This window comes from Acanthochromis polyacanthus, chromosome 10 (genome assembly GCF_021347895.1).
Source record: "Acanthochromis polyacanthus isolate Apoly-LR-REF ecotype Palm Island chromosome 10, KAUST_Apoly_ChrSc, whole genome shotgun sequence".
Classification (NCBI taxonomy): Eukaryota; Metazoa; Chordata; class Actinopteri; family Pomacentridae; genus Acanthochromis; species Acanthochromis polyacanthus.
The window spans coordinates 17,131,788-17,260,314 of NC_067122.1; the positions used below are offsets into that span (position 1 = coordinate 17,131,788).

The 128,527-nt window shown below is 39.6% G+C and overlaps 4 protein-coding genes and 2 long non-coding RNA genes across 7 annotated transcripts; 3 read left to right on the forward strand and 3 right to left on the reverse strand.

Annotated features, from left to right (window-relative positions):
- Positions 1-9,059: 9,059 nt before the first annotated feature.
- On the forward strand, positions 9,060-41,801 carry slc16a2 (solute carrier family 16 member 2). The gene is made up of 7 exons (XM_022213704.2): positions 9,060-10,337; positions 25,361-25,505; positions 26,462-26,954; positions 30,482-30,625; positions 32,692-32,920; positions 35,643-35,909; positions 36,560-41,801. The coding sequence occupies exons 1-6, from the start codon at positions 9,908-9,910 to the stop codon at positions 35,891-35,893; spliced, it is 1,692 nt and encodes a 563-aa protein (XP_022069396.1). The 5' UTR covers positions 9,060-9,907; the 3' UTR covers positions 35,894-35,909; positions 36,560-41,801.
- Positions 41,802-57,585: 15,784 nt separating this feature from the next.
- On the reverse strand, positions 57,586-77,580 carry f8 (coagulation factor VIII, procoagulant component). The gene is made up of 27 exons (XM_022213695.2): positions 77,094-77,580; positions 76,368-76,468; positions 76,055-76,177; positions 74,782-74,994; positions 73,789-73,968; positions 73,528-73,631; positions 72,349-72,469; positions 72,007-72,253; positions 71,744-71,909; positions 71,482-71,569; positions 70,726-70,943; positions 70,479-70,623; positions 70,135-70,344; positions 69,013-69,863; positions 68,771-68,916; positions 67,726-67,891; positions 67,293-67,532; positions 66,858-67,086; positions 66,580-66,762; positions 64,292-64,408; positions 63,106-63,177; positions 62,807-62,892; positions 62,500-62,655; positions 61,625-61,769; positions 61,381-61,526; positions 58,786-58,968; positions 57,586-58,246 (listed from the first exon to the last, which is right to left on the reverse strand). The coding sequence occupies exons 1-27, from the start codon at positions 77,261-77,263 to the stop codon at positions 58,091-58,093; spliced, it is 4,962 nt and encodes a 1,653-aa protein (XP_022069387.2). The 5' UTR covers positions 77,264-77,580; the 3' UTR covers positions 57,586-58,090.
- LOC110964859 (uncharacterized) lies at positions 58,114-92,316 on the forward strand. The gene is made up of 7 exons (XR_002596621.2): positions 58,114-58,238; positions 76,072-76,236; positions 79,723-79,878; positions 80,782-80,891; positions 81,518-81,686; positions 91,860-92,013; positions 92,171-92,316. It is a non-coding gene; the product is annotated as an uncharacterized LOC110964859 (long non-coding RNA).
- On the reverse strand, positions 77,851-94,838 carry zgc:152774 (uncharacterized protein LOC553526 homolog). Its single transcript, XM_022213696.2, has 17 exons — positions 94,747-94,838; positions 94,537-94,609; positions 93,114-93,246; positions 92,199-92,419; positions 91,783-91,930; positions 90,544-90,697; positions 89,533-89,661; positions 88,678-88,797; positions 88,473-88,576; positions 88,133-88,249; positions 87,346-87,462; positions 86,106-86,183; positions 83,258-83,297; positions 82,771-83,162; positions 81,383-81,902; positions 80,679-80,854; positions 77,851-79,840 (listed from the first exon to the last, which is right to left on the reverse strand). Exons 1-17 carry the CDS (start codon positions 94,783-94,785, stop codon positions 79,684-79,686), a joined length of 2,718 nt encoding a protein of 905 aa, XP_022069388.2. The 5' UTR covers positions 94,786-94,838; the 3' UTR covers positions 77,851-79,683.
- LOC110964858 (uncharacterized) lies at positions 92,621-97,152 on the forward strand. 2 transcript variants are annotated; one of them, XR_002596620.2, is made up of 4 exons: positions 92,621-92,733; positions 93,431-93,565; positions 94,555-94,912; positions 95,577-97,152. It is a non-coding gene; the product is annotated as an uncharacterized LOC110964858 (long non-coding RNA). The 2 variants fall into 2 exon arrangements; XR_007944568.1 differs by lacking the exon at positions 95,577-97,152 and having other exon boundaries at positions 94,555-95,554.
- Positions 97,153-97,288: 136 nt separating this feature from the next.
- On the reverse strand, positions 97,289-107,928 carry pmt (phosphoethanolamine methyltransferase). The gene is given in 17 exon segments (XM_051954266.1): positions 97,289-97,451; positions 97,559-97,675; positions 98,996-99,021; positions 99,024-99,129; positions 99,365-99,384; positions 99,387-99,488; positions 99,570-99,648; positions 99,650-99,679; positions 99,811-99,843; positions 99,845-99,874; positions 99,876-99,902; positions 101,382-101,570; positions 101,683-101,834; positions 102,025-102,161; positions 103,093-103,248; positions 104,598-104,769; positions 107,812-107,928. Coding segments are annotated over 17 exon segments (1,497 nt in total). The 5' UTR covers positions 107,822-107,928; the 3' UTR covers positions 97,289-97,340.
- Positions 107,929-128,527: the final 20,599 nt, after the last annotated feature.

A 128,527-nucleotide genomic window follows, 5' to 3' on the forward strand; every position in this document is an offset into this window, starting at 1 on the left:
CTGCTCTATGAGTTCAGATGTATGAGGATACTTCAAAAAGTTCTCTGCCTCATAATGAGCATAACTCCTATTCTGGGACATAACTGTGTGCTATAAAGCCTTATACTGCTGTCCACAGAAACTCTAGTGTTTGAAGCAATCCAAGAAAAAAGGGAGGAAAGTTTGAGCTGGTGTGCTGTTGCTCCAGGACAATGTGCTTGTCCACACAGCAAAAGTGGCAGAAGCAGCCAGATGTGGCTTTAAACTGTTGCCCCACGCACCTTATTCTCCCGGCATAGCACCCTCTGACTTCTACGTGTTTATCAAACTAAAATCCCTCTTGTGTGGTCGCCATTTTCAGAGCTATGATTCACACTGCTGAAGAGTATTTTGAGGTTCAAGATGTGACCTTCTTCTCAAGGGATTAAAGCTTAACTTCTGGACCAAGTGCATTTCACTTTCAGTTAAAAAAGACTGTGCTGAAAAATAATGCAAGAACAATCTTTCTGCTGTGACATTTGAACTAGATACAGTTGTGTACATGTGTGAATTAGGAAGCCAGAATGATTAAAGGTATGTTGCACAAAAATATTCAGCTTTTGTAGAAACTAAGGCATAGTTTTGGATAACATCTGCAGTCTATCCTAATTCATGAATTTGATGAAGCACTTCATCTTCTTGTTGCTTGTTTGGTTTTAGTCTGCAACGCATGTGTTTGTTTACAAGGAGGATGGATGACTCAACGATGGGGAAATTACAGACTCTCAATAACAAGTTCTTTTGTAAATTTGTTGTTCCTGTTATTGCTGTTCTGGATAAGGAGCGGTTTTCTTTAACGTAGATTAATGCTCATAAAAAGGGTGCCTGAGGTGAGAAACATTACCAATGATGTTGCACATTTTGGTATTAGATCCAAACCATCTTGCGACAGCCTCTTGACAGCCTTGTTCTCACATGCTTGGTGGCTGAGTGCCACACAGCTGTGTAGCTACAAGGAAAAGGTGAACTGCATGGAAACGGAAAACTACACCTGCCTGTAGCAGAAACCAGACTTTTAAACAGATCACAGAGAAAGCTGATATTATTTCTCAGTTTTAGATTTTAGGTAGTCATTCAGTCATCTCCTGACTTTTGAATGGGTGCTAACATGCTAACATCACTTAAAGTTGAAAGTGATGTTAAAGTTAAAGTTAACTTTCTTAACGTGTTTGTATGGCGTTAAGAGAAATGAGCAGTTACAGCTACGTAATTCCAACTGTAGTGCACCAATGATCGTCTCAAAAACATGTATTTGAACAGTCATGGACTGAAGTTACAAAGCTGAGAAAACAGTTCTTGAATGGCAGAACTTTTTGTATCATTACTCCTCTGCAGAATCAATCTAGCTTAATCTAGTATGATTATATTACTAATATTACAACTTTTCATTGTGTAGTGTAGGTTAGCTGGTGTGCTCGAGTTGCAGAGAGCGCTGCTACTTAGTGGCTATGGGTGGGTGTAAAAAGAGACTACTTAGATATGCACATTTAAGTCATTTTAAGGTAGGAATGGATTCATGGATTGTTTTCATGTGAAATACAGTGCCTTGTGAAAGTATTCGGCCCCCTTGAACTTTTCAACCTTTCGCCACATTTCAGGCTTCAAACATAAATATATAAAATTTTAATTTTTTGTCAAGAATCAACAACAAGTGGGACACAATCGTGGCATGCAATATTATTTGGCCCCCTTGCATTAATACTTTGTAGCGCCACCTTTTGCTGCAATTACAGCTGCAAGTCGCTTGGGGTATGTCTCTATCAGTTTTGTTTGCACATCGAGAGACTGAAATTCTTGCCCATTCTTCCTTGCAAAACAGTTCGAGCTCAGTGAGGTTGGATGGAGAGCGTTTGTGAACAGCAGTCTTCAGCTCTGCCCACAGATTCTGGATTGGATTCAGGTCTGGACTTTGACTTGGCCATTCTAACACCTGGATACGTTTATTTGTCAACCATTCCATTGTAGGAATTCCATTGTGCTTTATGTTTTGGATCATTGTCCTGTTGGAAGATAAATCTCCATCCCAGTCTCAGGTCTTTTGCAGACTCCAACAGGTTTTCTTCCAGAATGGCCCTGTATTTGGCTCCATTCATCTTCCCATCAATTTTAACCATCTTCCCTGTCCCTGCTGAAGAAAAGCAGGCCCAAACCATGAGGCTGCCACCACCATGTTTGACAGTGGGGATGGTGTGTTCAGGGTGATGAGCTGTGTTGCTTTTACGCCAAACATATCATTTTGCATTGTGGCCAAAAAGTTCCATTTTGGTTTCATCTGACCAGAGCACCTTCTTCCACATGTTTGGTGCATCTCCCAGGTGGCTTGTGGCAAACTTTAAATGAGACTTTTTATGGATATCTTTGAGAAATGGCTTTCTTCTTGCCACTCTTCCATAAAGGCCAGATTTGTGCAGTGTACGACTGATTGTTGTCCTATGGACAGACTCTCCCACCTCAGCTGTAGATCTCTGCAGTTCATCCAGAGTGATCATGGGCCTCTTGGCTGCATCTCTGATCAGTCTTCTCCTTGTTCGAGGTGAAAGTTTAGAGGGACAGCCGGGTCTTGGTAGATTTGCAGTGGTCTGATACTCCTTCCATTTCAATATGATTGCTTGCACAATGCTCCTTGAGATGTTTAAAGCTTGGGAAATCTTTTTGTATCCAAATCCGGCTTTAAACTTCTCCACAACAGTATCTCGGACCTGCCTGGTGTGTTCCTTGGTCTTCATGATGCTCTTTGCACTTTAAACAGAACCCTGAGACTATCGCAGAGCAGGTGCATTTATACGGAGACTTGATTACACACAGGTGGATTCTATTTATCATCATCAGTCATTTAGGACAACATTGGATCATTTAGAGATCCTCACTGAACTTCTGGAATGAGTTTGCTGCACTGAAAGTAAAGGGGCCGAATAATATTGCACACCCCACTTTTCAGTTTTTTATTTGTTAAAAAAGTTTAAAATATCCAATAAATTTCGTTCCACTTCATGATTGTGTCCCACTTGTTGTTGATTCTTGACAAAAAATTAAAATTTTATATCTTTATGTTTGAAGCCTGAAATGTGGCGAAAGGTTGAAAAGTTCAAGGGGGCCGAATACTTTCGCAAGGCACTGTATTAAGCAATAATGTAATTTCATGCAAAGAGATGAGTTTTTTAGGTGTTAAATCAACACAGATAATCCAGTACTTCAGTTTATGATTAAACAACTGGGAATCAATCAAAATTCCCGCTAGTCTTAGCTACATTTTGTGTGTACCAGTAATTACAAAATGTTAACCTGTGAACATTTTAAACTGAGGTTCTAAACATATTTGCTTGCTGACATTAGAGTTTAGCTCAGCTGTGGTTGCTGAGCCACCCTTTATAAAATGCGAAATTCACGTGTACAAAAGCCATTTATTGATTTAAAATTAGAATGCAACTCACTTCAATCGAAAATTCAAATTTTTTTTCATTTTTTAAAAAACTGCATTCTATAGAGAAGGATGCATTTTATTTGAAAGCCAGATGGAAGATTTCTCTACAAGTCTCCCCTTAAGCTTTAGATTGTTTTGGCTACATGAGACAACTATCTCTTCCATCTCCCATCTGTCCTGTCTGCAGCGTCATGGGCTGCTGAGTTTCAACAACTCGCCTGTGACTGGCTGGTACAGGTTGCTGTGACATACCACAAGTTTCAGTGATTCATTTAAACATTCATTCTTCAATGGCACAATCCATCTTCGGGAACTCTGACAATGTTTCTGTCTTACTTATGTTTTAACATTTTCAGCACGTTAGTAGCTATTCGGTCATTTATCCGGCTTTATATGTTTATTTCCCATCATAAAGCATTTTAAAATAACTTGGGGCAGTTTTTATGACAATAATGATGTGTAATGGTGATGGTGAGTGAGAGAGTCTGAAGTAAATAGAACCATTTTAACAGACATTTTGGGACTCTTAAAGTCTGTCTATCATTGTTTAAAGAGCGACACTAAGTGCTCAGATGATATAGAGAGAATTTGACAAGCGTATGTGCTATTTGTATGTGTGAGCTCATACTCATGAGGGAAACATTACATCAGAGAACGAAAGAGCTCATCTCATGTTCAAATAAGGACAGATGAATTGACAGAGAGGAATACAAACCAGTATTTGCTTATTAGTCTGTTTAAAGGATCCCATTAACTGAATTCCAGAGCAATCAGTTAACCTTTTTCAGTGAAATATTTACAGGAACCAGAAACAATGTGTGTATTTCACTTTAATTAGATTATCTCTTGTGCTCTATCTCTGACTGTCGAAGAGAGAAGGACCAAGACTCTAGACCTTTTGTTAAACGTCATTTCTTTATGATTTGCTATATCCCATATAACCCAAATAAATTCAGTTTATATGACTTGTAGTAAGCAACTTTAAACGAATCACACACAGTGTACATATATACATATTAAATATTTTACAGTGTGGTGTCAGTGGCTGATTCTGATCAGTAATACTCATGATTCTCTGGTGGTGGTTCCTTTCCGGATGTACGTCTAAACACACCTCTCAGGTGAAATAAAGCACATCACAGGTGTCCGATACGTAACTGCGTCAAGATTGTACCACAGATACGGTTCACTGTTTTGTCTCCATTGGTTTTGATGGGTGAATTATTGAATAGATTTATCAAAAGTGGACAGCATCACTGAGGAGAACGTAATTTGTGGTTTCTGATTTCAGTGGCGGGTTAGTGTGCTGAAGTTTTGTACAAACTGTGATTCCAAGGTCCCTGAGGTATAAAAGAAGCCATACAGCGTGAGTCATACAACTCGAGATAATGACTTGCCTGCCAGTGCAAATTCCCTCTCCCACCATCACAGCATGTTTGAGCACGCAGCTGGACATGTATCAGAGAACCTGCACGTATCACCACCACCATGAAGGCACCATCGAAATTTCACCATCACATCTTTACATAAACAGAATGTACTTATTTTAACCCAATATAACCATTTACAACAGGAATTCCCCTCAGCTATTTGTTTAGCTAGTTAAAACAACAGCGCTTACTTTTACATTCAGTCGGCGTCAGTCATGTGTGAGCTAATCAAACTCAGAAATGTGTGGGCCTCATGTCCTACCCACACCTCTCTAAGGATTTAAGCTATTTCAGCTTAAACAGGAAGCACTACTATTGGATAGACCCCCGTGACATTTGACCCCTGCCTCACTGAGCAGGAATCCCAGGGTACCGTTATAACCCGACCCTGTGAAGTTGTGCGAGTTGCTATTTTCAGTTTTCGGAAAGAGACTGGGCCGTTCAGTCTTACTGATCCTCAAGCTAATTGGAAGCAGGAGTGTGATGATGTAGCGGCTTCGTCTGATGTCAAGACCCCACATTCCTAACCCCACTAAATTAGGCTTTTATTTATTGTTTTTCTATGTATCTGCTTTTAAATCTACATCAAGTTTCCTGATGTACTTGCAATCCTCATGTATAATGTATTATTGATTTCTCAGTGTGGTCTTGTTGCTCAATGTGCAACCAGCTTCTGGAATTATTAGTCATTGGTATTGTAATAATGTCAGAAATCCTCCTACAGCATGGAGGAGTTTAATTTCCCACTCACTAAAGTGAAATTCCATTTATGGTGATATTAACATGGAACCAATCCTAAAAAGTCTACTGTTCTCTGGGAAAGGTAAATCCTAAAGCCATTATATGGAACAAAACATGCTACAATCACTACACTGTGAGTGGAAATTGGGTTAGATTAGATGAGAATAAATATTTAGAGTATATGCTAATGGCCAAAGCAAATCACAAAACTGTAAAATGATCCTAATCTACTTCATATGAAAATATACACTGTAGTACTTTCCCCTTTGACTGTTCCTGAATCTTGCCTCTCAAATTGGCAACATCAGTGTTTTCTTCTAGACATTCATGAAAACTTTATTTTGCCATAAAATCTTGTCGATTGGTTTTATTGTGGTCATTGTATTTTACTATGTCTGTCTGCTTTAAAAAAATACCCTTTATGTTGTGTTTTTTTATGTTGTTCTTTTTTTTTATTTCTGGTGTTTGACTGCTGTCCAACTCGTATCTTAATGTCTGCTTTGTGCAGCACTTTTAAACTATGTTTGAGAAAGGACCTATACAAATATAGCTTGTTCTTTTCGAAAAAGATTTGTAGGTGGTGAGTATAAATGTTTTTTGTGTGAAGGTATAACACTAAGACTATGAAATTAAAGCAGCTAAATGGATCATTAACTTTTTATAATGAATAACTGCATTTTTACTACTGACATGTCAAAATGTTTTCAGTGAATAAGAACTGTGTCTTAATTTAAAAAATGACACAGCTTTAGTGTTCAGATTGAAGCAAACATAAATAAACGGGCTAGGTGAAGTCTATTAAACTGTAACATATTAAAAACAATCTGTCTTTCAACTAACTAAACTCAATGACAGCTGCCGAGTAACTTTCAACCTTTTTCTTGTCTTCCCAATCTTGAACAACCTGTTACACAGAGTTGTAGCTCCCCTTAGTGGTGAATGTTTTGCACTTGCAGTGGTCTTAAACGTATTTTAGCCGAAGAAGAGAGTGATGTCAAAACTCAGTAAGATCAGACTTTTAAAGGGCAACAACTTGAGGTACTTGTTATTCATATGAGTATTACCATTTGATACTTTTTCTCAATACAATACTTTATAGATGAAAACATTGTACTTCTCACATCAACATAATTTCACAACAGCCAACAATTGACAATTTGAAGCTAAATATTTTATATACAAAACACTCAATAGATTCTTAGAATAAAATAAATTATATGATAATGTCATAAGATGCAACATTATCATATAACCTCATCATGTATTTATATTACAATACACTGAAATCAGGCATTGTGCATAACGACTGCTTTAAAGTCTGATATTTTAAATGTATTTTTAAGAAGATTGAGGCAAAACAATACAGGTTAAAACTATTGTTTTTTATGCACTGTCTAATTTTTTATATTGTTGTGCTTTAGTAACATCTCATCTTTCCCACTAATGGAAACATCCAAAATACACATCTAGATGTTTATTTTACTATATTTGGTGTATTTGGTCTGTAAGTTTCAGTTGTATTATATATCTTTAAAGGCTGTTCTCTGTACCCAGCCAGAAATCTCCACAAAGTTAACACCAAAACTTCCAGTTTTATTCCTATCTAAGTATATTCTGAAGCTTTCTAAAGAGGATTATGCATATCAATCATAATCTTATTTAAATGACATTTAGTTAATTTGCATTCATTTTTTAAGTCATTTTGAAATGATTTTTCTGGCTGTTGACAGCATTTTGTGATTATTAATATTGTTTATTAATAACAACAATAATAAAACAACAATAATAATTATTGTTGTTATTAAATGACTATAACAATAATAATCTTTATTTCTATGGCACCTTAAGGAATTTTGCATAATAAGGGAGACAATGAAATAATAATAATAATTGCCCTTTTCACTGATTTATTGACTATGATTTATTGGTAAAGCCAATGAAAAAGGAAAAAGGGCAACTTACACCTCAACATTGAAAACACTTGAAATACTAAAAAATATCCTTGTCTTATTGTAAGAAATGAACTCTGAGTTTCACAGTCATGTGTGAGTTAAAATGTGACTCCATTCACCTGTACTGTCTCTTTTTCGGCTAAGAATGTCGAATTAAAAGTAATAATCAGTGATTTTACATCATAGTAGGCTACCAGAGATGTGGGTGAGATGTGAATGTGGTCCCTACTGAAATATCATTGCCCTCTGCAGATTAAATGGGTCAAGTTCACTCACTGAAACTCTGATGTCCAAGTTTCATTGAATGCACTAGACCACCTAAGTGCAAGTGAAGGCAACACTGATGACTGTAACAGCTGTATGCACCAGCTGGGGATGTGCTGTCATCCATAAATCTTACAGTTTGCACTTTTAGTTGACCAAGCAACACAGGAATCTCAAATCATTAACAAGATGTGAAGTTTACTCGTTGCTTCCAGCTGTTTGTAGGAATCTTTCTTTTTATTAAATACCTGCAGCATCAGACAGCAGCAGGATCCATATGAGTGTCTGCAAAGTGAGAGAGATAAACATTTACGCACAACACAGGAATAACTTAATCAGTTAGTTAAAAAAAAACATTTCTGGCATGGAGATAGGTCAGGGTCTAGCGGCAAATAACACTGTTTACTTTTCTTCATTTTGGACAGCTGTCACACATTTTGAATTACTAGTGACACAGCTGGATATTAGGTAACAGTAGAAGTCTGAGCCACCAAAATATTTTTTCTGTCATTTCAAGCTTTTTGTTTGTTTGTTTTGTTTTAAATAGAGACTTTTGTCCTTTTACAGCAGGATGTAAAGATGTAAATATGACAACAGTTATGTGGTTAGATCATCATCACAAATGAATAGAATTTTCAGGATTAAACTCATAAATAAAGTATGGATGTTTTGCCTATGGATGAACTTTCTCCCTCTGATTCACTGCAGCATCTATTCTAATAATAATAATCATAAACCTTTACTGAATAAGAAGCTAAAGCCTAACAGTAGGCCTATGTGATGTCTTAACTCGAAAGACCTTGTGACATTCCAGAAATTGGTATTAAATGTAGCACAATAAAGCTTCTGTGGACCAATAATTCTGAAATACATGACTACAGTAATACAAGTATTTTTCCTGTGTGCTTGAACTAGAAGCATCCTCTTTAGGGTCCTATCATAAACTTTGTAAATCATCAGATTGTTCTCCCCATTTACTTATTGCTTTAAGCTTATTTTTCTATGTATAGAAAGAGGAGCAGCAGGGTGGAAGGCAGAAACCTTCAGTATGTAATGTCATAACTCCCCTATTGTTTTCAACTAGCCTCCATATTACAGCATAATACAATTCCTTTTGGACCCAAGAGTTGTCATCCAGAGGAGGCGCCCTTGTAAACTTTAGTAAATTTAACTTAAATGGATGTTTGAATATTTCTTCCACCGCAACTCAGTTACAAGCAAAAGTTGTCCGCTGAGGTACATAATTGTCAGTAAAAATGTTCTTCGTATGTAACTATTAGAAAACACAGCTGCAACGGATGTGCAGGTTAGCTAGCAACAGGATGTTGCTCCGAGTCCAGTCCGAGGTCACACTCGGGTCTTTCCGTGAGAAGACACGAAGTACAAACTCGTCAAACGACATACTGTACTGGAGCTCCACCATTGGCTCCAACCATCCATCCGCCGGGGAAAGGGGGCGGGGGCGGGCTGCTGAATGACGGCTGGAGCTTTGTTGACAGTTAGGAGCCGAGACTGCCCACGGGACTAACTCAGGCCTACCGACATTACATCTCCACCGTGTAAATATGTCACACAGAGGAGGAGGAGCGCTTCTTCATCGCTTCTTGTAACACCGGGAGATGTTCCGCGCCGTGTTCGGGCTGCGTGTCAGAACGACACAGTGTAGAGGCGGAGCGGACGCGTTCACAGGTTGATGATCCGCATTTGGCAGCGAGCAGAGGAGACGGCAGAAGTAGCTGTATGGGGTTAGTGTCTATAGGCAGTCCCTCGAAACGCAGCGTCTATAGGCAGTCCCTTGAAACGCAGCTTCATGTTGTAAGGAACAGAAGGCGGTGCTTGCTAATTCCCGAGAACTCCGACCAGAGTCACACATGCTGCCCAACGTCCGCCTGTCGGGCTGAAGTTGAGGCTCACACTTCGGCTACGAGCAGGAGGCTTGTCTGCCCCTAAAGGACCGTCTTGCACGTTTGACAGATAGCCAATCAAATCTGGTATTCAAATCGGTGCTCTTATGTCAGTGACCTATATCCCATGCATGCACGCCGAGAGCCCACAGTAACCTCTCCTCCAGACCAGACAGCATGGGGATCAACGGGCTAGACAATCCAACACAGCCGTCCAGCGGAGTTTCCCGGACTGAGCAACCGGCTGCAGATCCTCAGATGGAGCACACAAACGCTCCCCCAGAGCCAGACGCCAGCAGAGAGGAGCAGGCGGCGGGCGGCGAGGTTAAGATCGCGAAGGAGGACAGCGACGTGCAGCTGATCGAGGCCGGGTGCAAGCCGTCCCCCTCGCCGGCTTGTGAACCCGAGCCGGGGGTCCAGGTGGAGAGGCACGGCCACGAAGGCGGATTCGTCCCGCCCGAAGGAGGCTTCGGCTGGCTTGTTGTGTTCGCTGCTACCTGGTGCAATGGCTCGATCTTCGGTATCCAAAACTCTTTCGGCATCCTGCATTTGATGCTGGTGAAGGAGCACACAGACCCGGAGGACCAGACGTCTCAGTTCAAAGTGGGTGAGTACCGTCTGCTCAGGTGAGCTGAAACACTCATCAGCTGGTGCACAAGTGAAGTTTGTGCAAGATGCATGGAAAATGAACAAGTAAATAGTCATGCTGTCATTTGAGAGAACATCAACAAAGCAATGCAGATTACATTTTCATTTGACACCAACTTATTTGTAGTTTGTGATGTGTTGGCTGTTATTTATGAGTCACTCATGCATTAGTAGCTTTGAATTAAGTGTGATATTTTGCACTCCAAATTGCCCTGTAAACATAGTATTACATAACACCCCTGACTCACCAATACATTTAAAGTAGAAACGTTATTTTTATTTACGTTAGGGTTCTGAAATTGCTCCTTACCCCTAGTAAGAGTCACATATTCTGGATGGCACCTTCATTTTTTTAATGAGTAACAGCCACTCACCATCACTGTATTTAAAAAAAAAAATCTATTCATGAACATGCAATACATTCTAACTCTGCTAGCCGGCAAACAGCAAACCTACTTCAATTTGTTTTGAAAGGACTTTTGATAAAGTCTGCCCCTCCAGGGTTTTAAGTTATAATGAGCATCCATCCATCCATTCTCTATACACCGCTTTATCCTCACAAGGGTCACGGGGGGTGCTGGAGCCTATCTCAGCTGACTCGGGTGAAGGACAGGTTGCCAGTCTGTCGCAAAACAATCACACTCACATCTACAGGCAATTTAAAGTCATCAATTAACCTCAGCATATTTTTGGACTATGGGAGGAAGCCGGAGTGTCCGGAGAAAACCCACGCATGCACAGGGAGAACATGCAAACTCCATGCAGAAAGATCCCATGCCCAGGCCGAGATTTGAACCGGGGATCTTCTTGCTGCAAGGCGAAAGTGGTAACCACTATGTCACTATGCAGCCTATAATGAGCATATTGTACCTAAAAAGGGTAACGCTATAAACAGCTTTATTTGATGTTTTTTGCACACCCTCAGTGTTCCGCATGAAGTAAACTATTGCTCTTTCCCTTTAAAATACAGGAAAGACTGACAGAGGGATGCAGCATGTGACAAAAATCTTATGCTGGATTCCAACCCGAGCTATTTCTGCCTCATATATTGTAGTATATAGTCAATGCTAAAAGACCTTGTGACATTCCAGAAATTGGTATTAAATGTATAACAAAAAAGCTTCTGTGGCGCAATAATTCTGATGTACATGACTAGAGTAACACAAGTATTTTCCCATGTGCTTGAACTAAAAGCATCCAGTTTAGGGTTATATATCATAAACCTTCAACAGAAAGTCATTGCATTATTTCTCTTCAATCACCTCACTGAATGCTTTAATCTTAACTTTGATGTATAAAAAGAGGAACAGCAGGATGGGAAAAAAAAGGACTGTCTAAATGTAGAAATCATTTATGTTACTTTGGAGGAATGCAACAGTTCAGTTTTGTTTTTGCATACAAATTAGCCTCTAAATGAGGAAAGCAAAGACGTTATGAACCTTTCACTCATCTTGTTATAAACTGCTTCAACAGTTCACAATCTGTAGTTTTATTATTCCGCAAAGTCCGCATTCAATTTATTATCAATGGAGAAGCTCTGAGTTTGTTCTTAGATGGTGTTACATATTACAATAGGCATCATGTTAACAGCTACTGACAGATTAATTATAGAATTTTTTTTGGCGGTCACTGGATTCCTCCTTCCCTTCTTTCTCTTACTCCTCTATTCTAACATCATGGAAGCTGGCTCTGTCGTTTACAGATCAGTCCAGATTGCTGTGGAAATGAGTGTTTTGAGCAGGCGGCATCATGTAGCAACAGGAGTGGATATTTTCCTTAAATTCCTGTCCAGTTTCTCAATCACCAGTAAAGGTTAAGGTCAGTATGTGGGAAGGGATTATAGTTCTAAGACTGTTCCCTGAAAAACATTTAACCCTTTATTGTGGTCAGTGTGAAGACTATTACGGTAGGAGGGAAATAAACAAAAGGCTGAGACATGAAGTGTCTTATTTGTATCTTTGTTTATGTAAATGCAAGTTAATCTGCTTAATTGCATCTTGCACCTTGTCATTTCGAGGAAATGACTGTGTCTGGAGGCATCACATTGCATTCAGGTTGCCTGAGAATCATGAACTTGTTGGGCCTGGAAACAGATACAGTATAACTAGTAGGTGCTTTTCCAGAGTCATCTGAGACCGGAGGTATTCTTTATATGTTGCATGCAACAGAAGGCGGTTGTTGTCGAGCTGTCTCTGTTCTGTTTCTCCCCCCTTTTTTGCCTTGTTTACATTTCATCACCAATGGTTTATTGAATTTAATTCTACATTTTACTCAGATATGAAAGGATTAAGTGAGCTGGCTGAGTCCTGACCTTTTTCTCTCCACAACAGAAGAAAACAAAGTGAAACGGCTTTACTATAATAGCTGGAGCTGTAAAGACTCCTTTTGAACTGTCCAGTCTGAAATAGTTAAGTCAGTACCAGTTAAATTCACACATGTAGGGAATTTTAAAACATGTCAAACTGCTTCACTAGCAGTAATTTAGAGGATCATAAAGGGAGCTTTGAAAGATCATCACCTGGTCCTGCTGAGCTCATTAATGATGGATATTTATAATGCCTTGTGGGGTAAACATGAGATTTTCAAAACACCCTAGGAGTATCAAGGTGGGGGATCCGGACAGTCTGTTTTTTTTAAATCAAAAAAGGGTAATGAAGGAAAGGTGAGTAGGTTATGAGTCACAGATGTTCGTTGATGTTGTTTTGCTCAATGATTAAAGCATGGGACCATCAGTGCTTTCATTCCTGTTGTGGCCTCACACGCACAGATGTTGAGATGTCAAGGTGTGGAGCGGGTGCACATATCCAGCACAACATTCTTTTAAAATGAAAAACAAAAAACTGCTGCTTTTATAATCAGTGGGGAGCGAGCCCCTCGTGAGGTGATGCGTGGTTGAACAAGGGAGGACCAAATGCGAGAGTGAAATTCAAAACGCAGCGCTGCGTCGGCTGCAGCAGAGTTAGCAAGACAAGAAATGTGTGTGAAGGGGAGGAAGAAAGGGACTGAGTGAGTGAGGAATTTAATTTTTCATCGATTCCTGAAATGATTTCCATCTATACATCGCTAGTATGAAATGGAGCAACAAGAATATGGAAATAAGCCAAAAATCAGACGCCCATTGAATCACATAGTGTTCTATTTGTGCCTAAATGTAGAACTAAAGAAGTTCTTGAACAATATCAACTTCCATCTTGATTCAATTCTTTTTATTTTATTTTTTTCATCCATCCATCCCTTTTCTTCCGCTTATCTGGGGCCGGGTCGCGGAGGCAGCAGGCGAAGCAGGTTGTTCCAGACGTCCCTCCCCCCGGCAACGCTTTGCAGCTCTTCCTGGGGGATCCTGAAGTGTTTCCATGCCAGATGAGATATATATAATCCCTCCAGCGAGTTCTGGGTCTACCCCGGCGTCTCCTCCCAGACTGACGTGCTCAGAAAACCTCCGAAAGAAGTCTCCCTGGAGCATCCGAATCAGATGGCCAAACCGCCTCAACTGACTCCTTTCGATGCGAAGGAGCAGCGGCTCTACTCCGAGCTCCCTCCGGATGTCTGAGCTCCTCACCCTATCTCTAAGGCTGAGCCCAGCCACCCTACGGAGGAAGCACGTTTCAGCAGCTTGTATCCGCGATCTCGTTCTTTTGGTCACTACCCAAAGCTCATGACCATAGGTGAGGGTTGGAATGTAGATGGACTGGTAAATCGAGAGCTTCACCTTACGGCTCAGCTCCCTCTTCACCACGACAGTTTGGTACAATGCCCGCATTACTGCTGACGCCGCACCAATCCGCCTGTCCATCTCTCGCTCCATTTTCCCATCACTCGTGAACAAGGTCCGGAGATACTTAAATTCCTTCGCTTGGGGAAGCAACTGCCCCCCAACCCGGAGGGAGCAATCCACCGGTTTCCGGCAGACAACCATGGCCTCGGATTTGGAGGTGCTGATCCGCATCCCTGCCGCTTCACAGTCTGCTGCAAACCGCTCCAGTGCATGCTGGATGTCACGGTCTGAGGACGCCAACAAAACCACATCATCCGCAAAAAGCAGAGATGTGATCCTGAGGCTCCCAAACCGAAAACCCTCCCCACCATGACTGCGCCTTGAAATCCTGTCCATGAAAACCACAAACGGGATTGGAGACAAGGGGTAGCCCTGACGAAATCCAACACCCACCGGAAACGTGTCTGACTTAGTGCCGAGTATGCGGACACAGCTCTCACTTTGGTCGTACAGGGACTGAACAGCTCGTAGCAACAAGCCCGGGACCCCATACTCCCGCAGTTTTCCCCACAAAGCCCCTCAGGGGACATGGTCATAGGCCTTCTCCAGATCCACAAAACACATGTAGACTGGTAGGTCATACTCCCATGACCCCCTCAGCAGCTCCACAAGGGTAAATGGCTGGTCCGCTGTTCCACTACCGGGACGGAATCCGCATTGCTCCTCCTGAATCCGAGGTTTGACTATCGGTCAGATCCTCCCTTCCAGCACCCTAGAGTAAACTTTCCCAGGGAGGCTGAAAAGTGTGATACCGCGGTAGTTGGCACACGCTTTCCGGTCCCCCTTTTTGAAAATAGGGACCACCACCCCGGTTTGCCACTCCACAGGTACTGTACCTGATGCCCACGTGACATTGTATAGACGTGTCAACCAAGACAGTCCAACAATGTCCAGAGCCTTCAGCATCTCAGGGCGAATCTCGTCCACACCTGGCACCTTGCCACCGAGAAGCTTCTTAACTACCTCGGGGACCTCTGCCACGGATATGGATGACGATCCCCCCGAGTCTTCAGGCTCTGCCTCCTCCATAGAGGATGTGTTTACCGGGTTCAGGAGTTCGGGTCAACAGTTCTCCACCCCGACTGAGCGAAGCCCTGCCTCCCCTTCCTGAGGCGTCGAATGGTTTGCCAGAACTTCCCCGAGGCCAACTGGAAGCCCTTCTCTATGGCCTCCCCAAATTCCTCCCACACCCGAGTTTTAGCTTCCACAACCGCCACAGCCGCCGCCCTTTTGGCCAGCCGGTACCTGTCAGCTGCTTCGGAAGACCCCCGAGTCAACCAGGCTCGAAAAGTCTCCTTTTTCAGCCTGACAGCCTCCCTCACCGCTGGTGTCCACCAGCGGGTCTTTGGATTGCCACCGCAACAGGCACCAGTGACCTTCAGACCACAGCTCCTAGCAGCTGCTTCTGCAAAGGAGGCTTTGAACATGGACCACTCAGAATCCATGTCCCCAAACTCCCCCGGGATGCAGGAGAAACTCTTCCAGAGGTGGGAGTTGAAAACCCTACGTACAGGGTCCTCCGCCAGACGTTCCCAGTTAACCCGCACTACACGTTTGGGTTTACCAGGTCTGTCCAGCAGTCTTCCCTGCCATCGGATCTAACTCACCACCAGGTGGTGATCAGTTGACAGCTCTGCAGTCAGAGTTTTCCCCTCTGCAACATGAAATCGCAGAGAGGCGACCCTCTCATTCTCCGGGGAGAACTCCACCAAAGCGGCGCTCAGCCGGTTGCTTGTGAGTATCCCCACACCCGCCCGGTGCCTCTCACTTTGGGCAACTCCGGAGTAGGAGAGAGTCCAACCCTTCTACAGGATTCTGGTTCCAGAACCCTTGCTGTGTGTGGAGGTGAGCCCAACTATATTTAGGCGGTATCTCTCCACCTCCCGCACCAGCTCAGGTTCCTTCCCCGCCAGTGAGGTGATGCTCCACGTCCCCAGAGCTAGTCTACACCACCAGGGTGCGGCACGCCCAGGCGCTGGCTTCTGCCTACTGCCCGGTGAACATAGCACCTGACCCCGACTTCCTGCCCTGTAGGTGGTGGGCCTACTGGGCGGTGGCCCCGTGTTACTTCTTTGGGCTGTGCCCGACCGAGCCCCACGGGACCCCAAGGCTCGGCCACCAGACGCTCTTTTCATCGAGGTCTTCTGAATCGCTCTTAGTCTGGTCTCTCACCTAGGACCAATTTGCCTTAGGAGACCCTACCAGGGGCTTATGCCCCTGACAATATAGCTCCCAGGATCACCGAGACACTCAAACCCCTCCACTGCGATAAGGTGGTGATTCGACGGGGGTTATTTTTTTTTTGCCATATTCTAAGACACTGAGGCAGTAGTTTGCAGGACTGATCCATTAGAAACACTGCTCCATCAGCAGAGAAACCTTTTTTCTCTCTAACGCCTCTATACATTAAAACATTTTACCATTAAATGTTGAAAACACACTGCAGAAGAGACCTACACATACCACAAACAAGCTCATCGACTTGGTCTTGCACTTAGTACACAAGCTTTCAACAACATAAATGGAAAAATGGAAAGATAACAAGCACCTATGCTCTATGCTTTTACACTGACACCCTAAATTGTGTTTAGTTCAGAGTAGTGAATAGTGACTGCAGGACAGTGGTAAGATGTAAGAAAATACTAGAGACTGGATGTATTCTAGAATCCAAAATTGCTAAATCTGTTCCAAATATTGAATTGTGTGTTTGCTCACACAACTCGATGTTTTCTTGATGTGACCTTGTTCTCTTTTATTTGGCTTGGCCATCATTAGTAGGGTGAAATGTAACTTTTGAACTTATTTTTGCATTGAAAGCTGCTGATATTTAGCAAGTGTTTATTACCTGAGAGTTTATTGACAGTACTTGAATTCTTGTCAGAGTGGAAAAGCCTTTTCACAACATCCAGAAAATAATGGGATACTAACAGTTGACTGAAACTCTGCTATTAATATTTGTACAGAACTAGCAGCTAACAAAAACACAGTGTACCATGGTACACATTCATTGATGGAAGAAACTGGGCATAACTCCAAGGCATTCAAAAAAACAGTGAAACAAAGTAAATTCATCACATTGTGTGGTCAACTCTCATTACTGGACATTTTTCAACAGCACTTTTTAAAAAATTGTAAACTGTAAAATCAACACTATATGCTGGATTCAAACAGGTGTTTGTCCTGCTACAAACTTTGTGTACTGAGGCTCTGCTGCCCCAGATTTCTCCAGGATCTCCAGGGCAGCTGTAATTCCCAGTTTGGCAGATCAGGGTGTACTGTGGCATTTTTGGCATTCCAAAGGGTAGGGGAATGGGTTCAGATTGGATCAGAGTCTCTTGAAACTTAACAACCTCATCAGCAGGTACATACAGTCTGCAGCTGAAGTAACTACACCCTTTTGCAATGTAATGTATACGCCATAAGATCCAAAATTGTGTCACCTCCCCATAACTCATACATTACTTCTAATTACAACATAATGTTATTTGTGCTTCTTTAAAATGCAAAAGTAACACTTTCAATTTATTATATCAACAACAGAGACTTCACAGTGGGAAGTCATCGCAACAAAAGTCAGTGCCCCTTTATTACTGGGATTCACATATTTTATTCCTTTCAGTATTCTGGATGTCAAACTTTATTTTTAGTGACAGATTCAATCTGCATTGGTTTGAAATATAGCAAATTTTTAAAGAGATTCTCTGCTATTATTCAGACTATTTGTCGTCAATTGCTCCTTACTACAGGGGTTGTACTGCTCTATTTTTTTTGTAATACTTTGAAGGTGCTCTGCTGGATTCAAATCAGGTAGTATACTTGTTCAGTTTTAACTTTTTTATCTTTAAAAACTCTTGTGTGATTTTGGCTGTGTGTTCTGGATCTTTACCATGCTGAAGTATTCCTCTTCTACAAAGTTTCTGCACATTGTAAAGAATCTTGTCCGTCAAGGTTTCAGCATGCCTACAGGCAGTCGTGGTGTACTCTATAATGCCATCTCCTCAGCACCTTTTGCACTTTTACTGCCGTGCTCTACTTTTAGGACTACATGCACAATAAACAAATTCATCTTTGTGCCATCTGATCAAAGACTGCACACCCAATATTTATTGGACTTCTTTTTCAATGTATTTTAGCGAAATCTAAGCATGTAGTTTAGTGCTAAAGAGTATGGAAAGTTTTTTTTCTTGAATGCTGTCCATAGAGAGACACATTGAGCAATGTCCCTCACACTGTCTGAGCTGTCACAGAAGCTCAAATTTCAATTGATAACCCCTGTCCCCAGTCTGTTTTTCAGAGGTAGATTGTGAAAGCAGAGCACTGTCTGTGTCATTTTAGGACAGTCCCTGCGGCTGTGACTAGTGGTACTATGACTCATTCTATACCCCTTCGATTACTGCTGCTGCTGTGTTTTCACAGATTTTCAGCGGGTCATTATTCTTCCTATATGTTTTCGGTTTTTGTGAAATCTCACAATCAGATTTTTTAGCTCCTCTGGCAGTTCTTTCTTCTCCATGTGGAGCCATGATGCAGGCACAGTCTGTGCCTGAGAAATCTCTGGTGGTCACAGGTCCTTTTATAGCCATGTTCATGCAGTTAGTCTAATTGGAAAAGCGTATTTCATTTTGTGTGAGTGATAGCAGGTTTTCTCATTTCTGTGCCAGTGAATCACAGAACCAGCTTGATAACACAGAAACGGTGATGTCTGCCCACATGCTTTGATGGCCAGATATTACAATGACACCACATGAAGCGTCATAGACTGTTCAGATAATAGTTAGTGGTGAGTTCATAATGCTGTGAGAAGGAAGTCACAGTATCTGGGAAGTTAGACTAGTCTTCATAATATCATTTCTGTGGCTTGCATATTGTGTAGTGTTTTAAAAGCTTAATCCTACTCCTTATCATTCCCAGTATGACAGTGACTGTATTCAATATGAACTTAAACAGAATGTGTCAAACAGAAAGATTTATTTAAAAAAATAGATTTCTCCAAACGCCTTCAACAGAGATGCGCGCTTTAATGAGTTTTTCATGGAGTCACAAGTTTAGAGTTCAAAGACGGACTGGTTTGCTTGAGGAAAAAAATCGACCACAATGCTCTCCAGTCACTTGGGTGTATTCAACCCAGCCAGCTTGAGATGAAATAGTTGGCGCTTATTCAAGTACTTGTCCTCAACAGTGTCCTCGTTGGTCTATTGCACCTTGAAGGTACTGCTCAAGTGCAACTGTAGTTGATTGGATTTGCTCCATTCCTCTTCCTTTCTTTGTGAACAACAAGTTGGCTGCTGGTGCAGTCCTAGAGGAGAATTGTGAAGGGCTCCACAATAAAAATGTCCTCCTCTGAAATACTTTTTGGAACCTTGAACTCTGTTGCCATGGCATCAGCATTCCAAATATGCTTTCTTTCTGCCCTGATTCTGAATGCAGATACAGTGTCAAAGCCGGATGAAAGCAAGGAACAAAGTAAGGGTCTTAGATTTGTCAGGACCCAGTGGTAATCTTATTGAGAGGTATGTATCTGAGGTCTTGCCAGTCCCAAAGACCACCCTCAGCCCCTCAATACACAATCTTTTTCTTGCAGTATCTACTCCATGGAGTTATTTTTAATTTTCTATAGCGTATGTTTGTGTCATGTGACCTTGGGACATGTGCAATACTGTTTTATGTGCAATACTGTTTTTTTTTTATAATGTGTTTTATGTGCAATATTGCTTTTATGTGTTTTTATGCACAACATTGTTTTTACGTGTTTTTTGTGCAATACTGGTAGCACAGCTTTAAGTCCAACACAAATTTCCCCAAGTGGGACAATAAAGTATATTGAAATGAAAATGAGTATCATCCTTGCAACTACCTCTTCATACATGCAAGAGACATTTTAATCTGTTGTGGATGATGGAACATAGAGTTTTTTAGGGGAAACTAACGATATTTTTGGTGGTCGACCAACAATTTAGACAGTAACGATGTTGGTTGGATGTGGTGGACAAATTCCGTGTGGCTGTCACATAATGTACAAGCCAGCATTATGGGCAATTCTGTTGCTTTCATTTAATAACCCCAATCATGTAATCATGCATTTTTCAGCACCTTGTTGTTCTGGATTACTCATCTAAGGTGTTCTTGTCATAGTGGGTGTACTGGTGTTAAATATGTCTCAGCTGTCATAGTTTAATCCTGGCTGTTGTTGCATGGTATGTCCGTAAATGTTTCACTTCAAAAGCCCTGCTGAGAAATGAAGACTTCTGGTACACAAAAGCACTAGAGGGCTTTTGAGATCCAGCGGTTAGTGGAAACTTTGAATTTGCAATGACTTTTACACGGAAAATGCATTTTGTAACAAAATACGACCAGTTGTTTTTGTCAGACATTGAGAATTAGGAATGAAAACCTGCTTCGAATAAAGGTCGTTTAACATCTGCAGTCGATGTAACGTAAGGTCACCGTTTGAGGAAATAGGTTATCCTTTTTTTCATTTAAAAATACAATGTGCGTCACATGGCTGCATGTTGTGCGACCAGAGCACCTGCTAATGGCATTTCATGTGGCCTTGAGGGAATGGACTTCCATATCAAGTCCAAGTTCTTGTTAGTCCTCCTCGTTTCCGCTAATAGTACAAAAACATGTATGGCCATTGTTTCTTTTACACCGAGTACCCAGGACAATTTTAAACACAGTACAATGCATTGTTTAGCTGAAGGAATATTTCCCCTCTTGTCTGCATTACCCACAAACAGTGCTGTCAGACAAACATTTGCACCGTGATGTTTTTTTGATTGTTTGGCACACTGGCGTTGAAATGGAACAGAAAATATGAGGCCAAGTGAGTTTCTTATGCCCTACAGTGGCATCTAACTAATCAAATGGTTTCTACTACCACCTGATACATTGGAGATGAATACGATATTGTCGGTGCTACGTATAGCACTAACAACTATGCCAGCAGCAACATGTCTTTCCAGGAACAATGTTTTTGTTGTTCTGGACAATTCACAGAGTGTACTGTGAACAGTTTGCTTTGAGAAGACTTCCTACTGAACTTTCTGTCCACTAAAACTAAGTGGTATAAAGTGCTATAATTAAACATAATTGGTCATCTGATCTGAAAGTTGACACACAGATGAAAGCATAAAGCTGGCACTGCATTTCAAATTCAGTGTGGTGGAGAGCCAGGGTGAGATAACAAAATATTCCTTTCTTATTGCTCTGCAGCTTCTCACAAGCAAGTGTAGCGTGCTTTGCACTTCATTTTTCAACTGCACTATTGAACTCATTTAAACACTGGTCTAAATTTCAGCTTAGTTTGAAAGGGGTCAGAGGACCTGAATAATTCAGTGTTAGAGTACGTAGGATGCTTATGAAGACACTAAAGTCAAGTAGGACAGCTGTGTAGCCATACCTGACTTGGATCAGTTAAAGTAAATTTCTTTGAGGTACCGTTTGTGACTGGTACTGTGTCATCAGACAACTTGACATATGTTCCAAAAGTACACACAGTTCATAAACCAAACAACACATATTCACAAAGCACACAGCTATCCTGTATGCCTGTTTACATGCTGGCACTGCCTACCGCAAGCTGAACTTGAGGCTTGAGTGAAATTCTTTCTGCATTAAATAGGACCACTTCTTTAAAAATATAACAGCCTTTCCTTACCACAGCATGTGTGTTCCTCCAGTATACAAATGGGTCCTATACAATCTCTCTCTTGCTGTCAGACTGCATCTATCATGTGAAGAAAGGGAAGCTTGTTAAGGCCCCTTACTAATACCACACACAAGCACATGCACACACATCTTCTCATTTTGCTTCACTCTCCTTCACAGTGTTCTTTCCTTCTGTTTGAAAGTGTTTAGACTAATTCTCTCTAATGAGTACACTGCTCACAGTCTATTCACAGACCTTTGCTTGTGTCAAGCCAAGGGGAGCTGGGGGTTTGGTTGTCCAGAGTAGAAAGTGCATCATAAAGCACTGGAACATGGATTTTCATTGTCCGATTGAACACTGGACCTTTGTGTGTAGTTTACTGCACTTAAGTTTAGTCAAGTTAATGGTACTAAAATTAGTGCAACAAGTATTAGTGTATTGCCCAATACCTTTGAAAAAACCTTCTGGCTTTCTTTGTTTCTGTTTAGCCATGATGCGTCCCACTGCTTTTTCTGAGCTGTTTACTCAGTAATGGGAATGAATAATGTTCCCCATTCTGCAAAGAAGCACACAACATGTACTCCACATAACACAGCACAGCAATATTACTGTAAGTGCAGGTTTAGTTCAAGACTTCTGGGGTTTGGTACAAAACAATTCTAAGGAACCAGTCATGTTTACTTGTGGGTTGGGTCTGTCTGAATTATATTCTTCCTGAGAATCTGTTTTCAGTTCTATGGCTGAATTACAGCATTATATCTTGTCACTGTGTAGCACAAAGTAATTTTACAGTGTAAAAATCAGAGTCATTGGTGAGCATGTGGGCTTGAGTTGCAGTGAGCGGGGAGGAGGGTGTGATAGAGATTTCATAGGGACTTTACATCTTCACATTGAAGATGAAGCAATGTGCAGAGTTACGTCTATGCCATCATCCAGGCATGATGTGATTATTTACATGGAAACATTCTAAATATGAAACTTTGATACACAGAGAGGATTTTTTTCGAGGTTTAGTTATTAACCAAAGGGGGACTTTAAAGTCAAAATTCAGCATTATTGGCGGAACACACCATAAATATTCAAGCATCATAATACCAGACAGGTCAGCCACACTGACTACAAAGCATTTTACAGCTTTCCACAGATAAACACTAAACATTAAACCATGTGCAAGGCACCGAAGGACACAGCATGCATACTGTGTGTAGCAGTGCATTTCCAGATGGGATACTTCCGAGTGACAGACTGAGAATGAGTTAAGCCTGTGAGCCTGTGATTGTTCCAGACAAATGGACTCGTCTCATGGTAGTGGACAAGTTACTGGTGGTAGATTAAGTTTACAGCAAGAACAATATCAGTAACAAGAATATGAGAAGCTGGAGAAATAGCAGGGTGAGCAAAAGCAAATCGCAAGGTAGAAACTCTCAAGGCTGTTGCAGTTAATTTCTTAAATTTCAAACACCAGAAGAATGCAACTAATACTGACCTGATTCTGTCAGCTGTTTTGAGCTGTGTACATTTTTTAGTGATGAACTTTTTAGATTATGCACATATACCATTACATTTAAGGTTATATGTTATATATTTCTGACTGTCTTTACACCCTCAATTGAGGCTGAAAGCTAGGTTCATGGACTATATCTTTTGAAGGTTCCTACAACTGATCCGAATTCCAATGTAGCCACGGGGTGACTGAGTGATTAGCAGTTTGAAGCAGTGCTTAAGGAATGTAGCTCTCAAGATCAGTGATGCAATATTGTACAATTGTAATGCTAAGGTGCTTATTGGAAACCCAAACTCTCTCTGTTGAAGAGAAGAATCTTATCTCATACAACTTTGCCATTGATTTCCCCCTTATTGGCATGTATTTCCATCTGTAGTGTTTCTATCAAGTTATGTTGGAAGAAGTATGTAGAACAATCCTTTCTAATGCAACAAAGCAGGATTTAGATATTATACCATGACATCCAGTGAAATTGATCCTGAGGTAAGTATCAAGGCGGATATGAGATGGGAAATGCTTTTACTAAGACCAGTTCAGTGTTTTTTGTGAGTGTTGTACCTCAAAGTTAACCTTTTGGTAGGAAAAGTTATACAGTGGTGGGTGTTCATGAAGTACAGAGATATCAAACTACAGAAATTCCCCTCTCTTGTTCCGTTTAGGTAAATAAACTATAGGGAGACTAGGATGCAGTCCCATCCTTAAACAACTCAAAATTTGACTTTGCAGTGCACTTTATGTAAAAGCACATGTATACATGTTCAGTACAGAATATTTAGCTCAATCTCCACAACAAAGACTGTTTGTATTGTTCTGTAGAGCTCGTGTTTCACCCTTAACTCAGTGTGTGCACATGTAGGTAGACAAATCAGTCCACTGACCTGTTTATCAGTCTCTCTACTCTCATTTCCATTGAGCTGTTAGATGTGTGTGACCCACAACCCAGACAGCATGGTAGACATTAAAGCTACCTTTGCTCCCTTGGAGACTGGACCCAGACGTGTGTTTGTTTGCTCTACAGGGTACGCACTGTCTCCGCTAGAGCATTCTGGTTTGCTATGTTTAACACTGCATGGATATTCCACCACAGGCCAGAACTACCCACTTTGATTCAGTTTTTGATCTGTCTAATCACCATGAGAAATCTCATGGAGTGTGTCTGATCTACGCGGTGTAAGAGAAGACACAATAAAAAGCAGAATTACATCAAATCATATTAATAGCAGTTCACATCAGGTGGTGGAGAGTCACAAAGAGAGAGAGAGACTAGTACAATGCATACAAAGGTTTCGTCTGAGTTAAGCAGTGTCAACAAACCAATCGTAGTGCCTGATTCAACATGAAGCACATGTTCACCTTTGATTGTGGCCCCCATTAAAATCACAGGTAACACATGTGCCAACAGCTTGCAGAGTGTCGAAGAAATCCAAAAACATGCTGAGGTTAATTGGTGATTCTGAATTGTCCATAGGTGTGAATGTGAGTGCGCTTGTTTGTCTCTAAATGTAGCCTTGTGATAGACCAGATAGACTGGTGACCTTTCCAGGGTGTCCCCTACTTTTGGCCTAAGTCAGCTGGGATAGGCTCCAGCCCCCTGCAGCCCTAATGAGGATTAAGATGATGGATGTATAGATGGTGGATGGATATGTTTGATTGTAGTAAGTAATAATAAAGATGCTTTAACCTCTTAAGCCCGGTCAGCCCACGGGTGGGCCGAAGAAATCCCGGCGTTTTTTTCTGAAAATATGGCCAGGGCTTAAGAGGTTAAGCAAATTCTCCAGTTGCATGGTGTGTGACGAGGGCTTAATGGCATAAAGAAGAAAGAGAAACCATGTCATCTCTTCTGTAATGCACAATAATGTATCCTGTGTGTCTGTTTTCAGTTGATTTGCAGCACACAGTGCATTTCATGCTACACTAGCTCATGTTACATTATGTTTTCTCAGAGTACAAACAGCTGTAAGCTTGTGTTTTATTTTATTCAGTGACAGTTACAACATTCAAGATTTCCACATGTTTCTGATGATGGATTCTCTCTCCTCTGAACTCCTTCTCCAGCCTGGGTCGGGGCCTTGGCTATGGGCATGATCTTCTTCTGCTCACCTATCGTCAGCATGTTCACAGACCACTTTGGCTGTAGGAAGACAGCTGTCAGCGGCGCAACACTGGCTTTTATAGGGCTGCTCAGTACATCATTTGCAAAGTAAGACATGTTCCTTAGAGATACCACTTGCAAAAGTCACACTGCAGCTAATTTAAAAAAAAAAGATCCTGAAAAATCCAACCGGCATACTAGATGTATTTGAATACTGTATTAATAATTTTTCATAATTTGTATATCAAAATGTAAATCTGAAGATGACTCAAAAAAGATCAGCAAAAACTCCACTGACTTCACATTGCACTCATTCGGCATTAGTGAACTTACAGTGGACAGCCAATAAAAGGATCAAAGTCAGAATCGGAGATGTTCTTTATTCCACACATTCATCTTGTGCTGGTAAAAATGAGGCGCCAATGTTAGTGATAATAAAACTAGACTGCTGGCAATGAAGCCTCACATTCCGGTATTTAGTAGTGGCTAATGTTGCTTTGAACCACTTGCCAAACACACAGATGAGGAGCGTTCCACAGAAGTCCGATAAGCTCACTTCTCTGTAAGTCCACAGCCCTGTAACTCATCTCCCTGTGGAGTCACCGCTGACTTAATACAACTTTTTGGGAATATAAGGTAATATTGCAAAAGATCTATAAATAGACTTTGCAGATGTGTAAAATCAATGGAGTTCCTCTGTAAGCATTAGACAATACTTAATTCATCTCAGTGACACAGATTCCATCAGTCAGTCCACCAGAATAGTGCAATGCACTATTTTACCCTGTATAGTTCATCCTAATTCATTTTTTGTGTGGTAGTTAAACTAGATAACTGAACAACTAACTTAGCAGACAATTAAGGAGTTGCTTATACTCAATCTAAGCTTTGAAAGTAAAAGAATCCACAAAATCACAAGCAATTTGTTGGTTTTAGCCACAAGCCAGTCTCACCTTTTTCTGATGTTTGTATAAATGTTGTATGCAATTCTCAGTGTTACTTCCTATTTATTTTAGGCTTTTTCTTACTTGCCATGTTGTGTCTTTTTTTCTTGTTAATTGCAGCTCCTTGATCCTTCGCTACTTCACGTATGGCATATTGTTCGGCTGTGGCTGCTCCTTTGCCTTCCAGCCCTCGTTGGTCATCCTCGGACACTACTTCCGCCAGCGCCTGGGTCTGGCCAACGGTGTGGTGACGGCCGGTGCCAGCCTCTTCTCCATGGGCCTGCCAGTTTTACTTAAGAAGGTGGCAGAACCTCTGGGCCTCAGCAGAACCTTCCAGATCCTCAGCCTCTTCATGCTGGTCCAGGCCCTGCTGGCATTAACGTTCAAACCTCTGCTCCCTGCTGGGGGAGGCATGGGCCCACCAGGAATGAGCCCCGGCCCTGCTGAATCCCAAACCCAGGCCACCGCTCAGGGTGGGAGCAAGTGGAGCAAGGCGATGGCCCGGGTCAGGAAATACTTCAACCTGCGTGTGTTTCACATCGTTACATACCGGGTGTGGGCGTTTGGAGTGGCCACTGCTGTATTAGGATACTTTGTGCCATATGTCCATCTGGTAAGAGCATGTCACGGGTATGCTTCTAGTCAGATTATGTGTTGGTCTTAAATTAAGTGAGACAGATACAGCCATTAAAGAAAGTTTACAACACATAGTCAGAATCAATGTTTTAATATATTAGACCATGCTTATCATTATATTTCTTGACAAAAGGAATAGCAAAGGCATTTACAAAGAAAATGTTTTAATAAAAATAATGAAATATTTAGTTTTAAAGTTTATTTTACCAATTTATGTAAATGTGCCTTCAAGAAAGTTTACAACACGTGTGAAAACTGACAGAGACGCTTTTTTTTTATCACAGTTTGATGCATATAAACATTTGGATAACATGCAGTCAGCAAACTAACAGTTTGTCCACCAAACAATGTTGGCTGAAATGTATAAATTGGGCTGATAACATGGGCAACAGTCATTGCAGAAGTAATATCACCATGGGCAAAGCAAAAGAACTGTCTCAAGAGATCAAAAAGAGGATCATTAGCCTTCACAATTCAGGATTAGGCGACCGAAAGATGTCTAAGATATTGGGAATTCCTGTTTCAATTATCGGGACAATAATAAGAAAGTGGAAGGTACACAACACCACGTCGACATTGCCAAGGGCTGGAAGACCGTCAAAGATCTCTTCACATGCCAGGGCTAGCATAGTTAGAACAGTGAAAACCAGCCCACGAACAACACTCAAGTCGCTGCAGAATAGTCTGAAGAATGCAGGAACAACTGTGTCTTTGACAACAACTTCTTCAGTCTAGCACAGTGCAGACCTTTTCTCCAGAAGGGCAAGGAAGACTCCACTTCTGAAAAAAACGATATCTTCAAGACCGTCTAAACTTTGCCAAGACTCATTTTGAGGACACAGAAGATGACTGGGCTCGAGTTTTATGGTCAGACGAGACCAAGATTGAACTTTTTGGAAATAAAGGTCATGACCGTGTATGGCGTCAGAAGAACGAGGCTTACAACCCTAATAATACCATTCCAACTGTGAAGTACGGTGGTGGCAACTTGATGTTCTGGGGCTGCTTTTCAGCATGGGGAACTGGATGTCTTGTCCGGATTGATGGAAAGATGAATGCAGTCAAATACAAGGAGATATTGGGGAAAAAAAAAACCTCTTCCAGTCTGCAAAGCAGCTCAGGATGGGTCGTGGATTTATATTTCAACAGGACAATGACCCGAAGCATAAGTCACATTTAATGGCTGAGTGGTTCAAGAAAAAACATCTGACAGTCCTGGAATGGCCAAGCCAGTCACTGGATTTGAATCCGATTGAAAACTTATGGAGAGAACTGAAGGTAGCGGTTGCCAGTCATAATCCTGGCAGTTTCCAGCAACTGGAAGAACTGTGTAAGCAGGAGTGGTCCAAAATTCCAGTAGAGAAGTGTAGGAAGTTTATCTCTACATAAAAGAAACGATTACAAGCAGTTATAGACAACAAGGGACATATTACAAAGTACTGAGAATATGTGTTGTAAACTTTCTTGAAGGCACGTTTACATAAATTAGTAAAATATACTTTAAAACTAAATATTTTATTTTTTTTAATAAAAGTTTTCTTTGTAAATGCCTTTGCTGATGTTTTTGTTAAGAAATATAATGATAAGCATGGTCTAATTTATTAACACATTGATTCTGACTATGTGTTGTAAACTTTCTTTAATGGCTGTATTTTCAAGAAATATTCATAGTTTTTCAAAGTTGCAGTTTTTTTTACCACGTCTACTCTGTGAAGACATCTAGCTGTGCTTTATGTTGTTAATTGCTGACAGATGTCCGTGAAGAATTATGTAGAGCTTTGTGTACTTAACAGTCTGCCATTTTTGTGCTGAAACATTACCTAATATGGAGCACTTACTGTACCGCATTGTTTGTTTATTTTTGGTATATGACAGTGAAAATGTAGGAATTCTGATCTCTTGAACGAGAACACAGGTTTATATGTCGATTAGACTTCTAGAGGTTTGCTGTTCAAATAATATCCCTCAGCTGGTTTGGAAAATGAAGAATGGTGGAGAGGGAGGGAGACTGTTTATCGGAGCTCCACTGTGGGCGGTCTGATGCCATTTGTTTTCTGTGGGCCTTTCAGACAGAAGCCAGTGGAATGCATGTCATCAGAGTAAATGAGCAGTGAAGGCTGAAGATCTGGATTGTCCCTTTCAATGTGATAATAGAATTTGTGGGAATAATTGCTGTGTGCGCACATGAGCTGCCAGGTTTCTGATGATAGAATTAAGTGTGCTTTTCTCAACTTATTTTCTGCCACAGCACACATATCTGCTCCGGAAATCAAATGTTCTGTGTCCTTCTTTGAGAATGAAATCAGAAACCAAAGGGGAGACATTTCTATTTAATCTTTCTTGTTCCACGACTAGGCCCATTTTTTTGGTGTGGACCTTCTGGAACACTGTTGGTTGTCTATCTACAGTACATGCATCAATCAGATTTAGATTAAACCATATATACATAAAGCAGTAGCTTCACTATTCTGTGTGTTGGACAGTGTAAGTTTATTTACTTTGTCTCTCATTCCTATGCCGGAGCTCTGCTTAATAGCTGCTGTCAATCAACCCAGACATGCTCTTTTAGGGGCTGGGAGTAAAAGAAGTATTTCTGCTATTTCCCAAAGAACTTGTTTTCTTTGTTTTAATTCCTAAAAACACATTTCAGTACATTGAAAATTACACAAGCACATTTTTGATTGCAAAAAGGGACTACATGACATTTCAGTTGGGACTATAATAACATAATAATGGAGGAAGAAATGAAATCACTGAGCTTTCTATGATGTTTACAATCCAAATTTCAACAATATTTGCAAGATCTGTGCTTGGCTTATGACCGACTTTGGTGTAAGATAGTGAGGATGAGTAAGTGTAAAGCTGCCGCATTGAGTTGTGAAGTTGATCTCCCTCTATCCAGATGTCGGATGTTCCAGCTCCGGCCTCCCTCTGTCAGGTCTGTTGTTTCAGGCCCGGGCCCAGATGTAAACACAGCCCCGGCCTTTGTATTGGCTCGACCACCTCAGGAAACCTCTCCTGTATGGCCTCTCTGTATTCCTAAGTATGCCTATCCTATGGCCATTGATGAATGTAGAGCCCTTCAAAGCAGAGCAAATATTTCACAAGGGCCAGCATGTTCAGGAAAGACTTCAGAGGGTGGTTTCATGTTTTGGATCTGATTTGAGGGGTCATTGGCTGAGGGGAGTGGGAGGGTCTGACCTATATGCGTTGGGTCTTCCTGTCCTGCTGTTCCAAAGGTCTGTGGATGAAGATATTTTGTAATTGTAAGATCTTGATTTTAGATTATGGATGACCAACTCTTCCACTCCACCAAATGTTGAATTAATTGAATTCTAAGCTTAGAGCACAAAGCATAAACGTAAAAAAGAAGTTCAACAGCAGGTTGCATGCCATTCATCATCCATTATTTGTAGCTGCTGAGTTTCTCGTGCAGCACAGTCACATCATCCATCTTTACAAATTATCAAAACTTACACATTAGTGTCTTTTTGTGTCTCTCAGATGAACTTTGTGGAGGAACAGTTCAAAGAGACTGAAAAGGAATGGGTGCTACTGGTTTGCATAGGAGCTTCATCAGGGGTGGGACGCCTCACGTTTGGCAAGATCGGGGACCTCATTCCTGGTCTAAAGAAGATCTACATGCAGGTGAGGGAATACCTGAAGATGCCAAATGAATGTGGTTCATTTTCAGTTTAATGTTTATGTGAAAGCTCATACAGTGAAAAGCAGTTTGTGGGTGTGGATTATTTGCTAGATCTTTATTACAGCATGCAGTCTCAATTTTAGCCTCTGACTAAGATGAATGTAATGATTTGTTCGTGCCATTTTGTCTTTACATGTTAACAGCCAGCTGTAAGTGTTGTCTTTGTTTCCTCATTACTAATTTCAGACTGTTTCTAGGAGCTCTATAAACACTACAACATGCATTCCTGAATAATTATGTTATTACATTAGCTAATACCACAGTGTGTTGACAGAGCTAATATTTCAAATTAAAAGTCTGCACATCAACTTGAGCTGAAAATTAAAAAAAAAACCAAAACTTGAGCTAGCTATTACCTCTTATGTGGGAAGGCTCTTTTCAGATACTGTGTACTTAATGTACTTCCTTTGTTTTACCAGCCGCCTGGTGTACATATTTATCCACTGACTCTATGTTCGTTCTGTATAATTTAATTAAAAATGTTACTTACTGTACTATTACTATGGAGATTCATTTGCAGTAATGGCATTAATAACTGCAAAAAAACATGACTCGGACGCTAATTTGCACACACACATACTGTAACCAGAACGAAAAGAAGCTTTCTTGTTACCAAAAGCATTACATGGCAGGGATGATTCACTTCTGAGAAAGTGTTTAATGTGAGGTAATGCACAGCAGGTGAGAGCAATTCAAGAGATGAGTAGAAACAGGGTTTGTCATTTCTTGCTGTGTATCTGCAGCTCCAGCTGAATGAAAACACAAGGATGACCCACTGGCTGTGTGTTCAGAACCAGCACACTGTTGTTAGTCAAGCATGTAGCTTCAGCAAAAGGACACTGAGTCGCAGATTCATTAAAATATAAAACTGTGTGACACGCATGCTTACAATGAGTTGGTCTATACAGAACTCTAAAATCTACATTTCTAAATCTTTACTTAGAAATGCATTATTTTCCACTGAAAAAGAGAATGTATTTACAGTGTGCTGGTCAATAGCCTCCTGCTGTCAGAATTAAGAAGCTCTCTGATTACGAAAAAGTCTTTAATAGATGGAAAGCCTTGTTCTTTCTTTAGTCCAGTGTTAAGCACTCCCTGTATTTGTAAGAGTCGCTTTCTTGTACAGTGTGGTAACTGTGAAAAGTGTTGTAAAGTAACACCTTCTACCTCATTGTGAGGACAAAGAAACGCCTTCACAGGTCACAGTATTAATGTCACACAATAAAATATAGTGTAATATGACAGCACTGGGTGACTGTTACAGGGGAACTTCGTTTTTTTTCAACCTGGGGTCTGTTTTCATATGTCATTTCATACATGTGAGTGATGGAGAAATGAATTTTCAACATAGCTCCAGTATTTAGCCAGGCAGGCAGCTTAGCAGCTCAGCTAGCAGCTCAGCTAGCGAAAAGTATGGGGCAGTAGCTGTCAAGTGCACAAAGCACTTAGATGAATACCATGCTTAGCTTATAGGACAAATGGTGTTATTGTGATTTCTACAAATTACTTAGCCTTATGTTAATTAACTTAGTTTTAATGCCCACATAACTTCAGATTAGTGGTGGCACCAGTTTCCTGCAACTCAGGCTAATTTAACACTTGAGCTAACCCTGCCCTGCTGAACCAACATATTCAATCAAAATTTTACAGTCAAAGGAACATACTAACTGATGCAATGTAAAAAAAATACCAACACTCTTAATAATTTAGAATCAGTATTTTCCACACTTTCCCCTCAGTGCTTTTTTCATATATAGTCAGAAGACGTACTCACTTGCACAAAAGACCAAAATGTTCACAGTAAAGGCCTGGAGGCCAGTTTTAAATGAATTAACAAGGAAAACAAGGACAGAAAATGAGTCAACAAAAAAACTGTATGTTCTTGCCTTGATGTCGTCATTTGTACTAAAGATATCAAACATGGGATTGTTTGTCAGTAAGGTTATCAGCTAATAAAGACAATCAAGACATTAAAAGCTTGATAAGTGATTCTTGCTGTCTGTTTCAGGTGGCGTCCTTCATGGCGCTGGGCCTGATGTCCATAATGATTCCTCAGTGTTCGGTGTTCGAGGGGCTGGTGGTAGTGTGTGTGTTCCTGGGGCTGTGTGACGGGTGCTTCCTCACCATGATGGCTCCTATAGCTTTTGAGCTGGTCGGGCCCATGCAGGCTTCGCAGGCTATAGGGTACCTTCTTGGCCTCATGTCTCTCCCTATGACAGCAGGTCCACCTATCGCTGGTGAGAAATGTGTATTCTTTGTTGTTTTCCTTTTTCTTTTTAAACATTGTGTTGATTTAACTGTTTAAATACAGAGTGAATGTGCAGTGGTCTTACACTGAATTCAGGATGTTGCAAGTCACGACACACAACAAGTTGTTTGATAAAGGCACAGAAAAACGGCTGGACAAAAGTAGAAAAAATGTGGGGGGGAAAGGGAGAGTAGCATAAATGCACAGCAGCCTGGACTATATTTAAGACATTTGGGCTCATAGCCAGCTGCAGGCTTTCCCGAGGGATTTGTGTTCAGGAAGAAAGCACATACAGGGTGAGCACTCAGCATACTTCAGGTCTACTCTTCTTTAATAACAAATGTGTATGCTGTATAAAAACACTTCTTGCAGAAGACTAATTTGATAACTCAGACATCCTTTTGCTCTATTGCCAAGCTCTTTAAGCTCTCACGGATACCTGGAGGGCTTTTACCAACCAAACCTATAACGCTTTTGCCTCAGCCAGCATACTGGAGCTCTGACATCAAGTATAAGAATATCCATGGAAATATACCATGTTAGAGGGAACTAACTATTAAACAGATAGATTTACTGAAATGAACTCTGGAGCTCCACTAAAAATGAAGATTTTAGTTAGACAGTGGAAACATTTAGGCTATACAGGCTATCATAAAGAGGAGCATTGCAATTACCTTGTGCCCTCTCATGTTGCTTCAGCTTTTCTTGGTGTCTGTCTTTGTACTCAGAAAGACTACCTAAGTAAATGATTGCACTCTTCAAGGCAGCACAGAGTGACCTGCTTTCAGACTACAAGAACAGTAAAATGGCATATTATTTCAGTGTAAATACAAACCTTATTTCCTGTAGTTTGACAAAATATAACTTAATAGACATGACGCAAACTGCTCCAATGTGCACTATACAGATAACATACTGTATTTGCATTACATATTGTATTGAATTGTGTGACTTTATTCTTACTGTACAATATACATTTACTCTACAATCCAAACAAAGAGAGCCAAACCCTTCAAAGTCTGAATGAGGTTATCACTGTATCAACATATGTTGTTCTGTACAGTCTGTTCAGTTCATGACCAAGAACGCATATGTAACAGGCAGCGTTGTAAATGCAGCCCCCCTCCTCCTCCCGCTCTAATGTCACAGGCTCAGCTTGTTAAACTTGTTGACCTTGAGTCGTCACTGTACTGAAAGGTATAGGTTTAACTCTTGTAGGTAAATATAGTACATGGACATACCCACTGTAAACAGGGTGACGTTTCAGTGCTATACTGTATCACAACAGTACAATCTCCTTGTTTATTTCCAGTTTATAGTGCATGGTGTCAGGTGCTACTGGAGATGACCTAAACAATTTCAGTTACTTGATTAAAAAAATTTATTAGTATCAAAGTGGTAGGTTACAAGAGAACACAGCTTTTTTTAAAGACCCCTTTAAACAGGCTGTAGCGCAGTGATTATCCAAAGTAATTGCTTGCTGTGTTCAGTGCTAATGATGCTTCAGTGCACTGAGACACAGTAAAGTACACTTCTACGTCATTGCAGAAAAGAGAGACATTAAACCAGATGAGGTCAGCATTAACAAGGATTTCTGCTTCTGTTATGCTGCTACTATAGCACAGTGTTTTCAAAATTTATATGCTTATTTTGTTTTGCTGTGGGAGTTTAACTGACATCACTCTCAGACTTTTGTGTGTGTTCAGATACAGATGCTATGACCGACTCACATTGACCCTGTATGATGTTAGAAGATTGTATGTTTTATGATGCTGTAATGCTTTATGTAACTTTATGTAAACCTTATTTAGACAGTTGGGCCTGTAATCTGTTAAATTGTGCTGCTGCCTATTTTGGCCAGGATGCACTTTTAATTCAGTCCTAATGAGACTTTTCCAGGTTACATAAAGGTGAAATAGAAAAAGGAAATAAATCTACAAAGCTGGAGCCAAGATGTGATTGGCTTTGCAACAGCTTTTCTTTGTCTTTCCAAAGTTCAAAAACAGGCCTCCTAGCAACATTTCTGATTAATCTATTATACAGATGGGTGACAGATTAAAGGAAAAAAACCCTGAACCCTTGACCTCTTCAGTAAAGGTGCCCAGCAGTTCCGTTATGCTGTGTGTGATGGTGGTGGTGGTGGTGGGGGATTTTCCTGGGATAATTTGGGTCTACTTGTCTTCTTAGAGAAAAGAGTCACTGCAAATCACAACACAGCTGTTCTGAGTGATCAGTATTTGTGCTTGTGACAAAACATTTCTGTCTTGAGGGAACTGGTCTTTCCAGGATCACACTGCCCTCTTTCATAGATCATGAGTGATGGCTACATGGTTTGATTAGTATGAAAATATACTTATTGAGACACTTGCTGGTTTCCTTTTTTTTCATTTGTCACCTGTCTGTATGTGTATGTGAACCGTGGCTGCGTGCTTTCTTTTTGGTGCCACAGGTTGCCAAGAACATCATGCTTTTAACACAGATATGTATTGTTCTTTTTCGTTCAACTCTCCAGGGAAAAAGGAAAGCTGTATTTCTCTTTAAATTTGAGGTATTTCAGCCCTTTTTCTCTTTTCTCCTGCAAGGATGCTTCATGTTTGACTTTTCCTCTTGATCCCATCAGTGACAGACGGCATGATGCTTGATATAAGTAGTGGGAGTCCTGATGAAGAACAGGATAACATTCATAATGCCTTCCTATCTCCACAACTCAGGTCTCCTACATGGTTACTTTGGGAACTACACGGTGGCTTTCTCCCTGGCTGGGGTGCCTCCGATGGTGGGGGGTGTGGTGCTGTTCTTTGTGCCCCTGATCCACCGCAAGCTTCAGCGAGGCCAGGCATCACCAGAGGAGACGTCCACCACTGCCCACATGTTGCCCACTGCCCCACCAGCCGACGAGCTCAAGAGCTGCTCCAATGGAGACATCCTGCCTGGCTATACTGACGTAGAGACACACATCTGAGTCTCAGCTTACAAAGGTTAGACACACTCACACATAGCAAGCATAACTCATGTATTTAAGGCAGGAGGTACACCCTCTGTCAAAAGTTTTAGGACACTGTCTCATTTAAATAAAGTAGAACCTGTCCTAAAACTTTTGACAGGGCGTGTACTTCATCATATGGATGTGATCAGGGCAGGACTCTGATCATACATGTAAAGTTTCAGGCAGATTGGAGCATGTTCAGGGCATTTACACAGCATTTGAAATTTCATGGCGAAGGATCAAAATTCCAGAGGCCGCCACGGACATGCCCTTTGACTTTGGAAAAAGATTTTAATAACTTTGGATCATTAAGGCCTCCTGTATGTACTGGCTGAATTTGAGGTGAATTGGAGTTTCCCCCAAGGAGGAGTTCGCTCTAGAAAAAATATGAAAAATGAGCAAAATCTGACATTCAAAGCCAAATAGCTCACTTCCTGTTGGGTTTGGAATGTGGCCGTCACTGACTTTTTTGTTCAGCCTGATGTGCTGCATATGTGTACCAAATTTGGTAGATACACCCCCTGTCAAAAGTTGTAGGACAGGTTCAACTTTATTTGAATAAGAAAGTGTCCTAAAACTTTTGACAGGGGGTGTATGTAATCACACGTGTTCTTCCTCATTTTGTTTCCCCGTGTTTTTCAGGGATTCAGCCCACCAGCACCTTTTCTCATGCTTAGATTTCCCTCCTCCTAACCGAAAGTCTCAACTCTGGGCTTTCTGTTGGCTAACTTTTAACCTCTTACCTTCCCGGATCCCTGTTGGCTGTTTGCTTTTTTCATGTGAAGTCCAAAAGGGCACTCTGGCTACAAGCAACAGAGAGGAGGACAAGAAGGCACATCAGCACTGAGCGATGGAGGAGGATAAGCACAACATAGTCTCAACTAAAATGGTTGGGACTCTGTAGTAACACGCACCTCCAAGAGGAAAGAAATGAAGATGGTGTCAACTGAAAAAAATGGTAGTTTCTGATTTCACAGCTGTCAAAGCTAATTAGATTCTATATAAACACATTGTTAAGATGAATAAAAAATAAGAACTAGTGAAGGGAGAATATCACAATTTCTTTTTGTAGTACTTCGCACATCTATGGTTTTTAACACAATGCATTATATTTAGCTTGTGTAGTTGAAACACAGTGTCATCTTGATTGATTTGCAGGTTCGCTGTATTCACGTCTTTTCTACTGCCTGTGTTTTCTGCTGTGACAGCTACAAGAGAAATACACGTATCAGTTGTAAATGTCACAGGAGGCGACTGACACTTTTTCTGACAGATGAGCCACCAGACACAATCACCTCAACTCAACTGCACACAAGTTTTACACCATGGCTGCTCTCTGTACTCACAACCAGGGTCTAAAACTTGATCAAAAGGACTTTTCTCTGCCAGCCTGCCTGCATAAAAGACAGATGTGTGATTCTGGCAGCTGTTGATTCCACTAATTCATATGCAACAAACTCTAGCGTGTTAGATCTTACAACAATTTTCAATTTAGGTCAATGACTTGAAAGCATGTGGCAGGTTTATTTATGCAGTCAAAATTCAGAAGAAAGGTGAGCTTCTGCTGCCTGAATTAATGAAACTAAACACTACAGCTGATACAAGGTCTTCTCATGACTCTGTAGAGCCTTAATGTTTTATTTTTTCAATCACAGATCTCTACAGATTGTGTTGGCCTTTAAATGTTTGAGCAGGGTGCTAGACAAATCCGCATAAACTGTGTTTGTTACAGCTTTGACAATAGTTTTGTATTGTGTGGACATTGTGTAGTTGTCTAAGTGGGAATCATGCAGTTGTTGCAGGAGCTTGATGGCTGTTGACAGCGTAGATTTTGGTCAACTTCACAAAAGGCATATTTCTATTGTTTAATGTTTCCTCTGTTTGAATGTGCGTGCATCTGAGAGTGTGTACGTGTAGCACCTGAGCATCTGCATTTTGATACTAACGTCAGTTATGTCATATGAAACTACTACGTTTGAATCTGTGGATGAAAGGGAACTACTGGGATTAAACCTGCCAAATTGCCCCATCCCTCTTCAGACTCATCACACAGATAATCCACTCAATTTGCTGCTTTAGTTTAGTCTCATCATGAGGGCGTCATTTACTGTTCTGGCAGTAGTGAAAACATCACAGCCTCGTTGAGATGTCCCCTCATGGGGGCAATTTGCAATTACTGTTATGTTTCATAAACATTTGGTCCACTTACCTCTGCACTCTTCGATTACAAGTAATCCTGAACAATGAACTTTAATGAACATGCGTGAAGTAGCTGCAATAATCAACAGTTTGAGATATACTATGTGGTTATATGCATAACTGAAAAAGCAAGGAGGGAAACTGGGAAAAGGAAATGCTCTGGTATTCCTGCCTGTCAGTTCCCCTCTTTGCTTTCACTGCTATTATTCAGTCTGTGTCTGTGCTACAACACTTCAGAGCCTAAAAGCTACACAAACCTCACAGCTTAGTGTAGCTCTTTGTGGGTATTGCGATAGGACGAATAGTTCTGAAATGGAAACATACGTCTATACCTCAGCAATCAAACAATCCTCAGCAGTCCAGTTGAACACGTTGACATTCTTCATCACATTATAATTTTTGCTGTTCTGTGTAGTGTCTGTTTTTGTTGCAATCTCAGAGCCACAAAGCTGCCAAATGTCAATCAGCCTTGCTTCCTCCAACCTAGTTAGTGTCTGTTTAGGTACCACAAAACTGTGGAAATGTCAAACTTCCATTTACCCAAACAGTCGGTGCACAGTCAGTTTTATTCTTCCTCCTTGTTTTGCCTTTGTATCCATTTGCTCAGTTGTTTTCCATCCTCATCATTCCAGCCCTCTTCTTCCTCCACAGCTACTAAGTGTAAATTCTATAGAGTCTCTTTGTAGCAGCCTATTGTCCCTGTCTGTGTTCGAAGAAATGCAGTGATTTAAATATCTAATATTCTTTACAAAGGTTAGAGGAGACGTAAGACTACAAGCAGTGGAGCGGATCCATACAATGATATATGAATGTTGGAAAGCAAACACATAGGTCTCTAGTTTGACGAAGGTAGGGTTACATTTAATTAGCAGTGCAAACAGTTGTTGATGCTATTTGTAGCTGCTGCTACCAAGATATCAAAAGGTAGAGGTAATTAAAACGTATGGGCTGCATGACTAGTCCTGATACCAGCTATATAAGCTAACAAAAGTCCTTTATTTAATGCAATCTGTGTCTTTTTGTCCAACTGTAAAATTAGTTACAGGTTTTACAATTTTGCGTTATGAAAGGTTGCAGGAGACTCTTTCTAATAAAACAAGTAACTTCAGAACCGCATGCTAAATCAGTAACCCATAGCCTTAATAAGTAATTTTTAACTATGTGAACTGCATCCTCTTATGCATAAAGACAGCATTTCTACAGAAATAAATAGGCAGCATTTCATATGCTCCTGTACAGCGCTAACTTACATTTCTGCTGCTGCTGCACTGAAAACACAGATGTTACTGAGTTGCACTAGTTTATTGCAATCAAACTAGGGGCCTATGTTGCTGAAGTCCCCGATTAATGAATGAATGAGTAAGTGAAAACTATTCCAGAGGGTGTTTCCTTTGGCAGTCGTGTTGGTGGACCTCAGCCTTTTGGTTCAAAACCAGCTGTGAAAGGCTGCTTGTGTATGCACAAAAATGTATCCGTCTCAACAGAGTTAATAGGATTGTTTTGTTTTTTTGTGTCTTATTGACTGTGAACTTATATACTGTGTGTGTGTATATATATATATATATATATATATATATATATACAGTATATATATATGATTTTTTTTTCATGTTGACTAAGTTGGCACCTTGTTAATGCCATTGCTGTTTTCTTTGAAAGACGAGGACTAAAAGAAAGACATTTGAATCACAGCAGTAACCTCAATTTGAAAACAAATCTGCCTTACATTTACTAATGGCCGGTAGCTTAGCTGTGTACCAGAACGGAATTTGTTTATAGATTTGAGAATAAATAAAGCAAAGCTTGTATAGAAAATTTTTCAGATCTCAATGTACCTTTGTACTCATTGTTTTTCTTTTTGCTGGTTTCAGTATAAATTCTACTTTAACTGCCTCTTTAGCTGATTCCATCTGAGTCAACGTCTCAGTTTCTGGTCAGAACCAGCTGAGTGTTGCTTTTTTTTATTAACCTAAATGTAGATTCAAATAGAGAAAACTGACATGTATCGATCTAATTTGTAACGGTTTTTAATTAACCATAAACTGTTTTTGTTTTTATTTGTTGGTGTTTTTAGTGATACTACTGGAAAGAGAACTGCTGAGTTGGTCTTTTTGTTTAGAGTTGAGATAATGTAAAAGTGAAGGAGCTGAATGAATGAATGAAGAATGATACAGTACATCTGGATGGTTGCATGGTGTCTGCTCTACCAGTGTTTGGCTTGCCAAAGTCTTTTCATCTATGCAGCATCACTACGCTCATGGTCTCCTTCCTGTGAGCGCTTCACTTTCTGAGGTCTGAACATGTCAGTCTCTTAATGACAAATGTTTACTTGGACACCAAGTTTGCATTTTCTCTGGTAGCAGTCAAAGCTGTAGCCTTCAGTAGTTCACAATCAGCTAAGCGTATAGTAGAGCCCCTTGTATTTTGCCTAAAGGATGTATGTACTACTAACCCTACTACTTGTTCCCCTTGTTTAAAAAGACATTTTTATATTAGAAAGTTTTGGAGCTGTTGTTGGACTTCTAGCTGTTTCCCAAAAAATGTCGCATTTCTCCCCCTGCAGTTGCTGTTCTTTATCTTCTGCTGCTTGCCTGTGGCTGAAAGTTTGCAGGTCATAGCTTCAAAGAGACGCATTTGGTGGCATATTTTAAACTCTGTGTTACACAAGACGAAGGTAGCGCAAGGCAGTGTTTGTTTTCTTGGTTTTTACATTCATGAAAAACGGATCAGATCAACTGAACGTGTTACTCTACATTTAGTGTTCAGTCAGTTTACCATGTTTTATTCACCTTTGGTTTCATTTCATTCAGCATTTGCTTGAATTTACAGTGGATATCTCTTTGTTTTTTTCTCTTTTGGCTTTCCTTTGGCTGATAAAACCACCTGATTTCAAGTCAATAGAACCTATTGCAGCACCAAGACTTGTTCTTCTACTGTGCAATGTGCCGTTTCTCTGCTCCTCTGACCTCACCACCAGCTCAACTCTGTGACTCGTGTGCTTTTCCTGAAACCATGCTACCGATATGTGAAACAGGATAGCTGAAGGTCTGTATGTTACAAAGCTGAGCCACAAAAAGTCAGCACCTCATAGACTAGCCATAGATCATTTCCAGCAGGAATACTTTTTCAGTGTTCATGCCAGCGTAAGTCATTTCTAAATTTTATGGCTTTTGCTCACGCCTGAATAATATTCTGACTTTTCTATGCTCCGTATTTTCTACAAACCCTGTCTTCATGCATATTTCTCATTGTCTTGACTGTACACGTCAATCTTCTATTGTTTATTGTTTTGATGGTCATTTATTCTCATTCGTGTTTCTGTATGCGGCAACGCTCGGCGCAGGCCTTCCCCCAGCCTTACATGTTGAAATGTTCTGCTAAATGTTCTCTCTCTAACCTCCAGTAAGGCTGCTGCAGTTAAACCTCTACTGCGTCACTTTACTTCTTAAAGCTGCCAGCTTCTGTCCTTCTGTCCCACACAAGCTCTACCTTTTTATATGAAAACCCATTTCTGTCTTTTTCAGTGATCTAACAAGGCCAGTTACATCGCAAAATCTGAGATTCATTCATGCTGCTAGAAAGATTAATGTAATTTTTGTGTTTTGGTCATAATTTTGAATCTGTATCAAAAGAGGCACATGTTTTTTTCTATTAAACCAACAATAAAATGTAATATGAGAACTCATGCTGCTGTCGCCAGTCACTCTTTTGTGAGCTGTGTGATTTCACTCTTCAACTGTTCCACGTCAAACACTGCAGGTGCTTTAGACAAGCAGTCATGTCGGAGATTAATTTCAGACCCATTTGAATGCATAAAGGCACGGAGAATCAAAGAGAAACGTAATGCTGCAGTTTTTCAGGGACACGCTGAATCTGTCTTCAAATGTGCAAAGTGCTCATTATCACCACAGCAACATGGCTGAGAGCAGTGAGGCATCACGTCCTCCCTCGACTCCCCATCCCCCGGTTTAACCTCAGCGTTTCACATCCAGGCCCCCAATTATGCTGAATCTTAAAGATCAGGCTTCTCTGGATCGCTTTCAGAAAACAGAGCTCTTTATGTACATACAAGGAAATTCTTGTGTGTTCACATTCCAAGGCACAGAATACATCACTTGTTGAGCTTGGCTCTGAGCCTGAGGCCATCGGTTTTCTTTTTGATAGATAAGCATAAACACAGCAAAAAGCTCTGTATCTAGGATATGCTATTAAGCAGTGGCTTAATAGCAATGAGATCTTGCAATGGTCTGGTACAATTATGTATAGTGCATTCATTTCATGTACCCTTTAGCACACTATAAAAAGAGGCAAATGCACCTTTTTCTTCAATACATTTTTCTGACAGTTATTCAGAGTAAAATTTAACATGAAAAACAGACAGTTGAAAAACTACAATGCATTGTTAGAGATTAACCAGTGGTTTCAAATCTTTTAGCTTGTCGCCTATTAAAAAACAGCATGTTGTTTTGCTATCTTGTCACATTTCAGATGTCTGTGTTTTTGTTATTTTTTTACAGTATCATCCAAGACTCTCCAAGAGGTAAAACTCAATATTACAGTTGAGAAGAACAGGGAAAAAAAATGTTGTGTTTTTAAAGGTTCAGGTTTAATATATCATCCATCCATTCTCTATACACCGCTTTATCCTCACTAGGGTCGCGGGGGGTGCTGGAGCCTATCTCAGCTGACTCGGGCGACCCTGGACAGGTCGCCAGTCTGTCGCAGGGCTGCATATACAGACAAACAATAGCTCTCACATTCACACCTGGGCAATTTAGAGTAATCAATTAACCTCAGCATATTTTTGGACTGTGGGAGGAAGCCGGAGTACCCGGAGAAAACCCACACATGCACAGGGAGAACATGCAAACTCCATGCAGAAAGATTCCAGGCCCACCCCGGGATTTGAACCGGGGATCTTCTTGCTGCAAGGCGAAAGTGCTAACCACCACGTCGCTGTGCAGCCCCGTTTAATATATCATTCATAAGCAAATACTGTTATCAGTTGAATGACATTTGCTGATGAGACTTCACGACGGTTAATGAAGTATTTATTTGTTAAATGAAGCACTTTTATTGTAGTGGAGTATTTTTACGCCGCAGATGCCTGACGGTGACAGTAAAGATCTGTTCTGATGAGCGATTCTTCCTATAATAATCATGTTTACTTTGCTGTACCAATGAAAGTATAATTTTTTTGCATAAATTTGATCTGGCTTCGCCACGTTTGGCCTAGATTGTATGTGTATATATATATATTTATATACAATCCAACTCAGGGAAAAACTCAGGGAACCAACCTCGGAGCCTCTACAGGCAGGGAAGACTAATAACAAAACAAACCCAAAAGCTAAGGTTAACCCACTGTTGGTAACAGCAAGGCAGGAGAACAAAATAACAAGGGAAATCTAACTAACAAAAGCTAAGCAACCAGAACTCTGCACTAAAACCCAAAAGCTCAACCCAAACTGCTCTTGACTATAGGGAGCTAACACAGCCGCTATGCTAACCCAGGAAGATCAGACCTGCGTCTGATAACACCAGGGCTGGGGGGACCTTGCTGCCTCTGGGGGAGGGCTGACAACGGATAATTTTCCCTTGACTCAGGGGAATCCACGGAGGACCAGGAGCAGACAAGGAGCCAAGTAACCAAAAGCAATGTCCGGCATCAAACCACGACTGACGACAGTTCTTCTAGGACGCCAGGACCTGGTTAGCTGGCCTCCACCGGCACATGTTCTACTGATGACGGATGACACACACCTGTACTCCTCCAGCACAGCATACACCCGCAAAGAGAGAGAGAGAGAGAGCCCTGCCACAGCTCACAGCCTAAGCTGTGGAGGTAACAAAATGTGAGTTTGCATGTTTTAACGCCTTATTTTGCGAAGAAATTAACACATTCTTGCCATCTGCAGATTGCACTTTTAAAAAAAGAGCCTTTATTTGTCACGTTGAGATAAAACAGAATAAAATGTTCCCTCTCCAGACTTTACAGTAGAGCCTGGAAGTTGCCTGATCTCAGTGATCTCAGACCAGCTCTGTGTCCCAGCAGGGCCATACATTCATCATGCCTGTTTGCCTGTAGTGGGAAAACAAATATATGTAGGGTGACCATATTCTGTTTCTCTGAAAAGAGGACACACTTCCAGCTCGTCCGCGAAAAATTTTCAGCCCCCCCCCCATATTTAGGGGTTTTCCGTGGGTCAGGGAGCTTTCTGTGCTTCAAACTCAGTTAAACAGATATTCTCAATTCCCCAGAAAAGAACACTTTACCTGGATATACAGAAAAATAGCCCAAAACACTCACAGTTGCTTTATAAATAATATATTTATTAATTTAAAGCAATTCTCCTAAACAATATAATCAGTCACATACAAATATGGCATGCTCTAGTCTTTAGTAGTTATTGACTCAGGTTGTGTAGGAACACATGTATTCAGATGTTTAACAAAATAAGAAATAATCATCTCTCTTAAGTCTGACACTTACACCTTAGTTAGGAAAAGTGAGGTAGAGTACCATTCTTCAAAATAACCTCCCAATTATCAATTCTGTAAAAATAGAAATAATGCCTCAAAATATTAAACAAAAAGAAAAAAGAGAGGTAGCCTATTCTTCAATGTTCAGTTAGCCCATTCTTCAAAATAATGTGTCTAATGGCAAATGAAAAAAAATAGAAATAATGCCTCAAGTCAACAGTCCTTTTCTTCCTTCTTTTTCCTTTTCTTATTAGCTACAGAGACATAAGTCCCAGCTTTGCCGACTGTACATTCTGCCTCCCATTTGACACGACCCGGACGAAAACAGGGGTACTTTTTTCGCATTTCATCAGTGAAATGACATTTGCGTTTCGGTATTTTCTTTCGGTTCGAGTGTTCTCTCGCAGTGTGCCTACCTGCCTGTCAACCTGCGAGGAGTGAGTGAGTGTGGAGCGCCTCTGTACTGCTTTGTGAATGATTAATACACGTTCCGGGGTTCGTCTCAAACTCCGCCTCTCAGAGCGTGTTTCCAAAGGAACCATTCAATGTGAATGATAAATACACTGGTCTGTGACGCGCTCAAGCTAGGCAAGATCAAAAACTCTGGCTGTGTCCGAAATCGCATACTAACGTACTACATACTACATTCTCAATGAGTATATACTGTATACTACGTACTATAAGTATGATTAGAATGCCGACCGTTCACACTGTAGTATACTACTCCGTTTCCCATAATGCATTTCAAACCTCCAACGACAAAAACCGGAAGTACGGCTATCAAATATCTCAGCTGAATGCCAGCTTCAGGTCGATTTTACGCTAACAAACAGTCGCATAATTAATGTGGCAATTTCAAGCCGGCACTCCTATGCAGTTATTAGCCAGATTATGCGAATCGTTTCAATTGTAGCTGCAGGCTACTGGAGGTAGCTGCTACTTGTTCTGTATGCAAAGCGAGCTGCTAGCATTCAGTAGCACGTTGTGAGGCGTCTGACAAATTTAAAACGTTGGTCAGAAAACGCCTATTTCTCAAATCTGTGGGGTGATTAGGATGACTACTTAACCACATAAAATAAAATAAAAATCGCCGCGGTCCGGCCACATATCCCACGGAGGCTTGCATTTTGGTGGATAGCTCGCAAAGCATTATGGGGCGGTTGAGTATGACTAGTGTGGTCACCGCGCATACTTAAAAATTTTCCGGATATAGTATACATCCGGGTATTTCTCGCGTACTCAATCTATTCATACTATCCAGTGTGAACGCACTACATACTTATTTTGACGTCACATTTAGTGTGAGTAGTACGTTAGTATGCGATTTCGGACACAGCCCCGGACATTTGAAGGACTTTATAAACGCCGGCCGAACCCGCCGGACAGCCTCTCAAAAGAGGACATGTCCGGGCAAAAGAGGACCTATGGTCACCCTAAATATATATCAATATAAGTAAACAGAGTGCGAGATCTCCCTGGTCGATAGAGTGCTTTGAATTTCATTATGCAACAAGCTGTCCGGCCGTTATAAACTAGGCCCGTGAAAAAGAAGTGATCGCTGGATGTGATAAAGATGAAATGTAATAGTTTACGCCACCATGAGTCTGATTGTAACGTCCACACTATTTGAAAGGCCAATCAGAGCTTTTATGACTATTTGCTTTGTGTCATAAAGGGAAGTGGCCTGTTTGATTAATACGAGCAGCTTGCCGGCTCCAGGTTCAGCACATTCTGATGTTGAATATAACTTACAGAGGTGGTAATGAGCCGGTTTATATACTAAAATGTGATCTGTCACACATGTGCGATAAGCATAATCATGACTAACACATTCTGCTTTTCCCTCAAGTGCTGCGTTTGATATGCACGCTGTGTAAACGTGGGTGAGTAATGCTTCTGTTTTCACCAAAGAAATATTCACTCGGGTGACAAGATCTGCTAATGCGTTATCTGCTAATGTGTTTTTTTTAAGTGTAAAACTGGTTGGTTTCCTCATTCAAAAAACATATAAATCTTGCTCAGATTTACACTGCAGGGATGGATTATACTGAGACTTCACCCATTCAATCAGTGTATCAGCTCAGCAGTTTTTCTTTTACATGCATTTTTTTTCAGCAGTCTTGCCAGTGAAACAAACCAGTTAAGGTTTAAGCTTTGTTGAATTTACCTCTGGATTAATAAAGTATCTATCTATCTATCTATCTATCTATCTATCTATCTATCTATCTATCTATCTATCTATCTATCTATCTATCTATCTATCTATCGCTATCAGCATGTGAATGTGATCAGGGCAGGACATTGATCATACATGTAAAGTTTGAGACAGATTGGAGCATGTTCAGGGCAGTTACACAGCATTTCCTGGTCCATGGCAAATTGTAAATTTCCAGGGGTAGCCATTTCTACGCCCTCAGACTTTTGCGGAGCATTTCGATAACTTTTGATCAGCCATGCCTGCTGTACATCCTGGCCAAATTTCAGCTCTGTTGGAGTTACCTTGTTTGAGTATATAGCTTTTGAAAATGTGTAAAAATAACTGAAAATCGTCAAAAATATGACACATAATTCAAAATGGCCGACTTCCTGTTGGTTTTTGGGCATGGGTGTCAATTACATTTTTGTGCCTCTTGACCAGTTACATATGTCTACCAAATTTCATAACTCTGGATGACACGCACTGGCCGTAGTAAATGTTTGAAATGTTCCAGGTGGCGCTGTGGAGCCATTTTGCCACAATCAGATGAAATTCCCTTAAAATATGAAATGGTTTACCAATCCAGATATGTGTGTTAATTTTGGCGAGCTTTTGATGATTTTTAACCTGTCAAAAAGTACTTTGTTTGTCACGGCAACGATGCGTTGCCAACGCAACAGCATTTTATCCATCCATCCATCCATCCATCCATCCATCTGTCTATCTATCCATCCTCTATACACCGCTTTATCCTCACTAGGGTCGCAGGGGGTGCTGGAGCCTATCCCAGCTGACTCAGGCGAAGGCAGGGGACACCCTGGACAGGTCGCCAGTCTGTCGCAGGGTTACATATACAGACAAACAAAACAGCGTTTTATGAATCATCAAAATTTTCACACTGTGGCATCATCTAGGTGAACACTGAGCTGTCAAATTTCTAGAATGATATGACAAAGTATCGGGCAATGGGATGTGCAAATTTAATGACAAGAACTCCCTGTTGCCAATAGGTGGTGCTATGAGTATCTCTAAATTCATGAGTGGATGTGTTCTGACCTGGACTGACGTCCATCATGTGAAGTTTGGTCCAGATTGGACCACATGCAGCTGAGATATAAATAATTCGATTTTCATGGTGAAACATCGAAATTCGCCGTGCCGCCACAGACACGCATTTTGATGACGAGTCACCATTTTCTCTGGGAATCATCATCAACGTGTTTAGGCTTATGTCAGAGTCTTTCAAATGTGCAAAATATTCATAACTCACGCTTTTACATGCATTGATGTTGCACCAGAGTGAAATATAACAAATTTCCTATATGTGGTCTACTGGGAGCAGTGCTGGTTGTAAAGTGCAACAGCAACAGGGAGGAAAGACCTGGAGTGTCTCAAAAAATTCTGAAAAATACATCAATGCCTCCTACTTCATTGAAAAATCCTACATACGTTCATATATATTAAATTTAAAGAATTTAATTCCCTTATGTTTTCTTCCTTGTGTCCTTCCTTATATTTATGACTGCAGGCCTGCACTGCTGTGTCCTTGAGCTCAGTAACACAGTAGATTGTCCAGTAGGGGTCCCCACCCTCATTTGTAACAGAAAACTATTGCAAAGAATGTGGTATCTGATGAACAAGTTGTCCTGCATGAGTTATACTTCAGTTAAGATGCTAAGAAACCTTTCTGATTTCAGCAATACAGCTGCACAGTCAAGATACAGCAATTTCTTCTTTCTAGTCCATGCTATTACTAATAATTAGGCATATAAACATCTACAAAACAACTGCAGCATATGCAGGATATAGTCTGGTAACAGCTGAAGATACTACAATAAATAAAAAGAGTTGGTTGATAGGTTTAACCCGCAGTATTGTGCTGTAAAGACACATTATGCAACAGTTTCCCGAGGCCCAGGGATCAAAGAAAGTCCAGCACATCTGGAGGCTGGTGATGAAAATCTTGAACCCACCCACCATCTTACATTCCATACAAGCGACTCCAAAATGATATGACACTAAAGGACAGTATATTTCCTATAGCATTTAAGATTCATACTAAAATACCAAAAAGAGATTATTTTTTATTAATAATTCCTTTTTCATTATGAGGTTATATGACTTTTCAACATCCAATAGAGCTTGTTAAAGCTGAAGTATGGAGGATCATGGAAGCAGCAAGAGTAAGGTAGACTTTGAAAGCATAAATCTTCCATCCAAAGCCCATCCTCCAGAACATAAGACCATGCACTGTGTGAGAACAGCTGGTGATGTAAATCCATGAGACACAGTGTTGGTTGGTGGGAAGTGTTGCATTAAAACTACATCACCACATTTGGAAAACATCATGTCCAAATCCGATTTGCTCTACCCAAAGATAAATTCCATCAAACAACGCTTGCTCACAACTTGGCCACAGTGCAGACAGATGGTGAACATACACACAGACATGCACAAATACAAATGGACTCAATAATCTGGCGTGCTTTTCAGTGCAAGACGTTGTAGGTTTGGGTCGATCTGTAAAATCTAGCTACACCTTAGTGGCTATTATTGTTCCAACACATTGCTAACTCTGGTCATGTGTTGACTAAAAGCCTTGTATGTCTGTTGTGTATCCAGGTGTGTAGCAAGAAAGGGCAGGTAAACAAGTCAGTCCTCTCCTGCAGACCAAATGCAGTGATTGAACTCCTGCCACAGAAAACTTTTTTTTTTTCAGAGTATTTAACTAATTAGTCCCTGTCAGGATGTAATCAGACTTTCAACAGTATATCTTGAGTCTATTAATTCTGTACACTCTGGCTTTTACTTTCAAATTTCCTGTAAAGTTTGATGATGTTCATGAGGGTTTTCAGTGATTGTGTCAGAAAAGTTTAACTGTTGTCGTCACAATGGAAACTGATGAAGCTGCACGTAAACTGCTGAACAACAGATTGCTCACTGCAGTTCTTAAATATTAACAAAAAAAGTATAAACTGTTCTCTTCCAAGGAGGCGCTGATTCATGTTCTTGGCAAATCGCAGTTTTACTTGGACAAATTAACTTTTTTCTTCCCGTCACTGACAGAAACTATTGCTGGTGTTTAACATTTCATTTCACACAACATGCTAGTGTGGAGGCTAAAGGTCAAGCTGTATTTATTAGTAAGTAAAAGCTGCTAAATACATAATTTTGCTACTATGCAGAAGATTTTTCTTGTAAGATGCATGGAAAATTATAGCAAGAGTGAAAATGTTTCCTCAGATGTTCAAGGGATTATAGTTCTACTGTATTCTATTGTTACACTTCTGTTTAACATGGAACAAAACATGCAGTCACACATGTTGCCACTTTAAGATGTGTCGTAAATGCCACCAAGAAGAAGAAAAAGAGGAAGAAAAAAGACCAATTCTGTTTTCTTTTTCTTCTTATCTACAGTGCCTTGTGAAAGTATTCGGCCCCCTTGAAGTTTTCAACTTTTCGCCACATTTCAGGCTTCAAACATAAAGATATAACATTTTAATTTTTTGTCAAGAATCAACAACAATTGGGACACAATTGTGAAGTGGAATGAAATTTATTGGATATTTTATACTTTTTTAACAAATAAAAAACTGAAAAGTGGGGTGTGCAATATTATTCGGCCCCTTTACTTTCAGTGCAGCAAACTCACTCCAGAAGTTCAGTGAGGATCTCTGAATGATCCAATGTTGTCCTAAATGACTGATGATGATAAATAGAATCCACCTGTGTGTAATCAAGTCTCCATATAAATGCACCTGCTCTGTGATAGTCTCAGGGTTCTGTTTAAAGTGCAGAGAGCATCATGAAGACCAAGGAACACACCAGGCAGGTCCGAGATACTGTTGTGGAGAAGTTTAAAGCCGGATTTGGATACAAAAAGATTTCCCAAGCTTTAAACATCTCAAGGAGCATTGTGCAAGCAATCATATTGAAATGGAAGGAGTATCAGACCACTGCAAATCTACCAAGACCCGGCCGTCCCTCTAAACTTTCACCTCGAACAAGGAGAAGACTGATCAGAGATGCAGCCAAGAGGCCCATGATCACTCTGGATGAACTGCAGAGATCTACAGCTGAGGTGGGAGAGTCTGTCCATAGGACAACAATCAGTCGTACACTGCACAAATCTGGCCTTTATGGAAGAGTGGCAAGAAGAAAGCCATTTCTCAAAGATATCCATAAAAAGTCTCGTTTGAAGTTTGCCACAAGCCACCTGGGAGACACAGCAAACATGTGGAAGAAGGTGCTCTGGTCAGATGAAACCAAAATGGAACTTTTTGGCCACAATGCAAAATGATATGTTTGGCGTAAAAGCAACACAGCTCATCACCCTGAACACACCATCCCCACTGTCAAACATGGTGGTGGCAGCCTCATGGTTTGGGCCTGCTTTTCTTCAGCAGGGACAGGGAAGATGGTTAAAATTGATGGGAAGATGAATGGAGCCAAATACAGGAGCATTCTGGAAGAAAACCTGTTGGAGTCTGCAAAAGACCTGAGACTGGGACGGAGATTTATCTTCCAACAGGACAATGATCCAAAACATAAAGCCAAATCTACAATGGAATGGTTGACAAATAAACGTATCCAGGTGTTAGAATGGCCAAGTCAAAGTCCAGACCTGAATCCAATCCAGAATCTGTGGGCAGAGCTGAAGACTGCTGTTCACAAACGCTCTCCATCCAACCTCACTGAGCTCGAGCTGTTTTGCAAGGAAGAATGGGCAAGAATTTCAGTCTCTCGATGTGCAAAAGTGATAGAGACATACCCCAAGCGACTTGCAGCTGTAATTGCAGCAAAAGGTGGCGCTACAAAGCATTAATGTAAGGGGGCCGAATAATATTGCACGCCCCACTTTTAAGGTTTTTATTTGTTAAAAAAGTTTCAAATATCCAATACATTTCGTTCCACTTCACGATTGTGTCCCACTTGTTGTTGATTCTTGACAAAAAAGTAAAATTTTATATCTTTATGTTTGAAGCCTGAAATGTGGCGAAAGGTTGAAAAGTTCAAGGGGGCCGAATACTTTCACAAGGCACTTTATCTGTGGGGCCTCAACATGAAGGCAGGACGTGATGTAAAACTGTGGTGGTCATTTAGTGTCTCTCTCATTTTTTTGGCGTTTATGTATAGTTACTGAGTTTCTAGTGTGTATTTTAGGCGTTCATGAGTGCGTCCGGGGTTGATGGGTATTTTATGCAAATTAGGGAGGTCAACAGCCAATCGCTTTTAAATTCAGCATTTATGGGGGCTGTTTTGTTCCAGACTTTTCTGAAATGTTTCTGTGTGGGGTGATTGAGGGACTGTGACTTTCTGACTTGCTTTTGCTTGCATTTATGTATAGTTTTTGAGTTCCCAGTGTGTACGTTAGGCCTTCAGGAGTACTTCCTGGGTTGATGGGTAAATTATGCAAATTAGGGATGTCAAAAACCAATCGGTTTTGAGTTAAATGTGACACCTACTATTGTATTGTAAATTTTATGCATGTTTTCATTTGAGATGCCACATTTTAATATAAAATGCAAGCTATTGCAGTGACCCAGTCATTGTGTGTCTCTGTGGTAATTTTGTGTCTGTTTGTGGTCATTTACTGTCTCTTTGTGGTCATTTTGTGTTTCATTTTGACCATTTTCTGTCTCTTTGTTGACATTTAGTGTCTATTTGTGGTTGGTTGTTGTGCTGTTGTTGTCATTCTGTGCCTTTGTGGTCATTTTGTGTTTCTCTGTGGTCATTTTGCTTCTCTTTCTTGTCACTTTGTGTCACTTTGTGTTTGTTTAGTGTCTCCTTGTTTTCAATTTGTGTCTCTGTGGTAATGTGTCTGTGGCCATTTAGTGTCTCTTTGTGGTCATTTAGTGTCTATTTGTGGTCATTTAGTGTCTCTTTGTGGCCATTTTGTGTTTCATTTTTGACCATTTTCTGTCTCTTTGTTGACATTTAGTGTCTATTTGTGGTTGGCTGTTGTGTTTTTGTTGTCCTGCAGACCAAATGCAGTGATTGAACTCCTGCCACAGAAAATAGTTTTTTTTTTTTTTTTAGAGTATTTAACTAATTACTCCCTGTTAGGATCTAATCAGACTTTCAACAGTATATCTTGAGTCTATTAATTCTGTACACTCTGGCTTTTACTTTCAAATTTCCTGTAAAATTTCATGATGTTCATGAGGGTTTTCAGTGATTGTGTCAGAAAAGTTTAACTGTTGTCGTCACAACGGAAACTGCTGAAGCTGCACGTGAACTGCTGAACAATAGATTGCTCACTGCAGTTCTTAAATATTAACAAGAGAGTATAAACTGTTCTCTTCCAAGAAGGCGCTGATTCGTGTTCTTGGCAAATCGCAGTTTTACTTGGACAAATTAACTTTTTGCGTCCCGTCACTGACAGAAACTATTGCTGGTGTTTAACATTTCATTTCACACAACATGCTAGTGTGGAGGCTAAAGGTCAAGCTGTCTTTATTAGTAAGTAAATGCTGCTAAATACATAATTTTGCTACTATGCAGAAGATTTTTCTTGTAAGATGCATGGAAAATTATAGCAAGAGTGAAAATTTTTCTTCAGATGTACAAGGGATTATAGTTCTACTGTATTCTATTGTTACACTTCTGTTTAACATGGAACAAAACATGCAGTCACACATGTTGCCACTTTAAGATGTCGTAAATGCCACCAAGAAGAAGAAAAGAGGAAGAAGAAAAGACCACTTCTGTTTTCTTTTTCTTCTTATCTATCTGTGGGGCCTCAACATGAAGGCAGGACATTGATGTAAGGGTGGGTGATAAAACTGTGGTCATTTTGGTGTCAGTTGGGTCACACAATTTTCCTTCCTGCCGCTTTATGAAAAGCAGCTCACACAGACACAGATTTCAATAAACTGCCATTGTGAAGGAAAGTGAGGCAATCACTCTATGAGTTCCACCTTCTCAGACAATCTAAAAGTCCCCATCTTGAATTGGTTAAATCTGGAAATTTCAGATCTGAGTCATCATGAGGCTTTAGCAGTTTTAATTTTTAAATATCAATAATTTCCTCCTAACGTGACTAACAAAATTTTGATGATTTCTAACAGGATGACTTGTGAAAATACCAACATTCCTTGAGTAAAGAAAAGATAAAGAAACATTTGTCCAAGGACCTTTCTGTTACTTTGTCTTTATTGGTTGTGGCAAATTTTTGCATCAGAGTAGAAGCTCAAATTTGCCACAGAAATGTTTTAGATTTACTTCCTTCTTTCGAGGCAACCACTGCTTTTCTATATTTCAAGTAAGGTCTCAAATGAATGTGTGGGTGTGGGTGGGGTGTGGGGTTCTGGTGGGGGCTGGGGCGGGTGTGGTTGGGGCTTGGCGGGTGGGTCCTTGTGCCGTGGGCAGCCTGGGTCGGTCTTGGTGCGCTGGGGTTGTCGGTAGCTGCTCCCTCTTGTTCTCGGGGTCCGTGTGGTTCACGGTGGCCCCTGTGGCCCCTGTTGGCTTGGCCCTGCCTTGCCGTGATAGCTGTTCTGGGCTTCGGGGTCCTTCATACTTGCAATGTTTGATCAGGTCTTGCCAGCTCCTGTCAAGTCCCATGGTAGACAAATGATGGGACCCACCAGTATGTGCTGAGACTCTCTCCGAAGTCTCTACACTAAACTCAGTCTCTCTTTCACTAGTATCCTCTTCTGGCCTATTCTATTCTATACTGTCAAGACATCCACAACTATGGTGTTCAATACTGTTTGTTTATTTATTTATTGATTGTTTTTTGTTTTATTGATGGGTAATTAGTAGTCGGGAATAACACAACACCTGACACTCCAGTTGTAATACCACCGCTTGTTAGATCCTATCCCTGTTCATTCTGTTTCGTCCTGTCCTGCCTTTGTTTCCCCTGCACATCACTGAGGTGTAGCACTGCCCTCCTTGGCTCATAATGGGGAATTCAAATTAAGAATATCAGCTTAGCTTTCAGGGAGGGCTGATCATGGTCACACACATGCAATAAATATTAAACTATTTGGCTGCAAGACTACAATATGCATTAATCTCATAAAATCTTGACACCCCTTCTGTGGAGTTAAACAATGAGAATGAATGCAGACAAAGGAGAAAAAAAATATCAAATTAATTTACAAGATCTGAAACTTATTTGAGACAGGCAAATACTTCATTATAGATTCTGAGAAAAGAATTACATGAATATTCTACTTTCAAGCAGGTTTCTGATGGACAGTAATCCTATCTATGAAGTTGGTCTACCTCCATCTGTCTTAGAGTTGAAAATATTATCTGTTTAAAGGAATAATATGTAACATTTCTACATCAAAATGTCTGAGCCAGTGCTGCATATTCCGTTGACTTGAGTCCTTATATTATCCTAAATGATAACAATATACATATATTTATAGATAGATAAATATAAATTTATATTGATATATGTATATATCTTTTACAGTTGCTGATTGACAACATCTTTAGCAATAAACTCATCCCCTAAATTCTTCATCCCACAAAAATACCAATTACTGCTTGTCACTCCTGTCAGTGATTCACATAGCACATTAGCATGGAGGTTAAAGGTCAAGTTTTTATTAACAAGTAAATAGCACTAAATATATAATTTCACTACCATGCAGTGCATTTTGTCAGTAAATTAAATGAAAAGTCACAGTAAGAGTGAAAATGTTTCCTCAGATGTACAGTACATTATACTTCCAGTGTGTCATACAAATTCCATGCTGTGCTTTAACAAATTTATTTAAAGTTACTTATTGGCAAAATGTTAATCAACAACAATTTATCACTTAAATTCTTCATCTGACAAAAATGCCAATTTCTGGTTATAAGTTTTTAAACATGACACCATTCTGCTTTTCTGCTTTGCTTTTATATGATTGTTACGTGCAACATGCAGTGTGAAGATCCAAAATCTCCACTGTTTTCTGAGATTATATAGACTGGAAATGATCAACAGTAATAAGGAAAAAAAAATTATCACATAATCTGTAATGAAATGTGTTTCTCTGTTTTGAATTAACTGTGTAAAGTAGCACTCTGCAAGACTGCATTAAGGTGAAATATAAAACTAAAACCAATTATGTAGGGAAAGATGCATAGTTTTTACAAAATTTGGAGCTGTTATGTAAAATCCTCTGCATTGTTATTTGAGCTCTAAAGCAGCCCTCTATAGTGATATGTCGGTCGCAAATGAAACAGCTTATGGAGCCGGCTCTTTGAGGTGAACGATTGGAGCCGGCTCTTGCCTGGAAGCCAGAGCTCTTTCTTCCCCCTCTCTCTCTATATTAATATTTTTGTCTGTTCTCTTAGAGAGAGAGAATGCTACAGAGACAACACGCTGGAAAGGCGAGAACATGAGTGACTGCAGTAAAATTTGTATGTATTTCAATTAGATCGACAATGCAAAGGCAGAGTGTAGAGTATTTAAGGTGAAAGTCTCGTATCAAGCAGGCCCTACAAGTAACCAGGAACATTACAACTGTTAAAAATACAAGCAAGTGGACCTGCTACTAATGAAAGTGTCAGTTTGTCTACTGCAACTGTTGCTGCTGCTGCAGTGTCTACAACAGGGCTCCAGCCTCCAAGCAAAACAGTGCATCTGTGACCTTTTTTTGAGACTGTGAGAGTTAAATTTTCAAGTAGTCACAATGTGCCAGATCACGATGATCACCAAGCTGTATTTGTGTTACTCTATCTGGTACAGACAGCAACTGTGTTAACCACAGTGGTGGAAAATAGTACTTTTATAACTTTGGTGTACTGTGGTATTTACACTTCTAAATGTGGTCTTCTCCTGAAATGTGGAGCACAACTACATGAGCTGTTTTTTCCACTCAGACAAAAAATCGCTTGGTTATGTACTGGACAAATATGTCATTAGAACGCTCTAGTTAAACTTTTTTCAAGGTCCCTTTTGGTCACACACCTATCTGAACACTGCAGCTACCCAGCAGCAGCTGCCACAGCCTGCAACGTGCCGAGCCGTAAGAACCGGCTCTCTTAAAAGAGCTGGAATTCCCATCACTACAGCCCTTATGTTCAGGCTACCCTGTACCGGTCTGTATTTGTTATAGTTGCTTCTTTCACATGCTGCGAACACAGTCTGAGCAGCCGATAGCTGATGGTACCTGGGCTGCAGGCCACAGCGTCTGCTTCATTTGGTTTAGATTGTGTGTATCGGCTGTTATCCTCCTGGAGATGTGTACAGGTGCTCTGTCTGTTTTTCAGATTACAGGCGGCCTCTTATTGTTTTCAGAGAGATAAAGTTTGAAGTGTTCGTGCCACATCTCTGCCAACGCATGTCCTGTCCAGTATTACTCTGTCCTCCAAATAAAACACAACCCCCCCTCCAGCCTGGAAACTTCCTGGCTGATACCGAAGTGATAAAGGGTTGGTTGGACCTACAAACACTCACGCTCCAAACCAAGAGATACAACTTTGACAAAGGCACGCACACACCTTGTTGATCTTAACATTTCCCCACCAGTTGTCCAGCTTAATCGTTTTATCCTCAAACTTGTTTTTCTCCTGTTTAACACAACTGCATATTTTAACAGAACAACAATGGAGCAGCGCTGTTCATTGTTTCTGCCAGGAGGTTCTGGAGGAGGTGGATAAGATAAAATAACATGCCGGGAACATTTAGAAAAAACAGGGATAATGGACTGGAAAGAAGGGAGAAAAGGGAAAGGAAAGTGTTACATCTTTGGAAATGAAGAGCGGCACAAAGTGCTGAACTTTCAGCTATGTGTCTTTGTATCAGTATGTTAGTAGAGTTATGCAATAAATGCCAGTGAAATTCCATTACATTGTTTATTAGAACTCAAATAAAGCACAAAAATACATTGTCTTCCAATGATATATAACAACCAGCCAAACTATATTCATCCATCTGAGACTCAAATATTTACACAGGCTTACATTCATAAAGTTAGCTTTGTAGTTGGCATAGCTGTGTGCAAATACATAAATACTGTGTAGCTCAACTAAAACTGGCTTTTTAAACTAAATATTCTTATACATCAACATATTACATCCATTTTCCTGACCTCAAATATAATCGTCCTATACAACAAAAATAATCTTTGAACAACAGTAGGGGAATGGTTAAATAGCACACTGCATTGGCAAACGAAAAAAAGGTGAAAATGTAAACAAAGTTGTGGTTGCAGAAGAAATAGCTTCAGAAAGTTCAACAAGTGCTCTGCATAACAAATTTTAATTTATCAAGACTTGAAATCAAAAACTTTAAAAATCCTTCACTGCTACTGAAACGCTGCTTTATGCTGCTGCTGGTTTCTGTTTCAGATTCCCTGCTGAGTGTCGCATCCGAGCACCTCCAGCCGCAGGGCGATGTCGTTGATCCAGCCCCGCGGGTGGATTCGGAGGAAGCGTCCGAACAGAGGAGGATTGAAAACATTGAGGGCTTCCTCATCTGGATCGTTGTTTCCGGTAAAGATCTGAAGAGAAGTGAAGAAACAGTAAAGCAGGAGGAGAGGTTAGCAGATGAATACAAGCAGGATGCATTCGATAAATCTCCACATACAGGCCTTCTGCTGCTTCCACTGATCTGGCTTTTTCAGTTCATACCAGCATTCAACCTACATACTCCCTTTCCCAGACAGATAAGCCTTGTCCTAAACTAGAAACTGTTATGTAGTGGAGATCTTCATTGAATTTCACTTTTAGTCCAGAATCAGGCTTAAACCAAATCTTGGAAACTGTCTGAAGACACTTTAATTGGATTCTTTAGTTCAGCTTCATAATACAGAATGACTCATCTACCTGTGTAATAGTATGGGAAACTCTGAGGTAGGTTACACCCTGTGCATTCCTGATTAATTGTGGGAAGAAATGAAACAAGCACAGAACTGTAGTCAATGCCGTTTTATAGCCTGTTTTATACAGCTGTAGTCAGGTAGGAATCTGGATTCCCTGGAAGTCCTGACGCAAGCTTTCTTTTACTGCAAAACACTCATTATTTGTGCACTACATATACCTTCTCTCTTTGGGAGTTCTCCTCTAACACACTGCTCCATGACTGCCCATCAGGACTGAAGGTGACTGAGAACTCGGTCACCATCATTTGGGTCAGCAGTGATCGAGCTCCTTGGGTGATGACCCCTGTGATGCGCCGGACTTTCCCCAAGTCAACCTGCAGCCACTCATGGGGGTTGTTGTTCTGAGATGGGGAGGGCAGAGGAAACACCGTCAGTTAGCAGCACGGAAAATATTCAGATGGAGGGGGGGGGGGAAACAAACTGCTAGACTAGGGTTTCCTGATAGTAGGAAGAAATTAAGGAGGTTTTCTCACAAAACAATGACTGAGAACTGCATCACATTGTGTGCAGAAGTACATGTGATTAGCAAATAACAGGACCAGAAATTTAAAAGTTTGTAGTATAATTCGTAAAATAAAACTTAAAAATGCTAATTGCAGATAGAGACTTCTGAGCTGTCTCGAAGTAGACAAAGCAGATGTCGACACTGCCAAAAAGAACACTACCCACTTTCTCTCCCACTCTAAGGCAACTAGGAAACTTGTAAACTTGGAACTGCTTCTGGCAGTGGATCTTCCTCCTCCTCTGACTAAAACCAGATGAAATCTACTTCCTTTACTCCTCATTCGTGGAAAACGTCAGGTTTGAACTGATAAGGAAAGAGGAAAGGTTGGCAACGGGAAAAGTCCAACCAAAACAAAAAGAAAGATAGAACCTAGTGACACGAGCAGCAAAGCACGAATTTTCTGCTCCAAATTTGAAAATCCCAAAATGAAGTCTTTCACAATTATATAAGCAAAGGAAAAAAAAGTATATTCTGTATCCTGTGGCACATTTGCAGGAAATGTTCCTGTTTTGACTAATTTTGAGAACAACGACAAAACTGAACGATGCATAAATGATCAATGCTCAGACTCAAAGGATGTTAAAAACATGTTTAAACTGAATATTAAAGATCTCACATTGTGCCCATTTTCTGCAAAAATAATCAAAATCTCATATGCATAACTCATGGTTTGGGCCTCTTCAAAATAGACTGTTTTGTTTTGAGAACTGTTGAGTTGCTGCTGTTTCTTTTGCCTTTAGAGAGAACATGATGTCTGCTTCAGAGCCGGTGATTATTGGTTAGTCAGGCGTAATAGCATCTGAACTAAATTTGCATTTCCTTGTAAAGCTGTGAGTCTAACTACTTGTAGAGGATCTTGAGGAATGGCAGAAGTATCTTCATACCTTAACAGCTTTTATTTTACGCCTCAGTGTATAACAACCACAAAATGCAATAGAAATGGATTTTCACCGTATGGGAGCTTTAAGTCATTCGTTCAGGCCTTTGCAGTCTTTTAGGACACTGTTCTAGATAATAATTAGATCACAGTTGTTGACTTTGGCCCACAGCTCACAAGTGCTGCGTGACCTTAAATAACAGCTCAACAGTTTGCCAGAAGAACAAATCACACCTCTACTGCTGCGAAGTGTGAAAATGATAGGTTGAGGAGGAGGAAATGAGAAACTACATTCCAATATAATAAGAGGAGACAGGAAGCAGAGTGAAAGGTTAATAAGCCTTATTATGCACATCACAGGGTCCTATCACAGTGTGAGTGTTGTTGAGACATTTAAAAGAAGTTTGTTAACGTGTTTTTAAGAGTATAAGATTCAGACATGGTAAAAATGATGTGTTTGTCAAACATTACTACATCTTTTTTCACTGGTTAAACCTCAGAGCTCAAAGATCAACTGAACACCAGATAAGTAAGGTGTAGAACAGAGTACTCTTTAATTTGTGGGATAAATTAAGCATGACTTTGTAAGATAGGACAGTAAAACTGATGAGGGTCAGCAAAACGCGACACAGAAGTAAAATCCAACTTTCTTGCAATCCAACTTTGTTTTACAGGCAGTATGGAAATGCTGATGTGTATTTTGTCACTTTTCTTTGTATTTGAGTGGTTGTTTTAAGTCTGTATTTGATGGCAGATTTCCCCATTAATCCAACTGAACTAGCAGAGACAAACAGGATTTGTTTGTCTGAACTGCATCTTGGATAGAGTCAGGGTCACCTTCCACACACACCTTTACGACATTCCATGGGACTATAATGTTCCAAAACCAACAAATCAGCATTCAAATGTTCTTCCCCCTTTGATTATCCAAATATACTTGAGGTCAGAGAGAAGCTGTCGAACCACTGTAGTTCTCTTTCTGGCCCTCTGTTTTCCTTTGTTACTCAATATTTTCCCTGAGTACAACCCAGTGCACGCCTGTTACAGAAATGTTATTACTCATTTTGCGAAAAATGTTACTCCTCCTTTCTACATATTCTCTTCCCACACTCGACAAGTGTGACCAAAATAACTTCACCCACTATATTACACGTCATTTGCTGTCAGTGTTGACATCTTTAGTCAGACTATTGACTAGTTTTAAACCTATTAGATCAAGTCATGTTATACAAAACACCACAAAACAAGCTAATGGCAGGACAGACTGTTTGACTGTTCTTCCATACACATGTAGCTTTGTCTGTGTAGTAAATCTGAATTGCGTGCAGAATATTCTGTATGTGACACGTAAATGAATGTGTGCATGTCCACCTTTGGCCTCCAAGCGTTGGCACTGCCTTCCAGATGGAGACGGGCGAGGTTCGGCTTCCAGCTACGCAGCAGAGACGAATAATGTGAGGAGGCCTTAAAACTGGTGTCATTGAGCTGTCTCTGGAGTCCAAGGGGGAAAGAGCAGCCTGGTCACACACACAAACAAATACGCAGAGTTATTCTCAGCACTTTCATGCAGTAGAACAACGCTGAGATCAATTGCGCTACTGTTGGCATAACTCACTGTTGAGGTCGCAACCCAGCAGCTCCAGTCGTAGAGCAGGCCTCTGCACAAATTGGTATGGATGAATCCTGATGTAGCGAGCCACCAGTGGCGGAAAGAAGCGGTTTTCTTTCACCCTGGAGCTGTCCCTGTTGCCACGAAAGCGCTATACAGAGCCAAACAAATCGACTAGGGTCAGGTTTGTAAAATGGCACATTTTTCTACGACTGCTGTACAAATGAATAACTTCTAAGCATTCTCCAAATCACAGCCCAAGGTTTTTGTGTTGATTTACACATTTCTGAGCCTTAGCATCTGCTTGAGATAGACAGCACATTACAATAAACAATTTGGTGCCTTTACTGTATTTATTTTATAGGGTAATGCAGTATCATGCCGTGGTTATGCAGCCACTATCATTTTATAAATGTGATTTGTGCAGTTTTCTGCACAAGAAACTTTCGCCACAAGACACTCAACACAAATGGGAGGTTGGTCGGAGGTTAGAAAATCTGTTTTATAAAGAAGCTGCAAAAACTATGTAGTCAACTGAATTTGTTTGTAAGGAGATCGGAATTGGAATTTAAAGTACGTTTAGTCATCAGCTCTGGTGAATAGCTCAATATTCTTCCTTGAGAATACAAGAAAAAATGCGACTTGATGGAGCTTTTTCCCCACGGAATATTTCATGATGAATAATTTCACATTAATATTTATTCCATGCCGTATGTCTTGAACTCTATTCTCTTTATCATCTGGGAGTTGCATGTCCTACAACTGCCTGTGTCCTAGGTTCAGCTTCTGCAATGCTGGGAATTAATTTCCAGAAGATTTAACATCTAATTAGTGTCATATGGCAACTCTAGCTGTATCAGATATGCACCATGTGGACATACACTGGTTTGCCTGGTGTTATTTCCAATGTAAGTGGTCCAAGACTCCTGGTCTAGGCTGTAGGACACTGTGAAGAATGTGATGTAGTGGTCCCTCAGCTTAGACCGTACTCCCTGTGTTAACAGACCATGCAGCAGAGTGGGCCTCTGAAGGTCAACCTGATAACACACACAGGCACATTCACATTAAAAACAGAATACTGATGTGATTTATTTCAAGACTGACTCAGATCTTGCTTTAACAAGAGCATTAGGACACCACTCACTGTAGCAGATTCAGTGTAAAAGCTAAGAAAGCTGTACATCTAACCTGTATCCATGACTTGCTGTTTCTGCCCATCCAGGCATTGATATAACCGGACTGATCCAGCCTCGCCAGCGAAGGCTCCCAGCTGTCTGGACACAGCAGTGGAAACATGGTTATAATCCATCTCATTGTGGGCAATTTCCCGACTTTCAGATTTCATAAAGCTGCTGGTGGCCACAAAACTGAAGTATTGGACTCGATACTTGTAGTAAGCCCTTCTGCTCTTTTAATATTGACAGGTATTACAAGGCCTCTTGCTGTGTTTATTCAAGTAAAGGTAAGAAAAACTACTGCTGCCTTACCTATGTGATCTGATGCTGTGATCTGGGAATCTTCGATCCACCCTGATTTCATTCCCAGTCGCATGACACACCCTGAAATGTCAATGACATGAGATTTCATCTCATACATTTCAAATTTCATCTGAGCAGGATATTTTGATAGAATATAGTGCAGGGAATATTATATTGTTTGTTTTGACATTTCTGTAACTGATGCAACCTCAGATATCTAAGTAACATGGGAAGTCTGCATTAGAAATAAAGCCCCACCATAAATTACCAACTAAATTCTTTACAGTGTGGAAATTGTGGGAAAATCCTATGACATTATTCATACATTGGGATGACATACAAAAAAGTGATGTGATTGTAGGTTTTACAGAGTGTCTATACACTTATTACACAATTAAAAAGAACATAAAAAGTACCAAAAACCGAAACAACTTTGCTATTCTTCACTTCTTAATATTTTTATAGGGAGAGAAGTGAAACTAATACTGGTGTCGACATAATAGGTATGTTGCAACAGGTCAAAAGGTTTGAAGTTCTGTGCAGTTAGAACTTGTCCGACTCTATATGGCATGCACATTAACAAACCCAAAGAGATGAATTTAATAATTAAAATGCTAATGTCAGCTTCAAAACACACCTGCAGTTTGCACGCATGCTAACAACTGACATTTAACATCAGTGTGTTATTCAAAGATGGTAGCATACCGTGGTTACAGTTTGTGGAGCTATTAAATTAAGATACAAATGTTTAGATAGATTAAACCTTTATTGATGTCACAGCGGGGGAAATTTATTGTTGTGTTTAGCATGTTCCATTTTCTGAGAGTCTTAATGAAGCTGCTAAGCCCAGAATGCAGCAACAGTACCCCTGCACTATTTTGCAGTCGTACTGTTGCTGCATCCTGGGCTTAGCTGAATTATGTCCTTAATTTATTTGTAATTCAAAATATATCTATTTATCTGCATGATCCAAATCTTTGGAAAAACCTGCCATTTTTAGCATGTAAGTTGCTTTTTCCTGTAACAAAGCAGATTTTTGAAAAGTTAACATGCAGATCATGGAAGGGGACGAGAACACTCCCTAAAATACACCTTGGATACTTGCAGGCTACACTAGGTGAGTCAGACTATTTATATATCACCCTGTATAAATTATAAAGAACATCGTTCATAGATATGGGAAACATGCACCTACCTGGATTATAGACCATCAGTTTAGCCCTCATACCAGCCAGCTGGTTGTCTCCTATTGAGCACTCCACCAGCCATGTGCCAACCGTGGGGGGTTCCATCTCAACTGTGCCAAATACGCCTTGAGAAGGGAGGAATAGATGGATGATTGGAGAAACACAATGTACGAAACAGCACTTAAAACAAGAATACAGTTACATAACCAAGGAAACAAATAAAAAGCCTTTGTTTTGTTCCACCTCAGATACATTCCTTCAATTAAATGATTCACTTTCCCATTCCATTTTTATTACAAGGAAAATTGTCCACCAGGGAGTCACAAAACTCTCTTGATATGAAATAAAAGTTTGTGGTTCAGATCAATTTGTTTAAACACACAGTCATTTTTGTGGAACACAATCTTGCCACTGAAGATGTCATTACGGTCTAAATGAGATCACATTCACTAATAGCAACCATATGGTTGTTTGGAGTCATCTGCTGGGGATGATACCATCACTGACACTAACACATCTGCAGCATCTGGTTATGTTTTCTGTGTGCACGCATGTCTTTACAGACCATGTATTATTATGTGACAGAAAGTGACAGAATCTGAGAGAAGTGAAAGAGAAAGGTTAAAAGGTACACACGTGGACAAAATTGTTGGTACCCCTCAGTTAAAGAAGGAAAAACCCACAATTCTCACTGAAATCACTTGAAACTCACAAAAGTAACAATAAATAAAAATTTATTGAAAATTAAATAATCAAAATCAGCCATCACTTTTGAATTGTTGATTAACATAATTATTTAAAAAAACAAACTAATGAAATAGGGCTGGACAAAAATGATGGTACCCATAACTTAATATTTTGTTGCACAACCTTTTGAGGCAATCACTGCAATTAAACGATTTCTGTATTTGTCAATGAGCGTTCTGCAGCTGTCAACAGGTATTTTGGCCCACTCCTCATGAGCAAACAGCTCCAGTTGTCTCAGGTTTGATGGGTGTCTTCTCCACATGGCATGTTTCAGCTCCTTCCACATATGTTCAATGGGATTCAGATCTGGGCTCATAGAAGGCCACTTTAGAATAGTCCAACGCTTTTCTCTCAGCCATTCTTGGGTGTTTTTGGCTGTGTGTTTTGGATTGTTGTCCTGTTGGAAGACCCATGACCTGCGACTGAGACCAAGCTTTCTGACACTAGGCAGCACATTTCTCTCCAGAATGCCTTGATAGTCTTCAGATTTCATCGTACCTTGCACACTTTCAAGACACCCTGTGCCAGATGCAGCAAAGCAGCCCCAAAACATTACTGAGCCTCCTCCATGTTTCACCGTAGGGACAGTGTTCTTTTCTTCGTATGCTTGGTTTTTGAGTCTATGAACATAGAGTTGATGTGCCTTACCAAAAAGCTCCAGTTTGGTCTCATCTGTCCAAAGGACATTCTCCCAGAAGCTTTGTGGCTTGTCAACATGCATTTTTGCAAATTCCACTCTCGCTTTTTTATGAGTTTTTTTCAGCAGTGGTGTCCTCCTTGGTCGTCTCCCATGAAGTCCACTTTGGCTCAAACAACGACGAATGGTGCGATCTGACACTGATGTACCTTGGCCTTGGAGTTCACCTTTAATTTCTTTGGAGGTTGCTCTGGGCTCTTTGGATACAATTCGAACGATCCGTCTCTTCAATTTGTCATCAATTTTCCTCTTGCAGCCACGTCCAGGGAGGTTGGCTACTGTCCCGTGGGTCTTGAACTTCTGAATAATATGAGCCACTGTTGTCACAGGAACTTCAAGCTGTTTAGAGATGGTCTTATAGCCTTTACCTTTAAGATGTTTGTCTATAATATTTTTTGGATGTCCTGGGACAATTCTCTCCTTCGCTTTCTGTTGTCCATGTTCAGTGTGGTACACACCTTTTCACCAAACAGCAGGGTGACTACTTGTCTCCCTTTAAATAGGCAGACTGACTGATTATGAGTTTGGAAACACCTGTGATGTCAATTAAATGACACACCTGAGTTAATCATGTCACTCTGGTCAAATAGTTTTCAATCTTTTATAGAGGTACCATCATTTTTGTCCAGGCCTGTTTCATTAGTTTGCTTTTTTAAATAATTATGTTAATCAACAATTCAAAAGTAATGGCTGTTTTTGATTATTTAATTTTCAATAAATTTTTATTTATTGTTACTTTTGTGAGTTTCAAGTGATTTCAGTGAGAATTGTGGGTTTTTCCTTCTTTAACTGAGGGGTACCAACAATTTTGTCCACGTGTGTATATAAAGACAAATGTGTGCAGACATTTACCAGGAAAGAGGCTGTAGACGCCCATACGATGTTCCTGTTGAGCGTGAACCGTAAACGGCAAACCATGGAAGTGCACAGCGTGGTACTCTCTGTCGCTTCCTACATTCAGGAGGTGCCACCTGACAAGTTGGCGCTGAGCTACCCTTAAACCAGGGAGAGTCTCCGCCACATAACCGTTTATAGCTAAGGAAAAATATTGGCATTATTTCTGTGAAAAAGTATGGCATGAAATCAGCAGCAACAAATCTGACAAAAGCAATCAGCCCTTTAATCTGTACCTGCAAACTTATTGCTGGTGTGATACCAGGGGTCTTCTGTGTTGACCTGGCATGGCGGGGCACAGTATCGCTGCAGGTTTTCTTCCAGGTACCAGCTTTTAGTTTCATCAAAGGTGTGGAACAGAAGGGAAAACTCCCGAAGGTCTTGCTGTGCCTTCCCATTAGTTTTGAGTGTATCAGACTTACAGATCACCAGTGGACCGATCAGACCGGAGTGAAGGTCTCTCTCCTAGAAAATAGTAATAAAATATACATATTAACTTTAAAATTAAAATGGAAAATGTTTCTTTGATTGCCATTTTAATTTCTTGGAGAAAAAAAAAACAAACAGCTGTGAGGTAAAAGCAACTACAACACTATGCTGCTATAGATAAACATGCAAAATATGCAAGGAATATAAACTGGAATGGGCTACAAGTGAAGACCTGTGCAGACCTTGTCCACAGTGGAGTAGTAAGCTCCGGTCTTGCAATCAAATTTGGGGTCAGTGGGTCCTTGCTTTCGGGTTACTTTCCAATTATATGTCCGGGCTTCCCCAGGAGGTACAGGTTCTCCTGGTACTCCTGGTGGGGCAGAGGAAGAACTGGTTTGGGCAACGCCGGCCCCCTGACTGCGGTCATAGACTCCGTGAAGGTGAAAGGAGTAAGGTCTCTGTGCTTTGTTCTTAAATATCACCTAGAATAAGACAAAGAGGGACAAGACAGCAATAAAGAGAGAGTTTTCACAAAAGCAGACACAGCTGGGGTCATAACTTCACCAGTGCAACACCAAAGCATTTGGGTTCAACTACAGCTTGTGAAAGGGGTAGTAGTTACTGGGGCTGCAGAAAAACTATTATTTTGATTTGCTTAGGTATAGTAACGCTTACAGTGAGCACATCATCAATCTTGGTTCTGATGAACGGTCCCATAATTCCCAGGTGTTCCTCAAGCTCTCCTCTGTTGACGGGTTTTAGGAAGCGTTCATCTTCGTAGGCTCGAAACACCACCTTCTTGTACTCCGGCAGGAACTTCCTCATGCCTCGACGCATCTCTCTTATAGAAGAAAATTATTCATCAGTCAGAGTACATTTATTCTGAGACAGTACAGTCTACTATCAGTGTCACTTAACATTTCTTGGACAATCAATTGAGCTTTCCCAGCAAGCGGGCAAAGTTCCCACAACATTGGCTATCATTAACCACAAGTTCTAACAATATTTTAAAGAAAACATTTTTGTTCTAATGTTCTAAGGTTATTCCTCATTCCAGATAATGTTGGTTTGATGTTAAATATAATAACTGGAACATTCGGAGGATGTTGTCAGGTTGTCAGGTTGTACGATGACAAATGAATGTGACATGCTAACAAAGATGGAAGATTTTACCTGTAATTGTCTGAAGATGTTGTTGAGAGAATACATACAGAACAATCTTCCATAAAAAGTTAAAAGAATGTCATACCATAACAAAGGAAGAATGTTCTCAATGCAATATTCTGCAAATGTATTTTTTTCAAGCATCTTTACAGAACTTTTTCCAGCCATAATGAAGAACATTCTAGGAAGTAAAAGAAAATCACCCACTAAAAACATTACTAGAACTTTGTCAAACTGTCTCAGAACAGTTTTGGAACAAATAATTCTAGCTGGGTTGTTATAGACACGTTTTTTGTGAGGTGCTTGTTTTCACCATTTTTGCTTAAAACCATTCCAACATTGTTTGCAACATTTTCTTGTTTTGTAAGTTTGGGTGAAGTAAGGACAGCGGTTCTTCCTACTTTCAGTCTTTGTTTTGAGCTTATACAAATATAAGAAACATTAGTGTTCAGTTGTCATAGTAAGAATGCAAGGAAGCAAACAAGACTATTTCCCAAAATGTTGAACAGTTCCTTTGAATTTCTGCTTGGTAACTTGGATGAAACACTGTTTCTACCTGGGTTGAATGAGCTGATGTGGTTTTCTGATGCCATAGTCCCAGGTGATCTCCTCTGCTGCAATGTAGTAAAAATGGCCATGGGGGCCACCACCAGAGCGAGGGTTAATGGAATTGGTGCCGAATATTTCTGATGTGCCGTTCATCTGTAAATGAAATTTTGCATTTAGTGTGGTGAGAGGAGAGTGTTTTTGTTTGTGCCATTTGGAAGTATATGTACTTAAAACATCAGATGATAGTACCTCCTGATTGTAGTCATCATACTCGAGAGACAGATCCATCCTTGTTGTATTGGTGTTGGCAGCAGTGAAGTTGGGTTTCAGACCCATCACAGCATCTGTAAGTTTCTCAGGTTCCATCTTAACGTTGTTTTGTGGTAATAAGTTTTGGTCCATGTCTTCTAAATTGCTTAATTCTACAGTTGAGAACTCCTCACTCAGCAGTGGTTCGCTGCCCAATAAGATCTCGTTGCTCTCTTCAAGTCCTACTGTAGTTGCATTCGCTTTACTTGGCATTTCACTCTTTACCTCCCGCTTCACTTCAGCCTCACTGTCAGTAATATTTTCCGTGACTTCTACTACAGACGTTATTGTAGTTCCTGCATCTTCAAAAGCTCCAGAACTTACATCTCCATCTGTCCAGTTTCCATCAGTCTGTCTTCTCAGTCTGCTGCCTCTGTTTTCCAACGGCTCTGTCTGATTCTGAGGAGCTGTCAACTCATCATCTTTCTCGATGTCATCCAAGATATCCTGAGGGATTCCTCCCTCTAACGGAGATTTCCCTTCTTCCGCTGACGTTACTGTAACTTTCCTCAGCTGACATGCTTCCCCAGTCCCCTCAGTTTGAGTGTCATTTTGACCAGAAATGTTTACTGACTGAGTATTGTTGCACACTCGAACCAACATTGTACGATTTTGAGGTCTGAATCCTCTTGGCCCAAAATCCAACTTATCAAAATAGTCGGAGATATCATCATCGTCGTCATCATGATCAGCTAAAGGGAGACCTGCATTGTTGCAGGGACGAACGGTGTAACGGATGCTCATCCCTCGGCTCTTGAGGCTGCCATCAAAAGCACTGATCTCCCACTCACCTTCAAGGAGGGAAAAGTGAGACTGAATTTGACTCATGTGAGGGTGGTGGTAACAGATGCATGTCAGAAATGTCCTACTGCTATCCATGTAAGCCAAATACCAAATGACCAGGTAGTACACTAGAAAACACTCAATGCTCCAAAAAAGCAACAAGTTTATCACATTTATGCATCACATTACACTGTCATTAGCAATGTTTTGTGCCATTAAAGCACCTAATGTCTTCTTCTCTGAGAAAATAATTGTAAAAGTTTCTCTGTGACATCCTACCAATCAGCTCGGTCTCCATGGGAACAGTCACAGCAGTCATTGGGAAGAGGGTGAGGACAGACCGGTAACTGCCTTGGTACTGAAATAGGTTTCCGGTGAAGTAGACAGAGAGGAAATCACTTTGGGCCCCCACGTTAGCTACATGCCAAAAGGGGACATCAGTCTGACACATCACAAACTGACGCTGACTAAACATGATGCCATTTACACCTGCAGGAAGGGGAGGGAAATTCAAAGACAGCATGTTTTTGGTTAACTTCAAATGATTCTCTTGCAGTGTTCAAAAATGGTTATAATTCCACTAACAAGCATTAGGAAGAAGTAAAAGTAAAAATGCAACTTACTGTAAATGACATTTGAGTTATAGAATTCAGGGTCAGTGATGTTGAAGGACTTTTGGTTGGACTGCTGCATGTTTTCGTCAAAGTACCAACTTCTGTTCTCATCAAACACAGCAAATACAAGGCTGAACTTCTTGTCTGGTCCCAACTGCAGGCAGCAACAGAATGAAATAAAAACAAAATTTCATATTAATTTAGCACATGTTAAGCTGTACGTCTGAAGCTTGGCACACGCTAGCCTTCTTCTCACCAGGTTTCCTCTGACATCGATGGTGTCAGACTTGCAGATGAGCAGTGTGCCCACCAGACCAGAGGCCAAGTCCTTCTCCAGGGACACAGTGCTTTGATACAGTTGGGTCAGACATGGAGGATCTTCCTCCAACGGCCCGTCATCTGTTGTTAGCGACCAAATGTAGCCAAACGTCCCATTCGGTGGAACTCCCATTGAGCGCAAGTCCTGCTGTGCAGCTGTTCATTTAAATTTGAATAAAATTTGAGGATGAGATTAGTGGGAATCAGTTCAAACTAACAAATTCAGTCTTTTACTACAGTCTACACACAATGCCTTTAATGATGGAGAGAAAGATACATCCAGTTCCGGTTTTCATGATTTATCTTGCACTCTGGGGTGTATAAATAGCTCAGCTGATTCTTGTCATGAAAAACAACACGTGACTAGCTAAGACAGGACTAGCATAGTTAAAATGAGGTTTAATTAATAATCTCCTCATCCTCTGTTTGCTGAATTGAAGCCATTTATCATCTATTGCTTGTCTTTGCCAGGAACTCACCAACAAACTAGAAACACCATCATCTTAGTAATCTGTTCAAGTTTATTGCAGTAACTTATGGACAATTTGAAAATTGTTCTTGAAATGATGAAACTCCATTCCATTTGTTTCACTTGGAAAAATGCCACATTAAAGAACATACGGACATTTCACCTGCATCTAAATTGAAAGCCATTAGTTTAGACTGCTTTGTTAATATCCATGCTGAAGCTTACCATTCGTGGTCTTCTGCAGTGGAATGATCTTGGTGAGTCCATTGGGGAAGATATTGAAAGGATGACTGGCCAGGTTTCTAAAAATGATCTGGAAACAATTCAGATCAATGGGTAATCAATAAGAAAGTCATTCAAAGAGCCACTGCATAAACACAGCACTGTATAAATTTCGCTCTGCACTTGACTGTGACTATTTTATTTGTTTTTCGGTCAGATTTGTTATATAACATATACTCTGTTTTCTGAAATTTGCTTCACTCACATGCAACTGATCATTGACTTTTCCTTTCAGAATTGGACCCAGCAGTGTGTTGTCAGGATTTTTCCTCTGAGTAAAAGATCCGTCTGTGTACTCCGCATACACAACCTTTTTATACTTGTAGTCGAGGTGATGGGGAGCAGCAGGCAGATATTTGGACTGCAAATTGCTGATGTAGCAAAGAGAAAAGAATCAATTTAACTCTCATCAGTTCAGCATCGACCTCTCTGTTCTTCTTCTTCTTCCTCATTCCTTGTTTTTCCTACCTGTCTGTGGGTTCCAGATGAGGAGCGTAGTCCCAGGTGACCTCTTCAGCAGCGATGTAATGCACCCAGGTTTTGGACTGCTGTCCTCTGCTCGCTCTGGCTTGAACTTGTGGCTTCTTGGGTTGAAAATTGAACAAATCATCATAGTAGTCTTCATCATAATTTTGTTTGACTTGACGCACGTCAGGCACCGGCGGAGTGACGGGCTCAGGGCATTTCTCCACATTGAACAATGCGTTCATGCCATCTGTGGGAAGAAACAGTGCAAATAGACAGTTACAATTTAATTTTAGGGACACAGATAACTTTAGATTTGTGCATTTCTGATCGGGTCTTTCTTACCATGATGATGAGAATTTATCTGACAGTTGATGAGGAAGCGTCCTGCTGAAGTGGCTCTCATTTCCGCAGTGATGAAGGTCATAGGGGTCACCTCCACTGTAACTTTACGATGGCTCAGTACCTGACAAAAACAAATCCAATACACTGGATTTGAACATAATCATGTAAAACAATAATCCGCTTTATTTATATGATGTTTTCCAAAACACATAAAGTCTAACATCTAACGTTATTAAAACATTTTATTTTTTTTAACCACTGAATGACTGCAGTAGCCTAGCCGCGCTAGACCCAGGTCTGAAGACACAAGGGTCTAGGAACTCTCGACAGGGAGGGAGGCAGGCTAAAAGGTTGTCTTTCAAATCACTCTGCAGCAGTTGGGTAGGTATACAACCAATCAGCGCAACGAATAGGCTGACGTAGTTCCTAGAGCGCCAGAAATCAGAGGATGCGGGAGTTCGGTGAAGCTTTATTTATACAGTCAATGGGTGAAGCTCAAGTATATTACAGACATTTTAACAGAAAGATTATTCAGAGTCGGTGCTATTGGAGCTCAATGACTGTTGTCGTTTTTGTTGTCGACCCTGGCAGAGAATTAAATTCGTTGCGGTGGGTTGTCTAGCGCGGCTCGGCTAGTTGTTTCCGGTTGTTTCTGTCAGAATCGTCGCGCCTCTGTCGTCACTTAGTTACGGCCGCCTTCTGACTCTACACTTCATGGTGATTCGTCAGCCAGTTTTAGGAGCATCCAACCTCGAGGCTTACCGAGGGTAACTAGACCCACCCTGGCAGAGAATTAAATTTGTTGCCGTGGGTTGTCTAGCGTGGCTAGGCTATGACTGCAGCTCTTTCACAAAGCTTTTCAAAGCAAAGCCCAGGTGGATAACAAGCACAGTTTCATGGTATTAGTGTTATTCTACTTCTGCTGTTGAATTCAGTGTAGTTTAAGCACAGCAAAGAAGAAGTCAGGAAGTAGCACGAATTTTTCTTTATTGTTATACTGAACTTATCATTAATATTTTAGGTCTGATTTTGACAGACTAGTGAGACAAGAGTTGCATTCAATTTATTTCTTAATCAATTTTATGTTAATGAGTAAAATATCTAGTTGAGTGAACTAAAATATCTCTTCCAAACTTTAAATTAGTTTGCTGTGACATTTTTTCATGTGCCCTAAATTACCTGCAAAGAGTGATCTTGAAACTGAATGGAGTGGATTTCTGGAGCTGTGCCCACTCCAATCATGTGCCAAAACACAGGACGGCGGCCCTGACACACTGTCAAACCTACACACACACAAACAGAGAGAGAGAGAGAAGGAAAATGAGGCCAAATTCCTGTGACAACACACAACACAGCCACTGATGCCACAGCGTGACTAACACTTAACATTACAGCACGGCTTCATGGAACAACCCTGCCGAAGCCAGACTGCTTCATTACCAGGTAGCGTAGAGTTGACATATCCATTGATGGTGTGGTATTCCTTCCTGCCGTCACTCCTCTTGAACTTCTCCCTGCTCAACCGCTCTCCTACCTCTCCATACCAGCTCTTGGTCTCATCGAACACTGCAAACAGCAGGACGAACGCCGGATATTTCCTCTGCCCATCCATGAAGGCACCTGAGGGAACACATAGAACATAAATGTGATGCAGGGGGAGGTATTACGCTTGCAATAGAATTATGTGGTGGAAAATGCTACATGTTGTCATGTAAAAATGATTTCACATTCTCTCTAAGTCTGTGTCAGATGGAGTTTTGGCCTTATAGATGGCACTGACACTTAGAGATGTCTGCTGGTCAGGTCACCACTCAGCTCCACACCAGTGTCTCCACAACAGTTGTTTGGATTACAGTGGAATTTGGTCTGGTATACGTGTTGGTCAGGAGGTAACTCCCACTGACTGTGATGCAACTTCTCCCCCACACATTGCACAGATTTAAGTTTGTGATTGTGAGGGAAATTAAATATGATACCAACATTCATGTCCTCTGCAGAATGATAAACATTATATTCTCTAGTGGCATCACTGAATCAATTTGACCAGTACTTCATTTTATGATCAAATACCTGCAAAACTAATGACATCAGCCTCAGCAGTACTTTATGCAGTGTGAGCTCAATAATGTGAAATTATGTCAATAAAATGTGTGAAACTGACATGGCAAGCACTGGAAATATTATATCTGATTAATATCAACATGTTGCCATTGTTAGAATATTATCATACTGATGGTAACATTGAGATTAAAGCATCTAAGTACAACCTCACAGAGAAGTTTACATGACTGTACCTCTTTTTCTAATCCCCAAATAATAGTTAAAATCAGTTCACACCTACATTTGGCTCATGGAATGTTGGAAAATATGGAAAATCAGACAAAGACAGTAGAACAGTTGCATTCAATCATTATTAACTCGCAGCACACTGACTTGGTTTACAGATGAGCAGGGCACCGATGAGTCCTGAGTTGACGTCTCGGACTGTATCCACCTGGGACGAGTATGAGTACGTGAGACAGTCGGGGTCACTGGGGGTGGGACTGTCTTTATAGTTGATGTCCCAAACATACTCATAATATCCTCCAGGAGAGATGGCATCATCCTCCTTCTCCTGGCCTGCTGTGGAGTCATCATAACCGGCTCCTGGAAAGAAAGGAAAATTACTTCTGTCTCGTCTTAGAGCAGCAAGCGGTTCAAGGAGGTAGAATGACGTCACTGTGTAGTAAAATGGAAAGTATGAAGTTTTCTCCGGTCCTTCGAGGGAAAAACAGGGTCTTTGATGACGTTAGGGGGATAATGCACGAAAAATTTTTAACAAATCCTCATGTGACATTGCAGGAAATGTTTGTTTAAGTTTGCCTTTTTCACTGTGGAAATCAGAATGAATGAACAACAGCAGTGAAGTGATTGTAGTGGATGCTGTGGTCAAAACCACATGCATGGGAAGCACTGACTCACAACAATGTGCAATAAAGACTTCTCTCAGACACGTGCACACACACATACATGCCCGCTGGCAGCAACCTTTTCTTCACCCTTAATATTGCACATCGATGTACTTAGATCTACTTGGTCTCATTCCTGGAGCAGCTTTTCAGATTATGGTAATCTCAGTTATAGGAATCGGCTCCATGTGAAGCCAAGGAAGCTTATGGGAAGCGACTTTGTTGGATCAATGGCAACATCACAACATATGCCAGTGCTTCCCAAAGATCGTATTAATGCTCAAAAGCTTCTCAGTCAGGGATATTCACTTATATCCTCGTGAGAAGCTGCTGAGGATGTAAGAATGACTCACTGGCACTGACAGGCTGCACAATATCTGCACACACAAGATAATGATAACCGTTCTCTGAAAATTCTAAAGAATGAGGAGGCAACTATTGGGCAGATCAGTCTCATTTCTCTGTAATTTTGGAATCATTTGCCACACTGTTGTAGAATAACTGACCCAAACTACTTTTGTTCACTTTTGACTAAAACAAGTCTAAGTCACAATAGCGGCGGACAGTGAACTTCAAAGCTGTCTTCTTTTTGCCACTGTCTCATCTACAACCTGGACTTTACATCAAAAGTGAGTGATTCAACAAGCTGAGTCAGGCTGTTGCTCACCACTTGACCAAGAAGAACAGAATGTGTTGACTAACATAGAGTTTGTGACTGAGCGCAACAGAAAGTTCCTGACAGCATGCGGCTCTCTGACCTTCTGACTGTTTCCAGTAGGTGATTCCTACGGGGCTGATGCTGTAGGGCTGAGAGGCCAGGTTCTTGAAGTGGACCACCACTCTATCACCCGCCTGGGCAACGATCACCGGACCTTGAATACCTGTGACCAGAAGACATGAAGTTTGTAAAGGATTCCAACATATGAGCCCCATACCGCAGGTGAAAGTATTCATACTCATTATTAGTTGGGAAGTTGCTTGCAAACATGCTGACTAGAATGTCTTTGGATGTTGATAAATGATTACAAAATGTGATATACAGAGAATATCAGAAGAGGAAACCTACAGTACCTGTCCAAGCTGGTCTTGGCACAGGAACACTGTATGTGGAGTCTGTATATTCCCTGTAAACTGCCTTGATGTATTTTTGACGAATGCCTTTGGATCTCCATCTAAAAAAAATAAATAATGGAGAGCAAATTATAACAAAACTGCCTGAAAACACTTTAATTACCTTGTTAAGAAACTTACACCCAGCAGAATTTAATAGAACTGTAAAGAAAAAAGAATAAAATCCAACATCATCAATCTTGTTAACTTATGACAACTTAATGAAATTACGTTCATCTAACAAACTCTTCAGAGGTGCAATTCCTGGTAACTCAAATGACCAATTACAAAACAATTGGTAGCATAAATGACAGATTTTTTAGTTTGTAAGAGCTCGAAATCTTAAACTGAAGGTGAAGAAAAAAGTTGCCAAGCTAATTTTGTTAGTTTTCTTCAACTTCAACTTACTTTTCAAACAGCAAATGCAGAAATGTCAGTTTAAATGAACACACAATATTAAGTTGGTGCAATTAACATTATTATTATGCCAACACACCTCATCTAATTAACTTAGAACAACTTTAAAGGTTTATCCAAGTTTTTAACCTGCAATCTCATATCTAATTTAGTTTAACGCTTATGCAATATAATTATACTAATTCTGATTTAGTTAAAATCTTTACTTTCGATTTAGGTCTGAATCTGACATCAGAGCATGTTGGCTCAATAAAACATGGAGATGTTCACCTTTGGTCGAGCGCTGGGTCAGTTTCATCCAGGTAGATGTAGTCCCAGCCGATCTCTACAGCCGCTATGTAATATTCTCTGACAGCAGATTTCTGAGTTTCTCCTCCTGAGCAGCAGATCAGCGGCAGCAGAAGCACCAGAGTCGCAGTGATCGCACCTGTCCGCTCCATGGTGTCCGGGTCAGGCTTCCCCGGCTCTGGTGCTCCTCCTGCGGGCTGAAGTATTTAAGGGGAGAGGGGTGGAGAGCGGTCCGTTTGGGGGGAGTGTGTCAGGGACGTTACGCTCCGTTATGACGCCATCACACAACACTTCATTGTCTTGGGAAAGAAATCTGATTTTTACGCACCACTTCGGCTTAACGTCGCCAGAAAGTACAGTTAATAGTAAAAAAAAAACAATAACCAGCCATTATTAAAGGTTGTCGTGTTACTGAATAACCACTGATTATTAAGAGAATTTTAGGTTGCCAGCTTGGGAAAAACATCTGACATTTATCCTGCTACACTGTTAAAAAAGAGGAAAACTATTAAAATAGTTTTCAACTTCAATTTGTGGAGCAGTTCACTGTTAGTTTGCAGGTGTTTTGTTCAATTGTTCAATTGCAAATAATAACCAATAACTAAGTTACAGATTTTCCCTGATTGTTCAATTTCACTTAATCCCTGCTAAAAGCTAAGAATAAAAATTCATGTACCTGTTGACAATTAAAATAAATAAATAAATAATGAAAATTTAAAAAAATCCAGCTACGTTGTCGAAAGTTTTAGGATTTATTTATTTTTTTAAACATTTTTTAGCTGTAACTTTTGGAACAGTTTGACTAAATAACCACTTGTTAACAGTATTTTAGGTTGCCAGGTTGTGAAAAACATCTGACATTTATCCTGCTACACTGTTAAAAATGAAAAGAAAACGTTACATATTGTTTTGAACTTACATTTTTGGATCAAGAAGTTTGTAGTTTGCAGATAATTTGTTCAATTGCACATATCAACTATCTTTTGCCATTTTGCAGATTTATATGAAATTTGAATCATATATATCAGGAACTATCATTTAACCAATTTCCCTGATCATTAATTACACATAATACCTAGAAAAAGCAAGGGAAAAAGTATTCATTTCCACGTTGATTGTAAAATAAATCAATAAAAAAAACAACATTGTAAAGAGGTTTTAACAGTTTTTAACTGAAGATGTTCCCTGTTTTGGTCAGTTGAACATACAATTTTTACATGTATTTGCATTTAAAAAAAATGTTTATCAAGGATTGAAAAATGGTGAAGTGTTATTTTACAGATTTCTCTAATTTATTAAGTTACATACAATATGTAGTAAAATCTGAGAATTAGGGTTTACTTTAAATGTTGACTGTAGAAAACAGCAAACAACAGATCAAAACTGTAAACAATGTCAATATCAAAAGTGAATATTTTTACAAGTAGCAATTTGTTCTTTAGTTTTACTATATTTAAATTAGCTTAAAAATGTTTTCATTTTACATGTTTTCAATATTTGAAGTATTCCACCACACTTTAATGTATTTTTTGTCATAGCTGCCAGATTTTCACCATGTTTTTAAACTTTTTAGAGACTTTTTTGTTTGTTTTACAGTGTACAGCTTGATCCTTGCTGGAGCATCTCTACTACAGTTCATTTATCAACAGCTTGTTTACTTTGACATTACTTGCTTACTTTGCTATGTATTGAAGTATTGGTTTGCACATTTTCTGAACTGCACAACTGTTGTTATTAATAGGCTATAAGGAGTTCAGAAACCAGTACTTTAAATTGCTTGTCGTAATAAACTTTAATTCTACATGAATATGTCTTGTCACCTTTAGTAGTGCATGCAGCAAATAGCTTCATATCTGCTGCTGTATAGATGTTGTCAGATAACAGAGAAGTTCTAGCCTCTAGCAAACCTGCCAGAACGTGTGGTGCACTGTTAATGATGGACTACAATATAATAACATACACACTACACTAAACAAACAATACAAGTTAGTTTTCACACAATTATACAGAGAATGACTGTATTGTCAAAATGTGGACATGAGAAACACGTTTTCTTTAGCAGGCTTTGCTGACACCTTTTGGTGAAAACAGGTACTGCACCACACTGATGTAGAGCACATGGTTTAAAAGCTAAGAGGCAGTAAACAATAAGTAGATTCAGTATTTTAATGCAAACATGTGGATTCTTCTTTATTAGTTATAAGTAAACAAACTACTTCATCAGTTAGATAGAACTGATGATAGAAAACATAAGTGGTTTATTTCAATAAAACAGAAGTAAAACAAACAACAGAACAACACACTTATCAAGACTTCGATGCATTTGAAACACATCAACCAACCATCTGGATGGTCTCCTGCACTACAATGAGGAATCTTGAAGTTATTTTTGGACCAGGTCATATCCTTTCACTCAAACATGACACTGACTTCCAAGGGAGCATTTAAAGATAATTACAACAGCATGCTGTATATGTAGCTTACACATAGTTGTATCAAACCAAACTTTGTATAAAAAAATTACAAAAAAAACAAGTCACTAAAGACATCTTCCTCTTGAGATGAGTCCTGATCATAGTTTTAGTGAGTTGACCTCAATGATCTGCTGCAGGATGTTGTCTACATCGGTGGTCTCCATACTGATGCCGGCCAGGTCTAGTTGGGGCAGCAGGGCCGTGAGAAGAACCACCACGTTGTTGCGGATGTCGCGGAGATTCTCCTGTGCTGATCTGATTGGACGACAGCTTCATTATTAAAGCGAGGAATGGTAATAACTCAACTCCCTTCTAGGAAACTTTTTTCCCCACAATGTATAAAAGGACATCACTAAATAATAATTATACAAATGCATAGTAATTATAATGAGGAGAATTATAATTTAAAAATTTAATTACATTTAATTACGGTGTTTTACATGTAAGTCATAATTTTTTTCTACACTAATGTGAGTAATAGGTGCATTGAATACTTGTTCTGTCACTGATTATTATTACTATGAATATTACATCCATCTACTGAAAGGGAATTGTTTATCTAAACTAAAATGTGCTTATTACAGAGAAAGCTTTTTGTTTCTTTGTTGGGTTTTCCAGGTATAATGTTGTCAGTAGGGCTGGACCTGAATATCCCGAATATTCGAATATTCATTTGCTATGGCGGTATCTGGATATTAATTTTGGTATCTGAATATATAATATTAAAGGGCCAGTCAGGTATTTCATTCTACATAATATTGTATTTTACATCATATTATGTCATGTTAACCTTCAATTTTAAATTAGCAATGTAAATTTCAACAGTATATAATACTACAGGGTCTGAATGTTAATATTCATATATGTCAGATAAATCCGCATTATATCACAAAAGCATTTAGGTTTTAGAGAAATAAGTGTTGGTAATGATAAAAGCTAACATTCATTCTGTCCACCACCATAATCTTTCAGTTAGAGGACTTACATTCATAGGTACGTCAGTGCAGGAGCCACATGCAAAAATGGGGATAATAAAGGACATCTTTGTGCCTCTGTATGTAAAAGCAGGTGCACGTCCGTCTACAAAACTCACCTGTTGTCCTCACAGTCCTCGCTGTCACTGACTTTCGTTCTGCTCTGACTCTCATTCTTCTTGGCTTTGTTCTGCTCGGACTGATCCTTTGGCTCTGATACAGCTTTCTGAGCCTGGACCAGCAGCCCCTGGGGTCCTGCAGCCTGAACTGGACCGGAGGATGAGGAAGTAGAGCACTGAGGGGTGGGAGAAGAATACTTAAGACAACTGACTGTGAGCAAATATAGTTGGCTGTAAAAACAAAAAAAAAAGCAAGCTATGTTGCCTTTAGCTGTTGTTTTTCTTAAAGAAGTGCTGGGATTGTTTCGGTTGCACAACACTGATCCTTGCACACCTTGTAATTGAGGTAATCACCAGTCATTTACGCTATTTATAGCGTAAATATTCACTGATTATTACTTTGGCTAACTTTAGGTTTGTATTTTTCAACAGATTAGTTCAGTTAAGAGGATTTTAATCAAACAAATGCTGCAAAAAATATCAAACATGTTTCCTTTAGCTGCATTATTAAACATTTGAAGAAAAATTAACTTAGTATTGCAAAAGTGGCTATTCTACACTGCTTGGCAAAAAACAAACAAAAAAAAAAGAAAATTCATGCTTAATTCCAAAGCAATTAACTGTGTAAAACATTCCTTTAAATTAAAGGTTTTCTAATTTACTGTCATAATAAGCCTAAAACTCCTGGTATAAACTGTGCTGACCTCAGCCATGTCTGTTTGGCAGCCGACCTCTGTACTTGCTGAGGATGCTGACGATCTCACCGCCTTTTGTTTTGGCTCTTCTGAGCTGCTGTCAGAACACGTCATTGTGCATTGACTTGTCTTTGTGATTTGCAGACCCAGAAGGCTCCGCAGCCTATGAACCTCCTTCTCCAACCCGGCCAGCCTCTGCACTTTGGCTTCCCGTTCGCCTGCTTCTGAACGCAGCGTCCTGCTGTGTGAACCTTCTGTTCGGCTCAGCGGGGAAACCACCACAGTCTGGGTGGAGGCGGACAAGTGGGTCCAGGTGAGGCTGCTGGGGGTTTGCTGCAGTGTGTCTGAATTCTCTGCTCGGCCTCCGCTGTCCTTTCTGTTAGTTTCTGTGGACACTATCTTGAATATGTTTGCTTGTTTCCCTGTAAGCAGCTCATCTGGTAGATTTGTTGAGTCAGGCTGCTGGTCCTCGCAAAGGTAGCGCTTCTTCTTCACAAAGTAAGGTAATGATTCTGACGACCTCTTGTGGCTACAAAAAACAAAGGCTAGTCAGTTGCTTAAAGGTGTACATGTGTTTTTAGTTCATAAACTGCACATTTTTCATTCTTTACATTATTTCAAACCATTCCAAAACGACTTGACTCGCCACCTTCCAGTGATCCATCATACTGAGGAATGCATGACCAGTATTTTTTATTATGTTCATGTCATGTTATGGTGACATTCTAATGAATCTGCAAACAGAAAGCTTACTGTCATTTGCATTTCATTTCAAAAAAGTTCACATAAACGATATCTATCAGAAAAAAGCTGACCTCGAATTTATATAATATTTTTTTGTTTTTTTATGTTTTGAATTTAGGAAACAGTGGCCAGACAATATTGTAGATTTTGAATAATGTCAGTGATGGTACTGCGTCTCATTTTGCAGAGCAGAAAACATTAAATTATCCAAGAAAGAGGAGAAAAATTACACATTACTTAATCTGTTTGATTCTGCGGTATTTCCTAACTCTGTCCGTCCATCCCATTCGTCCACAGCAGTCGTGCTGTATTGTATCAATTATAAGACCTGATCAACTTATCTCACCTTGTTGTGCTTTTAATGAGCACCTATAAATATATAATTACCTATCTTATTATCCTGCTTTATTGTTGTTTCTTTCACAACAGTGTCTCCATGCAATGACTCTGCCATTTCTCTTTCTGTTAAATTTAATTCATTCATTGAAGTTATTTGTATCTCACACTGTCAAGCCTTCATTAAAGTGTTGAGATGTTCGACCTTTTTTAAGTGGAGGCTGGTTGAAGAACGCTACATCAGCCAATAAAGCTGCATTAATACATCACACTGGTGGAAATAATGTGTTTGCTATTTGATCGTCTATATGTCTCACCTTAAAGTGTCCGTGTGCTCCTCCACGTTTTTCTTTTTGTGACACTCTTCTTCATCTCCAAGCTTCTGAGCGTTTGTTTCATTTTCCACAAGCGTCTCTCCCACGTTGGTTTCATTCTTGTCTTTAATGCCTGTGTAACTTCCAGCAGGTTTCTCTTCCATGTACGTGACCGACTGTGTCTGTGCATCATTTGTGAGTGTGTCTCGGCGATGATCTGTGAGGCGATCTGTGTTTGTCTCAGCATGCTTAAGTGTCGTATCATCTGTATGACGCCGAAGCACGGTGGTTGCATGCTCAGGTGTGTGTGTGTCCTGGAAGGTGGGCTGGACTGGTTCTGATGAGCTGCGTGAGAGGCTTTGATGTTTAGCTGCTGGTTCCTGGAACTGACAAACCTGCAACACACACAACCAAACACACTAAATGTAGCAAGAAATGCACTGTACATTGGCAGTTAAGTTGCCAGTGACACGAAAGATACTTCACTTACCTCTAATGACTTTTCTCGTTTTCTGCTTTTGGGGTGCTCTCTGTAAGGGGAAAACAAAGAGACACTCATTGCAGTGCCTATATAAATTCACTCACCTTAGTTTTCCCTTTTAATTGCTTTTCAAAACTGAACCATGGTCAATTTATTTAGGCTTTTATAGACAAGAATTTGTCGATAAAAAAAATAAAAACAAACTTTCACCTCAAAGTGAAAAAAGATTTCGCTAAAGTAATGTCAATTATCAAATAAATATAACATATAAAATAAGCATTTACCCTCTTCAAAGTGACTAGCAGGAACACAATTAGTGAAATGGAGATCAACTGTTAAATTTGTCTCAAGTGACTACAGTATAAAGAAACCTGTATCTGGTACGTTCAGTCACTGGTGAACCGGTACTCCTAACTATAACTATTAATACTTCAAGCAACTCTGTAAAAATGTTACTAAAAAGCAAAAGTCAAGGAATAAATAGAAGAAAAATCCCCTGGAGTCCATTTAAATCCATCATTAAGAAACTGAGGGAATATGAACATGTGTAAATCTGACTAAAGCAGGCTGTCCTCAAAAAGCGAGTGACCGTGTAAGAAAGAGTAGTAGGGGACGACACCAAGACATACACGACACCTCTGAAGGTGTGAAAGCCTCAGTGACTGAGATGGGAGCGACTATGCATGCAACAATTGTGGCCTGTTCTTCACCAGTCAAAGCTCAATGGGAGAACTGCAAAGAGAAAGTCACTGCTGGAAAAATCCTCATATTAAATCTTGTCGAGCGTTTGCCAGAAAGCATGTGGGAGACTCTGAACTCAAATGGAAGAAGGGTCTTTGCCCTGGTGACACTAAAATTCAGCTTTTTGGCCATCAGGCTAGAAGCTATACTTGTCAGATACCAAACACACCATCCCCACTGTGAAGCATGGTGGTGGCAGCATCATGATGTGAGGGAGGTTCTCTGCACCATCCCTGGAGGACTTAAAGGTAAAGACAGGGATGCAGAAAGTGTAAGGAAATACTGGAGAAAGACCTGATGTAGTCTGCATGAAAACAGTCACTCGGGAGAAGATTTGTTTTGCTAGCATGACAATGACTTGAAGCAGACTTCCAGTCATAAATCACAAAGCCAGAGCTCCACAGGAGTGCTTTAAAGACGATAAGGCAAATGTTCTCCAGAGGTCAAGTCAGAGCTAAGTCCTCATTCAAATTGAGAATTTGTGACTGGACTTGAAAAAGGTTGTGTAGTCATCATCTCTGTGCAACCTGACAGATCTGTGAAGAGGAATGAGTTAAAATTGCAGTGTTCAGATGTGCAGAGTTGACAGAGATTTATCCAAACAGGCTCAATGATGTAACTGCAGCAAAGGAACAATTACTAAATACTGATCTAAATGGGACCAATACTTAATCACTTTTACATTTTATGTTTTCATTTAATTGACATTTCATTCTAGAAATGTTTTCAATTTGACATGAAAGAGTCTCTTTTTTGGGGGCAAATTCTTGTCAAAAAAGCCAAATTAAACTGACCATAATCAGATGTTGAAAAGCAATAAAAAGAAACAAAATTATCTTAGTTCGATCAGATAGATATTATTCAGTGAGTTGACATAAAAATATCCATCCATCCATTATCTATACACCACTTAATCCTCATTAGAGGGGCTGGAGTCTATCCCAGCTGACTTAGGGCAAAGGCAAGGGACACCTGTCTTTCCTTATAAAATGTCATGTCTATCCGCTGTACTGATGACATTCTGAGACTCAGAAATGATGGAAAAAGTAGATTAAAAAGTGATAAATCTGGATCCACCTCTATAGACTTCAAGGACCTGGAAATATTCACAGTATGAAGGTAGAACTCAGATCAATAACATAGTTACTGGAGATGAAGAACCAGATGATTCTGAAGAAGTTAGGAAAGAACATAAGTGCAATTTGGTAGATTTTTTGTGCTGAATTTGAGTTTTTGTCGCAATTTTACCAGTTTTGTAGTAATTTTGGTCCTTTTGTGGTGTTCTTGGTACTTTGTGTGGTTATTTTGCATGTTCTTGGTGCCAAATTTCAGGTTGTTAGTCTACCACAGGGCTACACTCACATTCACACATTCACACCTGCAGACAATTTAGAACTACCAATTAACCCCAGCATGTTTTTGGACTGTGGGAGGAAGCCGGAGTACTTGGAGAAAACCCATGTATGCACAGAGAGAACATGTAAACTCCATACAGAAAGATCCTGGGAAGGTTGGGAGACTAACCAGGGATCTTCTAGTTGCAAGGCAAAGTGCTAACCACTAATCCACTGTACAGCCCTCCACAAAAATATAATCTCTGTAATTATTACAATGTCACCTATTTCTCACATTTTCTTTATTTTATTTGACATGAGATTTGATTGGGCAGCATGAGCGCACCCGTGAACTTATGAGCTTTTGGTGTCGTGCCAAAATGGTTGGCAACACTGCTTGTAAACCGTAATGTCAGCTATCTACAGCAACTTTAACTCATATAAAGTCATTCATAATTTAATGCTCACAACATTTTTAGCATTTTTAGCTTATTAAACTGTGTTGCCATCATGAGTCTTTATGTACAGAACACCTGACTTAGTCTCATGTTAGACCAACTTTGTTTAGGTGGAGTTTAGCAAAATTACTTCCCTCTGTCACACACATGCAGAGTCACGTGGACAACCACCGGAAATAAGAGCACAAAACTGACAGATGGAAACCACAAAACAGCACACAAACTCACACACATACACGAGCACAAAGAACAGCAGATTGAAACGTTCATTCATACACAAATTCTCACGCAAAGTTAAAGCGTTCTACAGAAATGTGATCTTACAGTTTCTTGTGGTTCTTCTGGTAGCTGGGTGTTAACAGCTCCTCGCTGTCCTCTGCTTCCTCTGGTGAAGAGCAGCTTCTGAAAAGACAAAGAGGCCTGGCTTAGAAACTGCTGCTAAAGTTCACTTTAGCCAGCACAGACACCCACACCCTGGCTTCTAGTAGTGAGGCGTTGCATCATACAAGGCAGTCAGAGATATGAGCATGTTTATTATTTATTAATATTTGTTATTTTACTTTTTAAGGACAGCAGAGACAATAATGTGTAATGTGTATTCATACTGGGGATATTGTGGTTCATGTTCAGTATTGCTGTCTTGCATTCTAGTTATCTTGAAAGGTAGGTGAAGGATACCGACCAGGTAAGGAGGTTAGGATTGGGATTTAAGAGGTGTGAAGTTGTGAAATATAGATATCAGTTTTCTCTTAACTAGTCTGAACTCTAACTGGATTCTCAAAGAGTCAGCAGCAGCAGGAACTGTGCTGACTTTACCACCAAAGCTTGTCAGTGGGCGTAAAAAGCATGCTATCTTTAATAACAATCAACAAAATACTATCATTTATCAGAGAAAAAAAATAGTCAGATGTTCAACTTCCAGATGGTTACGGAACCACTGCCGCTTGTAACAAGTGCCATTTCTTTGAGAAAATTCAAATTGTGATATTTCGTCAAAATCACTTTGTTATGTATGTCTCATTATAAATTTTGGCAAAAGTAAATCATCTGTTCTAATCGGATTCTGTAAAAAAAACAACTATAATAAGTAAATTCTGTGTTCCAAAGGTCATGTGGTCAAAATTCAGGCACTTTTTGACTGAACTGCAGGCAAACACAAAGCAAGAGAGAAGTATGCAGACACATTTAAATATGGAAGAAGCAAAATATTAACAATATGTGGAGTCACCCTTTTTTCTCCTGGTGGGCCTGTGCACCTGTGGGCACTCGGAATATACTGTATGTGTTGATTCCTGCTCTTTTTTCATTTTTGTAAAACTCAACTGTTACATGTAAAAAGAAATCCAACTGCCTTTTTTCTTTTACGATTTATGACATCAGACGTTTATCACACTGCAAAACACATTTTTGAGTTCTCTCTGAACATAACTGTTCCAGCTCATAAAACACCTGCAAAAAAATGATTTTCTTCCCAGTTAAACCAGTCTAACACTGCTGAAGTACTGCTAATGGTAATTCATCAGACACTGTTTACTGTTCAACAACAATCATTAGAAACGCAAACCTGTAACGTGGGTTGGGATTCTGGCTGCAGTTCCAGTTTTCAGGAGTGACATCATAATGACTCGCAGGGACGCTTCTCCACTTCAGACACTCTTCACACTGTAACCACATGGGACCCCTGTAAGCAAATTATCTCAGTCAGTCGAGATTCGTCCACATGAACACATCCGATCAAGAGCTAAGTACAAGATGAAACATTTTCTGCTGAACCCATGTATATTTTCCATTTTAGTACATCACATAAATTATTTATGTTCTAAATTGGTTTGAAAGGCTCTTTGCGTTCCCTGCCTTCACCCAGAGACTGATCTCTGGTTGCGAGCCTTGGAAAAACAATACCTATTTTCACTTTTTGTTGCAAAGGTTCTGCATGAGAGGGAGGGATATCACTTGAACAAGTTGCTTTCACTTTTCTAGTAGTTTTAACAGTATTAAAAACACATTTACAGCCATTTGGACCAAATGAACACACATATTCCTTCAGTGGCACATAGAAAATTAAGTAAAAATATGATAGTAATAAAAGGAATTTGAATTTAAGTGTGTATAAAAATATTCCCCGAAGACACTTAACATACAGAAAAACAGCAAAAATCTACATTACTGTAGAAATTGCCTCAAAAATTTCTCTTAAATCTGGAATTAGAAACGTAATCAGGCTCTGGCTCTGCCTCCCAACAGAACACAGGAGTGACCAGAACTCCACAGGTCGACTGTAACAGGAGGCGTTGCTGGAGTCAAGCTGTGAAGACACATTTTCTCTGCTTGCACTGTGACAACAAACTCACTCATCAGCGCTGTTTTCATCTCTGTCTACAGCCTGAAACTCTCGCTCTCTGGCCTTCTTCTCCGTCACCTCTTTCCAGTAGTCGTTGAGTTTTAGTCCCAAAGCTCCGAGGGTAAGTCTTAGAAGCAGAAAATGTGAAAAACAGTAAATACCTGTAACCGGTTATACTAATGTCATTAACCGAACAGCACAAGGAAGAGTATATTAGGTGAATATGTAATGACAGTGACTCTCATTGGAGAAAAGAAGTTCGATATACTATGCCTTCATGAGTATATTCCAAGTAGGAACTCTTAACAGCAAAAACATCTTGTATGATTCATTTTGCATGTGTATCATACCTGTATTCTTTGGTGTATTCAAAGTCTTGCTTGTTATGAGCAGGTTTGAGAAAGTTGCACTCGATGATGCCGATGACCCCGATTCCTGCTCTTTGACCCGAAGCCTGGAGGAAAATGAAGAGGGAGATTTAACCAGGATAAAACAAACAAACAAACAAAACTCTGCTCATGTTTAAAGATATGCAGAGTATTCCTTTTACTTCACCTTAAGCTGGCAGCCGACTTTCTCATACGCTTTGATGAGCCGATTCTTGTGGTACATCATGATGCCGTAGTGGTCCTTGTTTTTGGGGTTCAGCCCGAAGGTCACCTTCACCTTCTCTTTCTGACAGACACCAGTTAAGGCAAAGCACTGGACCATTAGTAGGACATAGAATGAAATCTGGTCATGTGAATATTTTGCAAACAAGAACCCATATGCCAGGGGTTCAGGCATATGTGTTCTGTAAAGCGCCTTGAGACTTTAGGTGTTTAAATTATTCATTGTGTATTTGTATATATTATGAAGAATGCAGCATATTTCAGTGTTCTGATTTCTGAGTCTTTCCTCAAGACAGTTTTGGTGGATTAAAAGTTTTAATGTATACCACGGAACAAACTGAATATGTTTTTCCATTATAGAAATTCATAACAAAAACCAGCAACAGCCCAAAGACGAGTACATTTGTATCCTGTACAAAGAATTTTGTGTAAATACCTGTCTTATATCCAAAATCTTCACTCTTATGCTGTGTGCAATATGTTCGGCCAAAATTAAAAAAATAAATTAACAAAAAGTGTTATGTTGCTAATCTGAAGTCCCACAACCCTTTACAAGTCTGACAATCAACAAATACGAAAGTTAAATGATCATGCATTCTCAGTAGACATGAAAAACATGATCTGGAGTTGTGGTGCTTGTTTTTATCTTCCCTCATACATCTGTTAAATACCACAAGGTATTTCTGCCTTGTCAGATCTCAGTAAAAGCAACACTGCTTGGTTCATTTCCAAAAGCCACCAGCTTCCCACTTTCCCTCTGCATGTAAATATAGGTGATACAAAGACAGCGTCAGGATACACTGAAGTGAGGTTTGTACACGTCGTGCTCGATGTGTATCAGCCTCTTTGACACCAGCTTGGTCAGAATCTTCCTCCCCCTCAGTATCACTTGTGTCCTCGGCTTCAGGTACAAGATGCTCAGATAGGCCTAAGATGGACAAACACACAAAGAGAGAATGGAAAAGGTGAGACATTTTTAATTCAACAAACCTCCAATTCACTTTTAGGTCTGACACTCTCTGTTAAGACTCTTGATTACCCCTGAGGTGTGTTATTTAGGATTTCAAAACTTTCATGGCACAAAAGTACTTAAGAAGAAGGCAACTAGAAAGATGTTTCATCCAAAAGGCTTTGTCAGTCTATTGTGCCTTACAGAACGATCTGACTGCACTTCATTAGCATTCTACTATAGACAAAGTTTAAAAAATGATCTGACTTGTTTGTATTTCTTTAGTGGAGAATGCAGCTTTAGCATTCCCTCAAAATAGTGAAGCGGGAATTGTTTTGGGGGAGGATTTGCAGCAAGGACTGTGATTAAAATGTGAAACACTAGCAAGTCTACCTTACTGCATGGTCCAAATCCCGACCAAAACTTGACATTTTCTGTGTGGTAGGTTACTGCCCAGAGGTTGTTGTTATGTGAAGTTGTAGCAAAAAGATGACATCACACGAAAGTCACGTGAAATGCATGGCCAGTTTAGGGCCAAAGCACCCAAAGTGTACATCCTGTAAGTCAGGCTACTTCCGCTGTAACTGACTGCTGGGGAGTTCCAAGTGTTTATTTAAGACCACCAGGTAAACCGAGAACTTCCCACCTGTCAGTACTGATACTTTACCCACAACCACTCTTACCCCATACTCTGCTCTAAACTTCACCCTTAAGTCAACCCAGATGTGTCGAAGTGTCCAAACGAGCCTGATTATTATAGAATTTAAAAACTATTGCACTGTCTTATGAATGTCTGATAAATGCTTTCACTACCAATACCTACACAGTTCTATCTTTGATGATATATTGTAACCAACTCACCCTGAGACTGTAATGCATGTCTGGGATGTTGTGCTCAGGTCTCAATGATCCGCTGTTCCTCGGGCCCTTCTTCAGTTCTTCAATCTGAATCTCAGGCAAACGAAAGTCACTCGGATCAGTCTCAAAGTCGATCTCCGTCTTACCATCTTTGGCTCTGAAGAAAAACATAAAAGGACGCAGTTGTTAGAACAGTTCATGGCACATTGTGTTTCACTTCATTGGAACTATGTCAAAAGGATATTCAAATTTAATGTAAAGTTAAACTAATGACTTTAAAGTAAGTTTTATGGGTCACAGAATTAGGATTCAACTCTACAATGTGTCTAATTGCTGCAAGTGAACCACTTTGACTCATCTTTTTAAGTGCAGTACTTAGTATTGGATGATAATCATCAGTGTGGTGACACTTCTCTATCTCCAGTGTGAAGAGGAAGTGAAAGAGGAGATATAAGAAACTTGAATAACTGCTTCTTAGCAGTTTGCAACAATTTAACTCTACACTCTGAATTGTTTTCTTAAGAAATCCACAGGGAAAAGAGACATCAAATCTCTGCTATCCTCAATAAGATGGAGGCTTGCATTTGAACATGTGTTACTTTGCATTGATTTGCCTAAATCCATGCCTAAACAAATATAATATGTGAGTGTTCCATCCCCATTTGCCTTTTTCTGCTCGTCTTTGTCTTGCACAGCCTTGAACCTAACAGGTGCTACATTTGACCAACACTCAACACACCCACTTACAAACCAAGAAATTCTGTGTAAACTCCAACTAAAGCAATAGTTCAACATTTTGTGGAAACATGCTCGTCTATTTTGTTGCAGAGAGTTATAGAAGAAGCCTGACATCACTCTTTTGTGTGTATTTAATATGAAGTTACAGCCATGGAGTTGTCTGAAGACTGGAACAAGGCTGACACAGATAACCTGGCTACCGCCAAACCTCACAAATTAACACATTATATATTTGTTGTTTACTTCCAACAAAAACCAAAATGAGCCACAGTAGCTGTTTCACCTACTTTAAGTCTTTCAGCTAAACTAAAACAACCATCTTGTGAGTGTATTTCACATTAAAATGACAGGCATGAGAATGGTATCAAACATTCTCAACAAGAAAGTGAACATGTGAACTTGTACTAACATGCTACTGGTAAAATGAAAAGCATATATCATTTAATACACTTGTAGACTGTTTCTTCAACCTAAATTTAGCATTAACATATGTGTGATTCTGACCTGCGGATGTTCCAGATTAATATCTTGGTGCCTTTTTTGGAGAGAATTGAGTCAAAGTGTTTCTGTATCTGTTCCAGGGAGTTGACGATGGAGTGCTGGAGGATGGCTGCCAGGCTGGCCTCCGAATCCTCAGTTACAACCAGCGACTGTAGCACTGAATTAAGGACAGAACATAATGCAGCATGCATGGCGACAAACATATGATCTGCTACTCGGGAAGAAGAAATGGTTGTATGTCCCTTTGTATACCTGGAATAGTCACGTCTTTGTTTAGTCCTGGGCTGACTATTTGCAAGTCAGTCACACTGTATATCATCATGATGATGATGGTTTACAATAATGTTAGTGTATCTACCAGTTCAAATATCCTCTTCTTTCTTCCCTGTAGGTCTCATTCATTCTTATGTTAAGGATATTGGTTAGTTGGTTGAAGGGGACGATGGGGACGATGACAGCCTGGGCTTTGATGTTTTCCAGGTAGGTCTGAGACAGCATTCCCACAGTCTGACAGCCACCGTTTTTGGTGAAGATTAGGGCATCACGACCCAGACGCATCGAACCAGACTTGAAGCCGTTACCGTACACGCCGATGGCCTGCAGACTGGCTTTACCTGAGCCCTTTTCTGTGAAACCAAAGCTGAAGGCAAGGCAAGGCAAGGCAAGTTTATTTGTATATTACCCTTCATGTCCAAGACAATTCAAAGTGCTTTACATAAAACATTAAGAGCATTACTGTGAGGTGCAGATAGTTAAAAGGTACCGTGCAGATTTTATGCATAGGTGCATGAGAAAAGAAATGTTTTTAACCTGGATTTAAAAATGTTTACCTTTGGTGAAAGTTTAATCTCCACTGGCAGTTTGTTCCACTTGTTTGCAGTGTAACAGCTAAATGCTGGTTCTCCTTGTCTGGACACTAGCTGACCTGAGTCCTTGGATCTAAGAGACTGCTCGGTTTGTATTCTCTGAACATATCACAGATGTATTGTGGACCTAAACCGTTCTGGGATTTGTAAACGATCAGTAGGGTTTTAAAATCTATTCTGAATGGAAGAGACGGGAAGCAAGCAGACGTACAACCTAGGACTACTTTCACTAAAGAGTTAACTGTAATCATGAATCAGCAGTAGAATCATCGCAAAAACAACTGAAGAAGATCTTATAGAATTTGACAGTTTGATAAATGAATCTCAGGTGTAAATTTGATGGGAGAATGTGTGAATGTGTGACTTGAATGCAGAAATTGAAGCAAAACTATGTGTGTTTCTGATGCCATGTGCTATGAAATGCTTTGCAATTTTCAGTTACTTCACATGGATGTGATCATGTCTCACCTGAGCATCTTGTGCAGTTTGTTGGGGGTCATGCCGCTGCCATTATCAGTGAAGGTGATGCAGAGGTGATCAGCTTCATTCACTGCATCTATCCAGATCTGTTTCGCAGACACACCAGGATCGGATGCATTATCTAGAACGTGACGGATAGAGAATTAAAAGTCAGAAAACAGAGTGACAGAGAATGGGAGGTGCACAGCAGTCGCACCCAGCCCCAGATTCACTCAGCCAAACTGCACAAACTGTTCAGGATTGTTCGAGGCACCCGACAAAGAGCACCAGGTGTTGACCCGGCTTCTAAATTCTCATGATTCCAGTTTGATCAAGTACTCATCGGATGAAAAAACGAGATCCATAGAATCTCCACCCTGGAACCCACAGTACTCCACGGATCCATGTCCCGACTCTTCAGAACTGTTTTGGCAGCACAAGGTGAATCTACACAATATTAGGTTGGTGGTTTTATTTTGTATTTTCTTGTAAATACCAATGATTTTTGCACCTTTTTTGTAAATACCAGCCTTTTTGGCACCTTATTTCTATTTCTTAGACCAGCATGATTTGTATATCTATATGTATTTGTATATGTCAATTGCACATTCTTTCTACATTGTTTTCTTAATTACCTTGAATGTAACATGTGACCTACTGGATACCTCAAATAAAGCATCTATCTATCTATCTATCTATCTATCTATCTATCTATCTATCTATCTATCTATCTATCTATCTATCTATCTATCACCAAGCACATGTTGTATCTTATGATCTCAACTATTAGACTTACAGGGTTAGAATTTGCTGTAGAGTCTTAATCTTCATTAACTATTGAATCACTGGCGTACTCTGTGACATACTCACTAGGTAAGTCATGTTCTGATAGTGATAGCAATTCCTGCTAAACCCAGCAGCCAACAGTCGCTCTGCAGGTCTGAGCCAATGAGAGCGCACACAGTGGAGGAACGGCAATGTTGACAGCGACTTGTGTCTCATGGAGGATCAGTTCAAACACTGGCTCAAATGCATGCGCTGAAGTCTCAGAAATGCTTCAGAACAGCAACGATTACACAGAAAGGATACCGCAGTTACGGTATTACAGTGTTAAGAATATTATTAGGATCGTACGGAGACGTGCGACAACGAAATAAGGTCACTTGACCTAACTTAAGAACATAATTGTCACCACAGCAGGCTTGAAAACCTCCAGTAGGACTTCATATAGTGACTGTGGCGTAAACACAGGAGTAAAAGTCGTTGAGCGTGTGAAAGAGGAAGTCCATTCGGTCCATTTTAACACAAGGACGGCGCTTTGTGCGCCACAGCGGAAAAGCGCACGAAATGAAAGTATGAAAAACAGGTAGAGTGTGCAGGTGCGCAGACAATACAAAGTTTCAACGTCCCTCTTATTCTTCTTGTTTCCTACCTATTAACTCTGCCACAGCGCTGAACGGCCAAGTGTGACTTGTGGAGTTGCTGTTGAGGAAGGAAGGACTCATCTGGAGACAGAATCACAAACGCGTCAGAGAATCAGTCGCAGTTGCATTTATCATTTCCAACCCCTGCACCCGAAGACTGTGCAACTTAATGTGGAAGAGAACACAGATTCCATGTGTGAAATATTGGATATACGTACGGAACTCAGGCGAATCCCATGCTCGCTTAACCTCGCCATGTCTTGCAGCTGAGTATTCGGCGTCCTGTGCCGTGGCTCTGTTGCGCGCAGGTACGTTCAGAGCAGTGGGCGCGTCCTGTGGGTGCCGGAGGAAGTATGTTGAAAACACAGCTCACACTGAAGAATAGTAAGTCAGCTGTGTGAAGATTTAGCTCTACCAAATGGTAAACTTAATTCTAAAACCTATATCTTATTATAATTTACCACTTCTGTTATTGCTTATGATTTGCATGTTATTATCCGCTTATATCACCAGTATTTGCAGTCTTTGTCAGAAATACAAGTGTAATAAGAAAGGTCCGAGGGGCAGAAGAACAGAAACAAAGAGAACAATTATGGAGTAAACCTAACCAACAATTTTGACAAAAACATGTGTTTTTATTATTTACTAGTTGTGCTACATGTTCAGTTAAAAAAATACTCGTTGTTAACTAATTTAATTGTATTACATCTTATTTAAACCAAAAGTCAGAACAAAAATCCTTTTTGAGGTAACCATTTGTTATTATGGCCCACATTTCTGGGGCAATTTGTGCTGGTATTTTTAAAAGCACACTCACAACCTACCTTTTTTTTTTTTTAGCTTGGATTTGGGTTCGTTTTTATTTCCATGTTTAAAATTACTGCTATTTATTATGATGATGATGGTGATGATGGTTGTTATTACTACTATTATCTCTATGTATTTATATCTCTATGTATTTATATATTTGAGTCTATTTTGCCTATCTTTTATGATAGTAATTATTTGCTTTTTTTTTTTAACTTTTCCTGTCTCTGGTGTTCTTCAGTCCCTGTTTTGCTGAGTCCTGTAATCATTAGGAGGTCAGGTGAGTAGCCTGTGTGTCAGGGAGGGGGTTGGTTGATTGACTAACTGACTGACTGACTGATTGATTAATCTATCATGTAAGAGGTACACAAAGATGCAAATTATATAATGTGCATACTTTTACATTTGGCACTATCTATACAGTACTTCTCCATTGTTTGAGGTTGTTTTCTTTGTATAACAAAGATAATTTCATAGTTTGCGCAACTGCTTGTGTGTTTCAAGGCCTATCTAGTTTCAAAATAAATTATTTATAGTTTCAAGTCTATTAGATATGAGTTATGTGAATATATTAAGCTGTAATATGAAGTTAAAATACAGGAAGGATTAATCCATGAATGAACTCTTCTCAGAAACTTACTGTACAGTGTTTCACAGACTAATTCAATCAGGCCTTTACATGTTAATTTAATGTTGTAAATCTGAGTTATTTCACTGTTATATTTTAATGTTTTCTTCTCTATTCTTTTTACAAAATAATGTTTTTTGTGTTGTGAAAGCGCTTGTTCTACTGTAACCATCTACACATTAATAACTGCTTTTCATTTGCTGCTTGAATCAGTGTGCCACAAATGGCAAGTAAAACTAAATATTTGAGGTTCAGCAGGATATGGCAACCCATTTCTGTTGACATTGTTTTTTTCTCCATTGATCACATTCATGGCTTTACAGGACAAGACAGATACAGGACAACAGTAAGTACGCTGAAACGAAGAGAGTAGGGTCACTGGGTTTAACATCTGTTTTGAGGGACAAAGTCAAAACATGGGTGAGGGTCTCAACAACAGAGACAATTCCTACTTTTACAATACTGGACCTTATTTCATCATGATCTGCAAAGTAGACTTCCATTTTCAGTGTAGTCTCATTCTATGGAGGTACAAAGAACAAACATACTTTTGCAAGAATCCTGTTTCTTTGTTTTCACAAAGAGGGAATGTCAATTTTGCTTATATTTTCTGAGGATGGACAAATATTTACAAAGGAACTCATTGAACCAGTTTGTTATACAAGAAGGGGTTAAATTTCTTACACTGTTCATAACTGAGATGGAATAGGTATGTAGACCTATTTCCACCACAACAAATCCAATATTAACAATGAAAAATCCAATTGGGAGACAATTATCCATTTGTGAAGTAAAAAAAAAAAGTTTCAAACTCATGTTTTTTGATTTCTTTTGATGGTTTCATTTGAACAAGGAACAACAACGTGACACCAAGAAAACTGTTCTTTGTGAAATTCTTTCATTTTTAAAGACAGAACAGAAAATCTTATTTCAAAAGTTACTTAATGTCTCATCAACACGTTTTCCCTTCTAACTGCATGTCATTTACGAAGTGTGTTTTAAACAATAGACCAGCATTTCTGCATTACTGTGTGTGTGTGTGTGGGGGGGGGGGGGGGGTAATTATAGGGGTTGTGGGGACCTAATGGCTAAGGGTTAGGGTTAGATATGAATGGGAGTCAATGGTAGGTCCCCACAAGGATAGAATACACAGTGTGTCTGTGTGTGTGTGTGTGTGTGTGTGTGTGTGTGTGTGCTGTGTGTGTAAGAGGTAGAAGTCTGACAAGTTTTGAACGAGATCAAATAATCAAATATCATCCTATGATCATTGTTGTTTTTTTTAAAATCAAAGACACAACCACAAACAAAGACTCAGAAAATTCAAACAGCTTTGCCTCTTTTTCCTTTTATTATATTGTCCCATCACAGTGCAATCACTCAATTCCTTGTTGCGTGAAAGAGTCCCCATCGTTGATCTCCGCTGTTGGAACGTTCCAGTTTTTCTTTCCATCCATTCACTACTGCATAATAGTCTTCTTCAGAGAATTCCTTCAGATGACAGAGACAGGTATGTTCAGCAGGGTTCAAAGAATTAGGAGGGGATTCAGGTTCCTGTCTGAGACTGCGACTACGTGTGTGTTTGTGTGCATGCTGACCTTTATGAAGTCATCTTTGATGGCCTCTGCTCTCTGTAGCTCTGTCTTGATCACCTGGATGAACTGAGCTGTCCTGTCCTCTGCTCGAACATTACAGAAACCAGCTTCCTGAATGAACTACGGAGGAGAGACGGAGCATGAAGTACAGTGGGAACACCAACAAATCAGCAGCACATCTACAGAGCCCTCTTGTGGACTGATGAGGGCTACTGCAAAAGAGTGAACCTTTAAGATATGTCTGGTGTGTGAGGAAATGCCTCATACAAGATGTGAAAGGTTTCATAGCCTCAGGGCTGACAGTAAGGTAAATTATGGCACACATCTAAACATGACAAATTTTTTATGGGTGTTGTAAAACAGACTTATGTTTCAGCAAAAAGTATGCAAGTTTTAATAGTAATTTTAGTAGTAGTAACCCATGACCAAACAGGTTCAATCCAGAAGGGATTCCACAATGCACCAAGATGTTGTGATAAACCCTCTTCTTCATGATACTATTGCTTTTAATTAATAGCTGTTTCCACAAATGGAACCCCATACCATAATGGAGTCAGCTTGCACTGTGGAGGGGGACACGACTTGCGGGGCACAAGGGGGATATATTCTGTTTTATCCCCATAATGGGTGAAATGCATCTAGCATCCAAATGTTCTCCAGCTTTTCTGTGGACATAAACTAGGGCTGGACCCGAATATCCGAATATTCGTTCGCTACTGCATTATCCAGATATTAATTTTGGTATCCGAATATATATATATATATATATATATATATGGCTTACAATTTCTAATAGGAATGTTGCTGAAACATTCTTTGATAAAACTCTGTAGACCATGTTAAATATGGACTAACAGATTATTAACATGAGTATTCTGTGACTGACAGTTGCACAGCAGTTACACATTAACTGTTATTGTCACATCCCATTCATGAATGTCAATCTTTCCCTTGTGATACATTATTTTCCCGTCATCAGAGATAATCTTACTAATTTGACAGCTTCAAGTGCATTTAACAAATGCTATACAGTGTTGGCGCTGCATAATTTGGACAAATGACTGATACATTTTGAAGCTGAAAAACCTACTTGTCAGTGTTCATTGCTGAACATGTAATAATGAGACTGCTTCTATTTTTTCTGTCCAATAAATCTTTGGAATGACTCATCAGCAATGATATGGGCTGAAACTAATATAGCTGGCACAAGCTAAGATCAGTAGATAGATAGCTGATATCAATAGTAGATAGAGGCCGCCGGATAAAACAATTTGGGATAAATCAAATGTTACTTTGGGTATAAAACTAATGATTTTGTTTATAAATTATATGGTAAGAATGAACAGGGATGATGGGTTAGTAAAGAGGATCAAAGTTCTTAACTTTCCATTGGTCAGTGTAGTCCTTTCATTTCATAACTGGGTTCCACTGTCTGTTTACCTTGCCATACTGTGTGGGTGTGTAAGAACGTATCCTCTCTGTTTGACGTAGGCCTCAAATGCTGGGTGTGTCCAGGCTTCCTCTCCACAGCAGTAGTCACTGATAAGCAACTGGCCTCCGGGCTTTAACCATGACTGTCCACAAAGCACCACATCAAAGATAAGTTATTGATGCTACACTGGACAAAGTCATATAAGACAGTGGATGATAAGAGACATAAAAGAAATCTGGATTTGGCATTAAATATTGCTCATATATAATTGTCATAAATTTTGCTTCTTCATGCACATTTAAAAAAAAGTTCAGAAATCATTAAAGTCTAAAAATGTAGACTTGAAGCCGTGGTCTAATGAATGAAAAACTGCTCACATGGAAGCGTTTGAAGAGCGCAGTTTGTCATCTATGTGTAGGATCGTGTCTCTGCTGTAAATCACATCAAATGAACCTTCTGGAAATGTCCTCTTAGTGGCATCAAGCCACCTCAAACAGCAACCTGAAGGTAGAGGCAATTGTCATTACAGATATTTTTCAACAGACCAATAAACCTATTAGCTGTCACATTAAAAGGGAGTACATGTAATATTATACATACGGAATGGCACCTTCTCGGCGATGGCTCGCTCCATGGCAATGTCCACCATGTTGTCTGACAGAATCCATTCCAAGCACTTCCACTCCAAAAGACTGAGAAGTTAAATTAACTGCATGAGGCTTTGTAATTATTTTTAATGATTAGAAAATATCATGCCCATATCACACTCAGCATCATCACAGTGAGCATGACTCTTGTAATACCAGGTTTTGAGGCCTCTGACCTTTGCCATGTAGAAGTCTCCTCCACCGATGCCCACAACCGACATCTAAAACCTTCTGTCCGGGGCTTCAGGTTCAGCAGGTCCACAAACTCCTGTTAGCACAAGGGAATTTTTATTTGAGGACAGCCCTAACCTTCAGTTGTTACGGTCCCTGATGAGCGAGAATGCAGAGCAGCTGCAGGACCTGCACAGCTACAGCTCATCGCGCCTTCAACTTGGCAATAAAGACCGGGCGCTGCACTGCACGCAGCATCGGATCATCCTGCCTGCTTGTTGGTTTCACTCTCAGAGACCACAGTGCACACTATACCACCAGAGCAGCCGGCCTTCCCCCCAGCCGTCCTCCAGGTGAGAGGACGTGGATCTTCCCTGATAGTTCTCTGAGGAGAGGACTGGGACTGCCTGCCGTCCGCTCTGTGAATGCTCTCACCTTGGGTTCAAATTTCCCCCACACCATAACAACGGTTGCATCAGAAAGTACCTGTTAAACACCTTGTTGTGCAGCAGATTTAATTTTTAATCATTAAAATAAGAAACTTCCCAACAGTCTAGGGCTTTGAGTTTTATTCTAGTCTCATTCTTGTTGATTAATCCTCTTATGTTTTATGGGAACAAATGGAAAGCATCTTGTTAATTAATGTTTTTAGCTGTCTTGACTAATGTTCTGTAGGATTTGGCTGGACAACTCAAGGACAATTAGAGATTTGTCCCGAAGCCACTTCAGCATTGTCTTGGCTGTTTGCATCAAGTCATTGTCATGCTGAAAGGTGAACCAGTTTCAGTTTCCACGCACTCTGGAGCAGGTTTTCATAACAAATCTCTCTGTATTTAGGTATATTTTCTGTATATCAACTCTACTGACCAATTTTCTTTGTTTCTGCTGCTAAGAAACAACCCGATTGCATGATGCCGCCACCACCATGTCACTGCAGGGTTAGTAGTAGTCTAGTGATGAGCAGTGCCTATTGTTCAGTGGACTTATAGTTCAGGTTGTGCTTTGTCAGATCAGACAATCTTCGTCCTTGTGCGAGAATCCTTTCAAGTGCTGTTCGACAGACTTCAAAAAAGGTAGGTTCTACTATCTCACTAGAAAACATCTAAACTTCTGTCAGACAGACTATTGGTTTCCTGGTCACTCAGTTGATCAAGATCTGTCTTGCTCCATCACAGAGTTTGAGTGAACGGCCAACTCCATGAGCCATGGTGACTTCAAACTTCCTTCATTTCAGGATTATTGAGACCACTGTGCTCCAAATGTTTATGCTCCCAGCCTGGCCTACACCTCTCTACAATTTGATCGTGTATCTACAAAGAGTTCTCTGACTTTTTTTTTTGCCTTGAATCAATTTAAATTGCTACGCACGGACTCTAATCAGGCTCAGGAGACATCTCAAGAATTACTATAGCAAAGAAGACAAACTTGACCACAATTTGGAGAGGAAATGTGAGATTTCAGCTGACAAATCTAAATAAACTTGCAATCAATTCGTAAAACCATTTTTTACTGAGTACAGTACAGTACTCAGTACAGTGAGTCTGGAAAAACAAATTTTTTTGGTTTAAATTCCTACCTTGGTGGTGCTAGGTCCTCCTGTGCTGACGTAACCAGACCCGAACATTTTCTTGTAGCACAGGATACCGCGCTTGGTGTACTGCTGGTTGTCCAGGAACTGCTGGAAGGTGTTGAATCCACTCTGGGTGTTGGAGGAGCGGGGAACCTTCTGAAGCAGCCAGCAGATTTGGTTAGGATTGTTTTTCATCTGAAGTTGGAAGAGGAGGTGACAGAGAAGACAGAGAACACTTATATCACGCACTTCATTGTTTTACGTACCAACTCTTATTTAACATTTGGTTAGACTTAAATTAGTCTACCTCAACATAGCTCCGAACTTTCCTCTTCATTACAACTTCAAAACCAAACTTTTGGCCTCCGTCTGGCACCTCTATTTGTACTGATGATGCCATGTGGCTGTATTGTGCCTCACTGCGGTAGCAGGTGGGGTTGAAATCTCTCTTGCAGTCACCTTGAAAGGAAGGTCCAATTGATAAACTGGCTACATTTAAGCAATGGTAATCATCTGACAAACACAGCAAATTGTAGAATGCTGAAGCTGAATCTGGACTGCAAACCTTAGAACTATTTTAAATTTAGCTACAGAGGTTTGAATTTGATATGAAGTTTTCATTTAACTGTCTGATTTAAGATTCTGTTACCTGATCTGTAATTGCAGGACTCTCTGAAAAAAAGAAAACCACCCGGCTGCAGCCAGCGCAGCGTATTCTCCATAAAGGTCTTCACCTCCTCGTCACTCAAGTACATCAGCAGCCAGTTGGAGAAGACGATGTCAAAGCTTAGAGGAAAGTTAAATGGATGCATTAAAATACAAGGTATGGCTGAATAGAATGTGTGATAGAAAATACATTTCAGATTTTCTTTTAACACAATAACTCACTGTGTTGGTTGAAGTGTATTATTCTGTGAGTGATTTCTGATGTGATGAATGGACTTTAAGACGGAGGTGACATTTGCAACTTCCTCGGATCTTTTGACAGATTTGTTTTCATTGATGCAGACAGCTTTGTGAGCTCATTGCTTGACAGAATTGGAAATGTTAAAACATAGTGAAAGAAAGCTGCTGTCTGCATATTCCTGCTTTAAGGCAAATATTGCGACCACTGTGTAAAATCTGGTTCTCATAAAAGGTGAAATGGTTTAATACTGGAGAATGTCAAGTGCTTCTGTGTTTATGTGAGACAAAGTCCTAAATAACGACACTTATCTAGGAATGGTCTGGGAGGAAATACAGTTAAATAAGAATCATACTGAATCTCATAAATGTATAAAGTATCAAAGTATGAAACATAATGAAGTAAAATATTTTGTGTCCAATATCCAGTGATCAGCATATTGCAACAGTGACAGGGGCGACACTGGTCTATTTTTTGGTCTCTGTTCGGTTAACATGGCCCCAAATACAAATTCTGACTTTACATCAAACTTATTACTATTGATAGTGAGGGGGTAGATGGATACGTGTAACAAGTTTCACTAAAAATCACATCAGGTAGTGCTATAGTAAGCATCATGCGATCATCATAACCAGCTTCATCTCCTGAGTGTCACAAATTCCTAAATTTCAGGACAATCTTGTCATCTTATCATCCAGCGGTTCTTTAGGTCTTTCAATCAGAATCGAATCAGTCACTCACAGACCTGCTCTGTCATTCCTCGAGCCACACTGCTAGTGCACCTCTTAAAATGATCTCCACAAATGAACACACCTGTTTTGGGGGTTGTCCATTTTTGTGACGTCAGCTTGGATGAAGGTAACGTTGCTATGGTGACCATTTTCCTTCCTGTTGCTCTCCACAAAACTTTCCATGAAGTCCACCGCTGTCACGTGTGCCGCCTTGGTTAGGAGGCGGCTGGTGAAGCGGCTGCAGAAAAACACGGCAGTATTGGTCTGGTGTGAAAAAGCCATAACTATTAAATGCTTCAATTTAAGCTTTTTACATTAAAATGCTTTATTAGTTTAGATTTTTTTCTTCATCTCAACTAAAACTCTTAAAGCACTGATTGTATTTACAGACAAGTGGATTACAGAATGCAGCTGAAATTTACCAGAACTGTCTGTTAGGATTTTTTTTTTTTAATCTCACAAAGACACTACTAACTGAACACTGAAATTTGTTTGGATTTTTGTCTCATGAAGGTACTAATAACTGAACACTGAAACTGATATTACATATGAGTGTTATAATATTGATAATAATAACCATTTATGTCTGAATTCTTGCTTGTGTTGTACGTCGCTTTGGACAAAAGTGTCTGCTAAATGAAATTGTAGAATTGTAGAATTTAATGTGCAATGAATCCATGAGTTGTGCTTGACCTTTAAAAGGGAAGAGATGGAGCTAAGCTGGACAGGTCAGGCTAGAAAGTTAAAGCTGCTTACAAAAAATGCTTCTTCTTCTTCTCCACATGCGCACACACTAACAAAGATAGAGTTTTGGCCTTGATACACAGCACAGTCCTACTTTCTTACAATGTAACAATTCATTTTACTGAAACTGCTAACTCAAGGTCGTCTGAGGGAGAAAACCATAATAATCCTCCGTACAGGACACCTGCTTCCTCCCTGTGAGATACCACTAATGGCTACATTATATCTCAGCTAACAATGGAATAATACTAACAGGTAGAAAGCGGGGAAAAGTTTGCGGGAGGGTTCGTTTTACAGGGTGCGGCTCGTGGGGATTGGATGAATCGTGTGCCAAGAGATATGGACATATCTGTACACCAACTAATGGGAGAACTAAGTCTAAACCATGGTTTAATTCAATTCAATTCAATTTTATTTATATAGCGCCAATTCCAGTCAAATTGTCTCAAGACGCTTTATAGAACCCATATGCCTGACCCAGTTTATCTCCACCTTTAGCCATCACATGTCAATATTTGAACTAGATGTTTATATCTATGACCTATCATATAATACTAGACTGAATAAAATATTGTGTTCACTTTTGAATTTACCCTTTTCTGGAAGACTGTTCCAAACAGAAAAGGTCCCTGTACAAGCTTCTTTTGGGACACTGATATTTAGAAAATAAACAGCTTAATTGGAGAAAAGTGATTTGTCATATATCTACAAAAAAAAACAACAACACATTCAACAGTCACATGTCTGTGTTTTTTGTTTTTTTTGTTTTTTTTTTGCTGCAGGCAGTATAATTTAATAAAGACCTTAAAAAGCCTGCTGAATCTAATACAGCCGTAGACTCACCCGATCCCTGCTCCCAGTTCCAACACTCTGCGTCCGTCCAGAGGAGGCAGCATGGAGAGGATCTCTGGAAGCTCCTGTGTAGTCAGTTCTCTGGCACGAGAGTCCAGCATCATCTCCTCCACTGTGGCCTCTTTGGAGTGCTCCTTCCAAAACTCTGTCATGTTACTACGAACTGTCAAGCACACATGTACAGAGGAGGTTGACAAATGCTACCAAGACAGTCTACATCTTTAGTTTATTACTGCTTGATCAAATAAAAATGGAACAAGAGTGTCACAAGTGGCACGGTTCAAGGACCCTGTCTGTGAGTCCTTTATCAGATCCATGAAGAGGCAAAAAAAAAAAAAGAACATCGTGTTTATTTTGTTAGTGACATCTGATAAAAAGGAAACAAAAATTAACTTGAGTTCCTTCCATTCCATAAAAAAAGTGACAATTTACAGAGTTATCACATAACTTTTGACCTAAAATTCTCACAAGTATCTGGCACCCAGATTAACCATTAGTCAAACCCAATTAAACAATCATAAAACAACACACTGATGTGGCACATCTACAGCTGTGATACTGCCAAAGTTTTCTCAGAATCATTTTACACTTGCCTGTCAAGTTTGGAAAGTTTTCTATGGATGTATGAGTCTGGCATGCAATATTTCATATTTCCACAACCGGTTTTGCTTGGCTTTCTGATTAAAATTGTTCTGTAAAAGTGGCACAGCAGCTGAAAGTCTTCATGACAAACCTTTTAAATCATTTATCTTCTTTGAAGAAAGATTACAAAGCCTGTGATTAGGTATTAGCAACTATACTGCTGGAAAACATGTAGTGTTTACCATAACTTTTACACTAAAAGTAACGATCTGAATAAATATAGCATCATTAAAACTAGAATAAGCACAAAACTTACTTTTCTCGGAACCCCTGATCTTTTGTCGCTTTTACATTCAGACATCTAAATTTACCAGCAGATTGGACTTTAAACTTCAAGTTAAATAGTGACAACCAGGGTTGCAGACTGTCTTTACAAACTACTGCCAAAAACTAGACAATTCCCGCATACGGAAATCGTGGGAGGGGCTCGGGCCGTCCACCCGTCGGGCCCTCGCGCGACCCCCATCCAGAGAGTCATATTTGGGCATTTTCCGGGCCGTGACAGGCTTTCATTTAGAAATTATACGGTGCTTTTATCTCTGACAGGCGGAGACAGGAAGATGTCACCTGGTGAAAATGTGGATTGGAGTTACTGTAAAGGCTGTGTGAAGCAGAGAGGTTTTTGTTAGCTGTGAAATGAAATGTGTGTTCACATCCTATGCATCACCTGGGGCTAAGCCCCCCTGTCCTTTAAACCTAGTGAAGCCTCTGTGGCACTGCAGCACATGGCCTGAGAGGGTTTTTTTGTTTGTTTGTTGCTGAAGACAGGGGTTTTTTGGAGACTTCTGTATGAGAAACCATAAATCCCACCCAGAGAGGTTTTTGTTAGCTGTGAAATGAAATGTGTGTTCACATCCTATGCATCACCTGGGGGCTAAGTCCCCTGTCCTTTAAACCTAGTGACGCCTCTGTGGCACTGTAGCACATGGCCTGAGAGTTTTTTTTTTGTTTGTTTGTTGCTCAAGACAGGGGTTTTTGGAGGCTTCTGTATGAGAAAGCATAAATCCCACCATCACAATATATCCATGGCTGAAAAGAAGAGCTTGTTTTTTTTAAGACTAAAATTAAGTGTGTTGGTGAAATTATGTATGGAAAAGCATAAATCCCACCATCACAATACATACATGCCTGAAAAGAAGAGATTTGGCTTTTTTTAAGACTAAAATGAAGTGTGTAGGTGAAATTCTGACGAAGCACGTCATAAAACATGACTTAGAGAAAAAATGGAAGATCGGCAGGAAAAAATCACAACCGGGATTCGAACCCAAGCCGCTCGCACCAAAGCCGAGCGCCCAATCCATCCACCTATCAGTCACTGATGCTGGAAACCGTATCTTGCCCCATTTGAAGTGTTACTTGCACTTCCTGGTTCTCAGCACGGCGCGACGTCGCGTTCTCCCGGTAATTACGGAATAACCGTTAATCCGAGCTGAAAAATGTAATGACCGTGAGCGAGAGGAAGCCTGTGGCTAACCAGAAATGTAATTATTTTCCAGATATTGTGAGAAATGACCGAGCGCCGGCGATTTTAAAAACACTCTCCCTCCATGAGCCAGATGATTCAGTTTGCATGGGCGCCGATGGAGAGAACGGTGCGACTTTGCTGTAAACTGCTGCCTGTCATTTCACTTCAGAAAGAGCAAGGTCTTCAAACTTGGATTCATTTGAATCCCAGGTAGATTGTCTACAATCTGACCAAATTTCATTTGACTAACATTTATGGTTTGGTCGTGAGAGCGATTCAATCGTGAAAGTTTTAGGCGGATTTTGCATCTCTCCTGCACTCTGCCAAGTCACATGACACACTCTAGAGAGAGCAGATTTTGAGAATTTTCATTTTTTGAGGACTCACTGAGCAAAAACTGTAAAAGTCAGCATGACATAAAATACATCCCTGCGTAGACAAGAGAAATCACTACGTTTTGATGGTTAAATGACGTTTCTAGGTGAAAGTATGGCGAAGCAGTGGCGTTGTGAAAACAGGTGAGTCTTCAGTCTGAGTGATTCAGTAATCCCATTCATGTGTATGTGGAAAATTAATGCAGTTTTTTGCTCATAACTCTGGCAAATATGAATGAATGTCTTAGAAAATAGATAGCCATCGATTCCCGACAAAACCACATACGCTGATATATAATTTGTGTGTGATTTGTCAAAGCCCTGGGAGGAGTAGCGAGCCAAAGTTTTAGGCGGAAGAAGCGGAGTAGCGAGCCAAAGTTTTAGGCGGAAGAAGCGGAATAATAAGAAACCCGGCGGGAGAGCAATAGGGCCTCTGGCATTTCATGCCCGAGCCCCTAATAAGAAACCCCACAGGAGAGTAATAGGTGCTCTGGCATTTCATGCCCGAGCCCCTAATTAGGAAAACTGCAGGTAAACACTGACTAAACTACAGAGATCATGACTGCTCCAGTCAAACCACTAACACATTCCAGCGCGGAGCACACAGTAGGATTACTTCTACCAGCTGAGTGAACAATTACAACAAAACACGTGGCAGCTCCAACAAAATCCAGACTTTAGTGTCATCAGGCTTCAACCCACATCAAAGTCACTCTGCTCATACCTTTCTCCATGGTGGTCTTTGGTTGATTACTGCAGAATTAACCTCCCTGTGCGACACGTCGGGAACCTGCCGTGGCATGCGCCTGTTGCGCAACATTGCCTCATGCAGTTAAGGTGGACAGAAATGACTGCTGTGTGATGTGAAAAAGCAAGTGAAAGAGGAAGCACAGCGAAGGCAAAAACTCACTGGGTGTCACTCTGCAAGGAGTCATTTATGATTTTAAGTTGTAAGTGGACCTTTGTTATGCCATTTCCTCATTATCTTAATTCTTTATGAGATCAGTCAATACCTTTGGGTTGCCAGGTTGTGAAAAATATTTAGTCATAATAATGCCAATGATCCCGTAAGTATGCAGCAGAAAATATAAATAGTAAACTATAATTGATTAATTATGCTACTCTAATTGTGCATTGTTATTGATAATGATACCTTAATAAGTAATTAATAAATAACTTGCAACAAAATGAGCAGATCAGCTAATAAACAGTTTATTAGCAGGACAGCAACAGGGGATTAAGTGCCACCTCCTAACATCATGAAGTTGTACATGATATAACCAAAGTGAGTACATCCCTGTGCAATATCATTTAATTCGAAATTATATCACCTCTCAACAATACTGCGTTATTTCTAAACTGACACTTATAAGTTGTGTCTATCTGCATAGTATGTCTGCATCATCGCTCAACTGGAAAAAGAATTACCAGAGGAGCTGAAAAGTCTGACTGTGAGACTTCACAATGATGGAAAAAGATACAGGAAGATCAGTGACCAACTGAAAATCAGTAGAAACACAGTTACAGCAGTAGTCTGGATATAAAATGAGCCGTGGTATCACTAATCAGAGCAGTAATGATTGTCTGAAATAATGGCTCGGACAGTGCTGTTTGCACAATCTACTTCTGAAAACCAGCCAAGTGCTTCTGACTTTGCACTGTGGTTATCAATAAAAATCATCAGTCATGTGGCAGCTTAGGCAGTGTGTAGGACAGTACATTGTAATGAAGATGCAGTAGAAATAGCCTCATATGTAGACATATAATGAAACGTAGCAAAAATGTATGGGCTAATGTGGCCACACAACCTACAGTGCCTGTCCAAAAAAAGTGGACACCGAGATTCAACTAAGCAAATAGATAAGAGCCTTCCATTGGATAATTATTGCACTGATGAATACGTTTCAGCTGCAACAACTTATTTAACCCTCACTGATGCAGTGAAGAGCTCATTTCTTAAACAGCCATGTTAGAAGACATCCTGTGGTCGTAGAAAGGATGTTAATCTGTTTTGAAAGTGTCAAATTATCAATCTGCATCAAGCAAAGAAAACAATTAAGAAGATTGCTGAAACTACTAAAATCAGGTTAAGAACTGTCCAACGCATTATTAAAACCTAACGGTCAGTGGTGAACCATCATCTTCGAGGAACAAATGTGGTTGGAACTAATTCTTAGATGATCGTAGGAAATCAACAAATGAATTCACAGCTATGTTTAAGAGTGAAAGTAAGAGTATTTTCACATGCACAATGTGAAGGGAACTTAAAACATTGGGGCTAAACACCTGTGTAGCTCTAAGACAACCAGTGATCAATGCACTCTATAATAAAGGTCAGAGCAGACTCCACCTGCTCAGAAAACTGAGGTCCTTCAGTGTGCAGGGAGCACTTCTGAGGTCCTTTTATGATTCTGTGGTGGCATCAGCCATCCTGTATGGAGTGTTCTGCTGGAGCAGCAGCATCACGGCTGCAGAAAGGAAGAGACTGAATAAACTGATTAAGAAAGTCAGCTCTGTCCTGGACTGACCCTTGATCCTGTGGAGGTGGTGGGAGACGGGAGGATGATGACAAAGCTGTTGTCGATCATGGAGGACACCTCCCCCCCTGCAGGAAACAGTAAGATCACTGGGCAGCTCCTTCAGTGACAGACTGCTTCACCTGCGGTGTCTAAAAGAGAGATGCAGGTCCTTCCTTCCTGCTGCAGTCAGACTGTACAATCAAACCTGCTCTCAGTAGCTCAGTTCACCCACGAACTAACTGTGCAGTAAAGATGTAAATAATGATGCTGTGCAAATTTTTTTTCTGTAAATATTGATATTTTCTTCTAGAAGGAGAAGGTATCTGTTTATATCTGTGCATTGTGTGCTGCTCTTTTTTCTTCATACTGTTTTTCTATTTTCTGCTGTTACACCATAAATTTCTCCACTTAATCTAAGTTTTAGCTGCCTGCCTGCCTGCCTGCCTGCCTGCCTGCCTGCCTGCCTGCCTGCCTGCCTGCCTGCCTGCCTGCCTGCCTTGCCTGCCTGCCTGCCTGCCTGCCTGCCTGCCTGCCTGCCTGCCTGCCTGCCTGCCTGCCTGCCTGCCTGCCTGCCTGCCTGCCTGCCTGCCTGCCTGCCTGCCTGCCTGCCTGCCTGCCTGCCTGCCTGCCTGCCTGCCTGCCTGCCTGCCTGCTGCCTGCCTGCCTGCCTGCCTGCCTGCCTGCCTGCCTGCCTGCCTGCCTGCCTGCCTGCCTGCCTGCCTGCCTGCCTGCCTGCCTGCCTGCCTGCCTGCCTGCCTGCCTGCCTGCCTGCCTGCCTGCCTGCCTGCCTGCCTATCTATCTATCTATCTATCTATCTTTACTCAGTGGTGGCTTTTTTGTTTTTTAACCACACTGTCGTTGGGTCATTTGTTGTCAATGTTTTACACTTGTAATGTAACTCCACTTGGCTACTCATTTTCTTCTGTCTCTGTGTTTTTGCCTGGTTGTACAGACTTTTATCCTCAACTTGTGTAAGCCTCTAACCTAACCAAGTGAAACTGAGTTTGGCTGTGAACTTTGTTATGTCACTCTTGTACTTCTGCCAAGTTTGGCTAAAAAACCAGGACAAATGACTACGAAAGAGAAGGTCTTGGTCAGCGTCTAAGTGGTGTGGTTAAATTTTGCCTCATAGCATGTTCATAAAAGTCACCTATGATTGTTTAAAATTGCCCTGTGGCGTATGCATGGTTGTCTTTATATTCGGCTATACTTGTAGAATCCTGCTGATAACTTCGTGATATTTGCCTTAGTGGGATTTAGTGACGGTAATAAGTAACAGAAGCAGCAAAATTCTAAGAAAAATGAGGAAGAAGGGGACTGCTACTGAGTACACATGGATTTTAACAAAACAGGTTTATATTTTTCCAAAAATCCATTTTGTAAATGTTCATTAAATACACAAAATGTGTTTATGTGAGAAACAATGAATGGAAATGCTATTTTTTTCTTTTTACACACACAAAAAATGACATCTTAATGAACAATTTCATATAAACTATTGTACTAGTAAATGCTGCCAAAACTGTAAACATGCACACAAGCCAGAGTGTGATAAAGGGGTGGAAAATTAAGGAAGGATCATTGTCTCTCTTTTTAGGACAAAAGAGAAAACTGTACCCAGTTCAGTCTTCCACTGCGACCCAAATTATTATGCATTTATCCACAAAAATGTGACACTGAAATGATATCAGATGGAAAATATAATAACATTTCGAATTTCAGGTGAACCAAATTATTATGAAAATCTTTATTTCAAACTAAAACATCCAGCACATGAAAATAACACATCTTTTTTTATTAACAAATATATTTTATATTGTCAGTTAGACTATCAAAATTGTCAAATAATAAGCATATCTGGATGTATCTTTACTTGGAGATGTAGCCACCTTTCTTCTGCATCAGAGTAAGGAGCCTGCTGTCCATTGAAGATGTTAAGTTTTCTATTTCAGCAGATGTAATGCTTTTTGCAGCCTTTACAATAGCTTCCCACAGCTTATCCTTTGATGAGAACTGTTTTCCATTTTCAAAAACCCTTCTTTTCAGGATCGACCACAGATTTTCTATGCAGTTTAAATCGGTGAGGATGCTGGCCAGTCCATTACCTTGTCCTTTGGGTAGCCCTTTGATGCCAGCCATTCAGCAGTAAACTTCGATGCTTGGCTTGGAGCATTATCATCCATGAACATCATTTTCTTGCGCTGAGCAGCTGTTTTTTTTTCTTCAACCACGGAAGGAAATTTTCTCCTAGAAATTTGCAGTAATTTGCAGAATCCATTTTCACTCCTTCTGCAACCCAGAAAGGTCCAGTGAGTTCATTTTTTATGATGCCTGCCCATATCATCACACCTCCACCACCTTGCTGACGCCTCAACCTGGGTGGAGCATCGGCACCTTCGGCTATCCGACCTCTAGCCCAACCATCCGGACCATCAAGGGTGGCACACATCTCATCAGTCCAGATAACTTGTCCAAAATCCAACTTCATGTGCTTCTTACACCAAGCAAGTCTTTTATCCTTCTGCTTTTGATTAAGTGGAGGCCTTGTTTTCGCTTTTTGGACCTTACCAAGCGTTTTCAGAACACAATTCCGTGGTGTCTTTGGGGTGTGACCTCGACCGACAGCAGAAAAGATGCTTGCACTGGAACTCAAAGGCTGTTTAAGCATTTCTCTCTTTAAAGCTGACAAATCTCAAGCTGTTAGCTTCCTGCCTGGGGCCTCTTCACGTTTTTTTCTTGTTTTTCACCATTAGAAACAAAGGCCTTGATTGTCCGATGGTCACGGTCCAATAATGCTATTTCGATCGTTGGCCGCCCCTCTCCCACAAATTTCACGATAGAAGCCTTCTCCTTACTACTGAGGTCCTTCTTCTTTCCCATCTTTAGTGCTTATGGTCACAGAACACAGAATACTCACCTTTATATATGCCTGCATAATAATTTGGTTCACAGCATTTTAAATTTTAACTAATTATTACTCAAAATTTAAATGCTTCAGATATTTTATGCTTTTGGATAATCAACTGCCCTATCAGGCTTGCATTAATACCACTTGTTCATCAGTGGAACATATTTGGATAAAGATATTTAAGAAAAACTGACTTGCATAATAATTTGGTCACAGTGTATTTCAGCAAACCATGTCAGGTTGACTATAATATGATAAAAAAACAACATAAAACAGACCTTTAAAAAAAAAAGATTTTAAAAATGTAGTGAAAAATGTCTGATTTGCATTTACAAATTGACCACTGAAACTAAAATGTGATTTTATTTGTTCACATTTAAAGTGTAAAGTGAAAAGTTTCAACATTAGAACTAACACTGCTATATAATCTAGTCTATAATTTGTTTAGTGTATACAGAAAATGAGGAGGACATGAAATGGATTATGCAGAGAGAAAAGCATTACAGCAGCAGGCCACGGTGTCAGTGTGTAATCTGTAATCCTGTGCACACGTGTGTCCGGTAATGTGTGCCCGTGTGATTTATTGTTTGTGTTTGACTTTTTGCACAGTTCCAACATAACCACATCCAAAGTTCAATTGTTACCAGACTGAGCTGGATGAGGTCAGCGTAAGGCCATAAAATTATGAGGCTTTCAGGTACAGATAGAGGCTGGGAACACGGCCAACATGAATTGTCTGAAAATTGACAAAAAAGTCATTTCTTTGTCCGAAAATGGACAAAAACATCATAGTTTAGTAGGTCGTCCGAAAATGGACTGACAAGTCTTTTTTTTCTGAAAATGGACAAAAAAGTCATTTTTTTGTCTGAAAATGGACAAAAACGTCATAGTTCAGTATGTCACCCGAAATGTCACCAAAAACGACACAGTTTAGTATGTTGTCCGAAAATGGTAAAAAAGTCACAGTTTAGTATGTCGTCAGAAAATGGACAAAAAATGTTGGTTTTAGTATGTGGCCTGAAAATGGACAAAAACATCATAGTTTAGTAGGTCGTCTGAAAATGGACTGAAAAGTCATTTTTGTCTGAAAATTGACAAAAAAGTCATTTCTTTGTCCGAAAATGGACAAAAACGTCATAGTTTAGTATGTCGTCCGAAAATGGACAAAAACGTCATAGTTTAGTATGTCGTCCGAAAATGGACAAAAAATGTCAGTTTTAGTATGTGGCCTGAAAATGGACAAAAACATCATAGTTTAGTAGGTCGTCCGAAAATGGACTGACAAGTCTTTTTTGTCTGAAAATGGACAAAAACGTCATAGTTTAGTATGTCACCTGAAATGTCACCAAAAACGACACAGTTTAGTATGTTGTCCGAAAATGGTAAAAAAAGTCACAGTTTAGTATGTCGTCAGAAATGGGTAAAAAAGTCACAGTTTAGTATGTCATCCGAAGATGTTTTTCTCAACTCCAGTCCGGTCCACTTTTTGAAGTGATCTGGTCCACATTTTCCTCAACTCCAGTCTGGTCCACTTTTTGGAGCGATCCGGTCCACGTAAGCATTTTTCCGAAAATGGACAAAAACGTCATATTTAGTATGTCATCCAAAAATGGACAAAAAATTTCAAAATGTAGAATGCTGTACGAAAATGGACAAAAAACGTCATAGTTTAGTATGTCGTTCGAAAATAGACAAAAAAGTCATTTTTGTCTGAAAATGGACAAAAACGTCATAGTTTAGTAGGTCGTCCGAAAATGGACTGAAAAGTCATTTTTGTCCGAAAATGGACAAAAAAGTCATTTTTGTCTGAAAATGGACAAAAACGTCATAGTTTAGTATGTCGTCCGAAAATGGACAAAAACGTCATAGTTTAGTATGTCACCCGAAATGTCACCAAAAACGACACAGTTTAGTATGTCGTCCGAAAATGGTAAAAAAGTCATAGTTTAGTATGTCATCCAAAATGGGTAAGAAAGTCACAGTTTAGTATGTCGTCCGAAGATGTTTTCCTCAACTCCAGTCCGGTCCAATTTTTGGAGCAAGCCGGTCCAAGTTTTCCTCAACTCCAGTCCGGTCCACTTTTTGAAGCGATCCGGTCCATGTTTTCCTATAATCCAGTCCAGTCCACTTTTTGGAGCGATCCGGTCCATGTTTTCCTCAACTCCAGTCAGGTCCACTTTTTGGAGTGATCCGGTCCACGTAAGTATTTTTCCGAAAATGGACAAAAACGTCATACTTTAGTATGTCATTCCAAAAATGGACAAAAAATTTCAAAATGTAGAATGCTGTACGAAAATGGACAACAACGTCATAGTTTCATATGTCGTCCAAAATATGACAAAAACCTCATAGTTTAGTATGTCGTCCAAAATGTGACAAAAACGTCATAACTGAGTATGGTGTCCAAAATGTGGAAAAAAACGTCATAGTTTAGTATGTCGTCCAAAATGTGACAGAAACGTAATAGTTTGGTATGTCGTCCAAAACGTGACAAAAACGTAATAGTTTAGTATGGCATAAAAAATGTGACAAAAACATCGTAGTTTAGTATCTCCTTCAAAACACGACAGTTATGGGTGTATGTGTAGCTCAATGGGTTAAGTGAGCAACTCCCGTATAGGGGAAGGTCTCTGACGCAGCGTCTCGGGTTCGATTCCCACTCGCGGCCCATTGCTTAATGTCTTCAGCCAACTCGACTCCCCATTTTCAGTTTATCTCAATCTCTCCTGTCAAATAAAGAAAAAAAGGACAAAAACATTGTGACGAACACGTCGTAGTTTAGTGTGTGGACAAAAATGTCATAGTTTAGTATGCCGTCCAAAATATGGACAAAAATGTCATTGTTTAGTATGTCGTCCAAAATGTGACAAAAACGTCATAGTTTAGTGTGTCATCCAAAATATGGCAAAAACATCATAGTTTACTATGTCCTTCAAAACGTGACAAACATGGCTACCTGTATAGCTCAATGGGTTAAGCAGGCAAGCCATGTATATGGGTAAGTTTCTGACCTGAGTTCGATTCCCACTTGTGGCCCACTGCTTCATGTCTTCCCGCAACTCTACTCCCCACTTCCTGTTTATCTCTGTCTCTCCCGTCAAAGAAGGCCAAAAACAAAATGTGACAAACACGTAGTAGTTTAGTATGTCCTGCAAAATATGACAAAAATGTCATAGTTTAGTATGTCGTCCAAAATATGACAAAAACGTCAAAGTTCAGTATGTCGTCCAAAATGTGACAAAAAAGTAATAGTTTAGTATGTCGTCCAAAATATGACAAAAACGTCATAGTTCAATATGTTGTCCAAAATGTGACAAAAACGTCATAGTTGAGTATGTCGTCCAAAATATGACAAAAACGTCATAGTTTAGTATGTCGTCCAAAATATGACAAAAACGTCATAGTTTAGGATGTCGTCCAAAATGTGACAAAAAAGTCATAGTTTAGTATATTGTCCAAAATAGGGTAAAAAAAATAATAGTTGAGTATGTCGTCCAAAATGTGACAAAAACGTCATAGTTCAGTATGTCGTCCAAAATGTGACAAAAAAGTAATAGTTTAGTATGTCGTCCAAAATATGACAAAAACGTCATAGTTTAGTATGTCGTCCAAAATATGACAAAAACATCATAGTTTAGTATGTCGTCCAAAATGTGACAAAAAAGTCATAGTTTAGTATATTGTCCAAAATAGGGTAAAAAAAATAATAGTTGAGTATGTCATCCAAAATGTGACAAAAACGTCATAGTTTAGTATGTCGTCCAAAATGTGACAAAAACGTCATAGTTCAGTATGTCGTCCGAAATGTGACAAAAACGTCATAGTTCAGTATGTCGTCCAAAATGTGACAAAAATGTCATAGTTTAGTATGTCGTCCAAAATGTGACAAAAAAGTAATAGTTTAGTATGTCGTCCAAAATATGACAAAAACGTCATAGTTTAGTATGTCGTCCAAAATATGACAAAAACATCATAGTTTAGTATGTCGTCCAAAATATGACAAAAACGTCATAGTTTAGTGTGTCGTCCAAAATATGGCAAAAACATCATAGTTTACTATGTCCTTCAAAACTTGACAAACATGACTACCTGTATAGCTCAATGGGTTAAGCAGGCAAGCCATGTATATGGGTAGGTTTCTGACCCGAGTTCGATTCCCACTTGTGGCCCACTGCTTCATGTCTTCCCGCAACTCTACTCCCCACTTCCCGTTTATCTCTGTCTCTCCCGTCAAAAAAGGCCAAAAACAAAATGTGACAAACACGCAGTAGTTTAGCATGTCCTGCAAAATATGACAAAAATGTCACAGTTTAGTATGTCGTCCAAATTGTGATAAAAACGTCATAGTTCAGTATGTCGTCCAAGATGTGACAAAAAAGTCATAGTTTAGTATATTGTCCAAAATAGGGTAAAAAAAATAATAGTTGAGTATGTCGTCCAAAATGTGACAAAAACGTCATAGTTCAGTATGTCGTCCAAAATGTGACAAAAAAGTCATAGTTTAGTATGCCGTCCAAAATATGACAAAAACGTCATAGTTTAGTATGTCGTCCAAAATATGACAAAAACGTCATAGTTTAGTATGTCGTCCAAAATATGACAAAAACGTCATAGTTTAGTATGTCGTCCAAAATGTGACAAAAAAGTCATAGTTTAGTATATTGTCCAAAATAGGGTAAAAAAAATAATAGTTGAGTATGTCGTCCAAAATGTGACAAAAACGTCATAGTTCAGTATGTCGTCCAAAATGTGACAAAAACGTCATAGTTCAGTATGTCGTCCAAAATGTGACAAAAAAGTCATAGTTTAGTATGTCGTCCATAATATGACAAAAACGTCATAGTTTAGTATGTCGTCCAAAATGTGACAAAAAAGTCATAGGTTAGTATATTGTCCAAAATAGGGTAAAAAAAATAATAGTTGAGGATGTCGTCCAAAATGTGACAAAAAAGTAATAGTTTAGTATGTCGTCCAAAATATGACAAAAACGTCATAGTTTAGTATGTCGTCCAAAATATGACAAAAACGTCATAGTTCAATATGTCGTCCAAAATGTGACAAAAATGTCATAGTTCAGTATGTCGTCCAAAATGTGACAAAAATGTCATAGTTCAGTATGTCGTCCAAAATATGACAAAAACGTCATAGTTCAGTATGTCTTCCAAAATATGACAAAAACGTCATAGTTTAGTATATCGTCCAAAATATGACAAAAAAATAATAGTTGAGTGTGTCGTCTAAAATGTGACAAAAACGTCATAGTTCAGTATGTCGTCCAAAATGTGACAAAAAAGTCATAGTTTAGTATGTCGTCCATAATATGACAAAAACGTCATAGTTTAGTATGTTGTCCAAAATGTGACAAAAATGTCATAGTTTAGTATGCCGTCCAAAATATGGACAAAAATGTCATTGTTTAGTATGTCGTCCAAAATGTGACAAAAACGTCATAGTTTAGTGTGTCATCCAAAATATGGCAAAAACATCATAGTTTACTATGTCCTTCAAAACGTGACAAACATGGCTACCTCTATAGCTCAATGGGTTAAGCAGGCAAGCCATGTATATGGGTAAGTTTCTGACCTGAGTTCGATTCCCACTTGCGGCCCACTGCTTCATGTCTTCCCGCAACTCTACTCCCCACTTCCTGTTTATCTCTGTCTCTCCCGTCAAAAAAGGCCAAAAACAAAATGTGACAAACACGTAGTAGTTTAGTATGTCGTCCAAAATACGACAAAAATGTCATAGTTTAGTATGTCGTCCAAATTGTGATAAAAACGTCATAGTTCAGTATGTCGTCCAAGATGTGACAAAAAAGTCATAGTTTAGTATATTGTCCAAAATAGGGTAAAAAAATAATAGTTGAGTATGTCGTCCAAAATGTGACAAAAACGTCATAGTTCAGTATGTCGTCCAAAATGTGACAAAAAAGTCATAGTTTAGTATGTCGTCCATAATATGACAAAAACGTCATAGTTTAGTATGTCGTCCAAAATATGACAAAAACGTCATAGTTTAGTATGTCGTCCAAAATATGACAAAAACGTCATAGTTTAGTATGTCGTCCAAAATGTGACAAAAAAGTCATAGTTTAGTATATTGTCCAAAATAGGGTAAAAAAAATAATAGTTGAGTATGTCGTCCAAAATGTGACAAAAACGTCATAGTTCAGTATGTCGTCCAAAATGTGACAAAAATGTCATAGTTTAGTATGTCGTCCAAAATGTGACAAAAAAGTCATAGTTTAGTATATTGTCCAAAATAGGGTAAAAAAAATAATAGTTGAGTATGTCGTCCAAAATGTGACAAAAACGTCATAGTTCAGTATGTCGTCCAAAATATGACAAAAACGTCATAGTTCAGTATGTCGTCCAAAATGTGACAAAAATGTCATAGTTTAGTATGTCGTCCAAAATGTGACAAAAAAGTAATAGTTTAGTATGTCGTCCAAAATATGACAAAAACGTCATAGTTCAGTATGTCGTCCAAAATATGACAAAAACATCATAGTTTAGTATGTCGTCCAAAATATGACAAAAACATCATAGTTTAGTATGTCGTCCAAAATATGACAAAAACGTCATAGTTTAGTATGTCGTCCAAAATATGACAAAAACGTCATAGTTTAGTGTGTCATCCAAAATATGGCAAAAACATCATAGTTTACTATGTCCTTCAAAACGTGACAAACATGGCTACCTGTATAGCTCAATGGGTTAAGCAGGCAAGCCATGTATATGGGTAGGTTTCTGACCCGAGTTCGATTCCCACTTGTGGCCCACTGCTTCATGTCCTCCCGCAACTCTACTCCCCACTTCCTGTTTATCTCTGTCTCTCATGTCAAAAAAGGCCAAAAACAAAATGTGACAAACACGTAGTAGTTTAGTATGTCCTGCAAAATATGACAAAAATGTCATAGTTTAGTATGTCGTCCAAATTGTGATAAAAACGTCATAGTTCAGTATGTCGTCCAAGATGTGACAAAAAAGTCATAGTTTAGTATATTGTCCAAAATAGGGTAAAAAAAATAATAGTTGAGTATGTCGTCCAAAATGTGACAAAAACGTCATAGTTCAGTATGTCGTCCAAAATATGACAAAAACGTCATAGTTCAGTATGTCGTCCAAAATGTGACAGAAATGTCATAGTTTAGTATGTCGTCCAAAATGTGACAAAAAAGTAATAGTTTAGTATGTCGTCCAAAATATGACAAAAACGTCATAGTTCAGTATGTCGTCCAAAATATGACAAAAACATCATAGTTTAGTATGTCGTCCAAAATATGACAAAAACATCATAGTTTAGTATGTCGTCCAAAATATGACAAAAACGTCATAGTTTAGTATGTCGTCCAAAATATGACAAAAACGTCATAGTTTAGTGTGTCATCCAAAATATGGCAAAAACATCATAGTTTACTATGTCCTTCAAAACGTGACAAACATGGCTACCTGTATAGCTCAATGGGTTAAGCAGGCAAGCCATGTATATGGGTAGGTTTCTGACCCGAGGTCGATTCCCACTTGTGGCCCACTGCTTCATGTCCTCCCGCAACTCTACTCCCCACTTCCTGTTTATCTCTGTCTCTCATGTCAAAAAAGGCCAAAAACAAAATGTGACAAACACGTAGTAGTTTAGTATGTCCTGCAAAATATGACAAAAATGTCATAGTTCAGTATGTCGTCCAAATTGTGACAAAAACGTCATAGTTCAGTATGTCGTCCAAAATGTGACAAAAAAGTCATAGTTTAGTATATTGTCCAAAATAGGGTAAAAAAAATAATAGTTGAGTATGTCGTCCAAAATGTGACAAAAACGTCATAGTTCAGTATGTCGTCCAAAATGTGACAAAAAAGTCATAGTTTAGTATGTCGTCCATAATATGACAAAAACGTCATAGTTTAGTATGTCGTCCAAAATGTGACAAAAAAGTCATAGGTTAGTATATTGTCCAAAATAGGGTAAAAAAAATAATAGTTGAGGATGTCGTCCAAAATGTGACAAAAAAGTCATAGTTTAGTATGTCGTCCATAATATGACAAAAACGTCATAGTTTAGTATGTCGTCCAAAATGTGACAAAAAAGTCATAGGTTAGTATATTGTCCAAAATAGGGTAAAAAAAATAATAGTTGAGGATGTCGTCCAAAATGTGACAAAAAAGTAATAGTTTAGTATGTCGTCCAAAATATGACAAAAACGTCATAGTTTAGTATGTCGTCCAAAATATGACAAAAACGTCATAGTTCAATATGTCGTCCAAAATGTGACAAAAATGTCATAGTTCAGTATGTCGTCCAAAATGTGACAAAAATGTCATAGTTCAGTATGTCGTCCAAAATATGACAAAAACGTCATAGTTCAGTATGTCTTCCAAAATATGACAAAAACGTCATAGTTTAGTATATCGTCCAAAATATGACAAAAAAATAATAGTTGAGTATGTCGTCTAAAATGTGACAAAAACGTCATAGTTCAGTATGTCGTCCAAAATGTGACAAAAAAGTCATAGTTTAGTATGTCGTCCATAATATGACAAAAACGTCATAGTTTAGTATGTTGTCCAAAATGTGACAAAAATGTCATAGTTTAGTATGCCGTCCAAAATATGGACAAAAATGTCATTGTTTAGTATGTCGTCCAAAATGTGACAAAAACGTCATAGTTTAGTGTGTCATCCAAAATATGGCAAAAACATCATAGTTTACTATGTCCTTCAAAACGTGACAAACATGGCTACCTGTATAGCTCAATGGGTTAAGCAGGCAAGCCATGTATATGGGTAAGTTTCTGACCTGAGTTCGATTCCCACTTGCGGCCCACTGCTTCATGTCTTCCCGCAACTCTACTCCCCACTTCCTGTTTATCTCTGTCTCTCCCGTCAAAAAAGGCCAAAAACAAAATGTGACAAACACGTAGTAGTTTAGTATGTCGTCCAAAATACGACAAAAATGTCATAGTTTAGTATGTCGTCCAAATTGTGATAAAAACGTCATAGTTCAGTATGTCGTCCAAGATGTGACAAAAAAGTCATAGTTTAGTATATTGTCCAAAATAGGGTAAAAAAAATAATAGTTGAGTATGTCGTCCAAAATGTGACAAAAACGTCATAGTTCAGTATGTCGTCCAAAATGTGACAAAAAAGTCATAGTTTAGTATGTCGTCCATAATATGACAAAAACGTCATAGTTTAGTATGTCGTCCAAAATATGACAAAAACGTCATAGTTTAGTATGTCGTCCAAAATATGACAAAAACGTCATAGTTTAGTATGTCGTCCAAAATGTGACAAAAAAGTCATAGTTTAGTATATTGTCCAAAATAGGGTAAAAAAAATAATAGTTGAGTATGTCGTCCAAAATGTGACAAAAACGTCATAGTTCAGTATGTCGTCCAAAATGTGACAAAAAAGTAATAGTTTAGTATGTCGTCCAAAATATGACAAAAACGTCATAGTTTAGTATGTCGTCCAAAATATGACAAAAACGTCATAGTTCAGTATGTCGTCCAAAATGTGACAAAAATGTCATAGTTCAGTATGTCGTCCAAAATATGACAAAAACGTCATAGTTCAGTATGTCGTCCAAAATGTGACAAAAATGTCATAGTTTAGTATGTCGTCCAAAATGTGACAAAAAAGTAATAGTTTAGTATGTCGTCCAAAATATGACAAAAACGTCATAGTTCAGTATGTCGTCCAAAATATGACAAAAACATCATAGTTTAGTATGTCGTCCAAAATATGACAAAAACATCATAGTTTAGTATGTCGTCCAAAATATGACAAAAACGTCATAGTTTAGTATGTCGTCCAAAATATGACAAAAACGTCATAGTTTACTATGTCCTTCAAAACGTGACAAACATGGCTACCTGTATAGCTCAATGGGTTAAGCAGGCAAGCCATGTATATGGGTAGGTTTCTGACCCGAGTTCGATTCCCACTTGTGGCCCACTGCTTCATGTCCTCCTGCAACTCTACTCCCCACTTCCTGTTTATCTCTGTCTCTCATGTCAAAAAAGGCCAAAAACAAAATGTGACAAACACGTAGTAGTTTAGTATGTCCTGCAAAATATGACAAAAATGTCATAGTTCAGTATGTAGTCCAAATTGTGACAAAAACGTCATAGTTCAGTATGTCGTCCAAAATGTGACAAAAAAGTCATAGTTTAGTATATTGTCCAAAATAGGGTAAAAAAAATAATAGTTGAGTATGTCGTCCAAAATGTGACAAAAACGTCATAGTTCAGTATGTCGTCCAAAATGTGACAAAAAAGTCATAGTTTAGTATGTCGTCCATAATATGACAAAAACGTCATAGTTTAGTATGTCGTCCAAAATGTGACAAAAAAGTCATAGTTTAGTATATTGTCCAAAATAGGGTAAAAAAAATAATAGTTGAGTATGTCGTCCAAAATGTGACAAAAATGTCATAGTTCAGTATGTCGTCCAAAATGTGACAAAAATGTCATAGTTTAGTATGTCGTCCAAAATATGACAAAAACGTCATAGTTCAATATGTCGTCCAAAATGTGACAAAAACGTCATAGTTTAGTATGTCGTCCAAAATGTGACAAAAACATCATAGTTTAGTATGTCGTCCAATACATTACAAAAATGTCAAAGTTTAGTATGTCGTCCAAAATGTGACAAAAAAGTAATAGTTTAGTATGTCGTCCAAAAATGGACAAAAAAACGTCATAGTTTAGTATGTCACCCAAAATGTCACCAAAAACGACACAGTTTAGTATGTCGTCCGAAAATGGTTAAAACCTCATAGTTTAGTATGTCGTTCGAAAATGGACTGAAAAGTCATTTTTGTCTGAAAATGGACAAAAAAGTCATTTTTGTCTGAAAATGGACAAAAACGTCATAGTTTAGTAGGTCATCCGAAAATGGACTGAAAAGTCATTTTTGTCTGAAAATGGACAAAAAAAGTCATTTTTTTGTCCGAAAATGGACAAAAAACGTCATAGTTTAGTATGTCGTCCGAAAATGGACACCCGAAATGTCACCAAAAACGACACAGTTTAGTATGTCGTCCGAAAATGGTTAAAAAAAACTCATAGTTTCGTATGTCGTCCGAAATGGGTAAAAAAGTCACAGTTTAGTATGTCGTCCGAAGATGTTTTCCTCAACTCCAGTCCGGTCCACTTTTTGGAGCGATCCGGTCAAAGTTTTCCTCAACTCCAGTCTGGTCCAATTTTTGGAGCGTTTGATTGATTGATTGATTGATTTTTATTTTTCTCAAACAAGCACATACATAAAAACAAACATTATGTGTAATGGGGAAAAAAATGGCACACTATGACAAAGTGCAAGTTCGAGAAGGGGCTAAAGGAAGCAAAGCTTATGAAGTTCAGCCCCCTCTTACGCCATCACATAATTTCAAGATACATGATACATAATTCATAATCTTCATGATCTTAGAAGATTAAAAACATTCAATTTTCATAAAAATAGAACCCTGATTAAAATAAATTCTTTAAATATATATATATATATATATATATATATATATATATATATATATATATATATATATATATATATATATATATTTAATATAACATTAGCTGTCCAGTTCTGTATAGCTGAACAAGTGTGTTTTTTTGTAATTACTTTTAAATTGATTTAAGTTAATGCACCTTTTTAAGTCCTCATAAAGATTATTCCACAGTTTTACACCACAAAACGAGATGCACATACTTTTTAGAGTTGAATGAATGGTCGGTTGTTTAAAAATACACTTTCCTCTTAAGTTGTATGCTCCCTCTCTAAACATGAACATCGTTTGGATGTTACTTGGTAACAACTTATTCCAGGCTTTGAACAAAGTCTGACCTGTTTTATATTTAATTAGGTCCCAAAATTTTAAAATACCTGATTTTAAGAATAAAGGATTTGTATGAGCAAGGTACCCAGCATGATGAACCATCCTTATGGCTGTCTTTTGTAAAGTGTAAATCTTATGTAAAGAGCTTTTATATGTATTTCCCCATACCTCAACACAATAGGACAGATATGGATCAATAAATGCATAGTACAAAATCTGAAGAGACTTCTGGTCTAAAACATATTTAGTTTTACCCAGAACTCCAATACTTCTGGAAACTTTGGTGCACAAATATTTAATATGAGGTTTCCAGGATAGCTTTTGATCAATTAAAACACCAAGAAACTTAATTTCATTGACTCTTTCAATTTCCAAACATACCTCATGCTTAATGTGATGATTTCCAAATATCATGAACTTGGTTTTGTTCAGATTTAATGATAATTTGTTTTCATCACACCAACACTTTAGTTTTAGCAATTCCCTTTTGACAATTCATAACAGCTGCTGCAAATCTCCCCCTGAGCAGAAAATATTTGTGTCATCTGCAAAAACCACCATTTTTAAAATATTAGACACTTTCCAAATATCATTAATGTATAGGACAAATAGCTTAGGTCCCAAGATGGACCCCTGTGGTACACCACAGGTAATGTTCAAGCGCATTGATTTATGGTTACCTAGTTGAACAAACTGCTTCCTATTACTAATATAACTTTGTAACCAGGTGAGTGCTACCCCTCTGACACCATACTGCTCCATTTTTTTAGTAATATCCTATGGTCGATCGTGTCAAAAGCCTTCTTTAAATCAATGAAAACACCTACTGCATATTTTCTTTTATCGATGCATCCTGTTATCTCTTCCACTTGCTCCATAAGAGCCAGGGAAGTCGATCTAGATGATCTAAAACCGTACTGACTGTCATTTATTAAATTATGTTTGTCAATAAAATCATCTAATCTCTGTACAAATAATTTCTCCATTATCTTTGAGAACTGTGACAGTAAGGAAACAGGTCTATAATTTGTGAATAGATGTTTATTGCCAGCTTTGTATAATGGAATCACTTTAGCCAGTTTCATTTTATCTGGGAAGATGCCCGTTTTAAACGATAGGTTACATATATAAGTAAATGGATCAGCTATTCCCTCAATTATCTTCTTTACCAGTGCCATATTAATGTCGTTCCAATCTGTAGAAGTCTTATTGGTACTTCTATTAACAATAGCAATAATTTCCAATTTATCAACAGTTGTCAAAGACATTGAATCTGCATTTCTCTCACTGCATTCCTGTTCAGCTGATTTCTCTCCGGTAACATTTATTTCTTTAGCCAAACTGGGACCAACATCAACAAAGAAGCTATTAAAACCATCAGCCACTTCCTTCTTTGTAACTAGTTGCCTTCCCTTATCTGTAAAGTGATCAGGAAATGTTTGATTTCTTTGATTATTTCTAATAATACTATTTAGAATATTCCATATACTTTTAACATTATTTTTATTCTTATCTAATAATTTGATATAGTAGTCCTTTTTGCATACTCTCATAATAGTTGTTAATTTATTTTTATATTTCTTATATTTTAACTCCGCCTCTTTTGTTTTGTTTTTAAGAAACAGTCCATACAAGCTATTCTTTTTTTACATGCATTTTGAAGCCCCTTAGTCATCCATGGATTTTCTGCATAACGGTTCTTAGTGCTATACTGCTTAAGAGGGCAGTGCTTATCATATAGACCTGTAAATATATCTAAAAATAAGTCATAAGCCTTATCCACTGCTATTTCATTGTATACATTAGTCCAGTTCCAATTCATTAGATCACTTTTTAGAGCAGCTATAGATTCTTCAGTTCTTATTCTCTTATATTTAATTTCCTTTAATTCGCTCCTTTTTTATAATCACATAAACAAATAAGAAAAACAGGCAGATGATCACGAATGTAATTAATTAATATTCCACTTATCACTTTGCATTCCATATTATTTGTAAAAATATTATCAATTAAAGAAGCACAATGGGATGTTATTCTAGCGATCCGGTCCATGTTTTCCTATAACCCAGTCCGGTCCACTTTTTGGACCGATCCGGTCCATGTTTTCCTATAATCCAGTCCGGTCCACTTTTGGAGCGATCTGGTCTACATTTTCCTCAACTCCAGTCCGATCCACTTTTTGGAGCGATCCGGTCCACATTTTCCTGAACTCCAGTCCGGTCCACTTTTTGGAGCGATCCGGTCCACGTAAGTATTTTTCTGAAAATGGAGAAAAACGTCATACTTTAGTATGTCATCCAAAAATGGACAAAAAATTTCAAAATGTAGAATGCTGTACGAAAAGGGACATAAAACGTCATAGTTTATTGTGTCGACTGAAAATGGACAAAAAACGTCATAGTTTAGTATGTCGCCCGAAATGTCACCAAAAACGTCATAGTTTAGGATGTCGTCCCAAAATGGACAAAAAATGTCAGTTTTAGTATGTGGCCTGAAAATGGACAAAAACGTCATAGTTTAGTATGTTGTCCTAAAATGTACAAAAAATGTTAGTTTTAGCATGTGGCCTGAAAATGGACAAAATCGTCATAGTTTAGTAGGTCATCCGAAAATGGACTAAAATGTCATTTTTGTCTGAAAATGGACAAAGACGTCATAGTTTAGTATGTCGTCCGAAAATGGACAAAAAACATCATAGTTTAGTATGTCACCCGAAATGTCACCAAAAACGACACAGTTTAGTATGTCGTCCGAAAATGGTAAAAAAGTCATAGTTTAGTATGTCGTCCGAAAATGGACAAAAAAGTCACAATCTAGTATGTCGTCCGAAAACGTTTTCCTCAACTCCAGTCCGGTCCACTTTTTGGAGCGATCCGGTCCACGTTTTCCTCAACTCCAGTCTGGTCCACTTTTTGGAGTGATCCGGTCCACGTAAGTATTTTTCCGAAAATGGAGAAAAACGTCATACTTTAGTATGTCATCCAAAAATGGACAAAAAATTTCAAAATGTCAAATGCTGTACGAAAAGGGACAAAAAACGTCATAGTTTCGTGTGTTGACTGAAAATGGACAAAAAGCGTCATAGTTTAGTATGTTGTCCGAAAATGAACAAAAAATGTCAGTTTTAGCATGTGGCCTGAAAATGGACAAAATCGTCATAGTTTAGTAGGTCATCTGAAAATGGACTAAAAAGTCATTTTTGTCTGAAAATGGACAAAAACGTCATAGTTTAGTATGTCGTCCGAAAATGGACAAAAAACGTCATAGTTTAGTATGTCACCCGAAATGTCACCAAAAACGACACAGTTTAGTATGTCATCCGAAAATGGTATAAATGTCATAGTTTAGTATGTCGTCCGAAAATGGACAGAAAAGTCACAGTTTAGTATGTCGTCCGAAAATGTTTTCCTTAACTCCAGTCCGGTCCACTTTTTGGAGCGATCCAGTCCACGTTTTCCTCAACTCCAGTCTGGTCCACTTTTTGGAGCAATCCGGTCCATGTAAGCATTTTTCCGAAAATGGACAAAAACGTCATACTTTAGTATGTCATCCAAAAATGGACAAAAAATTTCAAAATGTCGAATGCTGTATGAAAAGGGACAAAAAACGTCATAGTTTAGTGTGCCGACTGAAAAGGGACAAAAAACGTCATAGTTTAGTATGTCACCCGAAATGTCACTAAAAACGTCATAGTTTAGTATGTCGTCCGAAAATGGACAAAAAGCGTCATAGTTTAGTATGTCGTCCGAAAATGGACAAAAAACATCATAGTTTAGTATGTCACCCGAAAATGGTAAAAAAGTCACAGTTTACTATGTCGTCCGAAATGGGTAAAAATGTCATAGGTTAGTATGTCGTCCGAAAATGTTTTCCTCCACTGCAGTCCGGTCCACTTTTTGGAGCAATCCGGTCCACGTTTTCCTCAACTCCAGTCCGGTCCACATTTTGGAGCGATCCGATCCATGTTTTCCTATAATCCAGTCCGGTCCACTTTTTGGAGCGATCCGGTCCACATTTTCCTCAGCTTCAGTCCAGTCCAGTTATATTACAGAAAAGAGCTGTACGGATCATTCATAAGGCTGGTTTTCTTGAACATACCCACAATCTTTTTATGCAATCAAAGTTGCTAAAATTTAAAGATCTTGTAATATACAATACATTATTAATCTTATACAAA

Coding starts and splice junctions, on each gene's coding strand:
- slc16a2 (XM_022213704.2), top strand. CDS start 9,908: ATGGGGATCAACGGGCTAGACAATCCAACACAGCCGTCCAGCGGAGTT. Junction 25,506..26,461: donor CTCAGTACATCATTTGCAAA/GTAAGACATGTT, acceptor TGTTAATTGCAG/CTCCTTGATCCTTCGCTACT. Junction 30,626..32,691: donor TAAAGAAGATCTACATGCAG/GTGAGGGAATAC, acceptor TGTCTGTTTCAG/GTGGCGTCCTTCATGGCGCT.
- f8 (XM_022213695.2), bottom strand. CDS start 77,263: ATGGAGCGGACAGGTGCGATCACTGCGACTCTGGTGCTTCTGCTGCCG. Junction 76,178..76,367: donor GCCAAGACCAGCTTGGACAG/GTACTGTAGGTT, acceptor TTCTGGTCACAG/GTATTCAAGGTCCGGTGATC. Junction 72,254..72,348: donor GATAAATTCTCATCATCATG/GTAAGAAAGACC, acceptor TTCTTCCCACAG/ATGGCATGAACGCATTGTTC.
- zgc:152774 (XM_022213696.2), bottom strand. CDS start 94,785: ATGGCGAGGTTAAGCGAGCATGGGATTCGCCTGAGTTCC. Junction 91,931..92,198: donor CCCCTTCAACCAACTAACCA/ATATCCTTAACA, acceptor ATTCAGTGCTAC/AGTCGCTGGTTGTAACTGAG. Junction 83,163..83,257: donor AACGAGAAAAGTCATTAGAG/GTAAGTGAAGTA, acceptor TGTGTGTTGCAG/GTTTGTCAGTTCCAGGAACC.